At 32.8% G+C, this 121,236-nt stretch overlaps 1 protein-coding gene, 1 long non-coding RNA gene and 1 pseudogene across 2 annotated transcripts; all 3 read left to right on the top strand.

Moving 5' to 3' along the window:
- The first annotated feature begins 1,616 nt into the window (after positions 1 to 1,616).
- Positions 1,617 to 63,308, top strand: LOC107168411 (G1/S-specific cyclin-D2). Its single transcript, XM_089216134.1, has 5 exons — positions 1,617 to 2,172; positions 26,573 to 26,788; positions 43,544 to 43,709; positions 57,834 to 57,970; positions 59,522 to 63,308. Exons 1-5 carry the CDS (start codon positions 1,978 to 1,980, stop codon positions 59,666 to 59,668), a joined length of 861 nt encoding a protein of 286 aa, XP_089072260.1. The 5' UTR covers positions 1,617 to 1,977; the 3' UTR covers positions 59,669 to 63,308.
- Positions 16,046 to 21,416, top strand: LOC149060661 (uncharacterized; annotated as a pseudogene).
- Positions 63,309 to 71,713: 8,405 nt separating the features above from the next.
- Positions 71,714 to 109,067, top strand: LOC149060660 (uncharacterized). Its single transcript, XR_016189933.1, has 3 exons — positions 71,714 to 71,917; positions 102,451 to 102,545; positions 108,797 to 109,067. It is a non-coding gene; the product is annotated as an uncharacterized LOC149060660 (long non-coding RNA).
- The last annotated feature ends 12,169 nt before the right edge of the window (positions 109,068 to 121,236 follow it).

The raw sequence follows: 121,236 nt of genomic DNA, 5'->3' as shown, positions 1-121,236 counted from the left end.
TGAAAAAAAAACATGAATTAAAATATTATTAATTTGTACATTTGGTACGAACCGATAAGTGTCTTTAATGACTAAGGATAAAAGAGATTTTTAAAGCATAGATAAAAATGACTTGATAGGCTTTTAATATTTACTATTTATTACAGGGATTATACAGTTTTAACCTTGACCGGTCCTGTTATCGACGGACGACGACTACAACGTTTTCTGTTATTCAATGGGTTTTTTTTTTCATTGCGTTATTATTATAAACAGATGTATTTGAATAAAAGCCTTGAAAACGAAATTGTTCGACGGTCGTGTTCGTCTAACACGAGGACGTTTCGTTACATTTACAGACCCGTAACACATATTATAAAAACGGAAAGCTTCACATTTTATTCAAAGATAAAAAATTGTAAAAAAAAGTTATCTGTAGTGCAGCCGAAAGAAGTTGTTGGTTTTTAAATGTTGAATATAAACTGATTCGATGTCTAAACACACGATAGCCGAAAAAAGTATCAAAACTTGATTATCTTCGCCAAAAAAAAAAATTTAAGAAAAAAAAATCAAATCTCTCGAATCGTATATTAATAATTGTAGAAATTAACATAAAATCTAAATTTTGGAATAAACTGATTTTTTGGCTGCATATAATAGGTGGGATTGTAAGTTGATACGAAAGTTGGAAAGTTAAAATGGATACTTGGGAATCTCCGAAACTCGATTGCCACACGCCAATGGCACGAAATGATTTTAATACGTCGTTTGTATGCGACGTTTTGTAAAGAGATCGTGTTTCCAGTTTTCGGAGCACCTACGTTTCTCCGATATGAGTTGACAATTAATGTTCCCGAGCTGTACGGAAAAATTGAATGACGTGTGCATAATTTTATAGACTACAGTAATATATGCGTAAAGTGTAGACGTACTGACGTGGTATATACAGCGGTCGCGGTATATACGTGGTTTGAATGATTTGACGTGCTTTGGTGCACGGTGTATATAGGTATGAAGTATACATAATATGTATATACCTACCTATATAGTACATGTTATATTATGTATAACATACAATATACACGGCGGCGATAATTGTATAATAATAAATAATAATTTTTGTAATGCGTATTCGGTGCCCCCCCCCCGCACACACACACACACTCTCGCTTTCATTCTCACGTGCTGTGCTCCTTCTCTTTCTCGCTCACTCGTTCACACGACGACACGAAACCGGTGCTTCGGCGCGGCAGTCCTGGGTTTTTTCGTTCGTATTTTATTTATTCTTATTCTTATTCTTATTATTATTATTTTTTTCGGCATGTGAAAGAATTTTTATATATCGCTGGTGGGACCCACCACCGCATACGGTCGAGGGTCGGCCTGCGCGCGCGTCCGTGTTCGAGTGTGTGTAAACGCGAACGTGTGCAAGTGTATACATGTGTGCGTGCGCGCGCGCGCGAGTGTGTGTATGTGCGTGTGCGTGTGTGTGCGTGTTGAGCCTCTCCTTTGACTGGTGTACGGTTCGCCGGCGCTATACGCAGACACGCACACACACACACACACACACGCACGCACGCACACACACACATACGCACAACACTGTCCCACTGATACTGATTTGATTCCGACGACGAGCGCAGCGCACACGCATTCTGACCTGGTCCGTTGCCGGGTTCGGACGTTTCTGCGCGCATTCATTACACATACGCTCCTCCACTCGCACACACACACACGCCGCCGTCGTCGTCGTAGTAAACCGTACACGCCGCGCGTATTACCACGTCTCAGTCGATCTTTTATCGATCATTTTTTTTTTTGTTTTTCGAGATACGAATAAAGACAGCACTCTCATAATAATCTCGTGGTTTTCTGTTCCTTCTCGTCGTACGGTGTCCACCTCGCTCGCGCATACGCACACACACACTTAGGCACACTTAACCTACATCATAATATATATAGATTCCATATATTGTCCACTGCGAAATCGTATCAATCATGGACTTGTTGTGTTGCGAATCGACTTCGAAGAGCGTCGCTCAGAAGGACCCGACACTGCTGCTGGACGACCGTGTGTTCGAAACAATGCTTAAGTCTGAGATCAGGTGCTTGCCGGCTCCAGACTATTTGGCGACCGTCCAGAACGACCTCACGGCCAACCTAAGGAAGATCGTGGTTGATTGGATGTGGGAGGTCAGTATTCAGTAGTTTTAGTACTCCACTATACCTACATTTTTAGTTTAAGTCGTACTTGTAGTATTAACCCTAATTATTAGCTGGCAATATTGTATAATTTTGTATAGCGTGAGACTGTGTCCCCGATTTCGATTTTCCTACCCATTGTGGTGACCAAACTTTTGACGAAGTATTGGAAATTTATTGGTTCCATTGGCTTATTTTAAGGTTTCAGCCATTTTTAAAAATCCATTTTTACTGGACGTTATTGGTCGATTAGTTTGGTAAAATGACAATACGATATTTTTAGCCCAATTTGTTTTAATGTGTAATATCGGTTTATTATTATTTTAACTGCGATCTGCTGGGTTATATTATATGAAACGTTTGAACGGAGAAGGAACATTTACATTATATATTACTTTCGAGGCGTTGTGCCAGCTGTTTTTTACACGCAACAAGTGGTCGGGTGGTCCCGCACTATTCCCAATCGCGCTTTGAAAAAGGCAACTGGTGACATCCAACAATCGCACCGGTTATCGACACGTAAATAACTAAATAAACTTAGGTGCCCGTATTTCAAATTGTATTTGTAGGTACTAGATTAAAATATTTATTTGATCAACTATTTTTAATTATTATTTTATTACATATATAGTATCAATTATTTCAAGTACAATGAATAAATACAATAAGATATGTTAGTTATACTTAGTTATGAATTATAATTTATAATCCATATTAATTCATAAACTAGATTATATGTTTCTAGACGTTATACGTGCTTATAAATTATAATATTATTTGGTTTTAGTTAATTCATAAAGATTTTTTTTTCTATCACTTCTATTTCTGTCGTAACATCTACCTAATATATGTTCACATCATTTCCAAACTAATGTAATTATCATTTATCAGTAAAAGTTAAAAAAGATATTGTCTTATCAATTTAAGTACATAAGTTATTTACTAATAGTATATATATATTTGGTGATGTAATATGCTATTTCTTATCGAATTCTGGTTTTTATTATAAAATATTGTATAAGTTTTTGAATGTCGAATATGGAGTGGTGATTTTGAAACTCATCATCAATACTTTAATTATTATTAATAACATCACACATTTTAGAAAGAATTTTTTTTTAACTTTTACTAGATTAAATATTTTAAAAATTTTAATTAAAAATATATTAATGTTATTTTCTCATTAAATACGAACTTTTTATAAGTGTAAAGTGTAAGTATTCTCTAACTTTTTAAATGTTTTTGATAAAATAATATGTTTCGGTAAATGTATTTTGGTCTTTTACTCACGCCAAGTTAATAAAGATTACTTACCTAAGATTGTTAATTAAACACGAGCTTTTCATGTCCGACCAACCGTATGTATTTACCATTATGAACGTTTGGTCGTTATATTTTTCACCAGTAGCGAAATCGAAATTAATCGCTCAACGCTTTGTTTTTGGCTCAAAGCCAAAAAAAAATGCAACATGATTAGCTTATGGAGTGTTTCACTCTTTGAAATAATATAAAGGACAACTTTTTAATAGTCGGCCATACTGTAAAATTGTATTGCTTATGATATTACACATAATATGTACAATGCCGAACACGTTTTGTATTTCGGCGGATTCGATAAAAAATACGATTTCCAGATGATTTCCAGACTTCATTGTTGCAGCCTGCACTCAATCTAACAGGAATCGTCGGACAGGTACTGCGGGGTATATACTATATACTCTACAAAGGTCTAAATTGTGCATAGGACGTGATTTTTCGGAGAATGTTTTTGGAAGTCCTCGTTGAACTATTTATTAGTGAAAAAAAAAACACGCGCGTGTTATTTTCGATTGTAAATCACGTTGTCGGTTCAATTGAGGGGTAGATAACGGTTAAAATCCTAAAGCAGACTTATCTTGAACAACAATGTTTCTTTTTTTTTTGTCGGTTTTTGGTAAATTCTAATGCTTTTGCGGGAGACAAATAAATTCAGACTAGTATCTGAACCATAATATATTAATATCCTATGCTTAAACTCACCAAATATTTTTTCATACGAATCTCAACACTAAATAATACTACTTACGAGTTGAAATATTTCTAATTTAATTGTGCGATACATATCATTTTATTTTGCCTCGTTTTATTTATCTAATTTCCCGTTTCGACAAGTATTGTAAACGTAAAAACAAAAGTGGTGTCTGTCAATAACGACGATTATGGTAGGTAAATCCCGTCAATATTATACGCAATCGTCGTAAATAACGCCCAAAGAGGCCGGTCCTGGGTAAACTGCTGGTTCGGCTACACACTAGAGGCGGCGAATTAAATGTTACTTCTCCCTTCCTCTTATTGCCAAAAATATGTGTTTAATAACCAATAACTAATAAGGTTTTATTAATAATTGTAATATAATACATTATATATTTATATGTATAAATGCGAATACCTTTCACGTATTCATTAAGTGTTATAGTGACTGTTTTTATGTGATGTGTGTGAGTGTATTCTTAATGTTCCCGAATAATTATTTTATTATAGTGTCCTATTAATTTTATGACGTTCAGTAAGTCGAAGGTAGCGTGTTGTAGGTGTGGAACTAAAATGGCTTTTTTTTCTGATGAACCTGTTGCCTGTTGGTGATTTAAAAATATTTTTCTGAAAAGAAGAGTTTATGACTTAGGAAACGAGTAAGGTCAATTACCAATAGAATACAAGTATGGGTATTGTTCAGCGTTAAATATCACAATACGTTCCATTTTGTTTTTATTTAAACCTAATAAATGTTTTATAAATTATAAAAAGTAAAAAATCAACTCATACCTACTTATAGATGTTCTGATTTAAATTTTAAAATATCTTATTAGATTGTCCAAAATAGTATTCCATGTTTATAAATCCGTTTGGTCACACGTAATTATGTTAATTAATGGTCACGTTTTCAAACATTTCTAATTAAATTATAAAATAGCCTTATTTAAAATATGTAATATTTATTATAATTGTCAACTAAATGTAAACAGGTTTTTTTAGTATTCATCGGAATACATTAACTACATTACTTTGTAAAAATAATAATCACGATAATAATAATTGTTATTACTAATTGGTTTGTTAAAAAGCAAACAAGAAATCTATCGTAAAAGTTTTTTCTCACTGTGATGCGTATGTACATATTGCAATTAAAATAGTACTTATTGGCCATCGTTTAAAATAATGAGCCGAGTTCGTAAAATGGATAATATACATTTTGGTTTGGAATTCTTAAAAACCGTCCTAACTCTATCAAAATTTATTCGGTATGTTTCGTACGCTCTTTATTATGTGTAATATTATTTTATGTTTAGTACGTGAATCGTGAAACATATTGTGATAAGGTGTTTTTTTTTACCTCGTAAACGATATCTGTGTACAATAATATATTGGTGGTGTACAATAATATATTGGTGGTGTATAGATCACCATCGACGCGTTGTAGGGACGTATTCGACGAAACTTTCATGTCAGCGTCGTTAGGTGCGGTGTTGACGAATAATAATTATATATAATCGTGCGCCCGGTGGAGCCAAAGTCTAGCCGCCCGAAAAAACTGCACTGCGTGACATTCGGCGCGCGCGGTCGGAAAGACTGGTTGTGGTGGTAGGAGTGAAGTGGACGCACACACACACAATGCCGTCGTTATAATGCGATAGTCTTATATTATTCTTTTTTTATCGGACGAATTCGTTTAATTAAAGTGTGAAAAAAAAATTGTTTAAAAAAAGACTATAATTTGTTCAGCTGTTTTCGCTCGCATACATGCATTTGGTACGCGGCGACGCGTTGTTACAAGGTCACTTCAGGGTGGGGGGACTCTCGCCGTGTTCCCCTCTGGCCAATGTTCGACGGTGAACACGTGTCGAAAAAAAGGTCATTCGTGCTTATTTCGACCACTGATGCGTAAATTTTACAAAATCCTGCTCCCCCTTCCCCCTCACAACAAAAATCCCTCGCTCTCCGGAGGTTAGGGATTAATGTATTTACGACGAATAGGTTAATATTTATTGTATTATTTAAGGGATTTTCGAGTTTTGGGGTCAAAAACGGTTTAATAAAGCCGCTGGCTTTTAAAGATTTTACAAATTTAAAATACGTGTACACAACTTATTTGGTATAATATTAACATATTGTAAACATATTGTAGTTCGGTTAGTCTGTTATACAATCAAGACTATAGGTGTTATGACGAATTTTATGTCCAGCCATAATATAGACGGTTAAAAGATCTCAAAAATAGGGTTACCATCCCAATTCCCAGTTGAGTGTAGAATCTCTCTAACAAACACTTAAGTTCTTTGTATATTATATCAAATCATGTATGGAACATTTTTTTTAAATGAAATGTTAATTTGGATCTTATGTTATACACCTAATACGGTGCTTTTTTAGTTCGGTTATGTATATTTTGTTTTATAATAAACTTACGGTAGGTGGTATGCGGGTTTATTGGAAAATTATTACTTCCCACTCGCCGTTCGACGAATTGAATTATATCCTTAAATACAGCTAATAGATATATTTCAGAAACGTGTGTATCACCACCACCATCACCCGAAGACACCTTGATCATCACTCGTGCGGGAATATATTATTATTTATTAGTAAACATAACGGGCATGGTAATAACTAATAATGTTATTTTATGTGTTTATTGTGGACGAGAATTATTGTATTTGGCGTTAATATTCGTATACCGTGGCACGACGAATTATGGGCGTACTCTTGGGTTCTCTGCCGTATCCAAAATAATCGTTATCGCGTAATCGCGCGAACCGCGTGTGCTCATTATCATAATAATATTATTTTATAGTAATATAACATCGATCGTACAATTTTATGGCCGTGCTCGTCGTTTGTGTACATCATTCCGGTCGGACGCACTCTTGGTTTTTTATTTCGGATTTTACTTTCGCACAGAGAAAACAGCGCGTAAACATTACAATATTACGTTTGGCCCTCACTAGTCGCGGTCGCCGGTAGGCATCAGTTACACGTTTAAAACATGTCATAGGAATTAATTATGACGGCATAATATTCATATTGTAAAAGGTGGTTACCTACGAAACGCGTACGAAATTCCAAGAATATTATTTTCCTCGTCGATTTTCATTTATTCCGTCGCGCACGTCTTGTGTATTGATTTCGAAAAATTTTTAGAATTTTGATTCCCATGTCCTATTATTATATTATCATAATTTTTATCACAATTATTACGGGTCTGCATCCGCTGCGTTCGATTCAGCATGTACACCGGGTACGAGTAATATGCGATTCGCCTTAAATCGGCTCATCTCTAAAATAACCTAATATTACTCGCAAATTGTTTACGGTCGTCGCGTTACTACAATCTCCCGTTTTTAATAGTTTTTTTTTTTTTTCGTTGGTGGAGGGGTTTGGTGGAGTTCGGTCCTTGATGGCGGGCGACAGGTGAACAACAAAGAGGCGCGGTGAGGAGGAGAGCGCGCGCGCTATCAATATCTTACGATTCTAGGGTTATCGGACGAAATGAGCATGACACACACACATATACACGTGCGCGAGTTCCTCTGACGCAAAACAGCTGATTGTCATATCGCGGCGATGGTAATAATCGTACATACGAACAACAATAATTATTATTATCGAGTGGTTTCATGAAAGTCATCATTGGCGGCGGCAACGGCAACGAACTCTTCGACGATAGTGAAAAAACAACAATGTTCAATTTTTTTTTTTTTGCTTTCGCCGCATCGTGTGTATAATAATACGATATTGTTATTGTACTCTTCGTCGAATCGATATTATGCTATTATTATAACATTCTTCCAAGAAATCCGCGATTCGTACGAAATCCAACACCGTTTTTACCACCGGATATAGGCACACACGCGTAAAATGTGTACTACGCGCAGAACACACGCTTAGGAATTTTTGTCCTACACGGTCCGTCGTCGTGCCGTGTGTGTCGACTACGATCACAAATAATATCAATAATGGTATTCATGTCGCCTTCGCCGTCGTTACGCATGTGTCACACGCACACGCACTCTCACACACACACACATACATCAGACCGAATAACTCGTAGTGAAATAATTTTAATTTTCCATTTGAATATTCCTACATACCGCGTGTGCGTGTGTGCATTTCGAAAAAAAAATACATTATACACCTTATTGCGTTTTAGTCGGTTTCGTGGACGAGGACGCGTAGTTTCTCGTGGCGGAACAGAGGAAGGGGGAACTATTTAAAACATCTGCTTTTCCAGTCAAAAATCGTCCAAATTGCGTCGTCGTGCTTGGACACGTCGATGGCTCGATAATGGTTTTTGAACTTTCTCGTAGGTAGAATAATATAGTGCGCCGTAAAGGGGTTGATTTTTATAGTATTATGGCGGCTGGGAGGTAATGACTGGAACATTCCGAATTTGGGGCGGGACGCATTGTTTTATATTTGCCCGTGCACATAAAATATTATACTTCAGTCAATCCGCGTACGGGCGTACGTCGGGCGAGACTCGCAAAATGGGAGCTGACTGGGAAAGAGGGCAAAGTGCAAAGTTTTAACTGTCTTTGGTTGTTTGTCCCCATAATAATATCATAAATATATCATATATTAAGTAGTTTGCCGCGGACATCGTATGCTTTCAGTGGCCTTCGTCACTTCCTTTCGGCTACGGTGCTCATTTTTATGAATGTATCGAGTCCCCTGAAGGTCTCTCGTCGACATTTTGATGAAATTATTAAAATTTAAAAATAACGTATACTATATATAGGTATAATATAAATATAGTACCAGTGGTCAAAGTTACAAACTCTAGTCAGCTGAACGACTACAACAATCATATTATAATATATTGTGTTTATATTAAAAAGAAAAAACAATTTTACTCGTCGTATAGATAATATTATTTTTTACTATTTAGCTTTACGTTTTTATTGAGTTCAATTTGTTGACGAAAATATGTAGATGGACGTATTAAACTATTAACATTTTAGGGTAGCACTATTATTGTGATTGTGTTTTTTGTCGGTTCTTATAACATGAAATATAAGTCTTCCTGATGTTAAATATTTGACACCCATAAATATTATTGCCCAAACGTGTAATCATACCATTAGCATAATTCTTTACATAATACATAATTAAGCTGTAAATTGCACAAGGTCGTCGCCGTTCATTGGAGGTTTAGAAAGTGGTCCTGTAGACTATCATTATTAATTTACTATGTAATATAATACGCGCACACGCGCAAGTGAGAACAGACCACCCGAAAAACAGACGTCGCATTGGTGCAAGATGCCCATTGATTTGTTGTTGAAACATTTTTTTCCATTAATAAAAATACGGTCTTACAATCGTATAGCAATCTTTAATACCAAGCACAACTAACCGTCTACTGGCTATTAACCTCAGTACTACCAATAATCAAGAGTTAAATACTATTATTAATTATAAATTTTTTTTTCTAAACGACCTATCATTGGTTGTTCAAAACTTCAAAAGCGATATCAGTGCGTATGCTGATAAAGTTATTTGGAAATATTTTTGTGGGAAATATAAATTAGGTTCCGTGTAAAATTGAATTCAACACTATATTCAACAACTACTGCACTCGCGTGTTGTAGTGTTATCGTTTATATTCGTCACTCTAAAGTCTAAAGTGTATAATATTACGATATGTGCACAATATCAGCTGTTTGAACAACAAACTGTTGTATAATAATATTATAATATTATGCGTTTTCGTTTTGAAAATCCTTGCTCGTTTATTTATCGACGTGTATGGGTGTGTGTGTGAGGTGTAATATGGCAGTATTGCGATCCTCGAAGCATTTAAAACGATAAACAATATTGTTTATACACGCACATTACGCCACCTTGAAATGTATCGACGTTTAATGATTTAGTAATCCACCGTGAACGTATTCCGTCAGGGACCTTATCGTCCTTGTAAGACGGTTTCGATTGTACGTACGTGAAGCGGCGGCAGCGGCGTGTGTGTGGTTCGCCACTTGCAGTGTTCTAATAATAATATTATATAATATCACGATTTCCGTCATTCATCGCACACGTGTATGTTTTATTGTCACAATTTTCTGTACAACAACAATAATATGATACCGTTGTACTTCAACAAAATAGACAAATATAGAGCAATGTCTTATCCGCGGGTTTTTTCCCTGGACATCGAACAATATAATGATAATATAATGAAAACCGCACGTTTTTGTCGATAAAAAAGAAATAATATATAACTGTTCAGCAGCAGCGGGGTACACTCTGCTGGGGCGACGAAATCGAAAAGGACATTGTCCGTGACAAGACCACTGCTGTTGTATCCGGCGTTGGGTAATTTATAAGACGTTTTTGGACATAAATCGTACTTTGAAAAAAAAAACAGACTGAATGAAATCCCGTTATACTATTATTTTCACAACAGAACTTCGATGTCGGTTTTGTTAAGAGCTAAACCTACGAGAGACGTCACAACGTCATTTTTTTTTTATTCCGCCATCGTGTGTTAAGAATAAACAAGATCGATGATCAGTTTTTGGTTTTTTATTCGCTTGGAAATGGCAAAAAATGTGCGATATTTCGCTACTCCGTGTCTCTCCCCCCCCCCGCGAACACAAGTATGAGTACATTGTTTTCTTCGAATATTCATTGTTATTATTCGTTTGATCGGGTTTCGCGTAACGTGAAAAATATTGTTGGATATTGTTGTGTGTTTGATGTAAGAATTGCCAACGGCTGCGGGTAGGTTTGGCAGCGAGTTATTGTGCTATGTGCGAGAGACAATGATATTTATTTAAAACGATATTGCAATACCAGTCAAAAAACTTCTAAAATATTCTCGGTTTTTTGTTTGTTTTGTTTTGTTTTTTTTTGTTCAGAAATACCACTAGCTTATCTGCTACAGCGTGGGACCCCTAGAGTTCCGATAAGTTAATACATTGAATTTCGTTTGTCGGAGCATCCAAACAACTTACATTTTATATCCAAAAATAAAGTATACATTTACTGTGTACGCTTAATTTAAATAGTAGTAGGCGGATCACGGATGGCGATTCGTTTTTGATATATATTATATACAAAAGTTATGATGTTACTTTAAATTCTTAAATTATAAATTTTTTTTTTTGGCAACTAGAAATTTTATTTGTCGTCGGAGGTAGGATCTGCACGTATGAGTTTGCATATAAGTTGGTCATTAGAACTGTTTAATTAAATTGTTGGTGTATCTATTAAAACTGATGACGAAATTCGAACAATTATTTTTCGTATAAAAACAAACCTCAACATATTAGTTGCACCTAACATAATATTATGACTTCACTAAAATGTATATTGTCAGGTAATTTATGGTTTTGACACAAATAAGTACATTTTATTCAATTTATTCAATAATCGTTTCCGTCACATCAATTGGTTTAATTATTACTAACATAATATAATATTAAACGAAAATTCGAGCGACTCGACGCAATGAAAATAAAATGTTTTCGAACACGTATTATACATAAATAAACATCATATTATACAAACGCGCGCGCTCGTTCGATTTTAATGACACGATTATGTTTTTTAAATTCTATAAGTATTCAAATGCGTGTTGTACTTATTATTATACACATTTATTGCTATTACTTTGTGTTCGTTCTAGTTAAACAGTTATAACACTTGATTGTTTAAATTACACGTAAACAATTAATATAATGGCAATTTGAATGACAGCAGAGCAGTGTGTTTAATGAATAGGAGGTCATGTATATTTTCGAAAAAATGTTGCAATGTAAGTGCGACCCCGTCGAAATGATAATGTTGGTTCGAGTAGTTACTTGTTAGTTGTCATGGCTTATGTGCTTTATGATTTTTAAATTCATAATAATGGCGTTATTCTCCAGAATTCGTTTTATTTTCTTAATAATATTTTTTAATTAATATTTTATGGATAATATGTTATCGTCAATTCACATTTGCTACGTACGTACTAATCGATAAATGTATCACAATCATCGTTATTTGTATGCATTATATTTTTACTGTTTGGCCGTTCTGGTATTTCGTTTGGTAAATATGATAAGAAAAATTAGTCATTTTCTCTATCAAACACTCAAATTAAACTCAATGAGAGATAATAATTATTCTGTAGATTATTGCCGGATACGAATTTTCGTGAATTCGTTTCAAAAAATGATGAGTGATATTCTAGGTCCTGTTCGTGACATTATCTATTTAAATGTATAATCGATCATCGTTTGTCGTTTGCGCTTATTTTTCGATTAGTCATGAAATCGTTATTATTGGACATTGGACGGGACGTGTAATTTTGACTTAAATATACATTTTTTATTTTTAAATTTTTACGTATCCGATGATTGAATTCATCAATTAATAATTATTCATAATTCATACAATGATACAATATTATGATGAAAACGTGAAACGAATAATTCAGCGTTTCTGCGGCGTACGTGTGTAAATTTTTATTTGTCCGGTGCTACTAAATTACTTTTTTTCTTTCCCTCGTTTTAATATTTTTGACTACTAAAAAAAATAAACTTATTTATATGGTTATTGATAAACGTAACTACGTGTATTCGTGTACATCGAACTGTGCGGTATACACTTTGGACTTTAACCAACTGCATTGTTGTAACACTCAGACATTATATATTAATAATATTTTATTATGATTTATATATTTTACTGTGGACGAGATAAGAATATACAAGACAAATAATAAACATACATAGGTTCCCTGGTCAGCTTAGACTTCCGAAGCAGTCATTTTCGTCAGTTTTAGAATATTTCAAAAATGTGTTTCATTGTGTAACATGATCACGAGCGACTGCAATAAATTTGTATATGTTTCAATAATAGTTTTTATATTTTAGTTATTATCATGATTCATGGCCCGTTTTGCGTTGAGTTCATAATGGCGAACAGTGACTTCACTTCTGATCAATTGTTTGTAAGCTATCGGCTGTAATACTGCGCACAATAGCTATATTTACATTTTTTAAACGATAATGAAATTCTGTACAGCATAAAATATCTCTTCAAAATGTAGTCGACGGTATTAAGTTTGTGGAAACACTCACATGTCATAAGTCAATACATAACAATCATTATACAAGAATAATATATTTTAGATTTTAAGAGGACGTTATACTCGCTTGTGTTGTCTCCATCTTACAAGTGCGTAAATGGCAAATTTTACTCTCATCAGATCTCGTTTAGCTCCGTTGGTTAAAAAACTTGAGTGAATTGACCTCTTATTAAAATACAAAAAATAAAGTTAATTATTTAAACATCCTCATGAGCTTTTTATTACATTCAAATTTTTAAGCGAGTTAAGTGTATTTAAAAATTGTAAATTTTCAAACAAACGGAGATAAACGATGATTATATAATACATATCGAACGCGGAACGACGACCGACATATTTTATTTGGCTTATAAATAGCAACCGAGCAATTTTGTAACATGTCCCAGAACCAATACATTGCATATCATGAATTAAATAATTTGACCGTAAACCCATCTTTTTTTTGCCCAAATGACGTATCAATAAAAATTTAAAATTCATCAGCCACATTTACACGTTATTAATGTTTTTTCTTCCGCAGAGAATTATTTAATCCGCACAATATATATTGCAAGGGACGCATTATAATAATATAATATTGTGATAACGTGCGGTGCAACGAATGACAATAATTAATTATGAATTATGAAGAAATGAATTAATTAAAACAAGTCGACGACGACGGTGGTTCTTCGTCGTTCATATTATCATCTTTCCTACCCACTCCCACTCAACCGGACCACCGAGTACGCGAGTAATATAAAATAATAATAGTAATAATAAGACCAACTCGTCACAAATATTCTCGTTTGTCTGGTCCGCGGTGTCTACACAAAACTGATGAATCGGTAGTGGATACTTATTGTGTACCCCGGCATCACAACCCGAGGCCTTCCAGGATGCTCACGCTAATGAGGTGAATATAGAAGTTTTTCGGTATCGATGGTTTATTGTGAGGGGTGGGTAGGGGAGGGAACCAGGCTCTTTGAATGCTCGCGCGACGTTGTCACACTGTGCCACAGCCAATATTAGGTACCTATATATTATAAAAACATTCTCGAAACCAGTTATCACGAATAAACATAACAAATAAAAATAATACTAAAAATAAAAAGACAAATTTAAAGTATTGTCTATGTGGAATGTGTGTGTGTGTGTGTGTGTGTGTGTGAGTGTATATCTATATATGTATACTTTGTCGTCAAAGTCGTCGTGTGGTCGAAACGTGTTTCTGAGTGTGTGTCTGTGTCTGTGCTCTCGCATCCGCGAATTTACCGCGATACTAGCTTACCGGCAGCTTACATTACATAATTATTGTATTTTATCTACAACACTTTCGCCTCGTGCGTTACTGCGATTTTTTAACATTATTACTTTAGAATACGATGTTTTAATTATATCATTATATTTAGACAATATTTGCTATTTATAAAATATTATAGTTGCTCTCTCATGGTTCGTCTGTTCGCGAGTTATGGTTTTTCCGTTTTCGATGATGATAAAAAATGCACAACGAGCGTATGTCTAATTGAATACTTTGAAAATAAAAATAAAAACGCCAATCGCTTTCTAACTAAATTTCTAATTTTAAGTATTTAGATTTATTTTTTATTTTTATTTACTTAAAGTACCTACTATTTAATTTTGTTTTACATAATATTATATCAGTATAGGTATATCGTGTGTTACATGCAATTAGTCATTCGTCGTGTGTGTTTAAAAACAATTATGAATTAATTGACCGACGAGATATTAAATTGATTAAACATTTTAATTTCCAACGGATCATTAATCAAACAGACTTTGATTGATTTGTGGAATCAAAATAATAGTCATTTTATCGTGTATTCGTTGGACCTGCTCGTTTTCAGACTCACTTAAATGATTTTTTTTATTTTTGTTCATCAACAATGATCTATCGAAATAAAGGTAATATATTTTTGTAGAATCGGTGGTTCTGTAATAATAATATGTATTGTTTTGCAATAGACACGGAGTGGTGGAATAGTATATTGTGTGGCAAGGGCGGGAAGTGAGCCATTTCAGTCGCGGGCGTTGTGTGCGGCACGAGCCGTAGGCGAGTGCCGCATTTCGCCCAAGACTGTAATGGCCTTCCCGCGCGAGCCACACATACTATTTTTTGTCACGCCCCTGCGTTCATGGAAAAGGTTATGCAGAGATCTATGCAACAATTATAGACTATTCTACAAAAACAATTTCATGGAAGACATTTACTAACGCATCGTTCGACGCACTTATCTAGGAACAGTGCAAATTAAATATGTTTAAATGTTTATGCGTCATGCAAGGAGGTTATACTATACATTTAAGATGTAACCAAAAGTTTATGTTTTGTAAGAACCGTGGTAGGTATACATTTTAATTTCTGGTTGTGCAGGGGATACGCGCCCGGCGGTCGGCACTTTTGGGGATTTCTTCTTTTCCGCCCGGCACTTTTGGGGATTTCCTCTTTTCCGCCCGGCACTTTTGGGGATTTCCTCTTTTCCGCCCGGCACTTTGGGGATTTCCACTTTACCGCCCGCTGGACGGAAAAAGGACGCTTTCGAACGCTTCAACCGTTGTCGAAAACCAAACTTTCGGTGCAGGCGTGACAAAAAAAACATTTGGGCTATCGATACGTGATATTCGAAAAAGAAAAATATCCTCATGATAGATATTACAAATAAATGTTTAATATGATTTATTTTATTTATATCAAACACACGCAGCGGTGGTGTTTGAAATGAAGTCGAACAGATAGATGAAATAAAAATGTACCACACCGGAGTCGGTTTGAGTATGAAAGAGAACGTGGTGTGGTATGTACTACAGGTAATATATGTATTATCATCTAAAGAGTTGCTTGGGTTTCATTCAGTGTTCTGACCAGCGCCCGGTGGTTGACCGTGATGGAGTTTACTTGTAGGCCGTCGCCGACCGAGTGGCGAGTTGTATACATTTTTATCAAATCCAATAAATCATATGTGTGCGTGCGTGTGTACCCCTGTGAGTTTATTTTACATTCCGTTGAAATCCGTACATATAACGCCATCTCGATCTCGTTATATTATCTTATCCAACAGAGCAAGTTTATTTTTTATTGTGGCGGCGCTACAACATGATAATGGTGAAAGAACCGAAATACGACCCAGTCCATTAATGCACACATCCCTTCCCCCTTGAAGCACCTCCGTTTTATTTTAATTGTTATTTTGATTTTCTGTCCACATCGATATATTTTTTTAACTCCTCGACTTACGCATTCGTGTCGTTGTTATTTATAAAAACGAATATCGGCCGAATGGGATTACCTGTACATATCATAATATTCAAATCCCGCAAGTTCGTATCGGGCTTATTTTAAAACTAGGATGAAATCGCGTACAACCGAAGGACTGTATCGATCGAAAAATATATTAAAATAATATATTTTTATATTTGTATCATACATAAATATAAAATGGTTCAGTTATTGTTTGTATTACATTTTATTTTTGGATGGATTTTAATTGTGGGCTTTAAAAATATGACGATTCACCAATATTTCTGTTGTTGTTCACTTTAGAATTACTTCACATTCATTTTTTCGTGGAGTAAAGTGGGGTAAAATAAATATACATACGACGACAGCGGTGTCGGCGAGAACAGACCGCCCTCGTTGATAGTACTAAAAGAAATGAAAAAAAAAAAACCATAAAAGAAACGAATGAATCCATCAAAACGACTATAAACGGACGTAAATACAATTCGGTCCTCCGCCGACGAAACTGGTCATTGCGTTACCCGGCCTTACCTTTATAGCAGTCCACGTGTGTTTGTGTGTGTGATAAGCATGATATAACAAATAAAATTGTGATGATTTTGAATTTCCGTATGATTTGGTTTGAACACGCAATTAGTAATCAATTTGTCTCGGAGATCTCGGTGGGCCGGCAAAAAAAGTTGCCCGTTCGTCGCGTTTTAATTTTTTTCCTACACGGAAATATCACACGCTCGGTTGTTGACAAAACGGCCGTCCGCTCTCGTCTCGACGACAACCGCTGCGATGTCCACGCCCCCTCGGGCCTTTGACGCCGCGGCATACCATGGTACTGTGTATCGTTCAGCGGCTGGGGTGGTGCTAATTGCCGGCTACGATTGGTCGGGCGAAAAACGATTTACTTTTAAAACGATGACGTCGCGGCCGCCTACGCGTGTAAAGAAAACGACGTTTTTGCCTCGGGTAAACCGAACTTGGCGTTCATATGCGCAACGGTTACGTCGGACGACGAATTGTTCGATAAATAATTACATTGCGGCGACGTGTTTTAATTACAGGGATGTGCGTGGCTGTGTTCTGGCGGCGGCATCGGATATAGGACGAGATAATTTGTTGTTGTTATTATTAATATTTCATATTATTCTCTCGGCTGGATCCGCCTAGGAGTAAGTTGGTTACAGATTCCGATCGCCGCCACTCATACGGCGGACATCGTATTATCTTTTCCTCTTCGTCCGTTCTGTACAACCGTTTCTCTCCTCGTCGTTTTCGAAAACTATTTTCCTGTATACGACGATTCACTCGTCGATGACCGGAAAGGACGTTATCATTCTTAATTTTTTCACACGTTGTCGTCTTTTTTGTGTCCGCACGAGTCTTTTAAATATTATAATATGTTTCCGAAAATAGAGCTACTTGCACTCGATCAACGCGAAATACCGACAATAATATCGTTGACAATAAATAATAATTGCATTACAAATTATAATATTAATATATTGACCGCCCATGCAATCGTTATCTGCAAAGTCTTCGTGATCAAACGAATCGTAAACATTGTGATTTCACGCCGATGAAATATTTTATTGATAATTGTTTTTGTTGGTTTTGTGAGTAACAAAAATCCTCTTTCGACGACTTTCATAATATATCATATCTGTAATATCGACTGTCTTATTATTATTGGTACATTTGTCGGCCGTATAATATGATGTCCGTGTGGCAAGATATGCAACGCACCCGAAGTGTGTTACCATATTATTAATATTCGTTTATTTTGTTAACGCGGCGTAGGTATATTATTATTATTTTTGTTGTATACGGTCGTCGCGGCTTTAATATAAATTATAATACATGATGTAAGCGATGTGGTCATGTACAGTGGTTAGTGTTGGTTAATGGTTTTTGTGGTGGTCGCGGTTGGGAGAGGTATTTTTAACGTGTGTGATTTTTCTTACACGCACTCTCCGGCGTGTGTAGATATTTTTCTCCGCGTTTATTCATTACGATTCGACACGTGCATCAGAGAAAAGCCTAATTTTTTTTATTGAACGACGCATTTATCATTAGTAATATTGTCGCCACGACACTGACCGTCCTAATATTTACGTATTTTAATGTAAACATGACTTGAAACACACAGTGAAAACAAAATGAAAAAGAATCTACTATGATGATTTAGCGTTTTTATTTATTCCTATTTATCTGTTCCGTTTTTAACACATTGGCAATTTTGGTATAATTAATGTTACTGCGACGTGTGGAGTAAGCATTGCTACTTATACATAAAAGAAATATGTATACACTAATGGTCGGCTACATCTGTTTAATACTATTAGTTCAATAATATTTCTTTTTAGCTCCGATTTGGCGAAGTAGAATAATAATAATAAATTATTAACGTGGCTGTTTGTCGCTGCTTAACCAAAAACATTCACTGTTTGTGTACAAGCTCGTAATCAATGGTGCGCTTTCCTAGACGAATGATTGATTTCCGGTCGACTGCGATCACTATAACCGCCTTCGTGACGGACAAAGTGTGTGTATTTATTCTAAAATATGTTGACAAACATTCGTACATTAAAAACATTGAAACGGAACTGAAATGACTGGGTGACGCGTCGGCCCTTGCTGTTATCGCTCGCATTTTCCGTTTCGGATATCCTACAAGTGTGCCGAACGACTTATCTTTATTCTGCGTTTATCGTCGATATACTAACAACGCAATCGTTTCAATAGTGGTCCTTCGTTCACCGTCCTTGTTCTCAATTTCCTAGTTGTTTTTTTTTTCTCAACATCGTGTAACCCTACGTTATTATCGTCGTTAGAAGTCAGTCTTGATGTGTGGTGATATGGGGGTGACGGGGTGGGGGGATTTTACGCTGCGGAGGTGGTTGTGTGTACGAACACTCATTAAATCATAGACGTCGATAATTATAATAACATATAGTGATATTTACGTCACAGATATTCGCGTCGGCGCAGTTTTGAAATTGCTTTGGATATAATAATCGACGTGCATTAAAGAAATTAAAAAAACCATTTGCGCTTATTATACGAAAATGGTGGTCTACTGTTCTGACTATAATCGCGCTGACGCGACGTGTACGTTGGAAAATGCATTTTATTGTTTCGCGCTCATGGAAAATGTCGATCTGTTCGTTTTTACGTAAACGCCGGAACGTAAATAACAATCGAGAATGCGCTGGGCGTGCTACCTATATACAACGGCTAATCCTATACATTATTCACCCATTGTATGATGATAATATTATTAATATTATAATCGAACGATAACTGCATAGCAGGCGTAATAACTAAGTTTGTGGGTGTGAATCCCCCTCCGGAGCCTTTTTTTTTTCTATAGAGTTATGTCTTATGACACATTCATTAATATTCAACGAAATCGTTTTTAATTATTGTTCAGATACCGAGAAAAAATTATTTACATTAATCGCGATATTTTCGCCGAATATTTATTTTACAATAATTTAACTTAACATAGAGGTCTTCATCAGATTTAGGAACTAATACAATATTAGTTAACTCATAGTTGTATGCTACATTGATTTTGTTTTGTATGGTTTTGCTACTAAATTCGAATTACTAAAAATCCCAACAATAGTGTGCATATGCGGCAATGATGACGTTATATTCGGTATTTGATATACTATATCGATATTTTATTCTTGACTGCCGCCAAAACTTGTGCCTGTAAGACTGAGGGTCATGGGCATAATATTACAATGGGTTACACTCAGGATATGACGTACGTAGATTATTACCATTATCGTTATCTTTGTATAATATTTTTTTTTCTTAATTCAAACATTTTCGTCGTTTCTGTGCGCCACTGTTGTAGATAAAAAATTATAAAATAATAGGCTTGTTCCAGCATAGTGTTGGTAACTAGTTATAATAATAATTGTTAGCAACATAATATAATCAACGCGCATGCGTATAACATAACAAGTTTGCAACTAGTGATCTATTATAGTTATTATCATTTACCAAGATATATTATTGTGTTAACGACAAAATTGTAGTTTCACTATTATCATTTACCACGATTAATCGTGCTAACTGATATTTACTACACAAGAGTTCAAGAACAAGACGTAAGTACCTACAACCGACTCAACATCATCGACATCGAGATCGAAGATATACGGATATACTGGCGTGGCCTTTCAACTACAACAAAATACTTTTTAATTTAATGTATTTATCTGTTAAAACATTTTTATTTATTTTAGTATTAAGTGAAATGATTTTGATAAGGGATCCTCCACAAACTCCAAGCAATTCAATTTTCACCTCAGTTGAATATACACATTGGTCTAGAAATGTGGCCCGAGATAGACTGATTGACGATTATGGAAAAAACTATAAAGACGTAGGAAATAGAATTCGGAGTTACAACATTTTGTATGAAATAATTACTGACATCTTAAACACTGAATTTCAACTTAAATTAGCTGGGCTACAATTAAGCAACAAATTTCAGACATTAGTACGATCTTATAAAGCTATTGTTGATAACAATAAAAAAAACTGGAAGAGGGAGGAAACATTTTGAATTTGAAAATCAGATGGATAATATATTTCAGAAATCCAAAAGTATATATTCTGAAATTTAGTTGACCGAGACTGTGATTATAAGAAGTACTCCTACTAGTCCTACTGCCTACAATGACACAACAGCACTGCAAAGAAGTAAAGAAGTGTACATGAAGTGAACAAAGATGAACAAGATGAATTTGAAATGAAAATTCTATTCAAATTCAAAATTCCAAACTTGCTGAGCAAAAAAGGAAAAACAATCTAATTGAGGAAAATAATAAACTGTAGAAGGAGTACCTACATAACAATAATAGTAGGTAAATCAAATATTTATTTAACTGGGTTTCTCGTAGAGGTTAGATTAGTAGCAAACATAAGATAAGAAATTAGAAAACATTTTGTTGGATGTTTTAAATTTGCTCTGCTGTAGTAACACGTTTCTGACATTACGCATGCGCTGAAAGTTAGCAACACTATGCTGGAACAAACCTAACATAAATCCAGTATATATTTAGTCCATAATCGCGGCACTGATAATATTATGAAATGAACGCGCCGGGTTTGTGCTCTTTTAGTCAATGGGTTTTCGGTGTGCGACGATAGAAACAGCGCCTCGAAGAGAGACTTTAATAATATAATTCTTATCGCTTCTCGCTTGACGTGATGTTTACGGCAGGCCACGCGTTATTTATTGTTCGGAAATTGTGTGTTATATTATTTTTATATTTTTGGCGTTCAACTATCTATATTGACAATGACTGGCGACGTACGACATATCGATTTTATCATTATGGTCGAGCATTTTCGCAGACCATGTTCGTGAAAGGCGTGCCAAAAATAATGTTAAAAATGTCGTTCGTAAAATAAATACTTGGCGGATGCGAATCGCGAAAAGTTTAGTCGCCACGCCGCCACCGACGACGATCGACGATTAGACCGACGGGCAACAAGTTATTGACACCTGTTATTAGTTGCACGCAACACACGACTAATAACGGGCTTAGGGCTCGAGATTGTGTATTATCATCAAAAAAATAACGATATGAAAACAAAATTAATAGCTCTTTCCGAATCTCCTGAACGGCGTAATATTATAATAATAACGACGCATAATATTTTTATTTTAAGTTCATTGTCTTGCGGCCGTCGGTGGGGACCGCTCGAGTTTTCGACAGAACGCGTTTGTTTATTGTTTTTGACTATTTAAAATTTTTTCCTTTTTTCTATTCGAAATGCCTCTGGGGACGTGTGTGCATTATCGTCGCAATGCAGTTCGGAGGTTGCGATGGGTAATAAATAATAATATTATATTCCACATAATATTATTATCCTTGGGTAAAATCGGTATTCGTCGACGTGTTTATGTGTGTGTGTGTGTCATCGTGTGACTGTGTCGGCTAACGACTAAGGATAGTATTTTCATATAATATATCAATACAATAATATTTATTTCGTGGTCATCGTCGTTGAATGGCGACCGATCGGTATACAGAATATGTGGTGTGTAGGAGTTGACGAGTGGGGAGATTATGGTCATTCGATATGTTTTATTATTATTTATTATTTATTATTAACGACTGCTTATATGTATGGTGGTATGCGTTACGCTCGTGTTCGTACACCGACGAGGACGATTTTCTACTCGGGTCGAGACGGTGGCAGACTTTATTTTTTATTATTAAGAATGCATTTTTTGCGCCGAGCGTCGATAAAGATGATAAGCGCAGCGCGGTTGGTTGAATCGATTCAAGAAAAAAACAACAATATTCTCATATCAAATAAAATAAAGGAAATACATTACATTTATTACGTGGACACATCCATAAAAACTCGTATTTACCATAGATGAGCACACAAACTCGAGTTTGGTAAATAATAAGTTAACACGAAATAGGTAATTGCGCAAAACTTATTATTATGTCGCGCAGCGTTTTAATTCGTTTACAGACTTTATATTATACTTACCTCCCCTCCAGCTGCGGAAGTATAATAGCGTTCTATCCCTTCCATGCACGTGGGATAAATATCTCAATATTGGCATGTATGGACCTTGGATAGACGCGCAAAAAAATCTATACGCGATAGACAAGGTCGAAACAACGAAATTTTTTTGCCACACACACAATTTTCGGCACAAAGACAATGTCGTATCGTCGTTCGCACGCGCGTTTAATATATATATATATATTTTATATACTTTCCTGTTCACTTTTCGTATTATATCTACATATAACCAGTCGACGTGAGTCCATTACCCAATAGCCTTATCAGATATTTGTATATTATAATAAAATCGTTATAATAACAATATATCAACGCGTTAATGCTATTTTTCTATGGTTTGCTATTTTTTTTTGTATTTTACACGTGTGTGTTTCCCGTACGATATTCGTATGCACTTTGCATGTTCATATATAAATGATTTAGATATCAATTGAATGGATAAATTTTTATTAAGCAATTTTTTTTATTTTCGATACGCCGGCAACGTGCCAATTACACGTAGGTAATTTACCTAATTTGCTCAGGTATTTTACATAGAATGTTGTTCTATTAGCCGTCTGATCTTAAGTTTCTAGTAATATTGTAAAAATTTAAAATATAACGTCGTCGCCGTGGCCCGTGAGCAAGTCAGTATACAAATTATTCGTAAATTACTTGTCGTCCGCTTATTAAAAGTTAATTAAAACGTAATTATCTCTATTATGTATTCAAATTTCTGACACCCGTGAATGACGGTCTACTTGAATTCTTGTCTATTTTCAAAATCGTCTTCATGATCACGACAACAACGACGACGATTAATTTTCTCGGAAACGAGAGTATGATTTTTCTTTCTAATCGGGCCACTGCCAGCACGGATCGATTTCGATCATCGCGCTTGTAATAGTACCTATATCGCGCAATGTATAAACGAGTCTCCCCTTCGCTGCCACTCTCCTAATGCAGTACATCACAGCATGCACCGACCGACCGACCGACCATCGGCGTCGGTGATTAAAATTCTATTTCTTATATAAAAGTCGTCGGTTTTTAATTTTCTAATTTATTATTCCCCACCACGGGCGCCGTAAAACGGAACGGACTCACGCACTAAAAAAAACCGAAAAGAAACAACCCGAAAACCCTATCCTTCAATTACGTGTACATGCGTTTCGGGTTTAACAACATTCCAACGTCCATTGTCGGCGTCCGGGCCCCTCGTCTCTCTCTGACAACAACCCGGTTAGTGGTACCACCGGCGCTGACGACGACGACGACGACGACCTGGCTCCACCCACAATCTTCTCCGAACGCATTACACATTATAATATACAGTCTGAGATGCTCATCAATCTCGCAATAAAATCTCTCACCTCCGAGGCTGAGCCAATGATGGTCGTCGTCGTTATCCCTTGGGTATAGGTAATTGACTGCTGCCGCGCCACGGCGGCGCGAGGAAACGCAGCTATTATGTATATATCATCCCTAGCGATTGAGATTCGGATAGATACTCCTCTCTCGACCAGCCAGTCAGCCACCCGGAGGCACATTCCATCGGTGGTAGTATATACATAATATAATGTGTATACTACCTATTCGTTATGATCTCGCTGCACGCACACATCATAATATTATACATACATAAGCGGCATAGCATTCCCACGTATATATTATTATTTTTATTATTATCGTCTTAGTCTTAGTCCTACAGGTCTCTAACTAATTTATAAATTAATTTCTCGCCTCGTTCGATCGCCGCGTCTTAGACGCCGCCGCCACCCCGTGACACACGTGTGCGGCGGCGCTCTGTATAATTTAGTGCCTCATCGTACATAGTCGTTTTTCGTGTCCTGCGAACGGGTCGACCGGACGCATATATCACGCGTGGTCCAAAGGAAATGTCCGAAAACGCCGCCATTTGTTGTCGTTACGCGGCTTGAGCATGTTACCAGGTCCTATATATACGCATACCGAGAACATAATATTATATATATGGTCCCAAATAACAAAACGGTGCTCCCCCGGAAACTGTGCAGTATTGTATATACAAAATCCCGCCGCCGTCGGTTTCTTCTCATGGTTGTCGTAAAAATTATTTATATTTTATCTACCCCATTAATGATTTCGCTCGAACGAGAACACTGCTGCTGCAACCACTTCGCGTCTTGTGTAGTCGAGTACCTCATCTATAATACATAATATTATATAGGTACCTGCCTCCATGCAACGCAATAGTACCTACATATGTCTTACATTATAATAGTGCATGAAGGCGTATTGTTTATGCACAGTGCAGTTTGCGGCGTGTGTGAATGCCGCCCGCGACCGCCTCCACCGGTATTGTCCAAGACAATAAAACCATCACACATCAAAACAAGTGAGGATGGTCCTCTTCCAGAATTTCATTTTATTTTTAAGACATATTGAATTCTATTATGTCGGTTAGGAGCGGCGACGTGTTTCGTGTGTAATCGTGTCTCGACTTTGGCACCCTGTAATTATTACTCGTCAACGTCAACGACGATTTGACTTCGGGCGACACGGCACCGGTTCTTTCGACAAAAAACTAGATAATTTCATGATTATATTGTTTTATAACTTATATGATGTAATATTACATAACTGAGCAACGCGTAGTGTGCCGTATTAGATATATATATATTATTTTTTTATAAATGTTTATATAGATTTATGTTATTATCTCATTAAATCTTTATTATTCGGATAACAGTTGCGTGATGTGTTTCCTGTACGATATAATGGATTCACTTCTACTAATAATTTTCCAATCGACTGTGCGTAAGAACGATATTTTGATTTTTAATGAGTTAGCCGTACACATTGAAATTAGTAAAAAATAAATAAACCTCCGTGTATTGTAGACGTATTATGATTTATGATTTATGATGTACATATATAGTATTCAAACTTCAAAGGTTGTTTGTACAGTGGAAAAAACCATATAAAAAACGTATTATATCAAACATTTTGTATTTATCAATGTTCTTTTCCGGTGCACAGATGATAAACTGCGATTACGAGTGAAAAATAACTCGTGTAAATTAACAGCATTCACAAATTAGTCGAAAATAATATGACGATAAAAATGTTAATAAAAATAATAGGTGTTGGTTTGTTTAGAATTCTGAGTACAAGTTACGAGTACAGTTCGTCGCAATTATTTTTTATTATTATAATAATTGAACGATTACGTTCTTGTTCTCCGAAAACCTACCAGCTTACACGTATTATAATTCACGTATAAATTCATACGATTAATAATATGATTATTATAATTATTATATGTCTCGTACTCGGACGTTCAAATCGAAATCTTTATTAGTTACTAATTATAAAAACTATGTTGAGTTATTGAACATAATTTTGAATTGATTATTCCATAAGACATAATAATATAATACCATATTTTATGTTCATATAAGTATTCTATACTTGATGTGTTATAAACGTTGTGTGTTATTTTTGTTGCGCAGGTCTGCGAAGAGCAAAAGTGCCAAGAAGACATTTTTCCATTGGCCGTCAACTATATGGACAGGTTCCTGTCGGTTAATCCGATCAATAAAAATCACCTACAGCTACTGGGCACCACTTGCCTGTTGGTCAGCTCTAAACTTCGGGAGTCCGACTGCCTTTCCGTCGACCTTTTGGTTCTGTACACGGACAATACCATTACTTCTGAAGAATTGTTGGTAAGTCGTCTGCTCGTTGTATATACTCACGTTCGAGTTAATATTGAACCCGATAGTCGGCGTTTTCTTATCTCCCTCGCAGCTCATTGTCTGCAATTGTCATTGCAAACCCATTGTCTTGGTGTCGTCTCCGCTTATACAATCGTTTGTTTGTGTTCAACGACTCGAAATTTTCGTTTTATTTTTTTGTTATATACTTTATTGAGTAGTGGATATTTAGGATATCTCTCTGTTAAATTCGTTTTAATAATAATGTGTATTTTTTTATGCATCCGATAATAGAAACATATTTTGTAGTTATTTCTCAACTATAAATATCTTGGTTCAGCAATGGACATAATTACATGCAATAGGGTTTTATTATTAGGTTTTTTTTGGTCAGATATTATTTCAAACGCATTATTATAATCTCGATGTTATTTTCGCAAAAAATCTGTCAATTATGCACAGTGGATTCATTCAGTTTTGTACACAACATAATAGACATTATGAATTATGAAATACACGCTTTGTTAAATTTGTTTTCGGATTTTTTTTATTTTTTTTTGAAGCAAATCGGCATAGTGTTTAGTATTCGGTGTTGCACACAGACCGCCAACGTATTTTAACGAAGAATTACACAAATACAAATGAACTGAAATTCGTTTGGTCGATTTGGCTCGGATAATAGAAACATTTTATTTATGCCCGTGTGTGTGATAATAAATAATAAAAAATATTATACGTTTCATCAAATTCATATCGTCGCGTGTTTTACTTGCCATGCATTCGATTGAATCGTTTAGAAAACATAAAATTTAAAAACTACGTCACGAACCTTGTCCGTTTACCGTGGTGGTGTGTGTATAGGTTTGTGATGTCGTGCCTTAAAAACTTAAAAAAACAGTCGGACAATGATTACCTCGTAGTTCCATTTCCATTTACCATCTATTTACCTACCCATTTTAGAATTTTTACATATTAATCGATTGTCCATAATAGTGTAATATAGATTTCCAGTAATTATCTGGCATTTTGACGGTTGTGGTTTGCAGAATTAATAATAGTTACTAATACTCGTAATACTCTCGAGTCACGAAGGTGCTGGGTGGTGGGAGGTCAAAGGGGAAAAGCGATATTTTGGGGTATACCCTTTCACGTGAATATCTGCCGACGAAATAAGATCTCTCCGCCGTCGTTGGGAATTAATATTGTTGTGCGGGCTACTCCGACGCGCGCAAAATTTGTGTGTGGTGTGACCGACCGACTTGGTAATAATAATTTGTATTATTATATACGCACAGCTATTATATACTTTTTTTCGCGCGCATCGTATTATTTTTCTATCGCAGTTGGTTGCGAGATCGACACAACATACAGTCACCCCCCGACATTTTGGGGAGATCAAAACAACGCGTGTATCGATTGGAAAATAAACTACGAATGGAATCCCTCTGCCGTCGTGTGTTTTGTGTGTAATTAACGGCTGGTGTGGCGCAAAGGTGAGACGGGTAAGGTGTGTATGTGTGTGGTGTACTCGTGCACGATATATTAGACTCCGCCACCGCAGACGAACACGAAATTGGGCGACAAAAAAAATAAAAATAAAAAAAATATTCGAATAAATTATCATCGACCAAGACTAGTGGTATTACCACCGCGCCGTCGCCTTCATCGATTACCGTCGCCGTGAGAGAGTGTACTTACTTTTTTTTTATATATATATAGGAGTTATGCTAATAAAGGGCGGTGGCAGCGTGTGGTGTACACGCCACGGCGGCGCAGGAAACGTTGGCCAGTTTTTTTAAATTCTTTCTATCTCTCCCGAGCGCGTGCGAGTGTGTGCATGTGTGTGTCCTTCGTGATTTGGGCGCGCACAGAAGACCACCACAATGGGTGTTAAGTGTGCTACTATAGACAAAGTGAGAGAGTGTTTTCGAAGGAGAAGAAACGATCGGTCGGTCGCTCGTTCACACTACTAACTGCCATAGTACCATCACCTTATAATATGTATATTATGTATAACAACCGAAACGAGAATGGACGAAAAACTGAAATATTATTACCGCGCGTTGTCGTCGTGGGAGGATTCTGTCGAACAAAAGCCGGCGGTAATAGTAATTATTATTATTGTAAAGGAGACGGGATTCAGGAGGGCGTAATAGAAATAAAAATAAAGCGCGTAGTTCGTAATGATGAAAAGAATCGTTTCAAGTACGAAGCGCCGCCGCCGCTGTTGGACACCGCGACCGTGACGTAGGTACACAATTGTGGATTATTCGTTTTAAGATTTGATAAAAAAAAAAAAAAAAAAAAATGTCCGCATTGAAACGCTCCGACGTCGTCTTTGTCGAGTAATGTTTTAGCATGATCAATCTGTCAAAGTCACTGCGTATATAGGTAACATATACGTTCCCTCTTAAAGGTCGACAATTCTATGATACGCGCCGTGTGTGGGGTTTGGGAACAGATAAATCGATTAACTCGCTTGATCAGAATATCAGATCAAGTATCGGTGGGTATGCGTCGGACGAAGGTAAGAATAGAATTATTATAATAATAATATCCGATATACATAGAATGTATACATAGGTATACTTATTATTATACAGTCCCGTTAAAAACGAAATTCTTTTAAATCTCGTCGATCAGTTCTATATTATTATTATTATTATTGTCGTCGTAAAACAACAAACACGCAGACGTACGTCGTATTATAAATTGTTTACCTTTTATATTATGCGCCCGCAGACGAAGTTGTTTTTGTTGTTAAAACGCGCGACGTCGACCGGATGCCGATGCCGGTCCGTAGTCGTGTTTTCCTGGCCGCCCAAATGTTCGGGTTGGAATTTTTTATTTTGTTTTTGTTTTTTTTTTTCAATCGGACCGACGACGATAAGTCGAATATTATAATTCGTGGATAGAAAGGACCGGGCCGAGTCGCGTGCATACACGTGCATGTGTGGTGGTGGTGGTGGTGTCTGACGGGCGTCTTCAGAATATTATATTTTTTATTATTATTATTATTATTTTTGTTGTTGTCCTGTTGTAGCTTTGTGCCCTGCGGGTGGGTGTATTGACGACACTATTATTACCATGATTATTACTACGTATCGCCGGTCGCATAGAGTCTTAGCAAGAGCAGACTTAGCGCGCGCGGCGTCTAGGAAAAAAAAAATGAATACGTGATTATTCCCCTTCGCGCCCACATCCCGAAAAAAAATACCGTCTACACACGAAATGATTATTATAGACATTACACGTATATAGTTCACACTGTCGCCGACGCGCCACTACTCGTTTGTTATTGAAATTATTGTTTCTCGACCAGGTCAGTCGTTGTACCTATATAGTACGCGCGTATTGTGTGTAATACACGCTAGTCGATGTGTATTGTTGTTTTTATTATTATTATTATTGTGCTTAGATGCTGCCGCCGCCTGCACGTATATAAGGAAATCGTGATAATGCGTTCGCGCCACTTTGTTTTTTTTTCTTCTCTCCTTTCAATAAGCCTTCCTCCGAGTCGTGTCGCGCGCCAGCACACAATGTTTATCGGTTCGGACACACCAAGAGCCACGCAGGTTATTATTACCGCCACCGCCGCCGTCGCCTTAATAATAATATCTCATACGCTCAATATTATATTGTAATGCCTATATTACGTATCTCATCTCACGCTTGGTCCTTAAGGAGGCGCTTGGTTGTTTGTTCGGTTTTTTTTCCTCGCGTTCGCTCGTTTTCGGTGGGCGTCATCACGGGCTGCACCGTGCACCTATATACGCGCGCGCACTTTAAATCGCATTAATATACTACGCCGCCGCCGCCGCCGTTCGTCAAATTGATACGTAACTTAGACTTGGGAGTCGTGTATATAATGATAGCATGTGTGTGTGTGTGTGTGTGTGTGTGTATTTGGTACACTCTAATTGACGGTAAACGTGTCTCTCGCGACTGTGCACGTCTCGTTAGCACAGCCGCCTCTGGTTAGCGCATCGTCGTATAGTTTCGCTTCGGACACCGTCCCGAAAACATTTTTTTTCCAAACACATTGCGCGTACCTACGAATCTGTAGTAGAAATATTTAATTAGTTCCATTTCTACTGTAAATCTTTCGCTTCGCTCGTCGCGCTTTCATTATATAAGGAAAATTATAGAAATTGTATACGTCTCGTTGGATGTCTGAACAAACGTTCCTATATATATATATATATATATATATACACGCATTCTGGTTACTTTGTGCGTACATTTGAAAAGTCTTCGATCACGCCACGTGATCGACGGCGACCACGGTATGCAGTGCGTACATTTTGGAGTTTCACGCCACGCATCGCTGTCTTAAAAAAAAAATAAAAAAATAAATTGTATAATATTCGATAAACATGTGTGGATACACCGCACGCATCGACGTTACGTATTGAATACGAAATGCGCGACGTTCTTATACAATGTGTGCGTCTCGTATGCGGATGCGTGTGTGGTGCTTCTAGGGCGCATGTGTGTGTTATTCATTGGTTATGACGTGTGTGTAGTTGTAATGTTTAATGAATGGTGTATGTAACGATTTTGCGTAAATGTTTCCCGTTTGGGTCCATTCATGTTTCCGGACGATGTCTGTTCGTCTGTGAAAACAAACTCTCGTTCGGTTGGGGTCCGTGTCTCCGTGTGCGAGAACGGTCAAATGAGGGCGAAAAAAAAAACGTCTCATAAAACTAGTGTATTTATCGTTTTTTTTCGGCTTTCATTCATATGCGGCAACTGGCTGCTGATGGTTACGGCATTCCGGTCGGGACGCACACACTTAAAAACGTTATTATTTTTCCTTTGTCCACACAACATACTAATATATACACTCTTTACCGCTGTTGCCTATACTCTGAAACGTCCATCGTGTATACGCGTACACATCAATAATATACTATAATATGTGCATAACAAACTATATAGTTTTATACCTATTATACAACGCCGCATGTATATAATAGTGTGGTGCCGCTTTTGAAAATGTAATTTAAGATCACTGTTTGTGTCGTGGGCAAACGCTTTAAAATATTTGAAATCCGATTTTATTACGGGCGCATAATAATATTACATGTTCGCAGTTTACGTAGAATTCACTTCACGAGATCAATGTATACATGTACAAACTCCAAAGGAATGTTGTGCTAAAAATGCACGTGACCAGTTTTAGATATAAAATTTGGCTTTATTTTTTTATTTATGGGATTAAATCTGCTAGTACCTGCATAATTTTTTTTAGTTTTATTATTCGTCCGAAGACCAGTTCTGTTGGCTGCGGGTTATACGACGATACGCTTACCTTCCTATATGCAGCGTTGCTCGCGTACCTATGCTTAATGTATAATATAATATATATATGTATGTTTGTATATGCATATAAAAACAATACTATTCAAGTATACAAACATTTAACGGCGATGACCTTCGACGGGTTGCACAGTAACATTGCTAATTAATTTAATTATTATCTATTTCATACGCACGTCATTTGCCATCTCGTTAATAACACAAAATCAATAATGAGAGAGATATGAGACAGACAGAGTGAGAGAGAAAGTGTAAACCTCGAGATAAGTTAGTGCTTTTTTGAAGTATAGCTCATATACGCAGTGTTACGCTTTTTTGCCCTGCGATGGTAGTGGACCCTACAACCCACTTCTCCCTCCCACCCTGGAGTGATACATTTGAATGGACAACGGCACGTCGTGTGTTGTGTAGTCGCAGGAAGTCGTAGTAGTAAAAATAGTAGTATATAGTCGTAATAGTAATAATCGTGTCACAGTTAGGTTAGGGTAATAGCAGTTTGGTTACGTATAAGTATAGTAATACGCAACAGATGATATTTTTTTCGCAGCCATATCGTCTTGCTTTCCCCGAATCTATTAATTATTATTAAGGTCCGGTGAAGAATGTTTTTGAAAGAATGCCGACAATTTTAAATAATATATGGCTTTTGTTGTTGTACAAGGCCTTCGTTTGTGTGTGAGTGAGTGTGTGTAATGTGTATGTTGTTTAAGGGCGTTGTTGCTAGCCTAAGGGTGCAATTCTACTCTCGACCTGACCCTGGGGTAACTCTTACAATGTTCCTCCTTATTTATTTTTTCTTTCTGTCTCTATCTTGTAACTACTATGAAGCCTACAACCCAAATGGACGAAGCGTTGATTTATGATTGCTTGTTATTCTTGAAATTCCATTAATGCACATTTGTTATTATGTGTATCCTCTCTCAGTGGATATACATGCGTAATAAATCGTAAGTAAATAATATAACTATATAGAACCGTTTTTCAAAACTCTGTTGAACAGTGTCAATGGACAATGCGTATACATATATTACGTATTATTATTATTATTAAAGCGTGTGAAACATTGATAACAAATAAAGAAATAAACAATGCCGGTTAATATTGAGAGTTATAGTAGTAATGAAAATGCTGCGAGATAATGTTTTTCAGATGTTCACGTATTGTATTGTATCCCATTCGAATGTGATGGTGTATCTTCAGACTGGTTTTATCGTTGACGTATAAATTGATGATGGTCAAAATGAAAGTGTGTTTATTGTTGCAATATTATAGCAGTTGATTTTCTGTCCTAAATATGACATCATAACATAGCCATACGTACAAGTATTGTAGAAGTATCTGAAGTATTTCTATTCTCACTCTATACAAGGGAAAACGGTTTTTCCAAACATAAGTTGAAAATATATCATATTCCTTCGTCAAATATTCGTGAGAACAACAAAGAGTATTTACCTTGAGAAAAATGGAAATCGGCGTTATTGCACTGGGATACAGGATTGGCAGGTACGCATTGTCACCTATTATATTCCAAATATAATATAATATGGTTGTGTTGTGGCCTGTTTAATGTACATAAATATTTTGTAATTTGTAATAAGAACGTATAAGAAAACTTGTAATAGCACGCATTATTAATTGTGCACGCAATATTTTAATTTTAATTATTTAATAAAAAAAAAATATATTTTGTTCTTAAATGTTAAATTAAATTTTTACTTTTTAATTTAATGCAAATAATAAATGGAAAATATCGAACCATTTTAAATTAAAATGAGTTGCGTTTGAACAGAACTGCTAATATAGAGTATTTCAAAAATGCGTCCATCTTAAATTTATCACACGACTTCCCGCATCATAGATGATTTTTTTTGTGCATAAATTATTTTTTTTTGCCTACAGGAAGTCAGCCTAATTGTGCACACTGTGAATGAAATTCCATTAAAAATAGGTCCATTTCGTTTTTCATGTTGTGCCGCGCTGTTTTGAAACTATATCGAGAAACCAATATAATACTATGCACACTAATAAACAAAATACGTCTTCTTAGGTTTCATCATTCTCGCAAAATTAGCGAAAGGATTTCTAATTTGTTTCGGCGGTGTCTACTAGCAGGTCACACAGAGTCACAAAAATCGCAAGTCTTCGTTTAACGTTTTATTTTTCTGTGCTGTTTTCGGAATCTAAAATAATATTCAATAATTCTACGCAGAAACACTTCGTGTTATTACTTTCTCAAAATAATACCGTTCTCGAAATACCCGCTAACCTAAAAAATCAAAAAATGATATCTATCACGATGATACGTGTCTATCGCTATACAATTTATCATTGGTAATACATTTTGAACATGTGATATGCGATTGTGGTCGTCTGCGACATTTTAATTTTCTGTATTATTATTACGACGCAGGCCTCTCATTGTGCGCCGTGCATTCGATCGAATAATATGATAGCGCGATCGTCGACTGATGAAACACTTCCGGCGAGTAATTATAATATCATATATAATTGCAAATTAGCCCCGGTTTATATGTATAATATATATTTATATATATATTTTTTTTTGTGGCTGTCTTTGATGAATGTCATTTACGTCGTCGACGTTCAATAGATTGCGCGTATTACAATGAAAATAACGTGGTATGATGATAATCATAATAATATACAAAAAAATGCACAATACTCAAGATTTGGCGGTTTTATTATTTGTTGGTGCGCTCCCGATAACCGTCGAAAATCGATTCTCTATCGACTTACAGTTGCGCCGAACAGTATGTTAAAGTCGGGCCATGGCCCGACATATTTTGAAAATTTAAGATAGGGCCGCTTCATATAGATCATTTTCTTCAACACGGTATGCCATTTTTTCCGATATTAAGATGTTGGGCCTCTTGAAATATTTTTCGCCCTACTAGATTTTTAGGACTTCGACGCCACTGTCGACGTCAAACACTCTCGACGTGTGTTTTTGTACAATATTTAAATTTTCAAACGAATTATGAGCGTTTTTAAACAATGTAATATTTTATATAATATATCATTCTTATAATAAACTAGTTTTAAAAAATGAATGTATCGTTGAAAACGACGAGTGATAAAACAAGAATTTTTTTGATTGATAATTGATCAATTCACTCTAAAATCCAACACAGAATTGAACTATTGAACGCAATTAACGCCGTGCGTGTTGGTAAAACGGGGACAAGACCACGTGCGGATGCACGTACGACGTCGTCCTCTCCAACATTATATACGTTTATTGCTGAAATTCAGTCGCACGATCGTGTATAGCGTTACATATTGTTTCATAATATTATATTATGAATATTGCGATATCAATTTTATTATTATCTCGTCACGGTGTGCGGTCCGATCAGGCGATCGTCTCGTCGAGATTTCGTCAAAATCGTTCGATCCGTCCGCGGTAGTGCGTCGCGGCGGCGGAGGATTACGTGGTGGGAGCACGAGGAGACGGCGCGTCATGTACACGGTCCGTTCAATAATAATAATAATAATAATCATAATAATAATAGTAATAATCATACACTCGTCGTCTCACCGCCACCGACTCTCTTGGCTCGCGCGCCGCCGCCGTCCGTCTTTTATCGGTGGGATGGGTGAGGTGAAGTATAATAGCGGGGTGATACGATGATCGTGTGCGACGCGGTGCGGTGCGGTGCGGCTGTCAGATAAATTTTATGAATGAAACGCATTCCAAGTACACACACGGAGCACCGGCCATATAGTATGTATATATATTTTATATATTATATATTATGGTACTAACCATATGACTGGGACCCCATCGTCGCACGCACATGTATGACAATAATAATAATAATAATAATAACATATAATATATAATACGAATATATTTACAAGTGTGCGGCGGCGTTCATCATTATAAATTGTTATTATTATAATATTGTATACACAGTGCGCGCAACGTGTTCTCATTAGCATTCTCGGCGCGTCGTGTGCAAACCGTCGCCGGACGTCGTCGGACCATCGAAACGATTACTAAATTATTTATTTCGATCGTTTTGGTGTTAAGTTTTTCGTGTTTATCTTCATCATTCATGTCGAAAGTTTATACGGCTTGGACGCAGTTATGCTGTTAATACTTAATACTTAATAGTATGATATACTGCACTGGTATATGCGCGCATACACTCATTGACGAGGCAGCTATAATGCAGAATAGACGTTTGACATTTCCGTCTATATTATATAGAACAAAGTGCAGTAATAAAAATATAAAATTTATTATAAAATTAGTAAAACTATTTGCAACATTTTTAACACGCCTATAACTTCCAAAGGTCTATTTACGAGGTTATTTTTTAAAAACAAAATTTCAGATTTATAAATATTGGATTCTTTTAGAATTAATTTCAACGCGCACAACTATAAAACTGCGATGGTTTATGAAAAAAATGTATTAAAAAGGGACCCGACCGAATTAAGCGGTCATCACACGTTTCACATCAATGGTCATCGTCGTTGTCTCTGCAATCCGCCGCTGATGTTAATGGTTTTCATTTATATTTTCAATATTTCAATAGTTTTAGACTCGTGTAACGTATAACAACTGCAATATTATTACTTATATTGAAAAATTTCATTGATGTTTGTCATTTCAGAAAACTTTGAGAAAAACTAATCAGATCGTGTTTATTCGCCAATTTTAGTTCTTTAAATAATATTTAACAGTCAGCGGCTTTTTAGTCCACAGCATGTTTAATGATAATGTCTTATAATTACGTCGCATTATTCGCCGAGATCGTTACAACGAGGCTTGTTAGTTTTTTATTACCACTGAAAATTGCATTGGGGAAAAAACTAGGTATATTATTCTTGTGCATAATTAAAACATAACGATGCGATCGTAAAGGAAAAATAATTACCATCATTCATTTATAATATATTGATATTACTATGTGTGTCAATATTTTGCTATTTTCTCGCGAGAAACGACCAGACGACAACGACGAATTGACGTGGTTTTTTTCATTCAATACTTAAAAATGTGTGCTTTGTACGTACATGTATACCGACATTATTAGCCATAAATAAACTGACAACACATACTATATTATCCTACAATATGACGAGGAAGTTTATATTATTGTCGTTCTTAACTAAAAAAAAAAAAGTGAAAAGTATTATAATAATATGCAATGTGTTTGTAGCATATGATATTTTATATATAATATTTAGCCTTCATCTAATGTATCAATCGTCGCGGATGTCGAAACACCACACTATATTATCTGCCAAGAGAAGTACAATGATTGCTGTTACATCCGTTTTAAACAAAAAAAATAAAAAAAAACAACGATATTCCATTATAAATGTATAAATGATCTTTGGTTATATTTCTTTCATTTTGGTGGTTTGTGGTTATATGATAAGAAAAAAAAAACAATAATCGAGTAATTTCCAAGTACATAATAATAATAATGTGTATCTATACCGCCATCGTCTCTATTTCCTGTATCGAAAATATCGAACAATAATTATTATAATTATGTTTTATGCTGCAACAACACTCGTGGAATTTTATTTCGATTTATTTTATCATTCGATGTACCCATATGTGGGGCTTATGCATGGGGTACATTCAATTCAGAACATTTTTAGGAGCGTTGAAAATGTTGAAATCGATTTTCTTAATTGTATATTATCGACGCCAAATTGTAATAATAATAATGTTGATCACACATACTGAATTGGTACATAAACGCTTCTTCATATAATTATTGAAACATGCAACTATTGTATTTAAGTGTTCATACCTACCATTAAAAAAAAAAGTTAAATAAACAAGATAATTATTAATTAATTTTTCATGAAATAATGTTTTTTTTTCATAGATATACATATATATAAGTGCTCGTAAAATATATATTTTTTCATTGAGAGTAGGTATAGGTACCGATAAAAATTTATCGGTGAATTTTCTGAACTCGCTTACGTTTCTTTATTTGAATTTACTCGGCCGTAAAGGGTGTAATATATATGAATAAAACAATATATATATAATATGTTTCACACGCACGCATACCAGATATATATATATACATCAACATACATATTATAACGCTTTCGTGATGTATTTACAAAAGGTGTACATATCTAACGAGTTTTTCCCATTAGAAATAAATTGAAAATCATCACATCTACAATACTTGCCGTATGTTTTACTTATATATATATATATATATATATATTGTATATAAATGAAATCTATGTATTCACGTTTTCGTGAACAAACATAATTTTTACTCTCAGTACTCGGAAATCGTCGATCTCTCTTTCTTTTCCGTCTCCTGCGCCGCGCCACCGAAGATTTAATATGTATTTTAGTTGCAGGGTATAGGCACGTATGGTAGTGTGCAGTTTATTATTATTTATATTATTGTGCATTCGATCGTTTGGTTTTCGTCATCTTGTTTTTGGTTTTTAAAGTCCCCCGCGTGGAGTACCGAAACGAAGAAAATATTGAGAAAAAAGGGATGTAGAAGATAGGTAAAAAAATCGATAGTAGAATGGATCGGTGCTATATAAAGTATAGACGCGTTTTTACATCCACAGCTGTGTATTTATACACTGGAAACTATATTGGCCGAACAAAACTAGGTCCGCTTGTATAAAATAATATATCTATGGGCTTCGGAAATTATATTATATATCAGTATATCACCCTCTGTGGGTGATGCCCCGGCCCAATAATGCTTATTATAGTAATATTATACAGCCAGACTCGACGATGCGTCGTCGTCGTGATAATTATTTTTCTGTGTGGCGACCTAGAGCGCGCGGGGACCACGAAGACTCTTCTTATATAGCTTACAGTCGTATATGAGCACGCTTTATATATATATATATATATGTGCTGCACCACCGGCGTGGCTGGTCCACTGGATAATAATAACAAAAACAAGACGACAGGTAGACGTATATACATCTATGTATATGCACATAATATATACATTATATACGTATTATAGCGGTTCAAGTGTGCAACCACCACACCCATAATGATTGTACGCTGCTGCCGCCGTTGAGTCGTTCTCGGTAAACATATTTTCTCCCTTCTTCAATATAAAACCCCCTTATTATTATTACTTCATTCAAATATCGCCGCCACTGTCGTCATCGTCGTTTTCGACAAAAACCTAACAATATGTACATTAATATGACCGAGCACATTCCAAAAAGTCCTACTCCTCGTCCACTTCCTCCACCTTTCTCGAGGCTACTCTCTTCATCCACTGCTGCTGTATTTGTATATAGCTATAACCTATAAATACCTATCTATACCTATTTAAAATCATTTTCAGCACTATCGCGGTGGCAAACCTCTGCAGTTATTGTTGTTTGTACGACATCAAACATATAATAATATACCGGTGATATATATATATATCAGAGTGGTCACGAAGGTTAAAGGGAAATAATATTCTACATAAATATTTGGTAAATGTATATTGAGAAGTAAAATCTACAAGATATTTTCAATCGCAATAATTCCGTTTTTTCTGGAATTTTATTGTGAGGAAATTTAGTACACCTCTATTTATGCACTCCCTTAATATCCGAATCTATCGTTTTTGGCGAACTGGCTCCTTAAAATATCATATTTACTTCGAGATCCCTGTATAATGTTTGAGGGAGATAGATAGATATAAAGAGAGAGAGAGAGAGAGAGAGAGAGAGAGAGAGAGAGAGAGAGAGAGAGAGAGAGAGAGAGAGAGAGAGAGAGAGAAAGAGAAAGAGTGAATGAGAAAAAAATTGATAGGCTGAACCATGTTGAATCGATTACCATCGGTGTGTCGTTATATATAATATATATCCACTAGCAATGCTGCAGGATGAGACGATCGCCGCCGGCCTGACTGACAACACTATTAAAAAAAAAGGGTTGTATTCTACATATTATTATAGTGTATATACTGTGAAGAGAAGTCGACCTTGAATGGGTGTCTTTAGTCGTCAATCGAAAACGGGCCGGATCGAGATGAATGGAACGGGTGGTTTAGTGCGCATGCGCTAGTCACGTTGCTCATTATATTAAACGCGTCTAATATTATAAATAAGGTAAGACGTTGCCGTAGGTCTTGAGCTGTTGCAGGAGATCCCTCGTCCAAACGCCGGACGACACTCGACGACACCCCAGGGGCGCCAGCGACAGCGGTCGTGGTATATTTTTTTGATATAACATTATATTATATGCGTTTGCTGAGGACAAAAGCGAAGGTCTTTGAACATAACATAATACCTATGTAATAGCTGCAGCGTATCCGCATCGATTTTGTCACACAAAAGTCGTCACCTGTCCCTGTTGCGGTGTATCCATATGGGTAGGGGGGGGGGGTAAATCATCGTATTCCCGTTTTATAAATATGCGCGTGTCTAATAAATTTATAATAATGTTATGCATATATTGCCATGAAAATCGATGTCGATGAGACTCTCTCTCTCTCTCTCTCTCCGCCTCGTCCATTATTCCATTATAAGATTCCGAATGTACTTATAATCTATTATTATGTGTGTGTGTGTGGAGGCGTAGCCTGTCGATCATCGAATGACGCCGCATGCAGGCAGTGTGCGTTGTACGCGCCGCGTATACTTATCATTTATTAATCGGCTCCTGAAGTCCTACACGGCGCGTCCGGCGCGTGAATTATAATGTAAATCGCGTTTAATAATAATAATAATAATAACACGTATATGGGTATACATAATATATTATAATAGCCGCAGCAGCGGTGTGCAGATTGTTGCGCGCTATATACATAAGAGCGCGTGGACAGCCACACGTTAACGAGCGACGCGCGGACGCACCCGAACGTGTGCGACTTGGATTCCTTTTATTGTCTTTTATTATCAATGAGCCCATACACATTAAATATATCTACGTATTATAAAATACGCTATTATTTTTCTCTGCCGTTGGTTTTATAACGCTTGCCGAGGCGGCAGAAGAAACGAGAATACTACTTATATATATATATATATATATATATATATATATGTATAATAATGTATGTGCTCGCGAGTACCGAATAATAACAATAATATTATAATTTAATATGCGCGTTGTTTTTTCATTTCTCGTCAATCGTGTTCGTGTGATGATAATATGCGGGACGACGGAAACGGTGTAGGCACACATACACACACGCGCGATATAATGTATATTAGAGGTATACATACATCATATTTTATACGAGATAATTTTAATAGTAGTAAGTAATAGAATATATGTATAGAGAGAGAAGATCGGTTGGCCGCCGGTTGTAGATATATATCATATACATAATATATAATACGTCTGTATACAAAATCGAACGGCCCCGTGGTGTTTACACGGCGGTGGCGGTGACTAGCTATTAAAGGGAAAAAAAATCTTATAGGCGTCGGACAATGTTATCTAAAATATACATCTTTACATTTGGCTCGGGGGCCAGGTTTCTTCTTCTCCCTTTTTTTCTTCTTCTATAATTTCGATCTATCACTTATAGATCTTTCGTAATAGAACATTATTACGCGGTTTGTGATCAATCGTCGATGGGTTCCAATAATAATAATAGTTAACTCCTGCTCCTCCTATATACTCCTCCCCCTTCATCCACCATCACAGACTCTTCACCACAACCGCGACGTTCATTAGCGAGGAATGCCAAAATATTACGAGAGTTTTTGGAAACGATTTTCGAAATCAATTGTGTTTATCTTTTGTGTACACAGTTCCCTACATATATTACATGTATAAACCTGCATAATAATAATATACAAACGCGATGATTTTGTTTATCAACCAATAAAAATTGAAACTCTCAACTATAGATATATTATATATTATGATATTTTTTTTCAAACCGTAAAATAAGGGGTAACCCCTTGTACAATATAAAATATATATTGAATCAGTGATTTAACGAACCTTTTATTTTTAATGACCCCAATTTATTTAGTGATCGCCTTGGCCGTCTACTGATTTAGTAATTTATGTGCCTGAATGTACGTTTTTCTGTACACTCAGTTTTCTTCGAAACGGCATAAATTAAACTATAACATAATAACGAACACAAAGCCCACGATATATTATTTAGATAAACAATGTGTGTAGTTCGACGTTGAAGAATATCACACTAAATAACATTTATTAATTATATATTTTTTTTTCGTATGTAACGTATGATTACAATCGTTTTCGTATATGAATGAAATTATTGTTTTCACCGTGGTGGTGTCCATTGTCCGAACAAGAACTAAAATATGTATAGTAATATCATCACGTCACACGTTGATCATAATAATAATCATTATTGTAGCTGGTGAAAAAAAGAAACCCGTCAAAAATGTAGGCACTTGAAAGCACTTAAATTGTCTATACGGAACGCCGTGCAAGTATAATATAGTAGGTATACCCGGCGCACTGCGTCTGTATGTTATATCATATAATATTATAATATTATCTTCGCGGGAAACGTGTAACACAAAAGAACCACACAACGAAACCTCCTCCGCGACGGTCATCGTAACATTGTATTTCAAAACGTAATTTTATTTATTATTTCCTGGTTCGGTCTTGAATCGAATTCGTTGTCCCGAGTCCCGACTCTCGAGAAGAACATACATATAATATACACTCACGCGGACTGCATCCGTCGGTAGGTAAGTGATGTCGGGTAGGTCTCGAGAGGGTCTCTTCTCGCGTATATATTTTATTGTACATCATTTCACACGGAGCACGCCAACCGGTGTTAGAGGGTGGTAGTGATTTTTGAATTCTCGGTATACATTTGAATAGAAGGGACGTAAAAAATGTGAGAAAATCGTTTAACATTATTTTATTTATGCGACGTTATACAAGTGTTCGGTTTGAAACAAATTTGACTTTTGTTACGTCGATATTCCATCCCTCCTCCCTATACCACCGTCATCCGCGATATTGCATGGTTATCACTTATCTGTACCGTGAGTGTTGTTTTTGTTGTGTTACAGACGACCGTAATTTTCTCTCTTACCACGGACGGTAATGAGTTTAATGTACATTAATTATAATTGGGCTTAAAGAAAAAAAAAAATGTTATTAAACGATGTGTGATTTATGTTAAACCCGGCGGGGTGTGCTGTAGTACAGTGTAGTCGAATGAACGTATATATTATTATTATAAACGTTTCCCTGCATACCACCGACGCCACTGGTTGGCAACCGCCTGTTGCTGCAGCGTTAACGACGACCGCGCGTGATGACGATGGGAACTCTGTAGGTCGTAATTCGTTGTAGTCGTCAAATGTCTGGTTAATTGATTATTATTACTACTACTATTATTATTATAATAATTATTAATAATATAAATAACTATGTGTGTTTGTATGTATATAAACATTGTATACGAGCTATATATAAGACCGTCGTTTGGTTTACAGATGTGGGAGCTGCTCCTGTTGAGCATCCTGAAATGGGACGTGTCCGCGATCACAGCTCATGACTTCCTATGGTATATACTTAAAAGACTGAACATGGACACGGCCAAGCCGTTCGTGGACATTGTTATCAAACACTGCGGCACATTCATCGGCATGTGCGCCAGAGGTAAGTTCAATCAATAATATACTTATTTAAAAAAATTTCTGAATATTGTATAGGTACGTGGTTCGTCACGATATTATATCGTTATTCATATTCTGTGCACAGTGGTGTACCCGGGATTTCTAAAAGGGGATGAGAGTATAATAAAATATATAACATAACAAATTTGTCGTTATATGCTTTGTGTATTATTCATTATATAGGGTAACCTAATTAATGACAATATTTATAACGTTGCAATTTAAAACTAATTTCCACAAATCATTTTAAATCATGATTTTCAAGATCATTCAATTGATTTGTCATCTTGATTCTAAATCCAGTCCTGTAATTATTATTGAAATCTTAAGGTTAAAAAATCGTCAAGTATAGGTAACTGATTTTATTTATTCATACATAATAATAGATGTCTATAGGTAATAATTAAAAATAAAATATTATGTAGCTTTTGTGAAAGTTCAAATACTTGACATAGTCATACTGTCATACATATTAATCTATGTAATGCATCTAATTTCGTGTTTGAGAATTTATGTTTCTTATTTTTTGACTTTTGTTGTAACTTTATTCGTATCTGTTTTTTCTATTTTTGTGGACACGTTAAGCATATTATAGTCGATTTTTTAGGGATTTGCATATTAGGTTGTAACAATTTGGTTTTGTGTGAGAAGTGAGAACTTACATAATCTGGGCCACATAAGTGTACTGCAGAGTATCCATAATATGCTGGCTGTATTGTTTATCTTCTCCCCAACCTGTGTGTCCGTGATATATTTTGTTGGATTGCGATTTTTTTATTTTTTTGTTACCTTAATGAGACTAACGTTTCAAGTGAATTATAAATATTTAGAAGGAAATAATAATTATATTATGTTTATTTATACAAAGGCACGGACGAGTATTATACATATGTATGTATAATTATATATACGTTTATATTCGATTATCTCGACCTTATTTGGTTTCTCGTATTGCGTCATGATGCGGAGGGACCGGTTTACGATGAACGGTGGTAGTTTAAACCGTGCTTGCATTCTATTATCTCTGATGAATCTCGGATTTGAGTGTGTGGTGTGTATGTGTGTATAATGAGAGTCGAATAAAAACGTAGACGCGTAACTCTGCAAAAGGGTTTCGGATTTGTAACCAAGGATTTCCTTGACGATAAACAACTAATGTAAATTCAAATATTGTATAAGCGTGTGACGACTGCCGCTCCACGCCACGATAAGTATAGTAACATGGTAATTAATAAATAAAACGACAAAATCGAAGACCTTCTTCGTTGCTGCATATTATAATTATATATGCACCAAAATTTAACAAAGAATAATTATAATATTTTTACCACAAAGTCAATGGAGCGGTGGTCGTACAAAGGGAATCGTGGGACGGCGTGTGAACGTGTCGAGTTGTGTTTCGTCGCTTTCGAGATCCATCCCCCGCCGTAAGCTAGTCGGCATATAGTTATATTACTAGGTTTTTATTATTAATTATTTACGTGTTTAATAATAAGTTATTATTAATAACTGTAAACGCTGCTCTAACTGCATAATAATAATATAACTAACGATATCATAATAGATATCAGAGCATATAATATATACCTACGATAAACACTATTTTTCTCTTCAATTTTTTCGATGCCGCGCACATTTACGATGATTAAAATATCTATATATAATATAATATATATTCATGCAAAGCCGACATACATTATCATACTACGATTTGAGCGTGCGAACCAAGTGTTCGGCCTTTTGTCTTTTGGCGTATTATAATATTAGGTATATTATTATCATCAGACAACGATGATGTCCGCGTCGTCCGGTGGACCGTATTTTCAATATTTATCCTCGGCCGGGGATTTGCACGGTCGATAGCGCACGTCGTAATAAAAACGATAAATAATGATGATAAAAAAAAATATATATATTTATATCGCAGGCGGCTGATTCTTGCTGCACGACGACATTTATCTGTGTATAGAGGTGGTCCCAACGTACACATTTTATTATTATTATTATATAGCTGATATATTATTATGTACGCCGCCGCGCTGCCGTTCGCATCGTCCGAAACGCGTCTCATTGTCTCGCACGTCTATAATATGCGAGCTCTTCGTGGAAAACGCCGGGCAACCAATCTCAAAGGAAACGTGCCGAATGAAATATGGTTTTCTTTTTTATGATAATGATTATTCTTAATAAAAATAATAATAGTGACGATTATTACTATGGTCATTATTGTTTCCATCACCTCCGCCATACCCTCCGAGTATATTATGTATCATATTCGCGCCATCTAAACAATATCAAACTTATATTATATTCCCACCGATTAGGTAGCCGACGTCGCCGATTGCAATTTGTTACACATTTTGCGAACGTTTTGATGCTTATTGCTGCCACTGCAGCAGTGCCACTTTATGTATAAATCTGCAGAGTATGTGTGTGTGCGTGCGTGTTTTAATATATATTATGTATATATAGTGGACTGCTTTGTCGTCGTCATAATATTAAACGTTAAAAAAAAAATTTATTCATTTTACATACCTAGCCAACGTCAAAAAAGTGTCAATAAAACATTTTCAAGACAATAATAAACGGCGATGCGGTAGGCGTTATATTATAATACGTATGTGACGCTTACGCACACGCAAGCACACACGGACAAAACAATTTATCGTTGACACAACGCACTTAATGTTCATTCTGAACGTTTATGAACACTTTAAGCGCACTTAAAATAATTGTATCGGCGATGGTTATGACGTAAGTTGTGTTTTAATATATCTTGGTTTTGATTTTATGTCCGACACCCCGCGCCAGGCAGGGCTGTAAATAATAATTTCAACGGTCGTCCTGCGCCGTTGCTACATATAATATTTTGTACTGCGTATAATTATACTTATGATAATATACGGTCATGTCTCAAGAAAATGTGTATAACACGTGAAAAATGTTAATTTCGAAAATATAATATTATTCAAGCCTACCATAAAACCGTGTATAATGTGTATAGTATATACATACGTCATGGCAGCGTCGGCGGCGGCATAATATATTGTGGTTTGTGTTTACGTTATTAACCGGAAACTACTTGTGCGACCGACAATTCTTCGGGTGGTTTGTTTTTCATTATCTGTTCGCAAGGTCAAACGACATAGATATAAACAAAAATAAGGGTTGTGTAGGTCTTGTTATATAATTATTTTTTCTTCTTCGTTGGGAACCAGTTATAGCTGCTGTATAGTAGACGCGTATCGCGTATTATATATAGGCTGCATGCTGCAGTGGCGACGACGATTACTGCAGGGTCAACCGACGTGTATATGTGTGTGTAAATGTCGTAACATATACAAAAAATATTCATCCCTCGGTGTTACTGCCGTTCATCATTAATGCTTACAATAATGAATGGATGATGTGTATAAGCCCCATAACATTTCAATGAGAATGCCTTGAAATTTTTTTATGGTTTTTAAAAACAGTATTGGATTGATCTAGAGAGAGAGAGAGTGAGAGAGAGAGACAGAAACAGAGAGAGGCAGATAATGTAGCGCAGCGATGTTATATATACGTTTCTTATGTTATACGAACAGGCGCTTTCGATTAGCGGGAGGGTGAAAAAAAACAAACCCGAGTTACTGCGATATATAATATTCAACTTTTTTCTGTTTTTTTTTTTCTTAAATAGTTTTTTGTTTCAATTTGTTTTTTTAAATATATATATATTATTTATAATATATATACATACAATACGGTCTACGATGTCTTTCTCTACTCGTACATGTGTTGCTGCACCGTACATACAACGGTTGTGTGTGTATGCAATATGCATTGTACATAATATACAACGAGTCATCTTGGGAATATCTTTGCCCGGCCAACATGTGTGCTCATTGCACGGTTTTATGTGATATTGTGTCGTCGTATGTCATATCAGCGCGTTGCGGCTGCAGCAATAACGTACGTCCGTGGGGCCTAGTGAAGAACCGTAAACTCGAGCCGAATTTACTCGTCGACGCCGACGCTCATGGCCCGTCGATTATTTTTTCTTCTGTTCGCCACGTTAAAATATATATATATATAATAATAATAATGACATTTTTGTTAACTGGTTGAGGTCCCATTTCTCCGACTTACATTTTAATGCATATGTGCATTTCATATTATATAGATCATCATGTGCACTGTATCGTTTTAACGTTTCCAATCTATTATCAGGCATGAGTTTGCAAACCAGTTTTTTGGTTTATATGGAATCACCGCCATGTGGATAAAAACGAGTACAGTAAATTTATATAATAAAATCGATTTTTAACGTTAGCTGCTTAAAAGATAGATCCATTTCGATCCGACTACAACGTATTCGAGTCGTGTGAATAGTAGCAGCGTAAATTAAATGATTATCGTCTCCGGTTCCTGTCTGGTCAATGAAAAAATTAATATTTAATTCTAAGATCATACATAATATTTTAATTCAAAAGTGATGGTTATAGTTTTCACATAACGTTTTATTATTATTATTTTTTTTCCGTAAACGTTTTCGAATAACAAATTAACATGTATATACTTCCATAAATATTATTATGTCTATTTGGTAATCACTTACCGGCTGTAATAAGCTGTATATACCAGCAACGATTACGATTATATTTTATACTTACGCGCACCGGTTTTTTACTTTGACGTCGACGTTTTTTTTTTTTTATATTTTCAACATATTATTATTATACTATTTTACACTACATAGACTCCTCACATTTCTATCGACAATTTAGATTTTAGAACATCATCTTAGTCGTGTGCATCGATCTGTTGTTGTCGCTTACGACGTGGTTTTTCGGTAGCTGTGCGTGCGTTTGATTCTCGCTAATTATTATTATTACTATTATACACCGCAGAGCCGCCGACCACTAAATATTACACTCACGCGCGGGTTATCGGGGTAGCGGTAGACGCGTTTTTTTTTTTTTTTGTCACACGTTGTCGTTATCTCATATGTATGCATGTGTGTGTGTGGGCGTGTGTGTGTGTCATTTTGGTACACACACACACACACATATGCTGATGGCATCAAACGCGGCCGCCCTGTAACTCCATGCCCGTACAGGTGGGAGGAGGGTGTACAGTAATATTACGTACTACGTAATCGAGCCACGACCGCGGTGGTCTCCGGCGTTATTATTATAAATATTAATTTTTTTCGTGTTAATTATTATCCGCGTTTTTATTTCCCAGGATTATTATCTGGCCGACTAAAGGTGTTTGTGTTCGGATAACACCCGTGCCAGGTATCTAATAATTATATAATGTATAATACTAAATGCACAGCGCGCACGCATACAATTCATTATTTCAAACTGCATAATATCATGTGATGTTTTAATTTAATAACTCGTTTCGTTTTATTGTTATTGAGTTTATATTTGATAACAATATGACAATATACGAGTTTAGGGATATTCGAAAACCTATGTATACACATGCTAAGCTATGTTCCTCTTCCATCAATCGAGTTGTTGATACGTTTTAGTCGTGTTTATATATTATATAATGATATTATGATGATTATGTTTGACAAAACAATTCAGTAAAAAATATATACAACGTTTCGTTGGTAACATAGACATTTTCGTTTCAACCTATACTAAACTGTAGTTATTCAGACCCAGAATTAAATGTTTGATGTCAGAATTTCACTACACATGTGGTGGCCTGCAGGGTTTAACTGTACTTGAAAATATTTTAAATGATTTCCCGATGAGACAATCATATAATAGTTAAGTTTTTATCAACTTATTTATTCATTGTTGCACACATGATACTGAAGTATTATCAAATGTTGACATTCTAAATTTGGACGTACATATTATTATATGGTTACGTACTTACCTAATAGACTTATATAGGTACTAATTACATTTACAAAATTATTTTTGATTGACATTACTCATTTAATATATTTATATATGCCTAAGTATCATCTACTTTTTATGATGCTATGTAATATTATTATCCATCCAAAGAGGGTCAATTACGTATAATAAGGCAAAGTACGTCGACACTGCTGCAGTAGCGATGCCCAGGCAACTAGTTTCTCCTTTTCGGTTTAATAAATACGTTGTACATATACCTGTATATATAATAATAATATCTAGTATATACGCGCATGCATTATATAATGAAAAAGAAGATGAAAAAAAAAGCCACAAGTACAATTACCGATAAATTGGAATGCGATCTAATATAGCCAGCCGACGGTGGACTTCTGAAAATAGTCGAGACAGTGTGGTGGCATTGTTCGGAAACCTATAGTCCTTGAACGGGGTTCAGGTTTTGTTGACATTCCAGACGTCCGGGAGTTGGTGGATACCTTTACCTAAAGTACCATAATATAATATATTATATTATGGTCCCTTCAAGGTCTCTTTCGAAAAAAAAGTCGTGATATCACTTTTTTTCTTCTTATACACGCACGCTCAACATAAACATTCGCTTGTTTTTACAGGATTTGTGCGTTGCATAATAATAACTTGTTAGCGTTGCATTATACTACCTATATATGTTATTAATATTTCTATTACGATCGGTTCAACCCCTTTGGATGTCTACCAATAACAAAATAGTGGTCACATAATGATAGTTTGGAAAATCTACTGACATTCCCACCACAAGGATATAATAACATTGCAACATCACCGTACTTATTGTGTTAAATGTGTTGTGCGTTTATATAAAAATATTCGGCCTAATGAAACTTAACGAGACAATATATTTTAAATCATACACAAAACATCGTCAATAATTATTATCACTTTATACTCTCGACATTAATAATATTATATTACGTTAATTTGCTGTACATTATGCACTCATTTATAATTTTCAAAATCGTTTTCTTTATAATATCTGTGGTTTACAAGCAGTTAGGTATAGTTGGGCTAAACAAAACCCGAATGGCCCTTTTTTCCAAATCCAATATCAGCTACCATATTTATAAAAAAACATTTTTATATAATATTATTTGTCCAAACGTCTATAATCCACAAAAAAAAAAAAATTTATTAGCCCAATGAATCAATGTATTTTTTTTTATTGATTTTCATTTTTTATTGCCAATAACTCTCCTGTCCGTTATTATTATTATTATTATTATTATTATTATATTATGACTGCAAATACTCTTAACCCAATTATTATCTGGGTTGAATTGCAGGCAACATGACCCAGACCCGAAACGCCAAATTATCAGGGACAGCCTGGATAAATATATAGTGCCGTTCACATTTAATAGTTCAGAAATATCTTAGAAGGCATTATCTTAGTTTTTTTGTGTATTTTATTATTATTATTATGAACTATTTAAAAAAAAAAAATTCGTGTCGGATTTAAATAAAGCATATAATTGTATATCGTAGACGGTTCGGGTTACAAGGTAATATCTCAAAAATGTGACCAATAAAATACTAATAACATTCAAGCAAGCCGCTTACATGTGTATTTTATTACAAGAGCATATCATAATAAAATGTGTATACATTTTTAATATGGTGGAACTCGTGGGAGAGAATGTAAAATATATATTATACTAGAAAGATATGGGCTGTCGGCATTTGTCGTAAATATTGTTATCATTCGACAATAATTATTATCCGTAAAATCTCCAGATGACATGCTTAATTAGTTTTTTTTTTCATATTATTTATCGTGACTAATTGCGATAAGAATTTTAGTTTGACTGCAGACGCTATATTTAAAACGGTAGTACACATTTTGTAAAGCTACGTCTCACTATCCTACGATGTGACAGGTCAGTTATCAGTGAATCGTATTTTTTGGCTACTAAAAACATTCCAGTTTTCGGTAATTTTTATTAACTAAAAGTTGTTTGGACGAGCTTCAAGGTTTTCCGACCAAAATTAATATATTCAAACATCAAATAATGAAATTCTAGAAAGTATAATCACATATTTTTGAACCGACTACATAATAAAACAGTGTATGTATCTTAATAAATTCCTTACACGTTAACATTTAATGATCACTATTCACTTATATGTTACATTATTTTGGACATTATTAAACATCATAAAATATGAAAAACACGAACACACATAGGTAATCATTACAATGTAGTGAATTCGGATTTCTTTGTACACATTTCGGTTTACATTATCGTTAAAATAATATGTTGGTATATTTATAATAATAACCGTGCGTGTAATATAAATACTATAATATGTTGTAAAAGTCGTGTGATATCGAACACTCGCTTAGGTTTGTATTTTTTAATTTTGCAAAAGTTAAGAGGGTTGATATTTCTATATAGTTTTCTATAACTCAATAATCCCCCCTCATTTGCCGTCCTTAATACAATACACTACATTATTATGCAAAGTCGAATTTAAAGATTTATTTTTCATTGAATCATGTTGCCTAGGTGCGCAACAGAAAACTCGCCCCAAGTGCGACTGTGCACTTCTCTCTGAAGAGGTAAAACGTACAAATGGGATTTTTACAAAAAAAAAAATTCTCATCGGTTGGTCGGCGTTACCAGTTGATTTGTTTTGTATACAATGCACATGACGTGGACAACGCACAACAACACCAACACAATAGCACAACGTAATAATAATAATAATAATAAGATCTAGTTGGCGCCTCAAAAAATATACGTTTTTGACATACATAAAATAATAATAACACGATGGAAAATACTGCTTGTGCGTGCGTATATAATATAATATGCTGTCCACTGACTTGACAGCTCCAGTACCGCGAGTCGCTTGTTGTTTTCTCTCGGTTTTGATTGGCGGCTCGGTGTATCTATGTGTTATATTGTCTTATTATAATATTATATTTGATGCGGTGGTGGCAACGGGTCCAAGGGCGACGCACAGCAACCACACACACATAGACACACGAGACGTGATGCTTGCGCAAGGGCTTAGATTTTTGCGTACCCGCGACAGACGTCGTCCTCGGGGGGCCTTTGGGGAGAACGAGTGTGCGTATGTTATATTCGTTTTCACTAATACGTATAATATAATATTAAGTAAGTACGTCGTAATTATTTACGATAATATTTTACGGGGGTTGAGGTAATCGATATGGTAAGGGCTTGTCGTTGTATTATATGATTTTCAATGGTTATCCGACGTGATTTTTTCCGTTTTTCCTGATTATAAAAAACCGTTTTTTCCTCCATATACTTTGTACGTGCGTTTTACGTCCATTCAGTAGTGACGTCGCCCTTCTCCCGTTGTTTCACAACCAGTTGACGCGACATCTGTCTGTGATGTTACGCATGGGTCTACAGCAGCGGCGGCGGCGGTGCCATGCATGGGATTTGTTATGTCTTATATTAATAATTATTATTATACGATTGTGCCGTTCCTAGGACGTTCTTTACCCCCTCCATTACGTCGTCATCGACCACATCGTCCTTCGACATTCCGCGCCCAATCTTTTCCATCCAACCACCCTCTGATAGCGCACCCTGCCATAACAAAACGATTGCTTTTTTTTTGCTGTAACCAAATCCCGTGCATTTTCGGGTATTAGTGGTCTGGGTAATCATGCGATAACTACCACAGAGACTAATACACTGTCGGTCATAAACTATTTTGCGGTGAGAAAAAAAAATGATTTGGAAGATTAAAAATACGAAAACTCTGTAACTAGTCGTTGTATAAACACTACTCGAATTACACCGAATACAAAAAGAATACATTTTATTTTACCTTTCAAGCTCGTGTTTTACAATTTCGCCGTTTCTTTACATCTACGAACGTCACATCAGCAACGCACAAAAACATCGCTCTGCGGTGTTATCGCGAGGAATTTAATTATTTCTATATAATATATTATTATTATATGCGGTCTACGAGACAAGTATACACTGGTGCTACGGGAAACGATCGGAATACAATCGAATGCGAAGTTATTAGACAATATTATTCGCCCTCCCACCTGTTCTCGTCCGATACGAGAGTTAGATATTAATCACTGACCGGAATATTCTGGTCAAATCGTTTGTGTAATACAATATCGGGATATTTAACATATATAACGCTGTCTGAGCTCCGTGCACTGTGATATATATATATATATATATATATATACGTATACATACTATATACCTATAACCTCTAATAGGTAGGTATACGGTTTTAAGGCTTATACGAATTATTATTATTATGCAAACGTTTCATTCACGAAATCGGTTTACGCGCGCGAGACAAGTACAAAGAGAACCGCGGTGAAACGAAATATTTCGAAAGTCGATGAAATTATGTGGCTGGCCTCTATTAGACGGGCTATCCGAGACGGCTGCGGCGGCAGTGGTTGATATACATGATATGATATGGTAATTGGTAATATATTATATATATGTATTCTATACAATACACACGGAGATGGTGGAGGTGCTGGTGTGCAGGCGACGCGATATGCGGACGTTTTTTGGACGAAACCGGGAGACGATATTTTAGCCTAAACGACGCGTGTAAACGAGACGACCCCTGCCTGCGCCCATTTAATATATACGCACAACAGTTAGGTCAGGTACCTATGTTATAGAAGTGGAAGGTAGGTTATCCTATATGAGCCGCTCCGGTGAGAGAGGCGGCGCGGCGGTGTGCACCGTCATCTATCGTTTGATCATCCCATGGCCATTCGAAAGAATATGCGTACGGCGCAATATTCGAGTAAAAAAATAAATACCTAAAAAGTATATATAATAATAATATATACCCGCCTGCAGGCTATTGCCGCCGAAAAAATGTGTACTCACCAGCGCCCGGTTGACCGTTGCCCATCGACCCGTACAATATATTATAATATACGCAATAACAGCAAAACCTACCTAATGTTATAAATGTTATAATGTTATGTAGTGTCCGGAATTGCGGTTTCACTTGGATCTCTCGATAAGAAAACAAACACTATACAGCACACACACGTTCGAATCCGTTTTTGACTCTCTCTGTCTCTCTCTGTCTCTCGCCATCTCTCTTCCCCGTATACATATCATGCGCAAATATACGATCTACACTCGGACGGCGAGTTGTTGTTATTGCTTATAGCTTGTTTTTTTCCCCTCCGATCACGAGAGTGGCTGTGGTGGCGGTGGTGGTTTTAATTTGTTTTACACCACCGACGAGAAGAAGATGACCTCTACATAATATTATTATTTTTATTTTTTTCATCATATGTATCGTTTCCCGCGAGCACTATCATAACATCGGTATTGATGGGTGGTGGGTGGTGGGCAGGAGAAGTAGTAGTAGTAGTTTAAGGTAAGGGCGGAGATTCATCAGTGGTATTCAGTCGCTGCAGCCGATTATTATGATGTCTTCATCACGTGGAAGGAGGAGAACGGCGCTGCGGTACGTCACCACCTCCCCTCTTGTCCGGGGGTTGTCAGTTGTCACACGACGTTCTCTCGATCGTTTATCTCTCGTCCGGCGGCGGCTCCAAACGCTATGCGCTTCCACAACACCGTCACACCGCCACTGCACCGTTACCGACGACCACCACCACCACCGCCACCGCCTCTGACTCCACTACAAGTGATGGCCACTAACCAGTACCGGTGCACGGTCGCGCGTCTGCGCGGAAATTTATGGCGCTGCGTCGCATTGTTTAATATTATTTTATGTACACACATGGCGATGGCGGCGGTCCCATATCGCCGAGATTTATTAAGTAATCACGGGCACATATTTTTCTCCCTCCTATGGCGTGGCGCATATTTCATATAATTATTTATATTTCGTTGATAATAAAAATTCAGTCACGTACCCGTAGACCCGACATCCCCAAGTGAGCGTCCTACCGCGAGAGCGTGCGCGTGGAGAAAAATCGAGTTGGCGAAACAAAGGACGGTGGTAGTGGTGGTGGTGGCGGTGATGGCGGCGTCGGTCGTCGAGAAGAATGCGGTGCGCAACATATGATTTAGACCACCTGTATACGACCGAGAGAAATAGACAGAGATTGTGAGTTAGTGTGTGTGTGTAAAAGAGAGGGACAGGGATATAGAGTGAGAGTGTGGATGAGAGCTGCTTTGAGTGAGAGATGACGACGCGGTGTAGGAGAGAGAAACCGAACCGCTATGGCCCCGGGCGTCTAGACTATTATGCGTTTGCGTGTGTGTGTGTATGCGTCCCGACTAGACCCGAAGCGTGTGCGTTGTCTGGACGAGAAATTAAGCGAAAACAACAGTAGAAAAACTATTTACTGATCATCCCGCAGCTACCTGCAATTTGTCGAAATCCGATGGATTTCATAGCTGGTGCGATTCGCACGCTTTTCCCCGCAGACGATGCGGGACAAGCTCTATTCGGTCCACCAGCGCGCGTCGTATCTCGTGGACCCTCAACTATATTATTAACGCCGCGTGCCACGAATCGTTCATTTTCTATTAAAAATGTTTCGAAAGTGAACAATGGGATATTGTCATTATTCATAACTTTTTAATGTATAGTTCGACGTGAATTTTGGCCCCAAAGTGTTGTTTTATCCCGCAATATTATGTCAAAAAGTATTAAAGTTTTTAGAAATATTTTCGATAGGGATTCGATTAAGGAATTTAATAAATCAGTCAATAATAAAATGCTTTTATTTTTATAGTTTAATTTAAGAAAATCATCCGTGTCCTAGTAACAAGACGGTTTCTGAAGATGTTCTCATCATCTGAACATATTTAGGGCTCAGAACCTCCAGTCATCCCCTATAGATATGCCTATGAATGATAGATATATCATCAACATTATGATATGTACATAGCTTTAGGAACACGTTTTTTTCCGACAAATATTTTAATTTTTTTTTATTGTCGTCTACGAACTCGACGCCGCCGCGCGCCGCTCTGTGTAATATTATATTTTTTGACGTGGCTATATTATACTCACACGCATCTATTATCGTATCATCATTATTATTATTATTGTAGCGGTGCAGCTCTCGGACGGCGTATATCAATATATATATATATATAATATACTCATCTACATAATGTAAAATCATATGTAATAGGTATATACCGGCCGCTGACGGATTGTCCGAGTCTCCGAAAAACCAACTCGTGCAGTATAATGCACGTCGCACACAACAACGACGACGACGCGAGTGTATTATAAATAATACGATATGTAATATATTATTTAATATTATGTATTGTACACGCACAGGTCGATTTCCACATCGCGTCCAAGAGGGTTATATTATACACGCGCTCACACAATATAATAATAATAATATACGCACACACACACACACACACATATATATATGCGTCGTAATAACAATATTATTATACATCATCTAAACATCTCGTCTCGTTACCGAGTGCCCCCCGGAGTAGCGCCGTTAATGTGTAGGGCGCGAGGGGGTCTGTTCTGCGGTCCGTCGCGGCGGCTGTGCCGATCATGTCTCCGGGCGCCGCGCGACCATCGCCGTGTCTCGGTGTAGAGTGTATATAATAATGGTAACGATAATAATAACGTAATAATAATAAATAATAATAATAACAACAATAATAATAATAATAACGTTATAATAGTATTATATATATATACGGAAACGTTGAAATATTATCGTGTGCACGCTCGTTTCGTGCACGGTCGCCGACGTATTTTTTAACAGCGGTTTTCGGCCGAAGGGTGACGTGTGAGAGCAAAACACAATAATATATATATTGTTTGTCAAAATGTTTGTTCCCGACGATTTCTCTCTCCACCGGCAAAGGCGCCTGCGAAATATCTAAGCCGCGGTCTTTTCCGTTATTTATTTTGCTTCTTGCGTTTACAAAACACCATAATAATAATATTACCTATCATAATATGTTTCTTTGTGCTATATCATGGGTACCCACTGCACATTCATTTTGTATGCATATCTATATAGAATAATAGTGTATAAGTCCATAGTGTGTCGGTATTCTAACGTTTTATAATAACAATATTATGTTTGTGTTTCATCACTATACACACACACACATATATATATATATATAGGTCTTGCAGTACACGTATTATTATATAAATATTGTTATTTGAAATATGTTACCTATATTATATAATATTAACGTTTGTCGTTTGCGTTATTTGTGTTTCAGACTATAAATTTTGTTCGTACAAGCCAAGTGTGATCGCGGGGGCCAGCATCGCGGCTGCTCTCAATGGACTGGAATACGCGGCCATTTACAAGTACGACTTGTTCAATAAGCTGCACGCCATCACTGGCTCTAAAAAGGTAAGCGTTCTCTTTACAGTAGTGTTAAGCATATATACAACTAATGTAGGTGAAATACATTTAAGAAACATGTTTCATAAAACATGTGACTGTGTAACTTAATATGGGTGGTAGGAAATAAATTATATATTTTTCTACCTATATTGTCTTTAAAATTATAGTGGGAGAAAAAATGTGACGCCCTTCTATAAGTCCCGAAAATAAATCTGTCCATAATACTCGTGTCCTTGAAGTTTTGAAGGATCTTAAGATCGGTGAAAATAATATAATATCAAGTTTGTTATAACTATCAATATTTTAACGTGTAGAAATAATTAAAATTTACACAGAAAAATTAATATTCAATCTCAAGTTTTAAAAAAAATATAAGTTTTGTAATATTCGTTAAATAAGACTAATAAGATATTAAACAGGGTCGGGAGACAAAACAATATTTTCCTCTCACTATAAAATGTATGTTTTCTACTGACCTCCCATATTAAAAAAAATTATAATTATCAATTATGCCTTGTCTCTTTAAGAAAGAAAAAAATAAATCTAATAGTTCGTGGATTAAGTACACAACTTTTGTACTACCTATTGAAATCGTAATGCTTTATATTAACCAATAACGTCGCTTTAATTCTTATAGATACCGCCTCTTAATCAGCCTAGTGACACGAATATGGTTTGCTGCACAATTGCACAAGTTTGGTGCATACTGTAGTGCTCCAAAATTCATCTCTTCCTCTGTATTTAACAGTTCATTTAAATTTTCCTCTTGTATCTGTTGACATTATGAGAGATTTCTATCCATCTCTCCTCACCATGATGTTTTATAAAAAATAATGATAATTGCGTGCGCGTGCGTATAGTAGGTAGGTATTATATTATTAAATGTCGGTTGGTCGTTTGACGCGTTCTAAAAATTCGTTTTGCGCACACAAACAGAAATAATATTGTAATATCATACTCACTGTCTCAGTTATGCATATTATAATTCACGACACGACTGCGATATGATTATAATAATAATAATTATTATTATTACCATAATTACCTATCGCCGTCCCGAGTGTGATGTTTTCATTCGACTTCAATCGGATGTTAATTAACAGCACAATCCTGCTTTTGCCCCGTCGCCGTCGCAATTCGTCGTCATCACACGTATTTAAATTTCGAGCTCTCCCCTCCCACCAATCGTCGACCCACACTCTCGTTTATGATAGAGGTAGGTTTACGGACATATACAATGATATGTAATTAATATTATGTATAGGTACACTGAATAATAATAACTCCTCGTTTCTTCCTGCTCCGACCCCGTAGACCTCGTGTTTCTCGCTAATGGTGTTCACTGTTAAGTCCGTGCCGCCGACGATTTTATAAATTTATTACGTGTTCTCATCATACGGCTCCAAGCCGTCGAAATATTTTATTTCAGCACGGCAGTGCGATATTGGTCGATCCATCCGTTTCATTCGCCCCTACCCACCCCCGTCACCACTTCGTCTGGAATGCGTTTGGAGAGCTTTTCATTAATCGCGCCATGGTCGTTTTTTTTTTCCCCAGGAGGTCCTGAAAGCGTGCCAAGAGCAAATCGAAGCAATGGTCGAGGGCCACAAGAGACAGCGCAAGGAAATGGATTACCAAAATATGTACGAAAAGCCGTACGACAAGACTGCCGAGTCGGACGATAATACAAATTGTTGGATTTGAGATCGTCGTCAGACTTACAAAAAAATATAAATGTACGAGGAAAAAAACTACACCGAAAGAAAAAAAAAACAAAACAATTTTTATTCCGATTTTATTTTACTATTATTATTATCATTACATACTCCACTGCAGTAAAGTTCACTTGTTAGGTACAAACAAACCAATCGGTGATAATAATATATCATCGGTCCACATATTTGATTACACATTTTGCACAACAACAACAATTATTAAATTCTATATCATACCTATATACCTACTGTTTAAGGTACTCGCATTTGGTAAGATTTTTGACTTTCAGAAGCACTGTATAATAAGATCATTAGTTTAGCCTTAGGATTAGGTTTTATGATTATTTTGACTTAATATTATTATTTTTTAATGGGGAAGGCAATAAAATACGCTTCATGTTTCCGTACATATTATGTTATTATAATAAGTTTATTATTAATATTATTATATTATTATTCACAGCAGCTCTGATTTATCAAACAGTCTAATGGTGATTGTTTATATACCATATAATATTATAAAACCAATGTTCATTAATAAGCTCAACGTAATCCGATAACGAAAAATTCAATTTTCATAGAAACACGTCCTAAATATATTCTGTGAACAACCACCAATCCCGGCATGCATAATGTACGCGATACTTTTAATGTATATCGTGTACAACATGGTATTTTATATTTTATTCGTTTTCGCATATGTCACCAAGATTCGATTTAAATGTACAGTTATAAAGTGCCAGTACGGCTACCTAAAAAACCAACAGATTCCTAAAATTTTATTAAAGTTTAAGTTATATCAAAATAGATAGATATTTTATTACATATTATTATATTACAACATATTATATTATTTAATTACAATTTTTTTTTTTTGTAGCGTTTAAGGTAGACTCGTCGACCCAGAGTTTAGCACATGGTTGGTGCGACATTTTTTTTAAAGATCTCTTGTGTCGGCGGTCTTTTTTTTTATACATTTATTTAAATAAAAAAGCTCAAGTTTCCATTGCTAAATAACATATCACTCACGATTGTTGCTTTCTTTGATTTCCGAACGTTTATTACACTTTTACATACGATTTGTTTACAATAATATTAAAATTAGTTTTAAATGACCATCACATATCTTATACTTAAATTGATTCCGATCCCAACACGAAGAACGTATTATTAGGTTTTCAAGCTTCTTCGTACATTTTAATTTTATTCTTATATTTACTGTTTTTCAAATTAAAAAGTACAAAAGATAATACTAAAAAAATATGGTCAAAAAGAAAAATTTACGTAGTTTAAGATTTATTTGCTCCATTGGGAATACCGATGTAATTTGATTAATTTATTATTTTTATTGATATTTAAATATATATATATATATTTTTTTTGTTAACGGTAATAGTTTTATGACAAGTATTTTTAAGTATGTAGCATACACCGTTGTTCTATTATTTGCATTGCCCCTCTCCATTGTTTAAAAATTCGGAGAGAAATCTACGAAGAAAAACGATAGAAATCACGTCTTCCACAGGCCTCAAATCCGCGCGAAGCCATTGGCTACCCGAGATTTGTCTCTCCCCCAGTCCCCCCCTCAAATTTAGCTTGATTTTGTGGATTATAATATTTGTATATATGTACCGACGGGACGTGGGTTAACGGCTCGGACAAGGAGGGACGAAATAAAAAGAAAACACGAAAAAAATATTTTAAAAAACATGTTTTTTTATACACGCACACCATATACATACCTCAGTTCCAAGTTGATTTATTTACTATTATTTTTTTTTTCCATAGTAATAGTAGTTGTAGTAGTAGTCTTATGATATTTAATAAATAGTTATAGTAGCGTATATTGTAATAATATGTAAGTCCTGGATGTGTCCCGAACCGTGTGTAAAAATATATAATATAACTTCGTCCTGACGGCTAAAATCCGATAAAGTGAAACGGGGAAAAGGGGGAGGAACGTAACGTTTGGCCTCGTTATAATTATTTTAGAATGTAAGTCGCACCACAAACACCACATACACACGTTTTTATATAATATTATGATGCTGTTATATGTATAATAATACGTATAATAAAATTTATACCATTTGGTGTATTTTAGTTGTTTAAAGAAAAATTTATATAATATTATTTAATAGATTACATATTTATATATAAATATATACAAATATAACTACAAGTTGAATTCTATATAAATATAAATAATATAACATAAAAAAAAGATTCTACTAATCTCTATAGTTTTGCACTGTTATCAACGCAGTTGTTTTTTTTATTATTATTATTAAATTTATATATATATATATATATATATATATATATATATTAAAATATTTTTTTTCCACTCCGGCTATTTCAACTTTTATTTTCTCCCAATTTATTTCTACAGCCTCTATGACTGTTGAGTGTCTGCAAGGAAGTGGAAATACATTTTAGAATTGTTACCAACCGAAATAGTCAAATAAATATTTGGAATATAATATAGATTATAATACCATGTTTTCATTTTATTCATTTATTATATATTTATATATTTTTTTTTTTTTCAAGTATATTGTAATCGTAAATATTAATATTTTTGGTCTTGTAACTTGTAGAGAACATATTACAACATCTGTTTCTGTATTAGGTTTATGTCCACAAATATATATTGTACGCATACTTACATATACATATATATATATATATATGATATAGTTGATAAGCATATTATATTAAAGAAAATGTAAAATGAAGATTTAAGACACTGTTTTTTTTTCCAATGTTATATTACAGTTTTTATGTATATGTATATGATATATCATTATTATTATATTATTATTATTATTATATTCACTATGTTGTCATGTGCTTCTTTAATACAAGCCGTAAAAATCGAGCTATGATTATTTAACTTTTTAACTTTTTTTTTTTTAATGGTAATAATTAGTACAAATATTTATAGACTAACGAATTCGTACATCGAATGCCAAGTTTTATGTGTTCCCGTAAAGAAAACAATAGGACTTAGATAAGACTCAAACGCTTAAAATTTCGTTTGAAAATACGCTTACGTTTTTCTTTTCTTTTAAATCTATGTCGGTCATATTATTTACAATAAACGCATATAGACTTTCCATATTAGATGTATAAGTTGAGTCAATCTGGTCATGTTTGCTATGTTTTTCTTTTTTTTTTACTGTGCCATAATATAATAGTACCTAAACAAAATTCACATTAATATGGTTTAATATTGCCATCATTAATACACAATTTTTATTTTATACACATATATTATATAAAAGTAAATTATACATTTTTTTTTTTCGTTTTTCAATGTTGTTAATCGTATTTTGCGAGTCTTTGGCAACGCAAAAAGTATTTGCACAGCATTTTATTATATATACATAAAGAAAAAAAATATACTTATCTGACCATATTATATAATAACATAAATAAAATTGTAAGTAGATAACCACCGCATCATGTTGTTAGGCAGTGGTTATGCATTTACGAACTTATAACATGTAACAATATATATTATTATTTACACATTATATTGATATTTTTGTACTTATTCGTTTTATTATAAGGTCAATATTATACTATAATATCAATAAAGAAAAAAAGATTTACTGAAATAAAAATGTGTTCTATTTTTTGTTTAAGGAGTAAATGTCCTAAATGAATCATAACGACCGATCAATTGAGCGTGAGACATACAGTCGAGTTTCGATAAACAAAATAGTGATAGGATTAAAAGAAAATAATTTGACTAACGTATTTTTCGAGTTGTTTACCTCGAACAAAAGTTATAAACACTTCAGTGGACAAAAAAAAAAAGAGCTACTGGCGAGCTATCAAGACATTTCTGTATTATTAGAAAGCCATTTTCAATGCCGATGAAGATAAACTATTATCTCGAGTTTTCCAAAATACGTAGAAAGTTTTCAATATTATGTGTTTTATACCACGTGGGTATTATCACATATTGCGAAACTGTGCGTTAACTGAGAAACTATAGTTGTCGTGTGTACTCACGTGTTCATATGAGTTAAGTTCTACGGATGTGTTCGGTTTGAATTCAAACGGTTCCATTGGTTCCAATGAGATTCAACTGCAGTACCTATACGGAAAACTGTTCCGATCGTAGATGGCGCATGTCAGCGGTTGTACAATGTACATTATGAATTATTATGATATAAACGCCAACGACTTGAAAAATAAATATGAACTGCACCGATATTCATTTTTTAAATATTTGAAATCAGTTATAATTTATATGTAGGTTCCAAATAATATATACTTATTCGAAAAACAAAAAAGTATTTTTGTAATTTTGTACGGTAAAAAAAAATGAGTAAAACGCCTATTTGTTAATAACCGTTATGTAGGTAACATTAATTTTCAGCATCATATAGATAACGTGAATACTTAAATTACGTATGCTGGTACTTTTTGTTCCTGTTTAATTGACTACTGCAGATGAGGCTCTGCGTGAACAAAACTACTCCTCTGATGCCATCTTTTATTGATGTATACACATTGTGCAAAGATTAAGTAAAAGATACTATATAATAACACATCATACATCGGACGATTGCAGGCATGCAGCACAGCACCTCAAAAAATAAAGAGTAATATTCAAAAAAATGGTTAAACCATCTATTCGCACCCGCCAACTTGTGTTCTTGTTCTACTGGATTTCGTTTGTCCGGGGAGGGTTCAGTCGGTTGGGGCAGATATCCGTAGATTTGATCTTAATTCAGACTCGTATATCATATAATATGGTCTTGTTCTTTGCAGCTTAGTACGTCCTCAACCATTTAGAAGTACTTATGAGTGGCACATTAGAAAGCAGTCTGTATTCGGTGATTTGGTGATTCTCATGAGACGAGACAGCGACAGGTGGTGTACAGCAAATCCTGAACGTTGAAGTTTTCAATTTCATTGAAATGATTGAAATTTAATAAGGTTTGAATTTTTGGGGTTCCCTAGAGTTGAATGCTATATTATGTCATTGCAGAGAGTAGTATTTGTTTGTAAATCGATGTTTTTTGTTATTTAGTGAGATTTTTAATCGAAGAAGTAGTCTTGATATCTATAAGGTTAAGCGATGTTTTTTTCGCTTTAATCTGCAGGTTAGCCCAGGTTATTAGTCTTGTATCGAAGAGGAGTACTAAGTATTTAACAGAAATATCCACGGGGATTAATTGGTTGTTTAGACGAACAGAATAAACATTTGTAGGGTAGAATTTCTTTCGTCAATTTTAATTTTCCAACAGCTGAACCATTCTTGTTGCTGGGTTAGGAGGTCTTGAAGGTTGTTAGTGGCAGTGATTGTATCGGAATCAAACGAAGTTATGGTTATATCGTCGACGAAGGTAGATAGAGTAGTGTAGGTCTATATGGTAGCTCTGCTGTATTGAAACGAGTCGGGTGGTGGATGTTGTGTTGTGTGTGTCATCTGATTTTATAGGATGAGAGTTGAACATTTTTTTTTCTCGTTTTGATAGAAACTTTTGAAGGGCATAATTCAAACAACATATGGTTGGACGGAGGGGAATTCTCTTGATCAGTATTGCAGTATACAAGCAATTACAGGTGGTATGTTTACTATTATTTAAGCCAAAAATTAACCCGTGCATAGTAATGTATTTTATATTTGTTATTTAACATATTATGATTGAATTGATGAACGTTTGGGCGCTGCCAGTTGTGATCAAATGATTCGGAACCGGAGTCGAAAGCGAAACATTGTGAAAAAGTAAATACATTCTACATGGTTAATGGTTATTTGTGAATACCATTCTGGTTATTAGTTAAGTGTCTCTGTCATCAGTGTATATACCGCTAACGACGACGAGGCGTTCCGACGGAATCGTCTCTTCTCCACGGCCACCGATTGTTGTTTATCATCCCTTCGTGTTTTTTTTTATGCGCCTTTATACTGCGTTCATCGCAATACACGTCTATTGTATTATTATTATTATTATTATATTGTTGTCCGACTGTACCGGTGGTGTCATACAGTAAGTTAACCGTATATATAGTCGATATTTTTTGTCATTCAAAAAATGTTTTCAATGGAATTTTTATAGAACCCAACATGAAAATATGTTGTTGGTATTTTCCCGTGTGACAAAAATATAAAAACTCATTATTCAAAAGCGTGGGCGACACAGAGATATATTATTAGTTGCGTGTTATATTATACCTACATCCTACAATATAAACCTTAAATGTATCCACTACACTTGTACAAGAGAGGCCCCTGAAAATTAATTGTATATTGCTACGAGTTTCGGACCATTGATGATGTACCAAAATGTTATCTATAATTCGCATCGAATTCAGACAGCATGAGTATTAGTGTACTACGTACATGAATTTAGTTAGATTTAAGATGGACGTTGATGCTAATAAATAGAACAAGAAAAAAGTACATTATACACTAAAAAATTGTTTAAAAAAAAACTATTTTCTTATCGTTTATTAACGATAAATTATCTTGCTTTTATTTTTCTAGGTATTTTTACTAAGTACCTATCTATCTTTTATATATACCTATGTTTATTTGAAGGTTTATTTACACTAGGCTCATTATAGATGGAAATTAATAATAAATACACGAAAGCAAAACAAACAATTTTTAAAGCTTATTTTATTTTTTTATTTTATCGAAGGAGAAAATTTGATACAGTTTACTTATTTTATATTTAAATAAAAATAAAATTACTAATAAATAATAAATTTATTTTTTTATTCTACAAGGTATATGAAACGAACTTGTTTGAAAAATATTATTTTAGATCTACCAATAAAAAATACGATCCCACGCCTTTGCTATAGTCTATATGCAAGGCTGTCATATGATATCAAAGAATTTCAATTTGAATACAAAATAAGTTAAATACCTATATTTTGATACAATTCAATAAACTATTCTAAACACTAGCGTAAGTATATTATATTATAACACATACCTACAACTATTTGTATTGCATATTTTTCAGGACGAAATAATGTATATGGCAACATGGTATTTTACGTTAATATATTATTATTAAAATATTTGAATATTTAAGATCGAGACTTTTCAAATATTAAAAAAAATGTTCATCAGTTCTTTCAAAAAATAAAACCCTTTTCATAAAGAATAATTTTTTTTAAATTTAATTTACGCATTTCATTAAATATTTTTAAGTATTGTACGCATATTATTTATTAATTGGTACTTAACATATAATTAGTTTATTTTGCGTATTTTCTTACTTTTAGATGTACCTATAAGTTTTACACTTGTTTTTTAATATATTAAAATGCACAGCCTTGCTCATGAGTGATTTATGAATTATAATAAATACGTCAGTATCAATATAATAATGGAATGATAAATAGGTACTGATAAGCGACATACATATTTTCTCTTTTATATTTTAGTATTCTAAGATAATTATTATATTATTTACTATAAAAAAAAACTCCAAAACTACCTTGGTATTTATACTTATGCATACTACAGTTAAATATTAAAATTAATTTAATCATTTTTTTAAATGAAATATGGTCTTATGATTTTATATAATATATTATGCAGAGCAAATAATTATCGGTTATGTGCCATACCATTTAGACCTATCGGCTATCGGTCAGTGCAAAATATCGTGGCTTATGACGTATATGCAATTATGTGTCTAACATAAAATTATACACTAATATTTTAAGCTAAATAAAATAGATTGTCTTAAATCTTAAGTTTAAATAAAAATCAATTTTTTAAATGTCGTTACGTATTATATTTATTGTTGCCGCTTGTCGGGTAAACGATAACCGATTGTTTTGTAACGATTGTTACACTTACTGAAATATATGTACAAAACAGGTGGTTGGTTGAAAACAAAATTTATTTATTGCGTTAACTTTTTATTTAAAATAAATCACTTATAATATAGATACATGAAAAACATATTTTTCTCCTTTGTTTATAGTAAGTAGGTACTTGATTATAGTTCCATACAGCTAATAAATATTATTTTATTATCTATTGTTAGATTGGTGTATTATTTGTGTATATTTGAATACCAGTTAAATTTCTATAAATTTCTATATTATTTAGTGTTCAGATAACATTTATAAACGACTTCAAAGGAACTTCACTCAAAAATAGTTACAAAATTATGAAAATATGCAGAATCTTCAACACTGCATTGCGTGTCATTTTTAAGTTGTATTCAATTATTAATGTTGTTATTTATTTATAACTAACTTGTAGTAACATGTAATATGTTGATACATTTTAATTTTTAATAAATAAAAAAAAATATATATATATATTAATGTGTTATTTTGTCTGGTATTAGTAAAAGTAATATTGAAACAGTTAAACTATTCCATTTTTTACATACTTTACATATTAGGTATAATAAATGTCCAATGTCCGACCAAAACTTTTGAATAAAATATGAAAACCTAAATTTATAATAAGATGTGGAGGGTTGTACTGGAAGGTATAGCAATTATCTACTTTTTAAAATTTACATTTTTTATTCCTCCACTTATTTTGAGCCATTTAAATTATTGATAGTTAGATTAGCACTTGAAAATAGTTTGGAATCTAGTTTCAAAAACTGATATAATAAGATTACTTTATTCAGATAATATTACTGATAAAAATAATAATATATATTTGCCTAACTAAAGACAGAAATAAAGTAACACTTAATCACATCATAAATTTAACAATATTGCTGATTAAGAACATATTTACACAATAGAAATGTAATGGCATACTTAATTGTTCTAAGGATGGAATTATAATAATATTTTTTAAATCAGTAATGAAAAATGTATTCATATTAAATAGAACATGTATACATTTTAAATCTATTTAATTATGAACTATAATTCATTAAGGAGAAAAAATAAACCACACTCACTAAACATGTTTACATGTTCGTGTGGGGCCCTTGATCCCCCTATACATATATACACACACAATGAGGGAGAAAAAAGATAGAGGGAGAGAAAAAACCAGAGAACTAGACTGAGAAATAATTACTGCTGGGTAATAAATCTTTCCTCCACTTATTTTTTGTTTTGCTATTACAAAAAAATTTAAATATATTATTATATTGTTATTATTATTTTTTGGTTAGGTTAGGAGTTGCACGAGTTGAGCTAGTCTAGATATGGATTTAATCGGTGTGAGTTTTACTGAAAAATATTTGTGCGAAGTTTAAAGGAAATTACAGAAATAAAAGCCCTCCAAATTTATAACATAATTTACAGACTACAGTAGGTGTAGTTTTATTTATAAATTGTAATTATTTCTTGATTGTTTTGATACTTTTCAGTAAGTCGTATTAGGTGTAATTATTCGAACTTTAATATTAGGCATTACCCATAATGAGGTTTGAAATTTAAAAACAATGAAATGATGATCAAATAAATTATTATGTATGAGATCACATTATTTTTTACGCGTTAAATTAGAACCTAGTTATGTATTTTTATAATATTAATAGAATGTATAAAACTTTGTAGCATTATAAATTACGAGCAGATTTTCTAAACTAAATATCATATACACGCATGTTGATCAGGGGGGAGATTATATTAGATTATTGTGCAATCTTATTACAGTATTGTCCATATGAAATTTGAAATGCTCAATAAATAACTTTAAATATATTTACTCCCTTTCTTATTTATAATAGTGTCTCATCCATAACACATTACACTCTTTCAAACTATTACAAAATTAATGTATAAGGTTTTTTTTTTTAACAAGACTTTCTACTATAGGTACTATTACTCGTTACTGTCACCATATTATATAGCCTTAAACGTTAAAAAATGTGTGAATATTTTGAAACATTGACATTATAAAACGTTTGTGTAAGTTATATTACATAATTTAAATATTTTACGGCTATTCTATTTGACATTTGTACACACTGCGAATAAATCAATTAAGTTTTATTACGTTATTTACCTATACATTGTACACCCATTTTAATTTGCTGCTCAATTACTTACAAATAATAGTTGTTGATAAAAATAATGTTCATTTATATTTAATTTTACCTTTTTTAGTTAATTGTATATATAGAAGATGTGTTGTGCGATTTTTAAATCATGTTGCTTTGTTGTCTGTTTTTCATTTTAATAATAGTATTTATACCTATGAGAATTTTGTATTTTATTTTATTGTTCCTAAGCCCTGCAACTATTAGCTGATTATATAACAATTTTAATATTCAGTGAATCAAAATGATTACGTTTTGTAATAATAATAATAATAATACAATTATAAATAAAATAAACACAAAAATTGTGAAATATATAATACTACATTTAATAATCGATATACAACGTGCAATTAACATTGATACAACGTTCCTTTTATGTTCGGTTTCTGTTATAAGAATTAGGTTCTAAACAAATAGTATAATTAATTACATTAAAATCATACAATATCAACGATTTAAATTGCAATATAATATACTGAGTTTACTATATTATCATACCTATTTTAACAAAAGATATGTTCAAAATAATTATATTATGTTTACTAACAATCTTTATTAAAATCTAGAATTCAACTTTTTTTTATATTCATTTACATTCTTTACTAGTATTTGTTAAAATAACTATTTCATGGTGGCATCCGAAATACATTGTTTCAAAACAAAAGGTAAATAAAAATTTAAGTGCATACACTTGTGTACTATGACACTATGTGTGTGTGTGTGTGTGTGTGTGTGTGTGTGTGTGTGTGTGTGTGTGTGTGTGTGTGTGTGTGTGTGTGTGTGTGTGTGTGTGTGTGTGTGTGTGTGTGTGTGTGTGTGTGTGTGTGTGTGTGTGTGTGTGTGTGTGTGTGTGTGTGTATTATATAAGTATATATATAAATATATATTATGTACTACACCTGCAGGTGAGTACAATATTAATTATAATTTATGTGAACACTTAATTATTCGATGTTTTAATTTAGCCGTATTATACCTTAATATATAAAGACTAATTTTTACCTAAAATTATATTCCCACGCGATGCACTGCAGCGGGGAAACGATATTGACACGTGTTAAAAAATCTCGAACGATTCGGTGTGCCCGTGTTAGTACATGAACGGTATTAACCCATGTCTTGGTATCATAGGTACCGCGGTTTGCTAATTTGATGAGAATCATTTAGCCGTCGAGGTTTGACTTTGTATAACATTAAAGGCGAGATGTGAACTAGGTATGCTGTCTTCTTACAGAATAATGACAAAGGTCAAAAAGAAATAAAACGAGGATTCGAGGAATACGCAATAATAATATATTATATGCACCCGTGGTATGTGGTAACCGTCAAGTATACGTATTACGTATACAAATACCGTGTGTTTAAGACTGTCAAAGGAAAACTGAAGAGAAAACGACGACAACAATGATAATAATAATATTACCTATTATACTCGAGTCAGTATCATAAAAAAAATAATAATAATATATTGATTCGGTTTCACTCAGTTTCGAACCTCAAATATTCTGATCAATTTTTTTTTCCAGCAACGTATACATTTTACGATTTTCGTGACACCAACATGAGCTGCTCAGAGCTTGTAAATTATTATAATATGATGTTTTATACACACAGACGACATGCCTGCGATGTAGGTATTATGCGATATTAATATCATTATAACATAATATAGTGACTTGCACCGAAAAAAAAATGGTACGAGGTCTACAGGTATGATGCCTGTACGATTTTTCATGCTCATTTACAATCTCACACCGGTGGCGATGTTGCTTATTGTTGTAATCGTGTCTAACAACGTGGAGGGGGAAGGCGATTGAATTATTTCTATACAACTCTTGATTAAAAGGGTTTCCCCTCCGAACAACAGTGACCCACGCATAAGACGTAATCAACTAATTGTGAATTGTTTGAAGTAATAATCATATCTTATTATTTTATGAACAGTAATAAGTTATAGTTATTACTAATAACATTAATTTATCTCTTATTTTTGCTTAATGCTATAGTTTTATCAGCATTTTTATTTAGTTATTAGTTTTATTAGCAGATATTATAATTATAAATTCATAAAAAAAACATACCAAGGTCTATTCCACAAGACACCGCCCATCACTCTCCTCAGATGATTGCCATGGACCATGACTTTCTGTCACGCGCTTCTATCGAGACCCTCTCATTCTGATAAATGTATGTAATTGCACAGCCCATACGTGAAATACGAGGTAACATAAACTATAATAAATTATAAATGTAGACAAATTTCATAAAATCTATAATGTATAGGAGACAATTAATATTGGGCTTGGGAAAACGATGTTGTATTCAGTTTACCTGAATGTTGTCTTTTTATTGAGTGATGCGAATTAATTTTCAGTATGGTATTTATCACGCTTTACCACTCAAACCATCGGGCAGTCATAATATTATTATAAATACGTGTCACCAACAACTGCAATAACGGGCCTCTATCACTGGCTCATAAATGGTGACGATATATATAATATATATATAGTGAAACATGCAGTTTTCTATTATAATAAACTGCACGAATCGAGTATGCTTGTACATAGTAGGTCACACAAGTCCGATACTACTATTATTATTTCCGCGAAAAATTAATATTAAAGTTTGTTGTTGGCAGTGTTGGCACGTCATTATTAAGCCTTTTACAAAAAAATCTGGTTGGTCTTTTGCGCATCGCGTTATGTCCGCATAATAAGCGTGCGCACGGGAGGTAATTGGGCCTCTGGCTTTTTCCTTAATAAATGCATAGATATCTGATATCTTTACTATACTAGATTATTTTTATATTTTTATATTGAATTAAGTAAATAGATAATTATTATAATTTACAATTTAATATTTAACTATACTATAGTATAGTCATTACTTCATTAGTACAAAAATCTTCTTGGTAATTGGTTTAGACCTTTTGAATGTGTGGACCCCCTGCGGACAAAGTCTGAGCACGCCTATGTTGCGATGTCTTAACAGTAATGACTAATGAGTATAAGTTAAGTACTGTGTTATAAATGCGAATGATACACCGAAAATATAATACGAGTATCGGTGTCCCAGATTTAAAATTTAAAAATATTTATATTTTAGTACATTAAATTAATTTTTTTTTCATTTAGAAATACACAATATCTGTATTGTATAGCATAATATGTGATTAAAATTAGAATGCAAATTTTGAATAAGAACTGATTAGTGACACGTCACCGAAATTTAAAATTCAAAATATGTCGTATTATTTTTTTTCTGATTACCCATATAACAGATTAAACCAATCCAGGATAATTAGAAAATTAAACAATATTATTTTAATAGTTTTAATATAAAAGTTTATAATTTTGAAGTATTTTTGTGAATGTACTAATAATGTCCAATTAACAAATATCGATAAACTTATTTAATCACATTTTTTTTTATTGATAAAAAAAAAATAAAAAATAAAATGGATAGTAAAATACCTGTTCTTGGTTGTATTATATTAAAATGTGAGCTATTAAGTAGTGCTTGTCAGTTAATGCGGTTCCGCAAGTTTGACAAATGGGGGGGGGATCTTTTCTGGTCACCAGAAAACTGTGGACGATCTGTTAAGAACAATATTCTGTCTAAAAGCTAATAATAATAATAATAAATAAAAATAAAAACAGTATCTGCTTTGCAGTTGAGCTTTGGTTTTATCCAATGGTAAATATCTTTTTTAATCTCGTTTGATCTTAGTGTTTTGTATGTTCTAAATTCTTTGCCATTTATTATTTGTACACTTATCTTTATATAATTTATCGTTTATGAATCTTTTCTAGTGATATGACATTTGGCTTATTTAAAAAGGTGTCATTATTGTAAATGGATAATGAAGATTGTTCGTCGAATATTTCATTCCCTGAGTGTCTAGGTATCCACATAATGATGTTTCTCCTTTTGAAAACAATACCCAAATGCAAATGGTTTATGAAAAAGGTCATTCAAAACAATAGCGATGCGCAAACTTCCTTCGTCTTAATAATGTATGTAAATTAGTGGTTAAAGATATAATTATATCTTTAACAATATTGTGCTATAAAAACGGGTTTTCAACAGTAATCTATAAGCAACATAATATGTGCCATTATTAAATTGATAAATATTTAATTTGATAGATTACTGTCAAAAACAGTATTTACGTAAAATGATGAGTCACGTTCTTACAGTCTATGAGTCACACACATAATATAGGACTATTGATTATACAAGACTTTAGGGACATGCTGCATATAGTGAACAGTGAACACTTTTACAAATAATTCAGATTATTTTGTGGGTAAGCTTAAAGAATCATAAAATATAATCCCTGATCAAAATTAATGACAACAGTTTGATCTGGGAAAATAATTTTTTATTAAATCTTGATTATTAATAAAGGTTATGCATAAGTGCTTGGCCGCGTCTATTTATTAGGGGAAAAACTAAGGGAATATGTAATCACCGCTATACGGGACTTATGTGTTATATGATCATTAATTTGAGTACCAGTTGGATATGTGTTTTAGGACTATCAATACAAACACGCGTTTTAAATGTGCCATGTCAATATAACAACAACGCAAAAAGAAAAATGAAAAGCATGATTTTTTGCTAAAACATACTTTAACAGGAAAAACTCTTGCGTCTTATAGATTGGTCCGACTTCAATAACTTTTTTTTAAGTTGAAAATATGATGTCCCATTCTTAATTCCTACGCACACTACCAATTATGGCAGAAATAATCCTATTGATCGCATGATGCGGCTGGTCAATGAGAGTACCATTTACCATAATATATTTTAATATTGAAAATGTTCTACTTTACTATTACTATATTTTTATATTATTATCATTATTAGTATTATTGAATGATTATCATGTTTAAACTTTTGTACGGTATCTTAATTTTTATTGTTTTGTGTTCAATTTTTGTAAAGGGCTTTGCCCGTAAATATATATAAATAAATAATGTGCCTTTAAATTATAACTAGAATAACTTTCAATGTTTTACATTTGCAATTGTTCCCGCAACTTTTCACTTTTTTTGTAAATTAAAGAGAAAGATAGGGTATAGGTATATTGGAAATTTTGAAATACGATTCTCGGTTAAGTTGCTAACAAAAAAAAATTAAAATAATATAAAAAAAAACATTATTGTTTGAATACGCGCATTGGATTTTTACGATATTTCAATTTAAAAACAGAATGTAATCATTTTTAAATTCCAATATTTTATATACGTCTTATAAATTGTAAGAAAATGTAATCATCGTAAAAATGCCATCTTATACATAAATAACGTAACGTACTTTTTGAAGTTTCTTGATATAATATAATGTACCTATATATGACGGTACTGTTTGGGGTAAGGGTGAGGCTCAGAGAGATGCTTAGCCCCCTCCAAAAATTTAAATCATAGTTATTTTATTTTTTTGTTAGGTACCTACTAATTATTATACTTGGCTCATTTCTGAATTCTGTCACTTCCTTTTAAATACAAATTTAATGTATCAACTTCCTATAATCACGTAAAAGAGTATGTGCTAACGTTTTATCACGGTATCCTAACTTCATGTTTTTATAATATCTCTGACCAATAAAAATGTATGATAAATATTCAAATTCAATTCATTATTTCGTTGAACGTCCCATTATACTATATAGTAAGCGAGATTTGCAGCGTACATTACCCAAAATTATTAACATTCGATCTAAACATTATTTATTATATTTTACCTCCGTTCATAAAAATTATATTACAATTGTATAGGTATTTACATAAAAATATAATGCCAGAAATGTATAATAAAATAAGCGATATCAAATGAATAGGTAGATACTCGTTATTACTCATATACGGTTACATATATACATATATTGTATGATATTATCGGTCACGCGGCTGCGTCAATCGTCCTATACGTTCTTCTTGACTTTTATATATATTAGGTACCTATATATATATATGTTTTTTTTTTTGTTCTTCATTAACTGTCAAACAGAATATATAAAATAGGCACACCGACAACAGCTGTACTACACAGTATAATACATGCCTGCACACGCACACACGCACTTATATATATTATATATACCTATGTGTATAAAATATTTATACACACATATAGGTTCCTCCCGTCCGATCCAAAAGCTAATTTAACGTGTCGGCGGAATGTGTCTTTTATATTATATTATACTCTACTATAGGCATATTATATATTATATATATATATATATATATATATTTGTATAGATATATCGCTGGGTAATGGGCCGCCCGAAAACCAGCGGGTCGCCGCTGGGTTATGCGCCGCCGCCGCAGTGTTCGGTAGGTATATTTCACACACACGCGGGTATATGATACGCGGGGTAATGTATAGTGTGTACCTCGGTAATATTAGCAGCGTTTTTAATTGCGTTTTTTAACCCACTGCGCGGTCGCTCGTATCATATATACCCATATAGGTGTATATATATATATATATATATATAGTTTTGCATTCCGAGAAAACGTACCTATACAATATAAATAGGTATTCGTATATATTACGCGTAATATTTTTAATACGTTATTGTTATTGTATAATGCGTCGTATGTGTTCGTTTATTGTTAGTTACGACAAGCAAAAAAAAAAAAAAAAAAAAAAAATATCAAAACAAAACGGAACGACGAAATAAACCTCCCGAAACGAATGCGCGGTCGCACGAGCGTGTGACAAAAGGAAATTTGTGATATGAATGCGAACGAGAAATGCCGACTACGCCACGTTGTATAGTGACGCAAGTTTATAATATATACACAATAAAATAATATGATATATAGGTGTAAGGTACACATACGGTAGCCGGTTTGTTATTGTGCGATATTATCAAGTCGAATAATCGTATTAGGCAACGTGTCGCAGATCCTGAAATACGCGGTTAGCGTAGTAGTGCGCATGGAACCTATAAACCTAACCTTTAACCTATACAACAGTCATTCGATAATTCTAAATTCAAGGGGCCGAGCTAAAAATTCGATTTATAGAGGTTATCGATTTAACGAGTGTTCGAATAATCAGGGGAAAATAAATTAATTCGAATTATAGAGCGGTGAAAAAATGTATGTTATTTTTCAACTGCCGCGATCAATTTTTTTTTTTGACGGCGATCGACAAACACTTATACTTTATACGAAACCAATATTCCGACTGACTAAGTTTTATTCGATTTCAACAACTGTTTACCCGCAGGTTTATTTTGGTAAAAATGGTACGATTAAAGTCTAGATTAGGTAGGCGGGTAAAGTACGAATAGTACGATAATATATTTTAATCGCTGTCGTTATTGGTTTCATTACGAATACGTCCAATAGATTGTACATCATCTTTCTACTTAATATATGAACATTGAAGTACATTAGTTCATTATTTTTAAGGAAATTCAAATATTGTAGAGGTTCTGGAAAAAAATATTCGAAGTGTCCCACCAACAGATATTTCGAATTATCGAGGGGTCAGGAATACATGTATTTTCTTCTAATCATAGAGGTTTTCTCAGGGGAATAGGCGTTTAGTTCGACTTATGGAGTTTTTCGAATTATCGAGTGACTACTGTACGTACCTACTTAGAGAGGTCGAAATAATACACCAAAGAGTATGTGTTTTTGTTTTTCCATTTTCTTCTGAAAACGTTTTTATTGATTAGCAGTGTTTGTATTATTATTATCACCATTATATTATGTATACTTGTAAAAAAGACCTATAGCCTTAACCCCTATTATCGCCACTACCACCGAAGTCCCGAAAATTTATCTCGATGATATCCAAAACTTAGGTATAGTTTTACTATTTACTATAATAATTTTCTCTTGCGTGATGCAACACGTAATATGTAATAATATATTATAAGCGACGTACTCCGACTATACTCCGAGAGAGCGAAATAATACACAAAAGTGCGTTTTTATTATTTTATTGAGATCTATTTTAATTTACGGTCTATATATAGGTATTATTACCTATCTGTATAATATCTGCGAGTATGGGGTAGGTGCCTACATAATCCAACCCCTAACACACTACCCCCAACAATTGGCCCAAATGTACGAACAATAGAATAATATGATGTAATAATCTTTTTCTGCAGCGCGTTATATATAATATTATTAAGTATATAATTTTACGCGGTCGTGTCTTTTATCCATCGCCACCACCGCCGCGTTTCGGTCTAGCGGAAAAACACAATGATACGAAAGTGGAAAAAAACAGATCCCTCGTTTATTTTTTAATGGTTAACGAAACGGAGGTCGAGGCGTGTAGATAAAAATTATATGTAAGCTGACATGGATGACGCGATGACTTCTGGATCCGCGATGACGGGATTTAATTATTTGTTTCGTCGTGCCGTCTTCGGGCAGGGTCTCAGCAGGGGCGAGACGTCTCATGTGACTGACATCAGTCAACGAACAATTTTTATCGAAATTAAATAATATTATGTATTCCTGTAAAGCGATGATATGATAATAACGAAAGGATGCTAAATGGAGTTAATTCGTGAGTACATTTTTTTACTCAGTTGTACTTTAAAAAAACATTTCACTATGCGTTTTCACTGTAGTGAGTAATGAAGTTTATTTGCTAGTTATTAGTTACTTTCTGTATAGATAAGATTATCTTATTGTTTTAATTTGTAAGTAATCTGCTAAGCAGTTTGTACTATAATTGTCTAGACCGGGTTTGTAGTTTATACCCACTGCAGTAATTATTTAATTTAGTTATCTATAATAGTATATACTCAGTTGTGCCATAGAATGGTTGCGAAACTGATGTAAATATTATATTATTATCTATTTTTTTTTTATCGATATTTACCTACATTTTTTTTTTTTTGTATTATAAATGCGTCGGTTCTGCTTAACGTCCGTATCTACTTTACGTTGTTAATGCTTTGATGCTTAACTTAAATGATTTTTCTCATAATATACATTTTTGATACATTTACTTATGAAATACCTATAAATAGTCGTTACGATTAGGTACTGATTTTTTGTAGTATTGAAATCAATTTAAATATTTTATAATCAAAAATTTGGTTTTATAGTAGGGGATATAATAAGCATTATTTACTGAATTTTATTTTTTATTTATTTTCTAATATTGTTGACTTGTGAAATTATAATTACTAAATATATGTATTGTACATGGTGATGGTGGATAATGGTATCATTATTTATTTTTACAAACTTTATTTATTGCAATTTAAAATGTGGCAATATTGTTATCCATTTTTTATTGATTGAAAACAGGTTGAGGCCATTGATGGGATAAAATAAATTGACAGATTTTTGTAGTCTATATGCATAAAAGTATATATTGTTAAATTCGTTGATTAAATTGTCAACGAACTCGGAAAAGTGAAAAAAATAAAAACTGATTCTGTTGTTATAACTATTTTTTATTAAAATCATCGTTACCTATATAATATATTGAAGACATAAATTATATTTTTTAATCCAATTACTCGAACGAGAACTGCTCAAAAAAATTAGTCTTATATATAGATAATTAACTGTACAACATTTTTAATTTTACAAAACACAGATGATTATACTTTGTTTTCAATGGTTGCTTATGTAAGAATTATATTGTTGCTCGTATTCACACTTAATTTTCTGTTCTGTATTTGTGATTGATATCTACGATGATATAATATCTATATCTAATATGTACCTGAACTTGTGCGGCTACATACTTACAGTACTAACTACTATTATAATAGTGACTAATAACATGTGCATGGCATTTGGCGTCATAGAAGAGTGATTTACCGATTTTTCGTTGGTTTTCTGCTATAACTTTACGCGCCACTAAACATCATCATGAAATGTCTGTTGTCTTCTACTATTACCATACCAATATAATTTACTTATAATACAATATGGGATATACCTATTTTCATAATGCCTATAAGCAAGTTCAATACGTACTGATGAATATAAGCTGACACGACGACAGAAACACGTTCAAACAACGCGTGATTAATAGTTTTGGTTTCTATATAAATATTGTGCATTTGTGAGTGTATTACTTCTCACAAGTTGACATAATATTGCCTGTACTGCATTATCGATTGTCAGAGGTTTCAAATTGATAAAGTAAAAAGAAATAAAAAGAGCACTCGCATACCCCATGTAAGTACTGGTTACTAAGTCACAACACTTTTCCCACGAAAGTTTGTTGAATGATCACTGACAGAGAACAGAAGCTACGCCACATCATAATAATATTATATTATAACATACGATTGGAATTGTTATAAGTCGAAAAACGAATAACAATACTACTTTTCATTTATGATCATAACTGTATAATATTATGTATATAGATGTACGATGTACCCAATATAAAATGATACTTATAAGTTGTAAAGTTATAAACTATACACGCGTGTGATAAATAATTACTGTATAATGTGTAATCAAACTTTATATACTTTATATTATGATCCATATGCGTAATCTGGGGGGGGGCAAGAGCGGGCGACTGCCCCTCCAGATATTTTATTGAGGGGGCAATAGTATCGTTTTGCCCCCCTTTAAAAGTTATAACTTATAATTCAATTTCTATTTTATCATAGCAAAATTAAACAGCATAATGGATTGTTTAATAATTAATAATAATAGATTTATCGTTTTGACTTTTTGAGTGCCTAAGATTATTATTTATTAATATAGTATCATTATAAACCGAGGGCCTTCATATCGTAATACAAGGAATTGCAGATAGATGACAGTGATGGCATGGCGGATTATTAGTTATTACCACAATGCGAACTAAGATTAGATATGTATATGCATTTTTAGTTTTACTACTGCTTCCCCCCCAGGATTGACTCCAAGTTACGCCACTGTTATGATCGTCACCGGTGTAATTGAGAGATAAAATACGAATAAAACAGCTGATATTATGAACGTTGAACCCACAAACAATAATAATAGACAATTCGTTATCACAATATCGTTACTATCTGTCAGTGTCAATGTCGGGAAAAGCAATTTATATAGAATTTACGATTATATTTAAAATTTCATGTTTACCTGGTGATATTATATGTGTGTGCGAGTCAATATATGTATATAGGTGTGTTCCCACAGTGTCCCTTCTAATTTTACCAATTTAAAACGGTGGGATAATTTATAAATGTCATAGGTAATCTATAAACTCCACCTCCTTAAATTGGTAAATGATCTTAGAAAGCGCTTTATACGAGCCGCTTTAAGTACTTATATTCGTCATAACTCCCGCGGCGCAGAGGCGCCTGCACATGGTCCAGGCGGGGTGTCTGCGAAGAACCGAAAATCCTTTTGTTTTTCGTATTACGCCCTTAGGTGGTTAGGCCTAACGAAAACACGTTCAGTCAATATTATTTAGAACGGTCAACTTAATAAATAATTCCGAATGGTTACTTTTTTTCTATAGTTTAAGAAACGTTGATAGGTAACACATTGGTTACCCACATGAACATTCAACATTACAATGCTCAATGCATATAAATATATGATTAAGGTACAACAAGTAATTACATTTTAACAGTAACATTACATGGTATGTCTATCAGTATGTACAGGTTCTGTAATTAAAATAAAATTTAATTCAATTCTAAGATGCAGCTGAATTTATATTGGTAGATGTATACAGTGTTATATATTTTAGATTTCCAGAAGAGCGTTGAATTGATTTTACAATGATGTGTGTGTGTTTTTTTTTTTTTGTGAGGACCTGTGTTGTATTCATACACGAAATAATGCTTGGATTTTTAATTTCAGTGAATCTAGTTGTTAATTAAGTCTAAAACAGGTCTAATCGGAAAATTTGAGAAAACTGGGTCTTATATGCAAAACCAGTTTTTGACAAAGTAGATTTAATTTTTATAATCATAGATATTTTAAAATTTTACCGAATGTATAAATCACTATTTTCTTTACACCATTAAATTTTGACTCTTTTTGAGCTGTTTATAAGAAATAGATAATTTCAATCTTTATTAGTTTTTTTTTTTATAAATGTAAATAAAAAATTTTCGTTTGATCAAACGTTAGTTTAACTGTTTTAAGACTAAGTTAAAAAATATTAAGGATACATAAACACGATTTTTGTTTTATAAGCATTTAAAGTTAACATTTGACAAAATTCATCAAAATCTTAAAAGTTAATTTAGCTACAAGTTTATAAATTTTTCAGTACTAAGAGTTGAAATTTAAAACAAGGAATCTCATAAGTAGTTACACTGTCATCAAAATCTCTCTAAAAAAAAAATACAAAAATACAGCTTTTTGTATTGCCATTTTAAGTTCAAATTTTGACGAAATTAAATATTTAAATAAATAGAACTTAGTTATTTTGTAGTAATTTAAATTTAAAATTATAATATGGGCTGCCTAACAAACCATATCCGTTCAGAATTGTTTTTCGTGTATAATGATAGCATATCATTGGATTAAAATTAATATCATTGATTACGCGAAAATCCACTTATAATCTTCTGTAAAGCAGAGCAGTATTTAACTTTTTTCGGGAAGTCGATTTGTTCTTTTTGCCCAAATTAAATGACCATACGGCACACAGGTAAAATTATAAAAAGAGGGTAGTGGTCAAACTGCACTCGGGTTAAACAAAAGGATGTTGAACAAAAAAGTTCAAAAATAAAGTTGATATAAATGTTTGTAAAATACTAACTTCCATTTTCGCTTAAAATGCAATCATTCGTATGAAAACTATTTTTTTTATATAATATTTAATTACTATTACTATTTTATGAAATCATTTTTTGCAAATAAATAATTGCACAATTGTTATATTAATAGTTATATGTTTATTATATTGACATTTTATTTTATCATATACCTAAGTATATAATCTTTTATTATTTTATTATTTTTAATCAGGCTAATGATTGAAATCATTGTTAATCTTAATCCTTTAAGTGGGAGGGGAAATAAGTTGAAGCTTTTTGAACTCGAATGCGATTGGAAAATGACCTGCTTTTAACCCAAGTGCAATGCAATCATTACCTATATTTTACCCGAGTGTTGTTCGATCATTAAATTATTTTATATCTTAACCCAAGTGCAATTCGACTTCCCCCTTTTTTTTAACTTAAAAGTGACTATTATTGATAATAATATGGCCCCTCTAACAAAACTTTTATTGTTACACATGTTAGTAGAATAATGTTAGTGGTGTGTTATGTACTTAAAACTACTTATACAAGATTTTTTTGAAATTCGGATTTTATACAATTATGCATAAGTTAAAACTCATGGTATTCATAAAATTCATGATACTAAGTAGGTACCTAATTTATTGTTAAAACGGTAAAATTAAGTGAAAACAAGTGGGTTGACGAGTACCCGTGTACTTGCGAGATCGTAAAAAACGCTTTGTCTGTGTATGGTACCGCGATGGACGATGGTCCACCTAATATTGTATTTATTATAGAATTTTAAAGCAGTAGAAGGATTAGGAAGGCCGAAGGACCTTTATTTATTTATTCATTAGTGTCCGTTGATTTTATTATGCATATAAATATAGTATAGTATAATATAATATAATAACTATAGTTAAGTATAATATCATAAAATCAATGGTTATATTAAAACGAGAGTTTATCAGATTTCACGATCTAAGTCCAACATCTATGTTGCCCGGATTTATTGAGCTAATATATTTATGCATAATATGTGTTATCTTTAACATTATATTATATACTATTTTTACTAAATTTTGCGTATAAAGTATGTGTTTGACTTTCATGTTTAATATTTTCAATGAGTTTCTGGACGAGTAAAAAATCGTATTTCTACCTTAACGTAGCTGTACAATTATAGTATTATTAGATTTCGTTTGAAAGTGGACGTGCATTGGATATAAATATATAAAGACGAACAAATTTAATTTTAAAATATCATTTTATCTTATAATAATATAATAGTATGAATTCATCGCGTATATAGGTACTCGTAATATATTTTACGTATATTTTTTTCATTTCGAAAACATCAATTGAACTGTCGAATAATCCATGACCTATAGAGTATGTGTGTGTGCAATGCGTATTATATGATAAAATATATAAAAACACAAAATACTTTGAACAAATGGCATCCCCACCAATCCGTGCCATTCGATCTTCAAAGGACTGAAAATCGTTGAAGCAGACAATATTGTACGGTCGTGCATGTCTTTTGTGTGTAAACAGAACAATTTGACAAACACTTCCACCACATTTTTTCGTTTAAATGACGAATTTATGAAAACTCTGGTATTTTAATTCTTTAAGTATTAGTAAGGAACATATTTTTAAATAGGTACTTAATTGTTTTATACTAGGTATTCAGTTCCCGGTAGCGATGCAAACATATATTTTTCCTAATTAGGACCACACCTTTTATAATAGAATGATTGATTACGAAGTTATTAAGCTTCAAGTATAAGTACTTAAGGATGATACTCTGTAATAGGCTGCGATAATAGGCTTAATAACAAATTATATTGGGGCTAATGATAATAATTTGAACATTATAGTAATTAATATATATAATATTAATTTTGCACTTAAAATTTTAATTACCTATAATAAAATTGTACAAGTATAATATGTATTAAATGTCAAAACTCAAAGTATTACATTTATTATAAAATATATGTACAACACCATTATTAAAAGGACGTATCACAAAATGTATATGCAGAAAAATTCCTTTAAAACATGTTTGTGAGTTCTGAGAATATGGGTCAGTATAGTGGTTTTATTATAAAACAACTATGAACTAAATTTTGGAGTACATTCAAATCTGGTTTCAAAAAAGGTCGATTTTTGATATTTTAATTTTAAATCGAAAAAGCAACTGACGAAAAAATTATAAAATGGGTATACTTCAACGTGATATATTTTAAGAAGTTTTATAAATTAAAAAATCGGCTTGATTAATGTACAGTGAATGATGTTGATCGCTGAATATCTCAGATATTACCATCTTATATTTCGATTGAAAATTATCAAAAAAAATCTTATGCTTTACAGATTTACAATAGAAAAACATTTATTTATTTTTTTTAATAATCATTGAGTTAATGGAAAATCTAAGTATCTGTATTTAAAAATGCCCAAAATGATAATTATAATTAATGTATTAGTATTATATATGATAAAAAGAATGGAATGAGTATGATTACCAACCCGAGTATATACGCTATCGCTAGTTAGCTCGAACGTCCTGTATTTTGTACATGTGGAATAACGAGTCCCCGCAACCCCCTCCAAATGATAGTGTGAGTTGATGAGACTCTAAAACCAGGCATTGTACCTTGAAAATGTACATGCATTTAAAATATATACAGGCACATAATACATTTACACGTGGGTGGCGTATACGCCAGGTCATATAATATAAAGGACTTGCAGGACAATCTTTATGGCCATATCCTTAGTCAACGAGATGACATATTGTAGAGCTAACAAGTAAACTCCCTCGCACTATAGTGTATGGTGTTGTAAAATAATTGAGTAAAAGTGTTCGGATAATTTTCTACTCGGTACATATTATTAAATATTTTTACAATCAATTGAGTTTTTAAGATCTAATTCAAATACATATCTATAATAATTGATAATAATGTTTTTTTGCCTTTACTTTGACTTGTATTATAGATTGTTTCATATTTTCATTTTATTACTTACGTAATGATAATATTCCTTGAATCATGAATTCTATTAGTTATATTTTAGGTAGGAACTAATGAGGAATAAACATTTTAAACAAATTATGTTAGTTGATAACTTACTCGTATTTGAAGATAAATAAAATATTAAGTATATACCTATACACTATATTAATTGAATTCGTTGTATTTTAAAAATATTTGTAATACTTTTAAAAAGGTATTTATAATTTATTTATAATATTAAATAGAAATATAGTCTACATTTACTGTACAACAGAACGATAACTATTACTTACTTCCTCTTTTTAAAATTTGAATTTTACCACTTGCGTTTATATATTTCATAAGAAGATAGGGACTTGCATTCGTTAATATATGTGATTTTGTGTTTATGGTCAACTGTATATGTCCAACTGGTAGGTATGACTATATACTCTTCGTATAGCATGCACGACTATTCCAAAAGAGTATTTCAAAATTTTGTTGGAAAGTCGATCATGCGCGTTAATTTTTGAAATCAATCATGTGAGAGGTGAATATTTTCCTCCGAATTCTTCTAGTGTGTTGGCCGAATTATCTTGACAAGAGGGTTCAAATCACTCAACCAAAAAAATCTGCCAAGGCCATCGAACATACCGACGAAAAATGAAAGACTTCAAACATATATAATTATCAGCTATAGCTGTACTGTACATCGTTATTATCTTTTCTACTGAAAAACTCATCAACAACAGCGAGTTTTACAAAAACTACAAATACTTGTTAGATTTAATATACCATATTAGACTTATAATAATAGATAAATGACAAAATGAATCATTTTTAAATTACAGTTACTTGTATTGCTTTTAATAATCGTCTAGGGTCTATGAAGTATTGCTGCCAATATATAGTATTATGCTAGACGAGATGGTTGTATCCACCGAAAATTATTCAATAATATTATGCAAAAATTACGTTTAGAGGAAAAAAGCAAAATAAAGTTTACTTCGAAATTTTCTGAATAATCGAAATAATACAAATCGAATTTTCATGTAAGAATAAATTATCTTCCATCTTTGTACTCCTCGTCAAGAGTTAATAGTTATACTTTGAGTTAAAGCCTTTTACTGAATAGTTTACATAACTCAACCGTAAGGTTATAATATGTTATTATTTACAAAACTTTTTTATAGTATTAGTGTATCTATCCTACAGTGCCAAGATTTTTAAAGTCCTGCGTAATTCATAAAAGCAAGGCCTCCTCCCTGGCAATAAGTGACAACGAAAACATAATGTTGTTACAATGTTATTTTCGCCAACCCATAAATTATTATCATTATTATTTTTTAAACTTTGTGGTTTTACAATTTATTTCACCATTTACATAAATGTTTACAATTAAATTTATGAATTATTATATTTTAACAATTACAATAGAAGCAAAAATGTATATAATATAATACATCTACATAATTTGAAATAAAAGTATTACATAATTTTAAGGAGAAGATATAGGTAGAGAGGATGGGAGTAGATGATTGATAATTGTAGTTAATAAAAGTAATAAAGGGTTAATTGTGGCTTTAAAATCCTCGAGAAATTTGGAGATCAAACTTCCAGACGTAACTATTGGGGGTGAAGTGTTGGCAGTAACATTGGAGTATGAACGTATAGGTTAAAATTATTATTTTATCTGCCTATATTTTAGCCGCACAGCGTATCAAAAAATGCCATGATAACAATAAAACACCAATAAAATTGTTGGGTCGTGTAACTTTGTTTTCCAGGGATAATTATTGGTCTATGGTAATGGGTTTTTATAAAACATTGAGGCTATAGTGATTTTAAGATTTCAGTCAATCTATCAACATAAATCATTTTTAAAAACGATCCAAGTGACAAAAATAGTTAATAGGCACTAGTTCCAATATTACATTTATTTTATATTTTTATAAAACCATTTTTAAGGACTATTATCCTTATTCTTAGTATAAAAATTTCAATAACTAAAAAACTACTCATTCGAATTTTAAATTAAGTATACATCAACATTTTCAAAAACATTACCTACTAAATAATTTACTGTAAAAAGAGGAGGGGGTTCTCATTCGTAAAAGAAAAGTTTGTATCTCCGCAGGACATTATTGAAGAACAGTACAAAAAATAAAATCAAGAATTTGAAAAAACTGTGTAAATAGGTATATTTGAAAATTCTGAAAATCAGAATTTAAATAAATTAATTACTAAAGGAAACAAATTTGGATGAGCTTGCTTGATGAATCGCACTGTATATACACATTATACACACATAATACTATGTATAATGTAGGTGCATTCAAAAATACCATTTCAAATTTTTAAAGTTTACCTTTCAAAAATAATAGACACACATTGCAGGGTTACACAAAAGCGTTGGAACAAATTCCAAACATCTAAATTAGTTTTACCAAAAAAAAAAAAAAAAAACGAAACGAAATCGTTATTACGGCGTGTTAGTATTAACGCTTGCAGTATAAAACACGTAGGAATATATTATATACGTAGGGTATTCAATACACGCGGACAAAATGTTTTTAGACTCGAAACAATTACTCCGGCGGCGGTCCGATACGTATATAGGAAGCACCCGAAGCACGCCTAAACCTCTCCGAATATGACCCTTGAGTGGGTATATTAATATAATCTATGGATTGGAACGGATTGACCGACGCGGGAAAGATCATTAGTTATGTGGTTGTTAATTCGTTGTTCGTACGCAGTCGTTTGTATATAATAATGATAATAATAATAATATTAATAATATTATTATGTTTTGTTTTGTTTTTAATTTAAAATTACCATTGTGGCGCAAGTGGACGGCTGTAAACTTAAAATATATGACGTGTATATGTGTGTTCGTTTCTTATACAGGAACCATTCTACTGGATAAACGAAACGAGTATCTAGTGACTAGTTTATAGGTTTAAATAATAAGCGCCTACTGCATAATATAACGTGTAATTTTCGTGTTTGATTTCGTGTCCGATGTGTAAGAGATATTATAAATATTATTTTTTTTTTTTATCACCATGATAAACGTTTCACAAGTAAGACGAACGCACGCGACCACTATATATATATATATAAATAATATTATAAGCTTTTGATGAAAACCGAATGGTCTATCGTCGAGTTGGGCGTTTTCGTCTTATTAACGTTCGGTCATAATATTATTATGTACGTGTAGCAGATAGACGTCGGTCTACGCTATTATTATTATTTTATACCTGCGCACACATCATCATAATATTATTATTAATATCTATCGCCGCTTTCGTCTTGAACGGTGGCCACAGCCCAACGCTTGGACCACACGTTTACTTTATTATAAGTTAGTCTTTTTTATCTATGCCGTGAATAATAAGTATAAAGATAAATAAACGGTGTAGATTTATCATTAATCATATCCGATTTGTCTATTGTTGATGTGATGAATACTAACCTAGGTAAATTATGTGCATCTATACATCTTACAGTTGTACAATATGCGTACACCCACTGACCCACTAAGGTGTACATACATAAAGTATTATATTACTATTTACTACGATAATACACTATCCCCGGATGATTTCCACTTTAATTTCAATTAGTTATGATCATAATAATTATTTTTATCGGCGGCGGTGTGATTAGCATTGAAATTTTGGAATTAGCTGGATTTTAAAATATCCATAATTGTATAGACTCTCTATGAATACTTCATATAATCTTAATAATACTGTTAAATAATATGTTGAATGGTTTATCTGGAACAAAAATAATAAAAAGTTTAGTTATAGGGTTTCGTGGGCGTGTTTTTTTGAAACCGGGTGTAGGTATTTTCAGCGATCCAGATTTAATTAAAATCACGGTTGCATACGAATATATTATAAACTATTGTGATCATATTATAGCCATTTTGATCGAAATTCGATTGATATTTAATTTATTATAATACAACGATCTCTCAACGATATAGGTGTAGGTACCGTAATGTATAATGGCTGGTGTTTTTGTTATCTGCAGCTGCAGGCCAATAAATAGAATATGTACCAACGTGTAAAGTTCCAAACTATATATGTATAGTGCCGAAAGATCCCTAAACTGAGGTTTTTTTTTACAAGAAAACAATAAACGAGGGGAGGGAATCAATACGAATACATTTATTAATTTATCTACGTGGGAGATTCGGCCTCAGAACTTATAGGTACCTACTCGTATTAGGTCTTAATTTCCAACTTAATTAATTTTATTTTAAAACAAACCAATTAAACTCGATTTACTGATCTGATTTTTAAAAAGCTATCAATATAATATTCTACGTAGTTATCGTTAGTAAATAATATTTTTGATTTTCATTATTTTTTCTTTGTTTTTTAAATATGTAAACACTAAATAAGTAAAATATTTATTGTTTTGCCGTCATAATTATTTAATATACTTTATAGTTTAATTTATAATCTCTCTTGCCTATATGTTTTAATGAATTAAAGTTTTTTGAAATTCCTTACCAACGTGTGGCTATAATAATTGACATTGTGAAAAAATACTTCGACTATTTCAATATTAAGATAAGTGAGATTCTTGAAATGCATAATCATGAACCATCCTTAGAAAATCTAAAAATTATGTTGATTTAATACTTGGAATATACTTATAATGCTGCATGTTTATAATATCAATATCTCTTTAATAACTTTTGTGACATTCATATATTTTAATACCCCTGTTGATTTCTTAAACTCAATCGAATTTTTATATATATATATATATATATATATATATTAATGACCAGAGATATTAATTGTAATTTAAGAAGATTACATTATTTATGTGTTTTTAATAATTTTTAATATAATAGGTACTTTTTGCGTTACTAAGATAAACCTTTACTCGAACTGTTTTTCTCGGCCGTATAAATATGCGATAATACGTGTTGCGTACTCGTGTGAGTTTAATAATACTAATACAAATATGTCCTATTCTCTAAATACTATATAATACAATAATATAATGTTATAATATATATATCTCTTATTAGGTATACAGTATACATATTATATTATACCATAATTTGATATGGCGTGTCTATTATCTGCAGCAGTTGGTCAAATATATACCGTGTGTCCCACAAAACAGGGGCCACTTTACCACTCATTACCATGAAAATATTTTTCAATTCTGTTTGCGGGACATTAAACTAGACTAATGGATCATAAATTTCTATGACTTACAATTTTTTTAACTCATGTATCTTGCGCATGCGCAATAAAACTTACATTTTTTTTAATGGCAACCTGTAATTTGAATATTCGGGTTTATCGATTTTTTTCAAGCCATTTTGATGTATCAACTTGTGTCCTAAACCCAAAATTGACTAAACTATAGAGCTATGGAGAATTTAAAAAATTAAAAAATTAAATTTATTTAATTTTTTTTTCTAACTGTAGTACGTACTTATTTTTTTTTTAAACACCATGCAACAAACAATCAAAATTATTATTATTAAATTAATTAACTATTTACTATTTATGAATTATTATCTTATTTTATTATTACACATTATGTAATTGCATATGGTCTTAATTGGCCGAGACCAAAAAAGAAGAAGAAGTGTATTTTTGTTTCCATTAGAATTACCTATAATTAAGTATCTATTAAAATAATAATGAGCATTGGTATTTCTATTTTTGTTATTTACCTACCTATACCTATTAAAATGTGGAACTTATACTATAAATTTAATTTTTTAATTTTTTTAATTCTCCATAGCTCTAGTTTAGTCAATTTTGGGTTTAGGACACAAGTTGATACATCAAAATGGCTTGAAAAAATCGATAAACCCGAATATGATATTCAAATTACAGGTTGCCATTAAAAAAAATGTAAGTTTTATTGTAAGTCATAGAAATTTATGATCCATTAGTCTAGTTTAATGTCCCGCAAACAGAATTGAAAAATATTTTCATGGTCATGAGTGGTAAAGTGGCCCCTGTTTTTTGGGACACACGGTATATATAGTATATACCAATGTGGCAAAGTCCATATTTGAGTAGGTATGTAAAGTGCTAAAATACAACTAGGTTGAGATTTTTTATTTTCTATGAGAACACAACTAAATGTGTGAAAAAGTTTGAATTTAATGTTGGCTGATTTGACGTTTTTATACTCATGATAATACATAATCATAATATTATATACTAATATACTATTCAATTAGATTATCATATACCTAGTCTATATATATATGGATACAGAACAGTGGATAATATAGACATCGACAAACACATCGATGCGTCATTTGTAATAATTTATTTACTATTATATTTTAGATTGCCGATTAAAAGACACAAATTTCTCGAACCATTTTTCTCGGCCGTATAATATAATATGCATTGGAATATGTGTCTTGTCATGTGTGTGCTTGAATATAATATATAATAACATTATTATAACGTGTCGTCTGCGGACCGATTTGCTGCAACTATCTACTCGGTGGTCGCGTAGTATAATTGATCTATATATTATTTTGATGAGACACGATAATATTATTACGCCGTGGTTTTAGTCGTCGTCACTTCTCAGGACGCTTCTTCGCATGTGCACAGACACCAATCGTAAGTGTACATGCCGAGGAAGAACGACACGGTGGCCACGAGGATGTAAGACGTTTTGTCCCACGTCCAGTCCACCACGACTCTCGACCACTTGCAGACCGTCGAAAAAAGAGTGTCGGCACTACCGCGGCCGTAAGGCTTCGAGCCTCCTAGACAAGCCGTCGCCGCCGTCACTGCCGCCGCCGAAATGCAACCGCATCCGTTGCATCCGTTGTTGTTGGTGCTGTAGTTTCCAATGCCGGAACATCGGTTGTTATTGGCGCCGAAGTTTCCGGTGCCGACACCGGTGCATTGCACATCGTTGGCCCTGTAGTTTCTGGTGACTGTGCATTGAGTGTTGTCGGTGACCCCACATTTTTCAGCGGCGCCGGTGCACTGGCTTTCGTTGACCCTGTAACTTCTGGTTTTGGTGCATTGCGGGTTGTCGATGGCCGCGTACTTTCCGGTCCGGGGGCATTGACCGCGACAGTCTGCTGTCGTCTTTATGCAGGTCGAGCCCCTGTCGTGTTGCGGCACAGACCGGTACGTCTTCTGCCCCACATCGCTGCAATGGAGTGACGCCGATGCCCTATCAGCGGCGCCGGTGCATCGATCGCTCTTATTGGTCCGGATGCAAGCCGCCGTGCACTTCATCCGCGTCTTCTTCGTCAGCCCTTCCACGCACGACGGTGATTTCGTCCTTTTGTTGGCTAAAAACTTGTATAGACTGTCGTCAGAATTAATTTCAGTCATCGTTGGAGTCGTTACGTTACGGCGTCGCACCGGTCTGAGTCTCGTCGTGTCGTGTTCGTCGTCGTCGTCGTCGTCGTCGTCGTCGTGTTCGCAGAGTAATATCGTCATAGTCGTGTACCTATTAAACAATTTTCCGATTTCAGCCCAAACCGTGTATGGAAACCCGTGGTCCCGGCCGTCTGTTGACATTCCAATACATATTATATATCAATAAACGAGTTCCTAGGCGATGGTATGAGTAATTATAAATAAATATTATTATTGTTCGTTATAGCTATATAAACGATCGAATACGCTTATTATTATAAATTTATTATATAATAACATAATGTTAACTAACTAACATTATCGCTATCATCTCCTGCAGTGGCGTTGGTGGTGAGTGGCGGCTAACATCACAGCCAGCTATAAAGTCACAATTGTTTTTTCCGTGTCCATCATGTCCGGAATACCTACTGTTGTTTTTATACTAACAATTAACATTCATTCATGAGACAATGTAAAAATCCATAGCAGTCGGTTGTCAATTACCGAATTGGTTCTCTGGAGGAGTGGAGGTATACAGGTAACAGACGAATTGGTTCGAATGAACTTCCTTTTGAATAATACAACTATATTATGACAGCATTTTTTAACTGACAGTAAATTTACATTTTATATCAAAGACTTAGGAGTGTACAGTTCTATAATATAGTATACGTACATTTGTTTGTACTTATAATAATAATAATAATAATAATAATAAAATAGTTCTATAATAATAGTTCAACCAAATTTAAAAAGAAATTTTACGTTGGTTAAAATAAATAATAATACCTTAAAATAAAAATATATAAGATAAACCTACAAATTTTACAACTGTAAATTTAACACGATATAATTTGATAGTTACTCAATTTTTCATTCATTTTGTACATCAATTAACTTTCCTAAGAAAATTACAGTCATCAAGTGTTTACCTAACAATAATACATTAATTTCACAATAATTATTATCATTTCATATCTCGTTGATCTCTATCAGTTTTGTTTTTTTTTTACTACGGGTCCTACATTTTGTTATAATGTCAGTCTTCTCTCCTATAATAACCATAACAATTGACAATGTATAAACCTACTTATAACTTACACACTGTGGTCTGCAGCAAGCGTAGAAATCGTATTCAAATACTGTATCCTTACTTCGTCACAGATTTTACGGGCAATAATAAGTTGTATTATATTAAGAATATTAGGTTTTATTAGACGTGAAAATATTTTTTTGAAAAATGATTACAAATTCCAAATAACTATTACAGTAAGTTTTTTTATATGCTGGTATTTTAGTTTATTAAATGAATTCATATCAAAATATTTAGGATTTTACATTTAGTAATTTAATCATATAATTAATTTTAATTTTTAATAAAATATTAAATTTAATCGGGTATATTGTAAAAACATTTAATTATACTTCGATGTGTGATCAAAATTTCGTTATCATAATTCAAAGATCAAAGTTTAATATTTTTTTGATCATTTGACACAAAAATTTTAGGACTGAATTAAAATCTAATAATTAAATATAACAGTTTCACGTCGGTTGCAGGCGAGAATAAAACGAATTCTCTCTAAGTTTTCTCTCTCTCGAATTTCTCTCTTTTCCTCTGTAGCACGATTACCGGTTATAAAAATATGTTTGGGTTCCTACCACCAGAGACGGTAACATTATTTTTAAGGAAAAACCGGTCCTTAAATGTGAACCCTCGAAAATAATGTGTCAGAAACTGAACAGTGAATACGCAGCTCAAAAAAAGAGGACATTATACTCTTATATTTGAATATCTGTTGTTTCCGCCTTACAAAACGTACCACATTAAAGCGATATTTACGTTTAAAATAATCTATTTCGTGCTTTAAATGGACTTATATTAACATTTTATTAGTACATAGCCATTATAGCTATATAATTTTAAGCATCACGTAGATTTTTTTCCATTTTAATTTTAAAACATGGCATGAGAATATTAATTTCATAACTGTAAATTTTTTTGTAAAATTTAAAACACTCATATAATAACTTGTTTCAAAATTAAAATTTAGAATTTTCGAAATAAATTGGAAAAAAACCTTCGTGTCGGGTTTTGAATTATATTCTTGTGGTTTTTAGATTTAACTTTTATAATAACTCAATAATTTACTATCATGTTAATAATTACAACGTAAAATGGATTATTCTACACATAAAATTGGACACTTTATGCGTTGCTTAGACGGAAACAACACATACGTATGATGTTAAGGGTACTATGTCATCATCTTATGCCACGTCCATCACATATAGTAAAATATTAAAGAATAACAGAACAAAAGTCAACTTTTCCATCACAGTCGAGACAACCAAAATTGTAATGTCATCTCAGTGTGTGGTGGACCTGACTTTAACGATATTCCAAATGTAGACGACTCGTGGGCGCAAATAGGGGGCAGCTTTAAAGGGAAAGCCTTTCCAAAAAAAAAAAATGTTTATAGCTTACCCCTCAAACATTTCCTACATTTGAATTAACATTTTTAGTATTATTCAATAATGTTGTAGTACTGCTTTAACCCCACCCCCAAATCTCAGACGCTCTTTGCGTCTACGGTAGACGTTCATATTATACAGTAAAAACGATAATTGCATAGCTTAGGTTGTAAAGTTTAATACGTGAACTGTATCAAAATATTAGCCATAGTGTTAGAAATATTATATAAATATGGTAACCACTATAATAGCGTTCTGTTTATTAATTATTATTGTATCGCACACTGCCTCAGTCGAGTTTTATTAAAGCACACGAGCTGGTGATACGAAGTTATACGAACAGTCACCGCCACCACATCGTATAATATGTATATATAGGTACTTATGTTTAAAAACGAATCAAAAAACCACACATATCTAATCGACGGTGTTGTCTATAATATAGACTCTAGTACTCTATATTATCATAATAAAGATAATATTAATACTGTGTGGCATGTACACGCTGTATAATACGTCGTTCGCAGAGAACAGTTCGCCAGGGACGACTTAAATCGTCGCGACACTCTGCTATTATTATATATATATATATATAATACAGCTGCTGCTGTAGTCCGAGAAATGATTATTATTATAATCCTGAGGGACGCTGTATATACGGACTTGCCATCGTGCGACTCCACGCTGTATTATTATAATATATATCCATTGTAAATCGTAATAATATATATTATATACTTGTGTGCCATTTGTCTTGTTGTATTCGAGTGTCCTTGCCCGTTGGCCACGTCCAACTGTATATTATAATATGGCGTTTTCAGTATAACGGCCCTCGTATTCTATGGACGCCGTTCTGGACAATATGTGTACCTATACCTGTTGCACCGGACATCATTTGGAGACACTCTGGCAATATAATATAACTGCAGGTGTCGAATTGTCCGGCCGCCGTCCGAGTCCGGTGTATGCCACGAATAAAACGCGTACATGTCCCATTCATCTGAACGTCGGCTTTCGCCATTTATAATATACTTATCGTAAAATGTGCCGTGGAAATATGAAATAACGCGTTAGCTTAAACGTTCATAATATATTGTTATATTTAAATAAATTATTGTCATGTTTGGACAATCTTTTCCGGATCTGTATCTCTATACCTAGGTGTATAATCTGTGCGCTAATCAAAGTTTAAAAAAAACTTTACGAGTCGGTATTAAATTTATATATTGTATATGTGCGTATCCTCAAAAATGTATTTTCCGCAGCATGATCGGGGAATGGTGACAATCATTGACAGTGCTGAGATTTGTCAAAAAATACAATTTTATAGACATATTTAAGAAAATGTTTAAATTACCTTTGTTTGAATATTGTCGACTGAGATCTCCAACCAATGCTTTATATATATACAGTCGAATCTCGATAACTCGAATGTCAAGGGACATAAAAATAAATTCGACTTATGTATTTTTCGAGTTACTTAACTCGAATTTTTTTTAAAATACGAAAAAATTCGAGTTAGACATTATTTTTTTAAACATATTTTTAATAATTTAATATATTTTTTTGTACATATAATGTTTCTACCAGGGACGGGCTGGGAAGGTCCCAGTCCACCATTACAATTGTAAATTCTTTAGAGTTCATTAGCTCCCTATTAAGACATATTCTGGCAATATTTTTCTCTGACTGTACTTATATGGATCTATATTTAAAGCGTAACAGAAAGACCGGCTGACGATTGAAATGAATTTTGTCCTATAATTAATATTTAGATTTATTAGCAATTTTTAGACCTATGCGACAGTATAATATTTTTTTTTATTTAACACCGAAAATAAAAATTTAAAAATATATTTTAAGAGAGAATGAGGGACTCTGTCGACCATGTTTTATTAATTAAAAGTTAGCATTTTGTGGCATAAGAGGCATAAGAGGCTTTTAATTTAATTAAGACATTTATTTATTATTTGACAATAATTTCAACAAGTTAGACTACGTCATGGATTATTTAGTGATATTAAAACGAATTAATATACATAAATCATAAATGGACTTTTAAACACATACTCAGATGCTGAAATATTCTGTTATGCAGATGACACTGTTATTCTGATTCAAAGTCTTAACTACGATAATTTATATAATATAGCTAATAACTGCTTATTCATATAATAAATAATTGGTGTGATCATAATAACTTAAATAATAGTTTGCAGTTAAATTTAGTTTAATCTAAGTACACGGTTTTTAATATAACAAACACTGTAAGCTAATATTAATTTATCTCTTAGCTAATATACTTAGAATTGTAAATATTTTAAACATGATTGTAAGGGATGGTATACCTTCGAAAAAAGGTCAATTGCATTAAATGTCTTTTTTTTCCCGTTTTAACCGACGACGACGCGGGATCTGCTTTCGCATTGCTTCCGCGGCGCACATGCATTAAATGTCTATAGGCGTGCACTTTGACTTTAAATAAAAATTTATTGAACATATTATGCAATACGTAAATAATTTAACCAGAAAATTAATTTTTAAATTTCGATTCCTTAAAACATTCTTGATATCAGAACTCTTAGAATTATCTATATTGTTCTGGCTCGATCGGTTTTCTCTTACGGAATTACTGTGTGGGGTTGTACATAATATACTCCTCGAATATTAATTTACTATTTACTATAGTTACTAATATACATTTTTCGATTAAGATCATATTAAGAAAGCCTCCTAAATTGTATCCAGCCAATTTAATCTATCCTGAGCTTAGTATTAAAACTATTGTTCAAATTTATGAAAGTGTGATTTTATTGTTTTTGTATAAATATCATTTAGGTGAATTTTAATAGAAAAACTTGTAATTTAAATATTGCATGTTCTAATACTATTTTTGAAACTCAAAGCCCGATAGTTAAATGATTTCTTTTGTTACGCATTTATAATATTAATTTAGCCGACTTCAATAATTTTAATACCTAGCTATAAGAACTTAATTTACAAAATATTCTCTTTCACTTGACCTATTTTGATGTTACTGCTGTGTTTAATTATCTTTTAGTATTTTAGTTTTTATTATAATGATATGCAAATTTTCTTTACATAACTTAAAACATCAACTCAGCTTATCCGTTACAAGCATTTTATATTTAATAGTCAATAGATAAGTTTGCTACTTGTTAATTGTTTATTTTATTTTTCTCTCTAATTTTGTAACATATTGCAATATATACGAGTATACCTATATACATATATTATCATTATTACTACTATTATTATTATTATTATATCGAAGGTTCTAGACATTTCCCAAACGTACATAATCTAGCTAATAATGCACCCACACGTGATGCCGCTAACGTCTCATTCAAACTGATTTTTTGTTTGGGAATCTAGAGTGGCGTTACCCTATCACCCTGAACTCAAATATGTCCGTTTTCAGGCTCCGATGTAGTTGTATATGCGTTTTATTGGTCACAAAATGTTAGGAATATATAAGATATACCTAATAACCAACATGGTAATAAACAATTTTCTTGTCGACCTTTTTGACATAGGGGCGTCACACACGCGGGGTAACGCACCTCAGTTTTTCGTTTCTTTTATTTAACGACTCGAAATTGTATTTATTCTCTGCAATAAGCAAAAAAAAAAAAAAAACGAACCTTGACATTTCTACAGAATCTCATGTAGACGTGACACACACACATACACAATGTGCAGTGCTCAATAAGACAGCAACTGTCGTCTCATTGAAATTTTGAATGTATGGTTGCCTGCGGGTATAGTATCAGCATACAGGACTTTCTAGTTCTATAGCAAGTAATATATAGGAACAAAACTGTTAAAAGTCTGTTGAAATGGATTGGTGAGTTGATCACATCACATCGTCGTCACGGAATAAAGCAAGTTCCCGCCGCTATATGTGCTATACGCTATGTGTGTCTATACTGCTACAGAGTGCATAATAAATGCGTAAACGTAATATGGGGGAAAAAACTGTGTGATTACGAGTAGGGGTGTGTGTGTGTGTGAGTGTGTGTGCATTTGTTCTGAGAAGGATGAAAAAGAAATACGAATACAATATTTGAAAAATGGACAACGAGTTGAAAACGAAACGATTCAGGGCATAGGCGGTGGTGGTGTCGGCGAGCGCGTGCGGCGGCTATATGTATAGGAGGAACTCGTCTCCTCCGCCGCCGCAACCGACGTCCGTCCTCACCGGAATTTCGACGTCTCACGGTGCTCGTTGGCGACCGGTTGTGGTGGTGGCTGCTGCCAGTGATGGAAATTATACCTATATGGTCATACTTTGTATATATATATATAAAATATATATATTATATATATAACCTGTGTGGGGCCCAGCGTGAATTTCGGCGGCAGTCGTAGCGACTCCCTCGGCAATATTATATATATATATATATATATACTGAAAGCAACCACCGGGGACGACGACGACGGCTGCGGCGGCGGCGACTGGTATATACCCGTGCTACACACATACATATACATAGGTATATAATATATCTTTTGTACATAACATTATACGTGTACCTATATACGGTGGAACCTACCACGACCACGGTATCCGCGCCACCCGTAGACTCCGGCGGTGGCAGGGCGGTCCCGTACAAAGACGTATATTACGCTCACTCCGCGCGTATGCCTATATAATAATAGTAATGATAATAATAATATAATATTTACGTCGTGTATAGTTATAATAATATGAAATATGTTAAATTTTAAATACTCGGGCGATGGTGGTGATGGTAGACAAATGAAGCCATTATATAAGACTACAATGTATACATGTATATGCGCGCGTACGTATAATAATATTATATACATATCGTGCAGTATACCGCAAGGGGAGGTGTACGGCGGCCGTGGACCTGGAAACTATTTCGAATCTCTCGTCCGATCTGAATAGTATAATATTATAATGCATTATATTATATATATATATATATATATACTCGTATACGTGAGAGCGTACACGTTTTTCAACCGATCATATTCGTTCATTATTAGATAATATATTATTAATACACATATTATAGGCATATAATATATGTACGTGCGTTTAATGCACTACTCGAGGAGCGGGCATTGTATCATCGGTAAATCGTATATTTATGTACCTATATAGTTTAATACATGGCCGTTTGGGGCACCCGTATATACCACCTACCAGGTCTCTGGCATCGACTCCGACTTAAGCCGTGCGCGGTACACTGATGTCCACGTTGTCGCTTTGTCATTAATACCGTTTTTGAAAATATATTTATATTCACGACGACAATCTCCCCGTTTCCACTCCTACAGACCCACTAATCGGCAGGTATAATAATAATAATAACACTATTATTTGAACGCCTGAGCCTAAGACAACGATTCATCATATAAACCTAAATATTATTGTCATATGAAGTTATACCTGTCATGTTAATAATATTTTATGCATCGTAACTCGTCCGGATCACAATGACGGTTCACGAGTGATGTGGCCATGTTTTCTGAGCAAAATCGGAAAATATTATGAACAAATAGCGCACGGACGAAGGTGACAAATAAGCTCGCTAGTGGAGCGGGAGGGGTACGTAAACAATTGCTTGTTAAAGTACAATATGATGCGTTGTTTATCTATACCACCTGCAGCTAGGGATCTTCAAACTTTTTTTATTCAAGACTTCAAGAGTCATATTATAAAACATCAAAATATTTTAGTGAGCCAAAAGTACATAAATACATATAATTTTTTATTTAATAGAAATAAATATTTTGAAAATTAGTTCTAATAATATACTTAGTTCTATAATTATGATACAGGTGAAAATCGACGATATTATTTTGGATATTATCCATATTTTTAGATCATTTACTGTCCTTTGGGGGCCGGTGAAAACTTGTTCGTATTAGGCTGCATCTGAATTGGCGCAACTAGGACTAAAATATTAGGGGGGCTGAAGCCATACAAATCAATCTAGCAAACGTGAATCATGGGAGCTTCGCCCCCCCCCACACACTTCCTACGATATAATCCAATAAAAACATAATTATCACTTCAAATAAAAACAAGCATATTGTTTGTATATTACCATACTTAATTATTAAAAAAAAATCTACTTGTAACTTATTTGTTGTACATAAAAATATTATGACATGGTCACATAACACCCAAAAACTATTTGCACATAATATATTATGTAGTATAAGGCATAACCATGATAGAAACATTACCAATAAAAAATGTCAAGATCTACTATTGCCACTGAGTTAACATAATTTCAACATTGGATTTTCAGGCGTAAACGAATTCTCATCGAAGGATTTTTACTTATTTCATTGTGATTCAAAAACGAATAACTGTAGATATACTTGACATTTTCACCAAATGTTCATTTTATAATTTTATTTATATGATGGAAATATCAAAATACCTTGTGTCGTTTTAATTTATTTTTTTGAAATTTGAAAGTTTTTTATTTTTTTAATAAATGTCAATAAAATTGTGTTCGTTGAGTGAAAAGGATGGGAAATTTAATACAAGGTTTCTCATAAGTAGTTATAATAATAACTGAGAATTTTTAAATATCCTTAGGTACTTTTTTTTAGAAGTTTTTAGATTTTAAATTTTAAATTTTTACGGAATCCATCTAAAATGTTTAAATTATTTTCTAGTATAAAACTATAAAATACCTATTCAATAATTTTTTAGTTCAGAATTAAAAATTTTAAACACGGATTCTTATAAAAAATTCATATTGCAGCCAAAAATATAAAGACACAGTTTTCTTACTTGTTTAAAGTTCAAATTTGACAAAATTACATATTAAGACCAAGGATAACGATTTTTGTTATTTCGTTCTAAATATTATTCGTATATTTTATACTCACAATGACGTTTTCAATTACAATTTTTTCGGCAAAAATAATATAACCTACTTTAGTACTAATGCCTAATAGTAAAATAAATTTCATTAATCACCATGATTTTACATCATTGAATTCAAATTTAACACTTACATTTATAAGGATTTATTTAGACGTCTATAATGTACACCAGAGCGTACAACTAGCCCACCTTTTTTTATTCAAAACTATATCCTTTATTTTAGGAAAAATATTAATTTTTGTAAATTTTTTTCAACATTTTCACATTTTTATGTCAACAGTGAAATGCTTGGTGGATCACTCTGTATTATTCATACCTGCGGTCTACAGAAAACGACATTTTAACCATTAGATCCAATTTGCGACTTGTCAGTAGGTAAGTACTGTCATATTATGTTTATATTATTCTCCGAATGGGAACAATAACATTAATTGTTTACGTTAATGGGAGGAACGGTCATTTGTCCACAAGTCGAATTAAGTGCTTTTCAATTTTCTAAACGATAATGGCATGTATCAGTAATTTAATGTCACATATGATATTTTTTGTCAGTATTCACAAAACATTTGTTTTCAACCAACATGTGTTAATATAAAATACACATTTGAATTTTTGGCCAGTTAAGAACAATTTTATTTTCTATTCATATACTCTTAACGGAAATGGATCATAAAACTTATGTGTTAATAGAAGGAAATGACCCCTCGTCGTTTGTATACAAACTATACAAATATACAATAATATTCACTGCGTGACATTCGATTCGGACCAAAACCGATTATCGATTGTCATTATATTTTCAAAAATTCTTTGAAGGAAATTGTAACATACTTTTACAGTTATACTATACATTTTATATGAATTATAGCATTTTTTGAAAACGGAAATTAAAGACGACCCTAAAATATACTTATAATGGGCAGCATATGTTTTTTTTTTATTGATCAAAATAAAACTATCCAGCTATATTATGGTCATTACTTCATTAGTTACAATTTAAGTGTGGTTTTGTATTTACAGTTTTAATAAATATAAATATATATATATATATATTTTTTTAGTACAAAATTAAAGATAAAAAAAGGTTACATTGAATATACTTCAGATAATTAACATATTTTTAAATTAAATTGTAGAGGTTTGTTGCTTTTAAAAATGGTATCATCATCCGATTCTCTTCGGTGTTGGGTACTAGTGTAACGTCCATGCTACTATCTAGCCCGATGATTTGTCGATTTTATTCGTTTTTGAGACATTAGGTTATTATGTGTTTTATAGTATTATAGTTAGTTTGACACCACAGACTTCCCATAGGGGGGGGGGGGGTCTTCCTTTGTCACCAAGTAATCGTGCAAAAGTCGCGTATGTCCAATTCTCAATCGGTATAGTACCGATTCTTCTTTTCTTTTTAATGAATTATTAATCCATCTGATGGTACTTCTTTTTATTGTGTTGAGCTTGGTGGTTTGTAGTTCCCATGTGCTGAGCCATTTATTTTTGTTAATATAATTTATGTGCCTTTTAATGTCGTTGTAATATAGTCCTATTACAGTCTTAATTTCGGAATTGTGGTGGCGATCTTGGTCTGTTTTTTAGCTAGTTCATTTCCTCCAATGCCAATGGACCCACGTGAGAGTGATTTGTTTTTTCTTAGATAAGGCTTCATTGAATTTGTTCATTTTTTTTTATTGCGATGTCGCCAGGTTTTTTTATGCTATTGAGTATACCCAGGGAATCACTGCATATTATATGGTTGGGGTGTTCATCATTTATGGTTGTTTTAATCACCTTGAGTATCGCTATTGCCTCGGTGGTGTGAATGTAACATGTGTTAGATAACTTTAATAATACATTTTTGTTTCTATGTATTATTGAGATCTTTAGGTCTTGTGTCTTAGAAGCGTTTGTGTAAACTACTAAACTTCATAGTATTCTTTACAGTTTTCTAATATATTTGTGAAGTATCTTTTGTATATTTCTGTTTTTTTTATATCATCTGTGGAAGCCCACGGGGGTGTAATGTGCGGTCATTTAATAAGATGTTTATTATATTAAGTATCTTGCCTTTGCACATAGGATTTGGTTGAATTTAACAAGGATATTGTGTTTCCATGTAGAGTCAGATGTCCAGGTTGACTAGTCCCATTATTTGTTTATTTGTAAGAGTTTGATTTAGAGTTGGTGTTCTTATCAATAAGGTTTATTTCCCGAGTTCTATTGAGTCCTTTTAAGGATTGAATTTTGTATCAGATTTTTCGTTTATACTGTTTGTGAAATTTTTCCATGGTGTCTTTTTACTGGATTTTATCAAATATCTGGTTCTTGCTCTGAGTTTTTTAATTCTATAAAGTCTTCTTGAGTTTTGGAGGATTGGATTTTGGAATTGTTTTATTGTCTTATATTTATCTTCGATTGCGGATTTTATGTTCTAGTTCCACCAGAGTACTTTGGGTTTATTATTTTTGTTGGTTGATTTACCTATTGTGAGGTTTGCTATTTGTATAATTAAGTTGCTAAACGTTTTTACTAGTGTATTGGTATTTAATGTTCCAGTATCTTTTATAGTTCTAACTTCCTCTTCCAATTGTTCGGAGATCAATCGGCGTTTTTTTAATTCTATCTTTCACCCAAGGTAGAATCGTTTGTGAAATAACGATGATGATTGACGAATTAGATGATGATGGGGAAATGGTTACTACTAAGTACTAGTAATGTTTTTATATACATTCCATTCTAGTCTTTGCGCTACCAAAGAGTTGGAAAGTGATAAATTGATGTTGGATATTTGACCGTTTGCAATATTTGTATGAGTGGGTTCATCGTCATTCAAAATTACTATGTTATCTTTATCGAATGCTTTATGAGGGGTTTTCCTCTCCTATCGGTAGCCTTAGATCCCCATATACTGTTATGACTTACGACTATTAAAATCTCCAGTAATAATGAAAGGTGAAGGTAAATCAATTGATTTAGAGTATTTTCGATGTCATTTTGGGTGAAATCATGTTGATTGGGTATATACTATATACAAATTGCATATGTTAATTTCTAAGTATCTTATCTTTACTGTTACTGCCATGACTTCGAAGAGCGTATTTAAAATTATAGTTTTATAGGGATATTCAGTTTCAATGTATATTGTTACTCCTCCACTTGCTTTTGCTCCATCGGTTCGGTATTTACTACATCCATTGTAATTTGATAGTTTTCCTGTGATATCATATTTGAAATTAGTTTTTTTTTTGCAAACATATTATTTCGGGTTGGGTTTCTGATATAATAATTTATAATTTGTTGAGTTTTTTGAAAACCCCGATTAGGTTCCATTGGAGTATTGTGAACATTTTTTAAACTAGTATTAGATATGTAAGGTTTATAAATACTATCAGGGGGTGGTAGACTTTGGAAGAGAAGGTTGGATAGACTTGTAAGCTTGGACTACATTTTACTATCCTTTATTTTTAGCCTAATTTTTCCGTTATATCTATGATTGTAAGAATATCGGAGTTTATTTGTTTACATACAGATTGTATGTTAAGAGATTTGTTAGCAAAATGTTCGATTATATACTGAAATCGTAAAAATGAGATTAAGTCATTTTATTGTTAGACGTTAGTGTTAAGGAAGAGACTAGTTCGAGTACTCTTTCTGATTTCGGATCTTGTGTATACATTGTAAAGTGTTGTACCTTTGGTGTCGAACAATTTACATATGTTTATATAGGTAATATGTGGCCATTATATAAGTACAGTGAAAAAATATACAATATTATATTTTATTTTATTAATACAGAATATAACTACGCTACAGAACATAATCATGTGGACCGATTTTTTGCTAAAGCTATAGGTAATAAATTAATTCAACAACATTCAACCACAACTCCATCACATCGTTATTTAGTGAAGGTTTATTATCGTTTTATACAATAAATTAATATATACTTTTATTTGGCGTTAGAAGAATATATAATTTACACACAAATTTAGCCTTTTATTCGAAATCATTGTAAAGCCAATACATTCATCACGTCACTAAGAATTTAAAATTGAACTTTAAACGATTGTATAAAAAGAAGTGATTGCAGTTTTTATATTTTTTAATTGCTACAAGGACAATTTATATGAAGAACCATGTTCATATTTTTCACTCGGAAATAAAAATCGTTTCACTCAGACGAGTCTAAAAATATGTCAAACGCAAACTATAACCAAACAAGTTCGTGGGTCGTACAACGAAAACCGTCTTAATATATTTAAATATATTAATCATAATTATATCATCATTTACCTAGAAAAACAAACTGTAGATACCAAAAGGGTTTACCAAACGTTTTATATATTTTGTAGTTACGTAAATAAACAAAGACAAAAATGGATTCAATTAAAAGTATTAATAATTTTAGTCATTAAAGTTATTAGTTTGTTATTCAACATTTACAATATACAAAATATATAATAATATGATGTACCTACCTAGTATGATTTAAGGAATATTGATTTTATAAATAATCTAAGTAAGATAATTAAAATTGTTATACATTTTGATTTTGCTAGATTAAAATATTGAAAAGTATCGGTGTACTGGTAGGACTAATGCCTAAAATGAAATGTAATATATTGCGATAATATTCTAGTCCACCCAGTGGCGTACAAAGACATTTCCAATCTGCGGGGGGTATGAGAATCATATACTTAAATATATATGATTTATAAAAATATTTCAACGATTTATAAAGTGAAAAAAACTGATGTGGTGTTGGGGGAGGAGTGTTGTAAATCTACCCCATGCGTACGCCACTGAACTCAACTATTCTTTTAAAACTGTCAATAATATACGCAATCAAATGGAACAGCTTGATTCATTTGTTTTTATACATTATACCTATATAGTTGTATACATACACCTACCTACATTCACGATTCACCGCCAAGAGTATATAATAAAAACCTTGGTTCTATGATAGTATGATAAATACCTATATCGATTTTATATATAATTTACCAACAACCTACATGATAATATATATATATATATATATATATATATATATATAATATTATATATTGCTGTATACTATATACTGTATACTGTCTGGGTGACCAGACGTCCTCTTTTACGAGGATTTGTCCTCTTTTTATGAGTGTCCTCTGTTGTCCGGGCTCTTTTAAATAATAAGTCAAAATGTCCTCTTTTTTATACGTAGTCTCTATTCAGTGGTAAAATGTATTTTAAACGATATCATATTTCCAAAAAATAATTTATAGAATTGGTGATAACATGAGTATTGCACACGATTATAGACAAAATTCTGATTATGGCTTGTTATGGCTGTAGACAGTTGTAAGTTGTCCTGTAGGCTGTAGATAGTTATATCACAGATTACATGTAATCTGTGGTTATATATTGTGTTGATGTGATAAGATATTGTGATAAGATTTACAAGAACTTTTCTATTATTATTACTATCACAGTATAGTTATTTTTAGAACTAACGATGGAATAAGAATATAATATTATGCCATAAAATATAAAAACATTTAAACCAATTGACTTTCCTAGACAATGATAAGACCAAAAGATAATTAATAAATATTTATTAATCAAGACTTTAAAAAAAAAAAATATCTAATAGACAGTAATAGTTAATACAATAATACATTAATACCTATATAGTCATTTCATTAGTGTTTTTAAAAATGCCTAAGAGAAAATGTATCTTCAATGATCGACTGAAGGAATCATTTAAAAGTTTTGTTGATGGCCGTGACGTTAGTGAAGCCAAATGTATCGTCTGTGATTGCTATGTTTCAGTTGCCAATAAAGGTATGTTTTCCTTCAACAGATTTATATATTTTAAATTCATTAATATGCTTAGTATTTTTACATTTTTGTCAGGGCCTTATGATTTAAAAGCTCATTTAGACACAACTAAACATAAGTCAAGAATAGGTAGCTAGCTCTGCGGTTTCATCATCTAACAATTTAAGTAATTTTGTTATTAACAAAAATACACCTGAAATTTTGAAAGTTAGTGCAGTGAAGGGTACACTCGCATTTCATACAGTTGTACATCACCATAGTTTCCGATCAATGGATTGTACGCCTGCAATCTCTAAGGTTGTTTGAAAAGGTTAAAAATAAATGTTTTGAATTTGCATTTAGTTTTGGTCGATTATTTTTATTTTATTGTTTCTAATAGATATGTTAGATTTTTATTATGCTGTTTATATTGTGCTTCAATCAGCCAACTGAGTATGATAAAATTGTGTTAAATAAATATCACAAGTATGTTTTGTATATTATGAATAATTTTAAAGTACCTATCCATAATATTAGTAAAAAATAAAAATGTCCTCTTTTTTTATAAGAGACATCTATATATATATATACAGTATACAGCTGATTCAGTCGAAATCAAATAATTGACAATTTATAAAAGGACATATAGTGAACGAGACAACGGTATACGTATATAGGTATACGAGTTTATACTTGAGTAATTGATTCGAGTGTACGAGTTTAGTTGGTTAAGTTACGATACAGCATACATTATGGTTATGTAATTTATTATATAGGCTTTTTTTTTATATTAATTTTGTGAAAACGTTTTTTTTTCCATGAAGATTCAAGTCGGTATTTTACACCAGTTACTTCTTTGGACAACTCTCCGGCTGACCTCAGACACACGACACACATATACGTTTCCGTTAAACAGTTGTCCTCACGGAAATGAGTATGAATGTATAAATATGTAATGTGATGGTAACAAAGAAAACGAAAATCCTGTGACGACGGAGAGGTCTAACCCGAGGGGTACTCATTTCCCTTCTGCCGATGACCCGCTCAACTACTGCCATAATAATATAAGCTTTACAGGCTATACCTACGAACTAACATAGAAAAATAATATTTATAAGCATTTAGAACTTAAAATTCTATGGATGTAATGATTAAATTAAATTAAATTTGAATCCCAAAAATGTGAAGTGTTTTGCTTGGGTTTTATTTTAACTACTTTTTTGCGACTAGTTACTATAGTAGGTATAGTTATATACACTAATCTTTAAAATAAAAAATTTGAACTGGAATGCTGTTATAAATTTAAATTTACTGAAAAATTTTCTGCTCCAGAAAAAAAAAACTAAAAACAAAAAAGATAAAAAATTTTTTTTTAAAACGCTATTTCGTAATGACATCAACTTAGTCATGTAAGAAAAGCATTTGTAATAACTTAAATAGCTTTCAAAAAATAATTGTTAAAAATAATCATTCTGCAGTATACCAATATACCTACCTTACCTATTGATGTATCATGTATGTAGTTATATATAAACGATTAATTAATTAAATATTTTATTATTCATAAATTCTTTTTTTCATAATATTATATTGTTTAATACAATTTATGTGCGTTAATCGTATTTGAATAGAATTATTCAATTATGTCAGCTAGGTTACAAGCTTATATTATACTATTTTATTATTTAAATATAATCTGAAAAACGTAGTATACCTACATATAATATGGCCAATATGGGAACAAGTTAATGAGATCACTCCCTCCCACCCCTCGACAAGGATTAATTTATGCTTACTTTTTTTTATTTTTTATTGAACATAAGTATTTGTACAGGATACTATAAGGTATTTAAATAGAAAAAAATGTTTTACAGAAAAAGAATGTTTGAAAATTTAAAAAACCGTAATAATACACATAAAATATAGTTTCAGAATCATCTGTTATTTTTGAAAGTTTCTTCAAAGTCTTTGGTAAGTACATTGTACATACATAATATTTACTTGAGCTTGCCTATTAAATCAAATTGTGTATATCTTATTACGATTTAAATCATATTGATTCATTTTTTAGCATTTTATAAAGGCTTATAATATTATTCCTTATATAGCTAATATTACATTTACATACACCTAACTAGATAATAACAAATACCTACTTCACTGGTCAAACCATAGACTAACCATGGGATGGTACTTGACAAGAATTATGAGGGGTGGAAATATTTTTTGTATCTCATAATATGTTTTTCTGTTGATTGATTCATAAGAATTAAATACGTTTATGTGTTGAGCCTATAATACTTATGATAAACACTTTTATGTATCTGTAGGTATATTAAATTATTACGGTTCTACCAATTTAGAATTTGCGAATATCGTATACACGAATGGGGTGGTGACATGACGTAAGTAAAGTTATTTGTATTTTTAATACGTTTTTAAATTTTGATAAATTATTTGATGACTATTAGAGTCTCTACGGTTTTCATTACTACGAAAACTTCACTTCAAATGAAAAACTTTATAGAATTAATGTATAGAATATAGATTATATATTATTATGTTTGGATTTGGATAAACATAAATAAAATTGCGATCAATACGTTTCATTAGATAGATAGTAAGTAAACGTTAGCCCATATTTATTTTGAGATATCTATTTTTGCGTAGTAAATTCGCTCAGAGTCTAAGTATTATTATTTTTTTGATATCCATTTATTATTTGCATTACGTGGCTATCATTATCATTCGAAAATAGTTTTTTAATTAGGTTAAAGTAATGAATAAAAAAGTTTTAACCTTTTTTTTTTTCAATTGACAATATTAAAATATATTAGAATTAGTTAATATTTTTTGTATATATATTACCTAGCTTATTTAATTTTTTTACTATTTGTATTCAATCTTTGTAATTTCTTATATACACTACGCTGTTCGTCGAATTTTTTTTTTTAATTTGTATTTTGGAATTTATAAGGCACATTTGTGTAGTTTAGATACATAGGCGCAAATAACGTTTGAATTTTTTTGGGGGGGAAGGAGAGTGCTGGAGTGCAAACATTTTGGGTGGGTTTTGACATTTTTGGGGATTATTTAGGGTATTGATTGATATAATAAAGTGATAAGATTTCTTAAAACGGACTTGAGATCGAATTCAAAAATACACTTGATTACTTTCTATCTACGCCCTTATTTACTTGTACGGCATACACTATTTATTTTTTTTTTTTTTATTGATAAAAATCTATAAAAATCCATTGAAACCATTATAAAAAATATAAATCAATAATTGTGTATTACTTTTAATATTGTATGCGTTTCGACACGTAAGTATTCATATAATATTATAATAATATATTAATGAAAACGAAATAGCGTTATATCATGTTCGTTGTGTACGAATATAACAGGATAAAAACGGTCGAGGGCATATTATGCCGATGACGGTGGATTTGTTGAGAAGAAAAAACAGCTCGTCATTGATATTATATTATATACCTTCAGTACCGAGTGTACTCGCCCGCCCGTATATTAAAATACGTAATAAAATGTGCTTAGTCGCGGTGGCGACAACGATATTATTATTATTGTACAATCCGTACGATTGAAATAAACAACAAAAAAAAGCAAAACAAAACGCCGTTTACCCGTCATCAGATATTATTAGTAATTCTCATAGCAAGCAGTTTGGTTTTGTTTTTGTTTTTTGTCCGCCCGTATCGAAACGCTTTGGCGACGAAACGATATTAATTACGGAAAACAACAGATCAACAACAATCGTATGTTTTTATAAATTATAAATATTTAATTATTTAATACATTGTACGCACACAATGATATTAATAATAATAATAATTGAGAAAAAATTCGTTTATTTATATATATATATATATATAATTATTATAATATTCTATAATATAGGTATTACAAACGGTATCTCAATCGCGTTCGATATTAATTGCTGATATACAGAGTGTACCTCGAGGATTTACTCATTGCGATATCTCACGAAGTAATGGTGATATCGAAATGCTGGTTCTGTAATAAGACTCACAGGGATAAGAACTACAATTATTTCATATTTTAATGTATTTAAATGTTTTGGTAAAAAAGTTAAAAATATATTTTTATTTAATTATTTCTAAAAAAAATTGACCATAACAATTTTGTAGAGTTTATTTTTCTGAAAATATTGACGTTTCAACATTTTATTTTCATTAATTTCCTGATTTTTAATTTTTTTTTTAGTTTCGAGAAAAAAGGCAAAACTGTAATGTTATCAAACATGTGACCCACCGCGCCGCGTGCATTTCCATACGACCGACCAAATACCTATTTTCTGTATTCCTAATAGTTATAATATTTTATTTCTTCAAAACTAGAAAAAATATTAAAAATCAAAAAATTAATGAAAATAAAATTTTGAAACGTCAATATTTTTAGAAAAATAAACTCTGCAAAATGGCTATCTTTAATTTTTTTAGGAAATAATTTAATAAAAAAGGCGGGTAAGTCGTGTATGTGCTCTGCTCTACAGTAGGTTATAAGTGGGTTACTGTAATGGATGGAATTAAATTTGAATCCAATGATATTATATCATTGTATTTGTATACGAAAAACGATTCTGAGCGAAGACGGTTTATCTGTCTAGGATATATTATAGATTATTAAAAATTTTCAAATTTTAGATTTAAAAAGAAAAATTTTTAATAATTTCTATCTAAGATAATTTGAACATTACCGTAATTTTTACGTATTTAGTCAAAATTTGAACTTTAAATGCTTATAAAAAAAAATCTGAAAAATATATTTCTTTTATTTTTCAACTGCTATTCCAAAAATATTTTATGAGCCTTGTATTAAATTTTCAAATCTAAGATATAAAAGGAAAATTTTTTATGAATTTCTAGCATAAAATAATTTACGAATTTTCGTGATTTTTACATAATATGTTGTTAAAATTCAAACTTTGAATGCTTATAAAAAAATTGTGACTATGTATATCTTTTATTTTTCAACTGCTATTGTAACAATATGTTAAGAGCCTTGTATTAAATTTTCAAGCTTTTCTGCCTAACAAATACATTTTTATCGATATTAATTTAAAAAAAACTAATAATGTTCGAAAATTTCAAATGCCTATGAAAAGTTCAACTTAAGTCGAAAATTTTTGAAAATTGCATGGTGGATAGAATATACTTATATAAACATTCGGTGAAAATTTCATGTATCTATGGTCATTTGTTTTAAAGTTACATCAAAAACCAAAATCGATTTTGTCGAAAAATGAGTGTACGTAAAATATCCCATTTTCCCCTTAATTTTTAGTTTGTTTTTCTCGATTATTTAGAAAATTATTAAGAATTTTTTTACTTTTGATCCCCCAAAGTATCAACTAGATTCGCTTTCTGATTTAACAAAGTACTGAAGTTAAAAATCGAAGCACTTTTACAACCCCAAAACGTGATGACAGACACAAAAAAAAAAAAAACACATATCATGGTAAAATCAATACATTCATCGCTCCGCACAGAATCTAAAATATATTTTTAAATTTTTTACAAAAACATTAAAATAAATTAAAAATGAAATAATTGTAGTTCAGATTGGTCCAGACCAAGAAATATTTGTCGGGAACATATATTGCTGACACTGTCGTCGACAAATATTTATGTTACCGCTTATGACGGGAAATCAGAAACATTGTCGAAGACATGTCGGAAACACTTGTTTTCGACAAATTTTTCATTTGGTCTGGACGAGGCTTTATCCCTATACCCTTATTATAAAACCAGAATTTTGATATCACCATTATTTCGTGAGATATCGCAATGGGTAAATCTTCGCGGAACACTTTGTATATATCGACTAATAATATTGGTGCAGGAATTTTTGTGTATAAACAGGTACGGCGAGTATTCAAACGATTTTATCAATAGCATGATGTGTGATGGCACATTAATAAAATATAATACTAAACGCACGCACAGTCGAGGTATGAGCATCGTACAGGCAGTTAGACAGAGATCTTCTAAGAAAATATACGGTTCGACGAGACATTTTTTTTTTATGAAACACAACTCGTTCGAGAGATGATTTTTTCCCCATTTCCATGATCGATGCTCTAGTAGAAAATCAATGTAGGCAGTTCGAAAATGTGTTCAAAGCATATAGTTTGATATAAATGTGTTATTATAATATAACCTGCAGTGCTCTCCATTTCCAATCCACACAATATTATGTGCGCAAGCACGCAATGTGCTTTCCTAAGACTTTCAAATTCTGACCAGTTTTACTGCCACGGGCTTAACCTTAAAGAAGGGGCTAAAATTAGTCTCGTCTAAAATTATTTCCACTTAATGATCTTGTTTTATATTTTGATGATTTTTACGATATTAATACAACGAGTTTAAACGTAATAAGATAAAATATTAATGAATTGTTAAGATATTTAAATATTATAACAATCAACGCATAAAAAGTTAAGTAATATCATTGACTATATTGTAAGTTGTAATATAATACAATATTCATTCAATGGCATTATATATATTTAATTAACTATGCTTAGGTAAAAGCAAAGTACCTCACTATAGGTACCTAAGTGAATGTTTTTATCGGAAAAAGTGTTGACGCCCATTTAACGAAAAGTACGTAAACAAAAAAACCTGCAAATCGTCCACCGACTGGTCGTCATATCATAATATTACAGTACCTATAATAATAATAACAGTAATAAACAAACGACAACTTTACCCTCTGGAGAAATAATTAGGTGATGGCGTTTCACACCAGCGTCGGTGTCGGAACTTTGAGGTTTAAACACAGCTGTCGGCCATCCCGTGGTCTATGTATAGTATTACTGTATATATAGACCATATATCATTTCACTAACCCGTGGGAAGTTTGTATATTATGCATCATGTCGGTTAGGACTGTTTGGAGGGTCGGGCCCCCCTGCCAACATAATAATAATATGTATAACACCATATGTACAGTATTTAATTTATAAAATAATTCAAATATAAAATAAAAATAACTTTAAAATAATAATTGTGCGTACTATTATTATTTGGTAGGCGTACCTACCACAATCTGATGTCGAAAAAATAAATAATTTTTACGAAAATATAGCGGTGAAAGTGGGTGACGATGTTGAGGTGGACTATACAACACGGGCATACATCACGTATATACGCCCACCCCTGGCGCCACCTGCAGCACTTTTTCACGCGTACTGCAGGGGAATATCATCACACCCAATTCAGCTATGTAATTCGTAAAAGCGCCGACGTTTAAGTCGTATCAACCGAATCTGGCCAGATGGTCATATATTATACCTATATCTGTACACAATAAATTATACGCCGCGCGTAAATGCTCGTACATATAATATTCTATAATGGCTATTATGCTATTTTAAATAATATAATTGATTCAACCCTCCTGCAACAGTCACGAGAGAATAACACGTGGCAACACCACACCACCGCCGTATATTATATTCATTACTCGTACATGATGCAAGACAATATTACGTCCGTTTTAATTTGTAATTCAAATCGGACGCAATCAACCACTGGACACCACCACCAATCAAATACGTATTTAGAGACATATGTCATATGATATTATGGTGTAGTCCGCGAACAACAATGGTATTATATTATGTATAGTCTTTGTATAACAACATAAAGATCTATATCGAGTCGATATAATATATTATTATACCGTATTTATATATATATATATATATATATAATATATATACCAGTGCACGTCTGTGGATCGCCGTTATTATAGTACCTATAATGTATGTACAAGCACCTTTTTTATCGGCATTTCACATCACAAATAATTCAGAAACGCATTCGTAACAAATTTCATTTTAAAACCGTTAATTATACCTAATATTATTAATGAAACACTCGAACGTTAATAATGCAATATATATATTATATGTATAAGGGGGGCTGTTAGCAGTTAAAGTTCCGTGGTTATATATATATATATATATATATTATGTGTAACACATACGATCTACTTATATGTATATGTAGAATAATATGTAAAATGTGTAGTATATAATAATTCATGATTAATATATTTTATAAATTAATGTCAACATCCAATACTTTAACGGTTACCTGTATATTTATACATATTTTATGACTGCAGATATACAGCTTGTATTTTACACGACACTGAAGATACATTACTATAACCTATGGGTTCATTAGCTATGTCGATAATTTATATAAATAAATTATAATTTAAGCCAGAAAACGTGGGTATACATTTTTTTTTAAATTTAATTGCAAATAACTTTATTTTAGGTAGCTCCAATAGTTTTCATGCCAAATTTCCGTTTCTGCTGTTTTTTGAATGTTCTCGGAAAATGATTGTTTTATGAAAATTCATATATATAATTTTGAAACTATTAGGTATTTTTAATATTTGTGGAAATATTATGCCATTTTAGATTCTGAAATTGATAAATCTAACATATTTTATTGATACGTCGTATACTTTCAAAATTAGTTAAAAACAAAAGTGAAATAAAATACGAATTACTTTCAAAAAAATATTTTTATATTTTCGATCGATATTGGTTTGGTTATTTGGTGGAATATTAGTATTTAATAAATTATAATTGTGGTTGTAGATATACTATCAATGTTATGGTCAAAGATATTTTTACATAATATAACTGTGTTTATGATTGAAGTCACCGAGGGACTACTACCGCAGCTAGATTGCAGATTATAAGAATGATATTATATAGTGGGTCCAACTTATTCCATTATAACTTCAGGGCAACCAACAAACATTATTTATGATACTATATATATCTACATTCCCGACAGAAATAAAAATCTCATTAAACCCTCTACTAACGATTAAAATTAAAATCCCTTCTCACCGTCCTAATAAACAAACTCACAACGCATTCCACATAAGTTATCATAACAATATCATTCAACCTATTTATGTAAATCCACACATCTTTATCTGTATATTAAAGTTATTACTATTATTATATTCTTTAGTTTTTTTCTCCTATTCTGTATATTCAATATTATGATCTAATATTATCGTATTGTTAATTTAACTGCGATGTATGTAATATACTTGTCGAGTTGTAATAGTTGATATTAAAAGCTAAAAAAAAAATAAAAAAGAATGATATTGTATCAAAAGTGGCTTCAAATACAAAAGAACTTTTCGCAATTGCTTTATCACAAATCGGTTAGATCTGGTATAGATAACGCCACGATTGCTGGTTGACTTTTCATGATCATGCTTTAAGATGTAGTCAAAGGTCTATAGATTTAAGATATACTATTAGTAAAAAGATTTTTATTAAATTATCAATTATTATCAATAAGTATTTTGAATATATTTAAATTTTCATATATATTATTCGTATAAAACAATATAAATATTTTAATACTATATACGTTATGATGGTTATGAATTATGCTTTATGGTTATTTGTTATGTTGTGTTCGCAAAGTTATATAAAATAGAATCAAGTTCAATGAAAAAAATTTTTTTTTATCCATAACAGAAAAATAAATGTAAATTTTTTCGAGAAATATAATAGTTCAACTACCTACCTACTATAGTTTAACTAATTAAATATGTGTACGTTTTATCTAGATGTTTTCACAAAGCCATAGAAACGTACACACGTAATATATATACATATATATATATATAATATAGTGGCCAGTGGGTGACTATTTTATTAGTAAACACTCATAAACTAAAAAGCTATTGACAACACATCACGTACTTCGAATTCCGATGTATAAAAATCGAAATTACTATTTCATATTATAATATATTATACTTCTAAGTTATAACAGTATTACCCGAGTTCCGAGTAGAGTAAGTATAAGTATACTAGGTGTAGTCTAATTATATTTTACGGGTTGCCCCACTCCTGTTTTCACTTAAACTTTAAGTAGGCACTTAATATGATTTCAACATTTTTTTTTTTTTGAAAATCAAACTACTTCGAAGATTCAAATAAAGTGTATAATATAAGTGTCATTTAGAAAAAAAAATAATTACAAATTAAATTTTATACATCAGTTTATGTACGTATAGAAAAAAAAATGTTCATAAACATTAATATTTTTTTATAGGTGATATAAATATTACTAACTATCAAGAGAATCAAATATTGTATAATAATAAAGTATCAACTATAAATCTTGGTACACATTATGCACTGGGTAGTGGGTACTGTTGTAGCCTATTTTCGTTTAACATGAACTAAATGGCGTAACCGCTAGCATTCTCGTCAATGTGTCATCTCTGCGTGTACATTGCACGTATAGAGACGAACTACATCATTACCTATTATTATACGAAAAATAAACTGATATTATACGCTGTAATACTCGTGGGTTATGTTATAACTATATTCTGAATGCTATATGTACTTGGAATACTCCAAAAAGCAATAGTATCTACTTCTCAATGAGTATATTGTTTCATTCAATGCCGGTCACCGCGGTTACTTTTATACATATATTATGTATAATATATGGACGCAACATATTTTATAGGACCGTCTTGAATAATTCCCAACCTTCAATTACGTACCTTCCTACCTACCTGTATATGTTAATGCCAGTAATAAAACAGACATCTCTTTTAGTCGTCCAATGTCATAACGTGTGTACCGGATGGTTATATACAATTTCGACACCGTCTATTATTATAGGTATATAAGTATAGATACTGCATAATACATCATATTATATACCTATCTATGTGCACGTGTACATGCGCGTACAAACTCGTGTCTCGCCCTCAAAAATATTCGGCATCCCCTTATTTATACGCATGTATGGACGTAATACTTTAAACATTTTAATAGTATTCAATTTTATATCATACTTCATATACGAATAATATATTAATATATTACCATATAGTACCCATCGGACTGTATTAGTGTATTATAATTTATTCCGAATACTAATTTTGTCTAAATACTATAGGTATCCAGAGTATACCTATTATACCTGCCTATACGTGCCTATGCTCTATATTTATCGTACATATTATACGATTAATCATTTTTGCATTCCTTATGTTTTACGGTCAGTTGTATATCGATATCGAAAAAAAAATAATATAATAGGTATATAAAATCGATATTTCTTTCGGATTTCAAATTTCTATTCATACAGTTGATATGTGTACTACGGTTATTCATATATTTTACATTTAAATGGTCAACAACTTTTATTCAACGAAATAATTGGGTCTTTCAACCCTAAAGGTAACCGAACGCATTTGGTCGAAATCAACTCTGAATATTATTGCTGAACACAATATTGATCTCTTAACATTGAAAATTACCAAGTGCAAATAATATTATGAAAATGTCGTTTTAATTGCGATTTACAAACTCACAATTATATACTTCTGAAGATCACGATTAGTGCGCACCATGATGTGAAACAGCTCAGCATAATAATAAAAATAGCATACACATACATGATATAACAATTGAAAATAAAGGTTAACTATATAACGATAATTAAAACTTATGGAGGTATCAGTTTACTCATAAATCGAAGGTAACGAAAAAGTCAACTTACAGCCAAGACGATTAGTAGGTATTAATACCCTGCGGCGTTCTCAACAACTATTAATAAAACTACGGTCATCACTCATGGAAAAAAAAAACTATACTGAGATCAACAGACTTTGAGTGGCTCCTTCTAAACTCGCTCAATGTTACTTGATGTCTCGTGAGTTGTACAAATATTACACTTGAGCCTTTACCGAATGTGTAACTTTTCGCAAAGCAATCAACAAAAACAGAATAACCGAAACCGTAGGACTCGACACCTGACTTCAGTGACAGCCTGGTAATGGTCTCTGAGCCATTCCGTTCTTTTTTTTTTTTATTGTACATTTTTTATTACTTGCTTGGCGTGTTTTTGGTCTATATTAGGAGTAGGGACTCCGCAAAGTATTCATAGAAATATTAATTAATCGTTCGTAATTTTTGGGTGCAAATTTTCTTTACAGGACCAAAAGCCGTTTAGTATATATGGCCTCTTAAAAAAAACTGATCCATGGGCTTTTGTTTGCCAGGCCGACACAGCCTGAACTTCCAATACAATAGTATATTGTGTGGCGAATGCGGGAAATGGTCTTCCCGCGCGAGCCACACATACTATTTTTGGTCACGCCCCAACGTTCATGGAAAAGGTTATGCAGGGATCTATGCAACAATTATAGACTATTCTACGAAAACAATTTCATGGAAGACATTTTATTTAAATGTTTATGCGTCATGCAAGGAGGTTATACTATAAATTTAAAATGTAACCAAAAGTTTATATTTTGTAAGGACCATGGTAGCCATACATTTTAGTTTCTGGTTGTGCAGGGGATACGCGCCCGGTGGCCCGGCACTTTTGGGGATTTCCTCTTTTCCGCCCGCTGGATGGGAAAACGTGGCTTTCCAACGCTTAAACCGTGGTTGAAAACCAAACTTTCGGTGCAGGCGTGACAAAAAAATCTTTTCTGCATCAGTAGGTAAGAATTGGACAAATTATTGATATAATAAAACCATTTTGAATTGTTCATAATTATTAAATACATATTTTATTAAAATTCACTTTAAAAAAAAATGTTATCTTCCAATTTCCACTACAAATATCAAAATATAAGGTATTTAAAAAAAACGTTAGGACTTCCAGCGGCCACGATGCTCAAGGATTTAATAATTATCTTTGAATAATGAAAAACAATGATTCCAAGAATAATAGACAGGCTGCAGCATATATCAAATAAATACATAATACATTTAGTAAAATAGGCGGTATACATTTAATATAATGTTAGATATAGGTCAACATAATAGGTGTATCGCATTATTAGAGGACTGTATAGTGTATATACATAATAGTAAAACGTGATGTATAAATGATAAAACATATTGTGACAGCTTTAATGGCCATGTTTGTTGCGGCTATTTCTAAGTGTATGTAAAAAAAAAACATATAAAACATAATATTATATTGTATTAATATAGACCACCGTCAGTGGCGAATCCATCGTCGTCGTCGGGTTAGGACGGTTAGGTAATATTATAATATAACATGACGTAGGTCGTAGGAATATAATACAAATAATAATAATATATAATATAAATGCTGTATGCGGGAAACACAAAACGAATATATTATTATTATTGTATTATTAAAATATGACACGACTATGGGCC

The sequence above is a fragment of the Diuraphis noxia genome, unplaced genomic scaffold (genome assembly GCF_037042655.1).
Source record: "Diuraphis noxia isolate RWA-SAM2 unplaced genomic scaffold, SU_Dnox_SAM2 contig0001, whole genome shotgun sequence".
NCBI lineage: Eukaryota > Metazoa > Arthropoda > Insecta > Hemiptera > Aphididae > Diuraphis > Diuraphis noxia.
The sequence above is the reverse complement of the archived record's forward strand: the minus strand, read 5'-3'. Positions and strand labels throughout refer to the sequence as shown.

What these genes read in the sequence shown, in the direction of transcription:
- LOC107168411 (XM_089216134.1), top strand. Translation starts at nt 1,978, where the DNA reads ATGGACTTGTTGTGTTGCGAATCGACTTCGAAGAGCGTCGCTCAGAAG. An exon ending in TTACTTCTGAAGAATTGTTG is followed by an intron (nt 26,789 to 43,543) that starts GTAAGTCGTCTG and finishes TTTGGTTTACAG; the next exon opens with ATGTGGGAGCTGCTCCTGTT. An exon ending in CCATCACTGGCTCTAAAAAG is followed by an intron (nt 57,971 to 59,521) that starts GTAAGCGTTCTC and finishes TTTTTTCCCCAG; the next exon opens with GAGGTCCTGAAAGCGTGCCA.